We start from the raw sequence: 144,179 nt of genomic DNA, 5'->3' as shown, positions 1-144,179 counted from the left end.
GGAACAGAAATAGGTGAAAAGCAATGTTGTCCAATGTTATTTGATAATGTTTTACACCAGGCCCATTGGTATGGATCAAATTCAGTGTAACATACCAGCAAGGGAAAACATTAAATTTAGGGAAGCTTTTAATGTTGTATTTTATTGTATTTTAAGAATTTTTGGGAACTATTGTATTTTAAGCTATTGTATGTTAAGATATTGTTGGAAGCCGCCCAGAGTTTTAATGCCCATGTTTTAATGTACCTTTAATATGTTTTAATGTAAAAGGTTCAAGAAAGATCCTTCTTCTGGGGCCTTCCTGGTGTCAGCCTGTGTGTAGTTCAGATTCAGGAGTTTGGTTGCATTTCCTGCCCTTTGGGGGCAGAGTGCTCTGTATCAGAGCTGGCCACGCCTCCTTGCAGGCATGCCTTAAAGACCATGGTGCTCCAACCATTTGGGCCATCTGACCAAGGAAGGCAACTGTCCAACTGCAGCACCCCCAATTGCTTTGTCAGCAATGGTAGGCTCTGGTCTTCTGCTCCTCTGGTCCTGGAAACCCAGCCAGATGGGCGGGGTACAAAGAATAAATCATACAGTGTTTTTAAACAAATTTTAAAAAAACTAGTTTAATCCACGGTAACATTAACCCTGGATACAGCAATGGGATCCTTACATATCCTTAAGTATTTATTTAAAATATTTTAACTTTTGCTCTCCTTTCCTCTCCTTCTGAAAAGATCAAGGCAGTTTAAAAAATAAGAAAATCAAGCCATAATTTAGCAATTTAAAATATTTGTTGGAAAGCAGCAGCAGGAAAAGAAACTTACCTCCTACCTCTCCCAGCGGAGAAGCTGCTATGACAGCAAGGACCCCTTGTCAACAAAATGACACAAGAAAGATCCTTCTTCTGGGGCCTTCCTGGTGTCAGCCTGTGTGTAGTTCAGATTCGGAAGTCTGATTGAATTTCCTGCCCTTTGGGGGCAGAGTGCTCTGGGTCAGCTGGCCACACCTCCTTGCAGGCATGCCTTAAAGACCATGGCGCTCCAACCATTTGGGGCATCTGACCAAGGAAGGCAACTGTCCAACTGCAGCAGCCCCGATTCCTTTGTCAGCAATGGTAGGCTCTGGTCTTCTGCTCCTCTGGTCCTGGAAACTCAGCCAGATGGGCGGGGTACAAAGAATAAATCATACAGTGTTTTTAAACAAATAAAAAAACCCCTAGTTTAATCCATGGTAACATTAACCCTGGATACAGCAATGGCTTCCTTACATATCCTTATGTATTTATTTAAAATATTTTAACTTTTGCTCTCCTTTCCTTTCCTTCTGAAAAGATCAAGGCAGTTTAAAAAATAAGAAAATCAAGCCATAATTTAGCAATTTAAAATATCTGTTGGAAAAGCAGCAGCAAGAAAACAACATACCTCAAAAAGCTACGAGAAAGATCCTTCTTCTGGGGCCTTCCTGGTGTCAGCCTGTGTGTAGTTCAGATTCAGGAGTTTGGTTGCATTTCCTGCCCTTTGGGGGCAGAGTGCTCTGGGTCAGAGCTGGCCACACCTCCTTGCAGGCATGCCTGAAAGACCATGGTGCTCCAACCATTTGGGCCATCTGACCAAGGAAGGCAACTGTCCAACTGCAGCACCCCCAATTCCTTTGTCAGCAATGGTAGCCTCTGGTCTTCTGCTCCTCTGGTCCTGGAAACCCAGCCAGATGGGCGGGGTACAAAGAATAAATCATACAGTGTTTTTAAACAAATTTTAAAAAACCTAGTTTAATCCACGGTAACATTAACCCTGGATACAGCAATGGGATCCTTACATATCCTTAAGTATTTATTTAAAATATTTTAACTTTTACTTTTCCTTTTCCTTTAGTTCTTTGCTTCCATTTTAATGAGGGAACAGAAATAGGTGAAAAGCAATGTTGTCCAATGTTATTTGATAATGTTTTACACCAGGCCCATTGGTATGGATCAAATTCAGTGTAACATACCAGCAAGGGAAAACATTAAATTTAGGGAAGCTTTTAATGTTGTATTTTATTGTATTTTAAGAATTTTTGGGAACTATTGTATTTTAAGCTATTGTATGTTAAGATATTGTTGGAAGCCGCCCAGAGTTTTAATGCCCATGTTTTAATGTACCTTTAATATGTTTTAATGTAAAAGGTTCAAGAAAGATCCTTCTTCTGGGGCCTTCCTGGTGTCAGCCTGTGTGTAGTTCAGATTCAGGAGTTTGGTTGCATTTCCTGCCCTTTGGGGGCAGAGTGCTCTGTATCAGAGCTGGCCACGCCTCCTTGCAGGCATGCCTTAAAGACCATGGTGCTCCAACCATTTGGGCCATCTGACCAAGGAAGGCAACTGTCCAACTGCAGCACCCCCAATTGCTTTGTCAGCAATGGTAGGCTCTGGTCTTCTGCTCCTCTGGTCCTGGAAACCCAGCCAGATGGGCGGGGTACAAAGAATAAATCATACAGTGTTTTTAAACAAATTTTAAAAAAACTAGTTTAATCCACGGTAACATTAACCCTGGATACAGCAATGGGATCCTTACATATCCTTAAGTATTTATTTAAAATATTTTAACTTTTGCTCTCCTTTCCTCTCCTTCTGAAAAGATCAAGGCAGTTTAAAAAATAAGAAAATCAAGCCATAATTTAGCAATTTAAAATATTTGTTGGAAAGCAGCAGCAGGAAAAGAAACTTACCTCCTACCTCTCCCAGCGGAGAAGCTGCTATGACAGCAAGGACCCCTTGTCAACAAAATGACACAAGAAAGATCCTTCTTCTGGGGCCTTCCTGGTGTCAGCCTGTGTGTAGTTCAGATTCGGAAGTCTGATTGAATTTCCTGCCCTTTGGGGGCAGAGTGCTCTGGGTCAGCTGGCCACACCTCCTTGCAGGCATGCCTTAAAGACCATGGCGCTCCAACCATTTGGGGCATCTGACCAAGGAAGGCAACTGTCCAACTGCAGCAGCCCCGATTCCTTTGTCAGCAATGGTAGGCTCTGGTCTTCTGCTCCTCTGGTCCTGGAAACTCAGCCAGATGGGCGGGGTACAAAGAATAAATCATACAGTGTTTTTAAACAAATAAAAAAACCCCTAGTTTAATCCATGGTAACATTAACCCTGGATACAGCAATGGGTTCCTTACATATCCTTATGTATTTATTTAAAATATTTTTACTTTTACTTTTCCTTTACCTTTAGTTCTTTGCTTCCATTTTAATGAGGGAACTGAAATAGGTGAAAAGCAATGTTGTCCAATGTTATTTGATAATGTTTTACACCAGGCCCATTGGTATGGATCAAATTCAGTGTAACATACCAGCAAGGGAAAACATTAAATTTAGGGAAGCTTTTAATGTTGTATTTTATTGTATTTTAAGATTTTTTGGGAACTATTGTATTTTAAGCTATTGTATGTTAAGATATTGTTGGAAGCCGCCCAGAGTTTTAATGCCCATGTTTTAATGTACCTTTAATATGTTTTAATGTAAAAGGTTCAAGAAAGATCCTTCTTCTGGGGCCTTCCTGGTGTCAGCCTGTGTGTAGTTCAGATTCGGAAGTCTGATTGCATTTCCTGCCCTTTGGGGGCAGAGTGCTCTGGGTCAGCTGGCCACACCTCCTTGCAGGCATGCCTTAAAGACCATGGCGCTCCAACCATTTGGGCCATCTGACCAAGGAAGGCAACTGTCCAACTGCAGCACCCCCAATTCATTTGTCAGCAATGGTAGGCTCTGGTCTTCTGCTCCTCTGGTCCTGGAAACCCAGCCTGATGGGCGGGGTACAAAGAATATATCATACAATGTTTTTAAACAAATAAAAAATACCCTAGTTTAATCCACGGTAACATTAACCCTGGATACAGCAATGGGTTCCTTACATATCCTTATGTATTTATTTAAAATATTTTTTCTTTGCCTTTACCTTTACCTTTAGTTCTTTGCTTCCATTTTAATGAGGAACTATTTTTTTGGAACTATTGTATTTTAAGCTATTGTATTTTAAGATATTGTTGGAAGCCACCCAAAGTTTTAATGCCCATGTTTTAATGCCCGTTTAATATGTTTTAATGTAAAAGGTTCAAGAAAGATCCTTCTTGTGAGGGCCTTCCTGGTGTCAGCCTGTGTGTAGTTCAGATTCAGGAGTTTGATTGCATTTCCTGCCCTTTGGGGGCAGAGTGCTCTGGGTCAGAGCTGGCCACACCTCCTTGCAGGCATGCCTTAAGCCAGGGGTTGGCAAGGCTTACCTCGCCTGGGCCGGTTCAGTCCTGTGGAGGTCCTTCCATGAGCCAGATTACGCACGCGCTCATGCATGTGCAGCCACAATTTCCGGTGTCAGCGTCTGCGCAGACGCGATTTTCGGCACCGTGGAAGCGAGTCCCCACACCGTGCTGCGCTGGTTTAGTGCAGCAAGTGGGGACTCGTAAAGCTGGCAGCTCAGTTCAGGGGCAGCTCGTTGGCCCGTTAAACGACCCCCATGGGCTGTTTGGAAGCCGCCCAGAGTGGCTGGGAAACCCAGCCATATGGGCGGGGTACAAAGAATAAATCATACAGTGTTTTTAAACAAATAAAAAAACCCCCTAGTTTAATCCACGGTAACATTAACACTGTATACAGCAATGGCTTCCTTGCCTATCTTTGTGTATTTATTTAAAATATTTTAACTTTTGCTCTCCTTTCCTTTCCTTCTGAAAAGATCAAGGCAGTTTAAAAAATAAGAAAATCAAGCCATAATTTAGCAATTTAAAATATCTGTTGGAAAAGCAGCAGCAAGAAAACAACTTACCTCAAAAAGCTACGAGAAAGACCCTTCTTCTGGGGCCTTCCTGGTGTCAGCCTGTGTGTAGTTCAGATTCAGGAGTTTGGTTGCATTTCCTGCCCTTTGGGGGCAGAGTGCTCTGGGTCAGAGCTGGCCACACCTCCTTGCAGGCATGCCTGAAAGACCATGGTGCTCCAACCATTTGGGCCATCTGACCAAGGAAGGCAACTGTCCAACTGCAGCACCCCCAATTCCTTTGTCAGCAATGGTAGCCTCTGGTCTTCTGCTCCTCTGGTCCTGGAAACCCAGCCAGATGGGCGGGGTACAAAGAATAAATCATACAGTGTTTTTAAACAAATTTTAAAAAACCTAGTTTAATCCACGGTAACATTAACCCTGGATACAGCAATGGGATCCTTACATATCCTTAAGTATTTATTTAAAATATTTTAACTTTTACTTTTCCTTTTCCTTTAGTTCTTTGCTTCCATTTTAATGAGGGAACAGAAATAGGTGAAAAGCAATGTTGTCCAATGTTATTTGATAATGTTTTACACCAGGCCCATTGGTATGGATCAAATTCAGTGTAACATACCAGCAAGGGAAAACATTAAATTTAGGGAAGCTTTTAATGTTGTATTTTATTGTATTTTATTGTGTTTTAAGATTTTTTTTGGAACTATTGTATTTTGAGCTATTGTATTTTAAGATTTTTTTGGAACTATTGTATTTTAATCTATTGTATGTTAAGATATTGTTGGAAGCCGCCCAGAGTTTTAATGCCCATGTTTTAATGTACCTTTAATATGTTTTAATGTAAAAGGTTCAAGAAAGATCCTTCTTCTGGGGCCTTCCTGGTGTCAGCCTGTGTGTAGTTCAGATTCAGGAGTTTGGTTGCATTTCCTGCCCTTTGGGGGCAGAGTGCTCTGTATCAGAGCTGGCCACGCCTCCTTGCAGGCATGCCTTAAAGACCATGGTGCTCCAACCATTTGGGCCATCTGACCAAGGAAGGCAACTGTCCAACTGCAGCACCCCCAATTGCTTTGTCAGCAATGGTAGGCTCTGGTCTTCTGCTCCTCTGGTCCTGGAAACCCAGCCAGATGGGCGGGGTACAAAGAATAAATCATACAGTGTTTTTAAACAAATTTTAAAAAAACTAGTTTAATCCACGGTAACATTAACCCTGGATACAGCAATGGGATCCTTACATATCCTTAAGTATTTATTTAAAATATTTTAACTTTTGCTCTCCTTTCCTCTCCTTCTGAAAAGATCAAGGCAGTTTAAAAAATAAGAAAATCAAGCCATAATTTAGCAATTTAAAATATTTGTTGGAAAGCAGCAGCAGGAAAAGAAACTTACCTCCTACCTCTCCCAGCGGAGAAGCTGCTATGACAGCAAGGACCCCTTGTCAACAAAATGACACAAGAAAGATCCTTCTTCTGGGGCCTTCCTGGTGTCAGCCTGTGTGTAGTTCAGATTCGGAAGTCTGATTGAATTTCCTGCCCTTTGGGGGCAGAGTGCTCTGGGTCAGCTGGACACACCTCCTTGCAGGCATGCCTTAAAGACCATGGCGCTCCAACCATTTGGGGCATCTGACCAAGGAAGGCAACTGTCCAACTGCAGCAGCCCCGATTCCTTTGTCAGCAATGGTAGGCTCTGGTCTTCTGCTCCTCTGGTCCTGGAAACTCAGCCAGATGGGCGGGGTACAAAGAATAAATCATACAGTGTTTTTAAACAAATAAAAAAACCCCTAGTTTAATCCATGGTAACATTAACCCTGGATACAGCAATGGGTTCCTTACATATCCTTATGTATTTATTTAAAATATTTTTACTTTTACTTTTCCTTTACCTTTAGTTCTTTGCTTCCATTTTAATGAGGGAACTGAAATAGGTGAAAAGCAATGTTGTCCAATGTTATTTGATAATGTTTTACACCAGGCCCATTGGTATGGATCAAATTCAGTGTAACATACCAGCAAGGGAAAACATTAAATTTAGGGAAGCTTTTAATGTTGTATTTTATTGTATTTTAAGATTTTTTGGGAACTATTGTATTTTAAGCTATTGTATGTTAAGATATTGTTGGAAGCCGCCCAGAGTTTTAATGCCCATGTTTTAATGTACCTTTAATATGTTTTAATGTAAAAGGTTCAAGAAAGATCCTTCTTCTGGGGCCTTCCTGGTGTCAGCCTGTGTGTAGTTCAGATTCGGAAGTCTGATTGCATTTCCTGCCCTTTGGGGGCAGAGTGCTCTGGGTCAGCTGGCCACACCTCCTTGCAGGCATGCCTTAAAGACCATGGCGCTCCAACCATTTGGGCCATCTGACCAAGGAAGGCAACTGTCCAACTGCAGCACCCCCAATTCATTTGTCAGCAATGGTAGGCTCTGGTCTTCTGCTCCTCTGGTCCTGGAAACCCAGCCTGATGGGCGGGGTACAAAGAATATATCATACAATGTTTTTAAACAAATAAAAAATACCCTAGTTTAATCCACGGTAACATTAACCCTGGATACAGCAATGGGTTCCTTACATATCCTTATGTATTTATTTAAAATATTTTTTCTTTGCCTTTACCTTTACCTTTAGTTCTTTGCTTCCATTTTAATGAGGAACTATTTTTTTGGAACTATTGTATTTTAAGCTATTGTATTTTAAGATATTGTTGGAAGCCACCCAAAGTTTTAATGCCCATGTTTTAATGCCCGTTTAATATGTTTTAATGTAAAAGGTTCAAGAAAGATCCTTCTTGTGAGGGCCTTCCTGGTGTCAGCCTGTGTGTAGTTCAGATTCAGGAGTTTGATTGCATTTCCTGCCCTTTGGGGGCAGAGTGCTCTGGGTCAGAGCTGGCCACACCTCCTTGCAGGCATGCCTTAAGCCAGGGGTTGGCAAGGCTTACCTCGCCTGGGCCGGTTCAGTCCTGTGGAGGTCCTTCCATGAGCCAGATTACGCACGCGCTCATGCATGTGCAGCCACAATTTCCGGTGTCAGCGTCTGCGCAGACGCGATTTTCGGCACCGTGGAAGCGAGTCCCCACACCGTGCTGCGCTGGTTTAGTGCAGCAAGTGGGGACTCGTAAAGCTGGCAGCTCAGTTCAGGGGCAGCTCGTTGGCCCGTTAAACGACCCCCATGGGCTGTTTGGAAGCCGCCCAGAGTGGCTGGGAAACCCAGCCATATGGGCGGGGTACAAAGAATAAATCATACAGTGTTTTTAAACAAATAAAAAAACCCCCTAGTTTAATCCACGGTAACATTAACACTGTATACAGCAATGGCTTCCTTGCCTATCTTTGTGTATTTATTTAAAATATTTTAACTTTTGCTCTCCTTTCCTTTCCTTCTGAAAAGATCAAGGCAGTTTAAAAAATAAGAAAATCAAGCCATAATTTAGCAATTTAAAATATCTGTTGGAAAAGCAGCAGCAAGAAAACAACTTACCTCAAAAAGCTACGAGAAAGACCCTTCTTCTGGGGCCTTCCTGGTGTCAGCCTGTGTGTAGTTCAGATTCAGGAGTTTGGTTGCATTTCCTGCCCTTTGGGGGCAGAGTGCTCTGGGTCAGAGCTGGCCACACCTCCTTGCAGGCATGCCTGAAAGACCATGGTGCTCCAACCATTTGGGCCATCTGACCAAGGAAGGCAACTGTCCAACTGCAGCACCCCCAATTCCTTTGTCAGCAATGGTAGCCTCTGGTCTTCTGCTCCTCTGGTCCTGGAAACCCAGCCAGATGGGCGGGGTACAAAGAATAAATCATACAGTGTTTTTAAACAAATTTTAAAAAACCTAGTTTAATCCACGGTAACATTAACCCTGGATACAGCAATGGGATCCTTACATATCCTTAAGTATTTATTTAAAATATTTTAACTTTTACTTTTCCTTTTCCTTTAGTTCTTTGCTTCCATTTTAATGAGGGAACAGAAATAGGTGAAAAGCAATGTTGTCCAATGTTATTTGATAATGTTTTACACCAGGCCCATTGGTATGGATCAAATTCAGTGTAACATACCAGCAAGGGAAAACATTAAATTTAGGGAAGCTTTTAATGTTGTATTTTATTGTATTTTATTGTGTTTTAAGATTTTTTTTGGAACTATTGTATTTTGAGCTATTGTATTTTAAGATTTTTTTGGAACTATTGTATTTTAATCTATTGTATGTTAAGATATTGTTGGAAGCCGCCCAGAGTTTTAATGCCCATGTTTTAATGTACCTTTAATATGTTTTAATGTAAAAGGTTCAAGAAAGATCCTTCTTCTGGGGCCTTCCTGGTGTCAGCCTGTGTGTAGTTCAGATTCAGGAGTTTGGTTGCATTTCCTGCCCTTTGGGGGCAGAGTGCTCTGTATCAGAGCTGGCCACGCCTCCTTGCAGGCATGCCTTAAAGACCATGGTGCTCCAACCATTTGGGCCATCTGACCAAGGAAGGCAACTGTCCAACTGCAGCACCCCCAATTGCTTTGTCAGCAATGGTAGGCTCTGGTCTTCTGCTCCTCTGGTCCTGGAAACCCAGCCAGATGGGCGGGGTACAAAGAATAAATCATACAGTGTTTTTAAACAAATAAAAAAACCCCTAGTTTAATCCATGGTAACATTAACCCTGGATACAGCAATGGGTTCCTTACATATCCTTATGTATTTATTTAAAATATTTTTACTTTTACTTTTCCTTTACCTTTAGTTCTTTGCTTCCATTTTAATGAGGGAACTGAAATAGGTGAAAAGCAATGTTGTCCAATGTTATTTGATAATGTTTTACACCAGGCCCATTGGTATGGATCAAATTCAGTGTAACATACCAGCAAGGGAAAACATTAAATTTAGGGAAGCTTTTAATGTTGTATTTTATTGTATTTTAAGATTTTTTGGGAACTATTGTATTTTAAGCTATTGTATGTTAAGATATTGTTGGAAGCCGCCCAGAGTTTTAATGCCCATGTTTTAATGTACCTTTAATATGTTTTAATGTAAAAGGTTCAAGAAAGATCCTTCTTCTGGGGCCTTCCTGGTGTCAGCCTGTGTGTAGTTCAGATTCGGAAGTCTGATTGCATTTCCTGCCCTTTGGGGGCAGAGTGCTCTGGGTCAGCTGGCCACACCTCCTTGCAGGCATGCCTTAAAGACCATGGCGCTCCAACCATTTGGGCCATCTGACCAAGGAAGGCAACTGTCCAACTGCAGCACCCCCAATTCATTTGTCAGCAATGGTAGGCTCTGGTCTTCTGCTCCTCTGGTCCTGGAAACCCAGCCTGATGGGCGGGGTACAAAGAATATATCATACAATGTTTTTAAACAAATAAAAAATACCCTAGTTTAATCCACGGTAACATTAACCCTGGATACAGCAATGGGTTCCTTACATATCCTTATGTATTTATTTAAAATATTTTTTCTTTGCCTTTACCTTTACCTTTAGTTCTTTGCTTCCATTTTAATGAGGAACTATTTTTTTGGAACTATTGTATTTTAAGCTATTGTATTTTAAGATATTGTTGGAAGCCACCCAAAGTTTTAATGCCCATGTTTTAATGCCCGTTTAATATGTTTTAATGTAAAAGGTTCAAGAAAGATCCTTCTTGTGAGGGCCTTCCTGGTGTCAGCCTGTGTGTAGTTCAGATTCAGGAGTTTGATTGCATTTCCTGCCATTTGGGGGCAGAGTGCTCTGGGTCAGAGCTGGCCACACCTCCTTGCAGGCATGCCTTAAGCCAGGGGTTGGCAAGGCTTACCTCGCCTGGGCCGGTTCAGTCCTGTGGAGGTCCTTCCATGAGCCAGATTACGCACGCGCTCATGCATGTGCAGCCACAATTTCCGGTGTCAGCGTCTGCGCAGACGCGATTTTCGGCACCGTGGAAGCGAGTCCCCACACCGTGCTGCGCTGGTTTAGTGCAGCAAGTGGGGACTCGTAAAGCTGGCAGCTCAGTTCAGGGGCAGCTCGTTGGCCCGTTAAACGACCCCCATGGGCTGTTTGGAAGCCGCCCAGAGTGGCTGGGAAACCCAGCCAGATGGGCGGGGTACAAAGAATAAATCATACAGTGTTTTTAAACAAATAAAAAAACCCCCTAGTTTAATCCACGGTAACATTAACACTGTATACAGCAATGGCTTCCTTGCCTATCTTTGTGTATTTATTTAAAATATTTTAACTTTTGCTCTCCTTTCCTTTCCTTCTGAAAAGATCAAGGCAGTTTAAAAAATAAGAAAATCAAGCCATAATTTAGCAATTTAAAATATCTGTTGGAAAAGCAGCAGCAAGAAAACAACTTACCTCAAAAAGCTACGAGAAAGACCCTTCTTCTGGGGCCTTCCTGGTGTCAGCCTGTGTGTAGTTCAGATTCAGGAGTTTGGTTGCATTTCCTGCCCTTTGGGGGCAGAGTGCTCTGGGTCAGAGCTGGCCACACCTCCTTGCAGGCATGCCTGAAAGACCATGGTGCTCCAACCATTTGGGCCATCTGACCAAGGAAGGCAACTGTCCAACTGCAGCACCCCCAATTCCTTTGTCAGCAATGGTAGCCTCTGGTCTTCTGCTCCTCTGGTCCTGGAAACCCAGCCAGATGGGCGGGGTACAAAGAATAAATCATACAGTGTTTTTAAACAAATTTTAAAAAACCTAGTTTAATCCACGGTAACATTAACCCTGGATACAGCAATGGGATCCTTACATATCCTTAAGTATTTATTTAAAATATTTTAACTTTTACTTTTCCTTTTCCTTTAGTTCTTTGCTTCCATTTTAATGAGGGAACAGAAATAGGTGAAAAGCAATGTTGTCCAATGTTATTTGATAATGTTTTACACCAGGCCCATTGGTATGGATCAAATTCAGTGTAACATACCAGCAAGGGAAAACATTAAATTTAGGGAAGCTTTTAATGTTGTATTTTATTGTATTTTATTGTGTTTTAAGATTTTTTTTGGAACTATTGTATTTTGAGCTATTGTATTTTAAGATTTTTTTGGAACTATTGTATTTTAATCTATTGTATGTTAAGATATTGTTGGAAGCCGCCCAGAGTTTTAATGCCCATGTTTTAATGTACCTTTAATATGTTTTAATGTAAAAGGTTCAAGAAAGATCCTTCTTCTGGGGCCTTCCTGGTGTCAGCCTGTGTGTAGTTCAGATTCAGGAGTTTGGTTGCATTTCCTGCCCTTTGGGGGCAGAGTGCTCTGTATCAGAGCTGGCCACGCCTCCTTGCAGGCATGCCTTAAAGACCATGGTGCTCCAACCATTTGGGCCATCTGACCAAGGAAGGCAACTGTCCAACTGCAGCACCCCCAATTGCTTTGTCAGCAATGGTAGGCTCTGGTCTTCTGCTCCTCTGGTCCTGGAAACCCAGCCTTTTGCTCTCCTGTCCTTTCCTTCCGAAAATCTCAAGGCAGTTAACAAAAAATAAGAAAATCAAGCCATAAGTTAGCAATTTAAAATATTTTTTGGAAAGCAGCAGGAAAAGAAACTTACCTCCTACCTCTCCCAGCAGAGAAGCTACTATGACAGCAAGGACCCCTTGTCAACAAAATGACACAAGAAAGATCCTTCTTCTGGGGCCTTCCTGGTGTCAACCTGTGTGTAGTTCAGATTCGGAAGTCTGATTGCATTTCCTGCCATTTGGGGGCAGAGTGCTCTGGGTCAGAGCTGGCCACACCTCCTTGCAGGCATGCCTTAAAGACCATGGCGCTCCAACCATTTGGGCCATCTGACCAAGTGGGCAACTGTCCAACTGCAGCAGCCCCGATTCCTTTGTCACCAATGGTAGGCTTACTGGAAGGAAATGGATTGAGTATGAAGAGGCTTTTTCACTTGTTGCTGCTTTTGAAATGCCTTCCATTTTAATGAGGGAACAGAAATAGGTGAAAAGCAATGTTGTCCAATGTGATTTGATAATGTTTCACACCAGGCCCATTGGTATGGATCGAATTCAATGCAACATACCAGCAAGGGAAAACATTAAATTTAGGGAAGCTTTTAATGTTTGATGAACTTTTGTATTTTAAGATTTTGTTGGATGCCACCAAGAGTTTTAATGTCCATGTTTTATTGTACTTTTAATACAATAATATGGAAGGAAATGGGTGGAGTATGAAGAGCCTTTTTCACTTGTTGCTGCTTTTGAGCAGGGCATGTGGAACCATACCTTCTCTTTGCAAAGATCACATCTACAATGTGGATTTCAAGCAGTTTAACCAGAGCAACTTAAGGATGGGCTTCTCTAATCATATCACATGCCGACCCATCTGGCACTCATTCGCCTTTACTGCACACTCTTTATGGTTGTTTGCTCCTTCAATGCCTTATCTGCAAAGTTGTGACTATTGCTATGGTGAAGACAAAACCTCCAAATGGGCTCAATCTGTTTGGAGGAAAATTCCTTCCTGGCTGTGAAAATGGCAACCATTTTTGGACCACAACAAAGCCAATGAATGCAGTGCCCTAGAAGGAAAATGTTAGCATACATAAACACACAGCATCATTAAATGGGTGGAGAGGAATAAGAAGGGTTATTCTGCAATCAGCAGTGAAGCCTGAGGTCAGATGCAGACAACCTTTATCTGGTGGAAAGGCCTGTCAACTTGGCCTGTTCGGATTGGCCACGATTCAAGTAAAAAGATATTGGGAAACCTGCCACTCCCCTGTGGCTGGTCTAGGACAGGGGTCAGCAAACTTACTGCGCCTTACTTACTTGTGCATGTGCAAATAACCCTTGCGCATGTGTACATCTATTTCCGGTGCTCCTCCGACCCAGAAGTGGGCAGCCACACAGCGCAGCACCAGTAAGAGTGGGCGGCAGCAGTGGGCAGCGAGGGCTGGATAAATGAGTCCCTCGGGCCTTATCCGGCCCACGGGCCTTAGTTTGGGGGCCCCTAGTCTAGGAGTTCCCTAACTGCTGACTGCCTAACCCAGGTGTTGCTCCTAGGGGGTAGGCATTTGAAGTAAAGGGTCACAACAGTTGCCCACCAGGTGACCGGGTAAGCAGCCATTTGGCCTCTGCAGAGTGGATGGTGCTGGGGGAGGGGAGAGATTAAAAATCTATGACAAACAAAACTCTTTTTAATATGAGAAAATTTGACAAGCTGAATGCTGAGGTAGAACTGTGTTACCTTTGGAAGGAAATGCTGCAATCGTGCATCACCAATCAAGCTACAGGTTCATTGAGCAAAAAAATCAGCCCCTAGATAAAAACTGATAGAGAGCATGGACCTTATTTTTCCCCCTGTTTGAAGCACAGCTTTGAAACTACAGCAGAGAAGATTTTCATAAACCATATTAATAATCTATCATTTGCAAGCATCCAAATGAATTCAGATATTTGAATCCACTCCATCAGAATGATAAACATATCAGGGCAGGAGAAGTCATTTGTTTCGTGCTCAGATGAGCTGGTGGTGATTGGAAAGGTGACAATTTGGATCACTGAAGATGACAGTGTTGCTCAAACCATTTTCTCTCCCCACTGCCCCCACCCCTGAGGAAATGGCTCAATTATTTGGATGTGGCATTAAAGAGCAAATATTTGAAGGCAGACAGAATTAAATACATTGGAAGCACACTTCTAAGCTAAAACTTGAATGTGCAAAATTTATAGATGGGTGGATCAGTCTGTTTTTGATCTATGCCAGTTTTGCACGTGCTCATTCATAAGTCAACTCTGTCTTGTTTCTGTTAGGGATGTACACTTGATTCAGACAAATCTTGAACTAAAGTGGGGTGCTTCGGATAGGTTCAGAGCTCGTATAAACCAAAGTTGGATTTTTCAAAAGCACCCCAAACTGAAGCAGGGACATCCAAAGTGAGAAATATTGGGGGGGAAAAACACCAATGTAGGCAGTCAGTGCTTTTCTTCTAGCAAAAAAGGTGCCAGTACACACCAGGAAGTTTTACAGTGAGTGCCACATTTTAAACCAGTGCTTTCCTTCTAGAAAAAAAGGTGCGGGTACTGCATGCCCTTGAGGTACCCACAGAAAAAATGCTTTAAGGGTCAATACCACCACCTTGAATTGTGCTCAGAAATGTACTGGAAGCCAATGTAGATCCTTTAAGACCAGTGTTATATGGTCTCGGCGACCACTCCCAGTCACCAGTCTAGCTGCCACATTCTGGATTAGTTGTAGTTTCTGAGTCACCTTCAAAGGTAGCCCCACATGGAGTGGTGCATTGCAGTAGTCCAAGTGGGAGATAACCAGAGCATGTACCACTCTGGCGAGACAGTGCACAAGTAAGTAGGGTTTTAGCTGGATGGCGTACCAGATGGAAGTTGGTAAACAGCTGCCCTGGACACAGAAGTGACCTGCACCTCCATGGACAACTTTGAGTCCAAAATGACCCCCAAATTACTGTGCACCAGGTCCTTTATGGGCACAGTCACCCCATTCATGACCAGGGAATCCCCCACACCTGCCCATCCCCCAGAAACAGTACTTTTGTCTTGTTGTGATTCAGTCTCAATCCGTTAGCCATCATCCAGTCATACAATTAATGTATCACATTGTTCTCGTCTCTTTCTAGTTCTACTTGTGGTTGTTTGTAAAATGCTGGATGTTCAAGATGTTCTGCCTCTGCTGTAAGTCCACGTACCCACTCCTGTGAATTCAGCTTTGCATTTAATTTCTGTGACTTTTGGTGCCAACTGAGCAGAGCGCAAGCTGAACTGTGCACCCCCTCCGATTCACCATATCTCCCTAGCTTTTGCACCTATCATCCTGAAATTTAACAGTTGACCTTCCTAAGGGCACCTCTACAACATATGCCATTTTCATACTAAAACAGAACAGGGAAGATTAAGTGAATCATTTGCAATCACTCAAAAACTGTAGTTTGTCCTTGCATTAAACCACTGTAGCCATCCTTCTGAAATTTGGCAGGATTGATAATCTCAGATGGGGCTATCATGCCTACGAGTTTCAGCCATTTCTGCCAAAAAAATAAACAAAAATATAGACTGTTGCTTTGTATTATGACAACAACAACAAATTTAAAACCTGTTTGTACTTTTGCAGGTTTTATCCTCTGAGGAGGGGCTACTATGTCATAAAATTTCATCTACTTATGTCAAAAGGAGGGGGGGAAATGCTTTAGCCTTCTTAAAAATAGAAAGCCCACAAGAAGTGGAGGAAGCATAAAGTTTCATCTTTATGAATCAGGATTAAGTTCCAAATTTATTTGGGCACCCTCCAAAATGCTTCAGACCCAGGTGGGCAGTTTTCCAAAGGGCCAAATCTGGGTCCAAAAATACCTTTGAGTCAGAACACACAATAGCAATATGAATTTATTTTCCTGCTTTTAAAAATTACGTTAAAACAGAAATGTACCGTAAATATTTTAGTTTAAAACACATTTTATGTTTTATATATACTTTGTTATCAATTTTGAGCCAAGATTAGTAGGAGAAATTTCAGAGAAGTGTGAAAACTGAAGGATTTATTTGTTACAATGTGTTTATCAGTCCAGTAAGTGCAGTTCAGTTTGCTTCACTTAAAAAGGTAGATTGTGCAAAAGTCTAGATCTGTTTGGACCTGTGTGGAGAAGAGACATCCCCCTCAACATGTAACAATGTATTGATTTTTGGAGAAAGGAAATTGTATACAAATGTTGCTTTCTTACAACGGAAGGAGTGTTCCAGGATGTGGAATACACAGGCATATATTATATTCTAAAATATCAATATAAAACATTTTCCATGTGCCATGGCTCTCAGGTCCGAGTTTTATCTGTCCTCAGTGGGTTTATATATCAATGGTTTTATTACCGGGGGAGTGGGGGAGGGATCCATTGTGCGTGATTTCTTCCCAGCAAAATTGCACATTCACAAGAAGAGGCTCTCATACTTTAGCCTCTGTAGGGGGACTTGAAATGGAAAAACTGGCGAATATATGACAAGCAAATCTCTTTTTAATCTCAGAAAATTTGACAAGCTGAATGCAGAGGTAACTGTGTTACTGATGGAAGGAAATGCAACGTTCATGTGTCACCTATCTAGCCGGCAGGTTCACTGCATAAAATACTGGCCCCTAGGTAGAAACTGAAAGAGAGCATGGCCCTTATTTATTTCCTTTTTGATGTACAGCTCTGAGACTAAGCCAGGCAAGATGCTCATAAGGCATATTAATAATCTATCATTTGCTGACATTTGAATGAACTCGGATATTTAATTCAATACGAGTGCAGCCAGAAAAGGATGCTTACTGAATCTATACGGATTGTACTCTAAAGGCAGAGAAGCTGATGAGAAGAGATTCCAGGTTGAGGCACTCTGGCATAGTCACCAACAAGAGTTGATCTGTAAGTAACGCTCACCAGAGGGATTGGCATTCCCATGTTGTGTTTCCCACACCCTGGTTGGATCATTTAGGAATCTGAGGTCTGGAGGCAAAAATGCGGTCCTTCAAGCCTATCTGTCTGTCCCCCAGAACACTCCTATGTCCCTCGTATATGCTCCATATATCCCTTTAGTATTTTTGCCTGCCTGGAATATATCATTGGACTCTTGACAACATCTCTTGCTGGTCTTGATTGGGGGGGGATGTGGAAGAGTGTGTGAGTGCGTATGTAAAAACTAGTCTACTGTACAAAAGTAAAATCCACATGCATTTATTTATTTTAGTCATAAAAAAAACTTATATTACGCTTGATTATTATTTTTTAAAAAAACCCTCAAAGAGTTTTACAAAGAGATTAAAACAATAAAATTAAAATAATCCAACGCCCCCCAACAACTCTGTAAATTATTCAAAACATGAAATAAATAGTAAACTAAATACAGATAAAAAAATGCACCAGCATTCTATGCATATTAGGGAGGCTTGCCTGAACAAGAATGTTTAGAGCAGTTGCTGAAAAGTGTACAATGAAGGTGCCTGCCTGATGTCGTCAATAAGCAGGGAGTTCCAAAGTATAGGTGCTGCCACAATAGACCATCTATTTGATCATGATTAAAGGAGGAGGAGGAGTTTCGATTTGATATCCCGCTTTATCACTACCTGAAGGAGTCTTAAACCGGCTAACATTCTCCTTTCCCTGCCTCCCCCACAACAAACACTCTGTGAGGTGAGTGAGGCTGAGAGACTTCAGAGAAGTGTGACTGGCCCAAGGTCACCCAGCAGCTGCATGTGGAGGAGCGGGGAAGCGAACCCAGTTCACCAGATTACGAGTCTGTGAGGTGAGTGGGGCTGAGAGGCTTCAAAGAAGTGTGACGAGCCCAAGGTCACCCAGCAGCTGCATGCGGAGGAGCGGAGACGCAAACCTGATTGAGTCTACTGCTCTTAACCACTACACTACACTGGCTTGTTCGTTCGTTCTTTCTATCTTTCTGCTCACAAAGAATCAAGAGTTATGCTATCAGTAGACCCAATTGAGTCTACTGCTCTTAACCACTACACCACACTGGCTTGTTCGTTCATTCTTTCTATCTTTCTGCTCACAAAGAATCAAGAGTTATGCTATGATTGTGTGGCATGAGATCAGAATTTGGTAATGATTCCTATGTTTAATAGGGGAGAGGAAATCCCATTTGTTCTGTGACTTTTCATGGCATCTTTCTGCTTTGACTAAGGTTCGTATATCTTGTCTGTACTGTAATTCAAAATGTCTGCTGGGGAATTATAAGGTGAACTGGGTTACCTAGTAGACTGAGACCTTTCTTATTGACCTGTCGGTTTGTATCCATCAGCCTGAATGGTTATGTACATTGGGCAAATGGCGAAAGGCACAATCCATTAAGTGGTGAAACACGCCTCCCCCCTTCATTTCACTGGGTTTTGTGCAGGAGTCTCACACAAGACTCATTTCAAATAATAAGAGGTTGTACAGCTGCAGTGCTTAGTGAACTGTGCCCTTGGTGATAAAGCAGATTGCTTGTTTCCCCCAAGGTCTGATTTTATAAGAGGGAAGCCCATTGAATGTAAACCAACCCCTTGGAAATAATGGAAGTTAACGGCTAAGTTTAGTTTGCTGCTAAGTAGCTGGTGGTTAGTAACTGAGGAGTTGATGAAAGTAAGGTGAAGTTCAGCCCTGTGCATGTATACTCAGAAGCATGTTATTCTGTGTTTGCTCAGCTAAGTTGCAAGCATATAAGATTTCAGAACTTTATAAAATGTGGTGCTAACAGTGGTAATAGATTGTATATTAGACAACCTTAATGAGGGTGGGGCAGGATTTGGAGATTGTTCAGAAAGAAGGGGTGAATTTGCCTGGTGGCGTGTGACCCACAAAGCAGCAAAATGGGGCAGATTTCCAATCATACCTTGGTTCCCATGGGGCCTCATGGGGGGGGGAGAAGCTTTTATAAGGCTCCCCCCTCAAGAGTTCAGGGCCTTATAAAGAGCAGATTGTGCCACATTTGGCACTGGGGTGGGGGGGCGAGCACAGAGGTGTGTGGAGGGGGACTCCCTGGCCCTCACTGCACTTACAGTGGGCTTCCTCCCAACCCACCTGTGGTCCTGGCATCCTATTATCTGAATGGGGTGTTTGCTCCTGACCTCCTAGGGAGATGCTGGCCTGGGACCTTGTATTTCCCCGTTTCCTCTCCCTTGAGTTTGCGATCTGGTGATGGCGCTGGGGTGAGACAGCCTGGCCAATGTGTGTGGCCTGTAGGCCTGTTTCCAGGACTCTGGATCATAGCCTGCCTTGACCAATTGAATGCAGGCTTAGGTGCAGGCCATCCCCCAGATGCCCTCCTGTGGGTATCACTTGGGTCCACTTCCAGGGGTTAAACTGAGGCTTGCCTAGTCCTCCGCACCCAGTTTGCTGCCAGATCTTGATTTGTACAGCTCATCATCTTGTGTGTACACTTGTTAAAGATACCTGTGAATAACCAGGTGAGTGTCCAAATCAGCTCTTTGTATACACAGGAACACAGATGGATATGATGTGGTAACACTGCTAGTGATTATAAGTATGGATAGGATTCAAAATGGATATATGTATATTGGATTCTAAGAGATGGCCTCTCTTGCTCTCTAGGTCTCAGTAGCTTTCCTACCCAAATAACCCCACCTCCCAAATGAGACATTGTTCCCTACAGACAGGGAGTCCCTTTCTTGCTTTGCCCAATCTCTCTCTTTACTGGTGATGATATAGCTTCCATTTATCTCAGCAACCAGACTGTGTCATAGCAAATGTAAAGGCAGTATTATATCCAGCAGGTGACATTCTGATATTGTCTGCTTCTGAAGAACCCTGAACGATTTGAATGTTATCATGATATACAGAACCCCAAGGAGGAACATTGTCTGCTGTGGTATAATGCATTTAAAATAGATGTTTTATAGAGCGAGCTGAATTATTCATTTCAAATAAATTATTGGGCAGATTTAGACCTTCCCATTCTGTTTGTGAATTGCTCATGAATTAGTCTCAAACCTCCTGGTGTATCTGCAGTGCTGATTGGTACTTAAGAAAATTAGATTTCACTTCTGGGTCTGTTAGGAGAATGGTTGATGCTTTGTTACCTGTGGGCATTTTAAGCACACTGACATGGAATGATTTCATTTCTTACTCCCCCCCCCTTCACATTGGATGAGTGAAACACTAGAGTAAGAATGATGACAACAAAAAGAAGCATAACATGCTCTGGGTAAGACACCCCTTCCCTCTTCAAATGATCATGGAACTGCCTGGAGTTCATTATGAGCTTATCAGGGATTCCCCAAAAAAGATTACTACTGGCAGACAAGACCAGTGGCGTAGCGTGGGGGGTGCCAGGGGTGCCGGCCGCACCGGGCGCAACATCTGGGGGGGGCGCGAGTCCAGAGGGAAGGGACAAGTTCCTTCCTCCGCCGGGCTCCCCGCCGCCACCGCCACCGCCAGCCTTGCGCCCCTAGCGCGCGCGCGCCCCCCGCCGCCGCTGCAGCTGCGCTCCACTCACTGCTCGCAGGAGGAGCAGCCGCTGCAGCAGCGCCGACGCTGCCACCGACGCCTGGCCAGGCACGGGCAGCCTCCGCACCCCGACGCCGACGCCATCCCCTCGGCCCAGCCACAGGCGGCAGCTGCTTCTGCCGACTGGGAGGGAGGAGAGCTCCAAGGGGCCTCGCTGTGCCTAAATCCTCCGAGAGGAAGCCGGCGGGCGGGCGGGCGAGGGTCTCCCGGCAGAAGGGGGCGCCGCTGTCTCCGGCTCTCAGCGCTGGCTCTCCGGCTCTCTCTTGACTCATGGCTTCCCGGGGCTGAGAGAAGCAGGCTCAGCCTGGAATAATATTGAGTTGGATAATGGCTGGTGGGAAAGGGGTTAGGCAGGGACCCTCTCCTCTACGCTCTGCTGCCCCCCCCCCCGCCCTTCAGACTGCTCAGGCCAGGTAGAAACCTCCTTCTACTAAGTAAGACGTAGGAAATGCCACTAAAACAATTTTGCTTTATCCCAAAGCTGTGGAAACTTTAAAGATATTGTACACTTTATCCAAAAACGGTGTTTTTCTTGACTGAAAGTTACTCTGGCTGCTACTTCGTTCTGCAGCTCTAGCAGCACTTCTTGCAAAGAAACAGCAACGTCTTTTTCTTGTTTATTTCTCTAGGTCACTTCTGTTTTCTTCACTTATCACTTCTCTCTCTGCCCCCCCCCCCAGTCTCGTGCCGTACCCGCCCCATTTACACGATTTTCATCTGTGGCCCCCTTGGAATATCCTGGGGGGAGGGCCCAGGGAGCCATATGGCCCCCAGTTGAGAAACACTGCGCTAAAAGATGGCCAGAATGCAGAAGCCTAATACAAAAAAGCCATAAAAATCCAAATCTGTCAGGAGCACCCATCCCTCTGCCCTTCAGCCTCACTGGAGGCACCTGGCGCACAGAGGGAATAGACACCCCCCTGCGCAAAGCCCGGGTCTGGGGTCTCTCCTCGGTAGCCGGCGGGCATCGTGGGGAGCGCGGAAAGACCCGGTGCAGGATGTGAACGGCCATGTTTATGCTGTGAAGCGCCCTGAGATATATGGATGAAGGGCGGTATACAAATTTAATTCACCGCCACCATCATCTTCGAGGGTGGGGGCTGGGAAAAGAGAGGGGGGTTCTCCCTTTCTAGACCTCTTTAAAATATGCTCACGATGGCTCCTGGCCACAAAGGCTAAGCGTGGCACTCAGTGGCGTAGCGTGGGGGTGCAGGGGGGGCGGCCGCACCTAGCGCAACATCTGGGGGGCGCGCTCCACGGGTTAGGGGGCGCAAAATCCACGGGTTAGGGGGCGCAAATTACTTGCCTTGCCCCGGGTGCTGACAACCCACGCTACGCCACTGGACAAGACTCCCTGAAAGACAACTTGTTTACCATTGAGGGCCACTCTGATCTGCTTGCACAAAGCACACAGAGAAGTTAGATTATATCCAGTCTTTCTTGAACATTTCTTCTGACTTGTTTGTGGAGAAAGCTATGCAACAGTGAACTGTCATCTTGAGTTCATCTTGATTTGTATACATCTTCTTGTTAGTCATTTGTTCATCTGACATGGATCTGATTATTATTTTTTCTTTTTGAAGCGGATTGGTTGGAACCCTTTAATCCACTTCAACTACACAAACCTGAAGTCCCAGTCTGCACTTGAATCCCTCCTGCAAAATCAGAAGGCCCAATGAGACTGTTCCCACACAATGTGCAATTTCAGGGATATTTGCCCCTAGAAATCAGAGACTACTGTACATTGCTGCACAAAGAGCTACAATTTTATCCCTCTACCAAGTGAACTCTCTAAATTGTGGCTCACAGGGGGATACTGATCTCCTTACAACTCACAGCGCCCTTAACAAACTACAACCCCCAGAATTCTTTGGGGAAGCTGTACCTTTTTAAAGTGGTATCATAGTGCTTTAAACAAAGGGTGTGCGTGTGGCCTTAGTGTAAGCATTTTTGTGCATGTTCGTTGGCTGGAGAAGTGTATTCCAAAATTTGGAGAAGTGTGAGTTTTTGGGAGTGGGGAGGAATGGGCTCTGTTTCAGTTTGCATGTTGTTTTGGAAACTGCAAATGACACAAGTTCACACTGAAATGTTAATCGGATCAAATTTGTCCCCCCATCCACGGACATAAGAGTTTTTCCAGACACTCAGAAATGTTCAGTGCCTTCAAGTTCCCTTTGTTTTCAGTGTGAATTGAGATCATACAACCTCTTCCAGTCTTTGCCTTCTAAATCTGCAAATTGCCAGCTTTAATATCACTTTTGACCTTTTTAATATTCTGTGTTTAGACAGTTCCCTCCCCCCTTGCTGCAGTGTTTTACAAACGAGGAAGCTACAGCAGAATCCAAGATGCCTACTCTGTGTGTGTCTGTGTCAGGGGGTGGGAGAAAGTGAAATCTGAAAGGGGATTTTAATATAGTTTAGCTTTTTTTGGGGGTGTAATTGTTGCAGTAGTACAAGTGTAATCTCTGCTAATTATACCATCTTCACATTGTTAGTGAATCTGTTTCCTACCCAGATTCTGTTGCTGCTGACTTCAAAGCAAGTGTGCAAAGCACACTTCAAAGCAACTGAGCAAAGCTGCCTTATCCTGAGTCAGATCATTAATCCATTTAGATTAGTATTGTCTATTCTGACTGGCAGAAGCTCTCCAACATTTCAGGCAGGAAATCTTTGTGATGATGCTAGGGATTGAACCTGGGACCTTCTGTGCAAGACAGATGCTCGGCCAGTGGCGTAGCGTGGGGGGTGCAGGGGGGCCGGCCGCACCGGCCGCAACATCTGGGGGTTAGGGTTAGGGGGCGCAAATCCACGGGTTAGGGGGCGCAAATTACTTGCCTTGCCCCGGGTGCTGACAACCCACGCTACGCCACTGACTGAGGCACAGTCCTCCCTGCCCACCTCACCATGTTGATATTTATTTCTTTTTTAAATTTTATTTTATTCATGCATTTTACATATCTTAGTAAATCAGTTATACAATTGTCACCATTTATCTTGCAGCCTTTGACTTCAACACACATCCCTCTGCGGGGTCTTATTTAGTCCTTGTTAAGATGCATCTCCTTAATTACCACACCTCATAGCTTATTTTCATTGCTGCTCATATATCTAACCCCACTTGGAAATTTATCTGATTGTTATATTTCTTTAAATATTTGCCAAAGTATTCCCACTCTGTCCGACTCATCCTGATTTCTTATCTTTGCAGTTAACATTGCTAACTCCGTGTATTCTATTAGCTTATTTTGCCAGTCTATTTTTGCGGGACTATTTTTGTCCTTCCACCTTCCACCTTAGGAAAGGACTAAGTGCTTTCTTGGGTAATTCCTCCTCTACTATACTCAATAAGAACATTCCTGGTTTCTTGGGAAATGAGACTCTTAACATCTTTTTTTAGTTCTGAGTATATCATCTCCCAATACTCTTTGGCTTCTTTACAGCCCCACCATGTGTACAAATGTCACTTCAATCTCTTCACTTTTTAAACAAAATTGGTTCCTTTTTTTTTTTTACATTTTTTACAAGTTTACTAGGGGTGAGGTACCATCTATATATCATCTTTTGTAGGTTCACGTTTAGGGTATAGCATGTAGAGAAGTTTATTGTTGTTTTCCACAATTTTCCCCAAGAGGCCATATCTATGTTGTGTTCTAGGTCAATTGCCCATTGAATTATAGAGGCATTTGTCATTTCGTCCTTAGTCTCCCACTCTAATAAGATTTTATAAATTTTTGAAACCAGTTTTTCTTCGTTGCTCAATAAGACTTTTTCAAGTTCTGAGCTTTCCTCACTTTCTTTGTCTTTCCTAAATGTCTAATTTAATTGGAAATACTGGAACCAGTTTTTGATCCAGTTTTGTATGTCTTCTCTCTCTTTAAGTTTGGTTTTCCTTCTTTGAATTCTATAATATATTTATAGGTGCCCCAATCTCATTTCATGTTGGTCTTCTTTTACTGATAGCACTTCTATAGGTGATAACCATTGCAGCATTTTCCTTTCTAAAGGGTACTTATACCTTATGCAAACTGTATACAAACTCCTCCTTATTATTTGATTTAGGAACCCTCTATGTACTTTAACTTTGTCATACCATAAGTAGGCATGCTAACCGTATCCCTCCAAATCCAATAGGTTAGTATTTTTTAGTTCAATCCAGTCTCCAAGCCAGCCTAGACAAACCGTCTTGTTGTATAGTTTTAAGTCCATAAGGGTAAATTCTCCCCTTTCTCTAGCATCTGTTAAATTTTTGAATTTTATACTTGGTTTTTTCCCTTGCCATATGAATTTCGTTATATCTAATTTCCATTTTTGAAAGCAGGTATAATTACTAATTGTTTGAAATAAAAACAGCATTTTGGGGAGGACGTTCATCTTTATTGCTGATATTCTCCCAAAAGTTATAGTTTAATTCTTCCCCATCTATCCAGATCATTTTTAATTCCATCCCAAATTTTAATATAGTTATCTTTTAAAAAATTCAAATTCATAGTTGAGATCCAAATTCCCAGGTATTTTTCTTCACTGTTTTTATCTCTGATAAGTTTCTATTGTTTCTTTAGTTTTGTGGTCTAAGTTTTTTGCTAGTATCTTTGTTTTATTTTTGTTTATATAAAAACCTGCCAAATTTCTGAGGTTGGTTATAGTTTCCAATGCCTTGGTTACACTCCTCAGAAGATTTTCCAAAGTTAAGACCATGTCATCTGCGAAGACTCTTAATTTATAATTTTGCTGTCCTATTCAGATTCCACTAATTCCACTGTTTTCGTGTATTCTTCTTGCCAGGACTTCTATTGTTAGGATAAAAAGTAAGAGGGATAAAGGATACCCTTTCCTTGCATCTTTAGTTGTATTACATCTTTCTGTCAGAGTTCCATTGATTAGTATTTTCACCTATTGCCCCATATATATGGCTTCCAGCCCTTTAATAAATGCTGCCCCAAAGTCCATCGTTTCCATAACTCTCTTCATGAACACCCAAGAAATGTTATCAAATGCCTTTTCGGCAACAAGGAATATTTAGATAGCTTCTTTTTCATTCTTCTTTTCTAAGATTTCAATAAAGTTCAATACATTTCTGGTATTGTTTCTTAATTGTCTTGTTGGTAGGAAGCTTTCTGGTCCTCATGTATATAGGTTTTTAGAATTGTTCTTAATCTTCTTGCCATCATTGCCACATAGATTTTGTAATCGTTATTTAATAACGAGATTGGTCTTTAACTTTTGGGGTCCAGTGGGTCCTGATCTTGTTTGGGAACCAAAGTAATAAATGCTTTCTTCCAGGTAATTGGTAATAGCTTTCCATGCAGTAGTCCATTCATTAGATCTTTCATTGGAGCAGTGAGTTCCTCCTGAAATACTTTGTAATAAGAGGCTGGAAGGCCATCTGGACCTGGTGATTTTCCCATTTTTGCTTGAGTAATTGCCAGATTGACCTCCATTGTTGAAATTGGGGCATTTAAGAGTGATACTTGATCTTTCACAAATTGTGGTAGATTTATTTATTTATTTATTTATTTATTTATTTATGTCTTGTTACTGTACATGTAACAGCCAGTTACTATCAATATACCATGCTTTAGTGTGACCAAGAAGCAGATGGGACTAGGACCCTGCAAGGGGCTGGGGTAGCTGGGAACACTTGCCCCAGGTCTTGGAGGGCTAAGGCAGTGGGTGGAGCACCAGGGACCTGGCAGGCTTATGCTGTCATGCCAAGAATGTACAATGCCTCCCAGCCATTCAGGGTCTTAGTGAGTGAAACGGCCATGGGCAAAATACCCTTGCTTGTCTGTATGCTCCGCAAGGCTTTGATAGTTAAATCTGGAGCTGTGTTACTGCATACTAGTGTGTAGCATCAGATCAGATTAGGTAGCAGTGCCGTGCTGGTGTTTCTCATGAACAAGACTCAAACAAGCTCTGCATGGGCCTGGATGGGCTTCTGCTGACAAAGCAGGGGTAGAAAACTATGATCATCTACTAGCTGTGGACTTCATCTACTTTCATCCCTGACCATTACCCATGCTGGCTTGAGCTGATGGAGGCCACATCTGTAGAGCCACAGCTCATTCCTGTGGAAAGAGGTGTATCAGAGCTGGGCTGCAAGCATCTGTCAAGATGGAAATAGAAGGCAAAAGTCAAGCTTGGGGTGAAGCCAGAAGATCAAGCCAGCCCAAGCAATGAAGAAGCCTTTCTATACCTCCTGCTTAGTAAGGGCCAGACAGTCTGAGTGGGAAAAGCTAGAAATTTTTAATGCTTAGGAAGTTGCTGTAAGCTGCAGTCCTCCTGGTGGTTCGAAGCACAGGGTCAACCCCTGAATACTCATTCTAGGACACAGAGCATTGAGACATACTGTACACCCTCCAGATGCCCTTTCAATTTGCTAACCTTTCCATAGGTATTCCACCCATCATAATGAGTTAAATTTTGTATTAATAGAACATATTCTCTTCAGTTACTTATACAAACTGTATGCATCCTATATTCAACAGATGCCTTTCAAATTTGCATTGATAATGCTCACTTCATCTTCTGCAGGGGATAAATATGTCTTTCCTGTTTCCAGTGGGTCAGAACCCTACTGTTGCTGTATTATGGGATGAACATATTCATTTGCCACATCTGACGTCAGTTGGTAGCTGTTCACATATCTCTAACCATGGTATTTATCTGGATTAAGACCTACTTCCATTTAAAAGTCACAGATTTCTGTATAATTCAATAATGACACATTTCCCCCAAGCCCAATGGAAAATCTATGTGACAAAAACTTTTTAAGATTATAATGCTGCCAGATTAATCTATTCATTCAATAATTCCTCTCTGCTATATTGCTAGAAGAGTTACTTGAGGATTTATGGCTTTGGAAGAAGGGTTTAATATTTATCTGAGGGGCTGAATTGGATGGGGTGGTGGAAACAAGGAATAAAGCTGAATTAACTTGTAGACAGGTGCCTTGATCACACTAAGGAGATCTGTAAAAGTTACCAGGATTATGAATGTGTATTACTTTTTGGATAAGGAATCGGAAGCATAAATCTGATATGCATCAAATGTGCAACAGCATGTGTATTCTGGCTGCAATCCTGTGCACACTTTCTTAGAAGTAACACCACTGAAATCAATAGGACTTTGGTAAACATGCACTAGATTAGGCTGCCAAGTGTGGATGCTCACTATCTAGCTAGAATGTTTAGTTGCTGCCTTTCATTTTTTAAAGGTATTATTATTTTTGCAAATATAACAGAAAAAAGAAAGAAAGCTGATAATAATAAAAATATTCAATCAATCCCAACTTTAACTTATAAATGAATTAGGCATTCCATATGTCCAAATAGATATGCAAATGAGATTGATGATTATAAGATATACATTTAAACATAGAAAAGGCAGTGAGATCTTCAGACTACTAAGTAGTAGATGCTGGCTCTATCCTTTCACCCTTTCAGTGCAAGTCTCTTTCCAAGTAATGGACTCACAGGATCCACTTTTGTTGTCCATCTGTTAGTCCCCACACCACTGAAATATAACTTTAAAATATGTGAATATCACAGTTATCAAGGATTTTTCCAAAACAGAAAGAAGACACCATGAGCATGCCCATATCATGTGCCTTTCGGTTCTAAAAGTCACACACACACAGACACAACAACTAACAAAAATCATAGCTAAAAAAACAAAAACAAAGGACAGAAATCAGAGAAAGTAGCACAAATTATTGTAGAGAGAATTCATTTGGGCTTCTTTTTCTTCTTCTAGTACTTAAGATAGCTTAGTCGGTAGACCCACAATCTCAGGGTTGTAGGTTTGAGCCCCACTTTGGGCAAAAGATTCCTCCATTGCAAAGAGTTGGACTAGATGACCTTCATGGTCACTTCCAACTCTATGATTCTCCTCCTTCTTCACTTCTTTTCCTCTAATGAACTCAAGGAAGCATAAATGTTTCTCCCGCTCCTAACTGTATCTTCACAACAGCCCTTTGGGAGAGATTAAGCTAAAAGACAGTGACTGGCCCAAAGTCACAAAGTGAAGTTCATGGTTGAGTGAAGCTTTGAACCCTGTTTCACCAGGTCCTCACCCAACACTGTAACCACTACAACCACATCGGCTTTCATGAGCATGATGGAATTAGATAGCTTTCACCAGAGAATCCTTATAAGGCAAGATGTCCCATAATTCTTCTCCCACTCTCATAATGCTAGAACTTGGGCCATCCAATGAAGCTAAATGATGGAAGACTCAGGACAGACAAAATAAAGTCTTTCTTCAAACAGCACATGGTCAAGCTGTGGAGTTCACTTTCACAAGGTAGTGATGGTCACTAACTTGAATGGCTGTAAAAGAATTTTAGAAAAGTTCATGGAGCATAAGGCAAGCAATAGCTGCTAGCCATGATGTCTATGTCCTGTCTCCACTGTCAGAGGCAATATGCCTCTTAATGCCAGTTGTTGTGAATCACAAGTGGGAAGAGTGCTGTAGCACTCAGAACATTTTTGAGGGCTTCCCACAGGCATCTGGTTAGCCACTGTGAGAAGAGGATGCTGGACTAGAGGGGCTGTTGACTGATAGTGCAAGGCTCCTCTTTTGTTCTCCCTTTTGGTGGCCTTAAGTCTACTAGACCGTTGGAGAAATAAGGAAACTATTATGACATTTGCTCTTTGGCCATGTGCTCTGCAATGCTGGGTAGTGTTCATATGACATTCTGCCTCTCTTTCTCTTTTCTCTCTGCCCCCTCTCTCTCCTTGACATATCGTATCCCTTACATCAATCATATATATTGGTGTCAGATCCCTTTGGTTTTTCTTGGATAGCTTCAGGCTGATTTGGTATTCATTTTTCGTAGGATTCCTTTTGATTCTCTCTCCCTCCTCCTCCCCACCACCCTTCTCTCTGACTTTAATTAAGCTCTTGAGCTTTGTGGATTTGGACAATCTTTATTAAAAATAATAAATGGGCACTTTTTTTGGAGGCCCTCCAATTCCACTTGAGGTCTCCCATAGGTTCAGAAAGGAAGCAATTGCATCTGATCAGAATAAAAATGAGTTCTAGAAGGTGCATTTGAGATCAGATATTTCAACCTGCCCTTAACATGCAAAAAGATAATTGAAAAGTATTTGTTTTTTTAAAAAATTGTCAAAATTATTTGGACAATTAGTTATACAACTTGTATTCACAGTTAACAGTGATTTCCAGAACACTATGAGTGTCGTGTAGTACCTAGAGTTTTAACACACACACACACACACACACACACACACACACACAGGAAGAGAAGAGAAGATGGACATTTTTGTTTAGCCAGTTCTCATGCATATTTCTGCAGAAGCAAGCCCGAATTTGAAGGAGCTTAGTCCCAAGAACATATGCACAGGATTACATTTGCCTTTGTTCCAGTTGCTCAAAGTTTGTGTCCTACCCGGAGGACTGAAACCAGGTCAGGGTTGTGCCAAGAATTATGTCCCCCTTAAGATGCTGATCTACAGAGGTGACCATCCTAAGATTGCAACTGGGCTTGCTTCTTCTGCCAATGGCGCTGAGGGCATCCAGTGCAGCTGGCTTAAATGCATCGCTGTCCAACCAGGCATGAAAGTGAACAGTGGCCAGCCAACTAGCAAGGCACAGACCAGCCATAAAGGCCTCTGAATGGCCCATTTAAACTTCAGGTCTTGGCAGGCAGTCATACCCAGACCGGCCAGCCAAGTAAATTACCAGCTAGCCAGCTAGCAACATAAGCTCTGACCGCCCAGGGAGGATGGCTAGAAGCAAGAGGGGTTGCAACCATCACCCATCTGGGAAAGGGTGACTGGCCATTGGTGCACTCCAGCTCCAGTCAGCCCCATTCAACATGGCCAATGGTCAGGGCCGAAGGGAATAGGATTCCAACATCATCTGGAGTGCCACAGGGACAGGGCCTCCATCCCTGGTTTTCATTTTGAATTGAAACAAAGCCAGATGATGTAATCCTGTGCACATTTACTTCTGATTGCCTTTAGAATTAGCGAGATTTTTTTGAAGGCACCAGACTGCATTGAGCCAAAGACTTCACTGAAAATCTGGGTTTTGAGCAAGGATTGGAAAAGAGACGAAGAAAGAGCATGTGGTAGATCCCCACCCCCTCCATAACCTTGAGAACAATTCTGAATGTGTGTGTGTTTGCATGTATAGTGGTACCTTGGTTTAAGAACAGCCCTGTTTATGAATGGTTTGGTTTACGAACTCTGCAAAACCGGAAGTAGTGTCCCGGTTTGCGAACTTTACTTCGGTCTAAGAACGGACCCCGAATGGTGGAAAGGCAGCGGTGGTGGGAGGCCTCATTGGGGAAAGCACGCATCGGTTTAAGAACGGTTTCGGTTTAAGAACGGACTTCCAGACTGGATTAAGTTAATAAACTGAGGTACCACTGTATGCATTATTCTTTTAGGATAAAAATAGGCAATGAACCAAAAAATTTTTTTACAGCTTGTAAGCTTTGACATTAGTATCTGGATCATATTTTGCTTGTCCATGAAAAGTGGCTGGGGATTTTGAAGTGTTGCACCCAGGTCAATGCTCTCCTGAAAATACTGAAATCTTGACCCTTTGTTCTTATTAAATGGCTTTTAAAATAGCATTTGTGGAGTGTAGAGAGCACTCCAAGAATCTTGAGTCATTAATGCATAGTGCAATGCAGCCATGAGTGTTCCCTGAGAACTGATTCATTGCTGCCGAACAAAGGCCTACATCAGAAGGGTCTTTCCACTTTGTGACACCAATCTCCCTTCAGAAGAAAAAAGACCTACAGTGATACCTTGGGTTACAGACGCTTCAGGTTACAGACTCCACTAACCCAGAAATAGGACTTTAGGTTAAGAACTTTGCTTCAGGATGAGAACAGAAATCATGTGGTGGCGGTGTGGTGGCAGTAGGAGGCCCCATTAGTTAAAGTGGTACCTCAGGTTAAGAACGGACCTCCAGAACAAATTAAGTTCTTAACCTGAGGTACCACTGTACATGTCTATATGCAGTGATGCACAAGTGTTTATTTTGGCACATGAACCCTATATGTCACCCCCGTAAATTGGTTAATTAGCAAAATAATCTATAGTCTTATGCTTGAACATGGAATTCTGATTATGAGTAGGTGGCAAAGCGTGGAATGCTCACCACTCTGCCCCAACACCCCTATTTGCATTGCCCCTATTTTCCACTGCTGACCTTTCTACATATAATGAGAAGGTCTGAAGGGGAATTGTAAGCACGTTCTGTAGAATGTACTCAAAATCCTTCCCTGATCCCTGGAGTGCTTGTAAGTGCATTGAGGTCATATCTACACCATACATTTAAAGCACCATTATACCATTTTAACAGCCATGGGGAATCCTACAAACTGTCCAGGGTTTTCCCTTGACGTGTTATAATGGTATGGCGTGAACACATTATGTGGGTGTGGCCTTAGTTGAACATGTTCACAAACCTGCTCTAGACATTCCCACTCCACATGTGAAGGGTGAGAACATTAGGAGCAGGGCTTTCAAGCACAACTTGCCACTCTCGGCATACAATGTCCACCATTCCTGGCCACCTTTGCTGGGACTGATAGGAGCAGCAACATCTGGAAAGCCAAAGGTTCCCCATACTTGGTCTAAAGTGTCAATGGCTCTCCAGGGTTTCAGACAGGGAACTGCTCCTAACCCTATGTCGAGATGCCAGGGTTTGAACATGCTACCTTGTGTATGTAAAGCAAGTGCTCTACCACTAAACTATACTTCTTACACAATTTGGGATCCATATGACCTGACACATGAATCATTCCATGCACGTTGTGTCATAAAATGAATGTTTTTTTTATATTAAAAAAATGGTTAGGCGAACGTAATTGTTGATACCCCCATCTTCCCCCGCCTCTCGCCTCAGCATCTGGCATATCTCGTTTAGATGCGTAATAAATGCCAGAGAGTCAAGATTTATCTTGGATTTCCTTGGGAGTTTTGTTGCCACAGACATAATTTATGGAGAAACGGTGCTTTTTCCCTAGGCTTTATTCTGCTGTCACTCACACCACATGCATCTTAGCCCATGGTGCAATTGGAAAGAGAAAGCTCCATTGCTCAGGTTTCTTTCTTCCTGCTGTCCCTTCACTATCCGTGTGATACCAGATCAATATCTTCTTTCTGCTCAAAACTGCTTTGTAAACTGGGGCAAGGTCCCAACCACAGAGAGTCCTTTCAATAAAGGCCAAGACAAGAGTGACATACTCGAAATTTGGCTCAGTTATGAAATCCAGTCCCTTTAATTTAGTGTCAAAAGCTGCAGGTAGCCATGACAATCTATTACACAAAACCCAAATATTTATCTTGTTCTTTACTTGCTGTATTTATATGTTATCCAGTAAAATAATGGCAGTTAAAATACCCATAATATCACAAAATCTCTATTTGCAACACAGAAGTAGGAGAGGTATTGATAATTCAAACATATACAGATCATTATTAGTGAATAAAAAGCAGTAAAATCAAATACGTACTTGTTAAAATTGCAAGCTTTTTTGAGAGACTGGGGGATATATATATTTTTTAAGTCATCAACTGGCACTAAAAAGACCACAATGATGACACCAGGCAAGCCTTTCTGAAGAGGTATTCCAAAGCTGGGGTGCCAATGCTTCTACTCAGAAGAACCTTTCACCAAGGTGAAAGCAATAGTAGCCTATGGTCTGGTCTGAGGCACAGGACACAGCTTGCTGAAAATAAGCAGGCCTGGATCTGGTCAGTACCAGGATGTGGGCATAATACATTCTGGATGTGGGCATAATGCAGAATTCTCCATTTTTATTTACATATTTTGTACTGCATGTATCCTTCCGTTTCTCCATATCTTTTTTCCCCATTCCTTGCATTGTGGATGCACAGAAGAGATGAAATTCCACAATTACGGTTTTCTTCCTCTTTTTATCATCATAATGGAAGAACCAAACTAGATGTGATGGCAATTTCCTAGAATGTCCTAAGATTTGTATTTTTAACGGTATGCAAGTAGAAAATAAGGGGAAACCCTGTTCAGACCATGAAGAATGGAAAGGAGGACTATTTCTCTCCCTATCACATTCTTGAGGAAGATCTCTCCTGAGCTGCTATTTGCCTTTCAAATTACAGCTTTGGAGAAGGGATTTTTGTAAGGATTTTGTTAGGATTCCCTACTTGTAACTCATGGTATCAAAACTGAACAGACTTACCAACACCTGCAGATTTTCATTTAAAACATGCATATAAAAACTGCTGGTATCATATTGTTGTTCTACAAATCTATGGTGTGCTGTGTATAGTATATACCCTACACAAATCTATTAGGAATACTGTGTACGGTTCTAGTTGTCTCGCCTCAAAAAGGATATTGTGGAGCTGGAAAAGGTTCAGGAAAGGGCAATCAAAATGATCAACAGGATGAAACAACCCTCCTACAAGGAAAGGTTGCAGCATTTATGACTATTTAGTTTAGAAAAAAGTAATAGACCATGAGATAGAAATTTAAATTGTGCATGGAATGGAGAAAGTGGCTAGAGAATGCAATGTTGTCAGTTCTCCTTGATCTGTCAAAGACTTTTGACATCATTGACCATGGTGCTCTTCTAGAGCAACTCAAGGAGTTGGCAGTACTTGACTTCTACCCTGCAGTGTCACTACCAGAAAGTAGCACTAGGAGACCGCTGTGGCTTTGGGCTCCCCAAGAGTCCATTCTGTCTCCTATGCTATTTAATTTCTATATGAAACCACTGAGAGATGTCATCCAGGGATCTGCAGTATCATCATAGTGTCATAATTGCATATAATGCCAATCCTGGCCTGGCTGCACTAGCGGCAAATTAGTTTCTGGGCCCAATTCAAAGTGCTGGTTTTGACCTATAAATTTGTAAAAGGCTCAGGACTGAAATAAGGGACGCGGGTGGTGCTGTGGGTAAAACCTCAGTGCCTAGGACTTGCCGATCGTATGGTCGGCGGTTCGAACCCCCGCAGCGGGGTGCGCTCCCGTTGCTCGGTCCCAGCGCCTGCCAACCTAGCAGTTCGAAAGCACCCCCGGGTGCAAGTAGATAAATAGGGACCGCTTACCAGCGGGAAGGTAAACGGCGTTTCCGTGTGCGGCTCTGGCTCGCCAGAGCAGCTTCGTCATGCTGGCCACGTGACCCGGAAGTGTCTGCGGACAGCGCTGGCCCCCGGCCTCTTAAGTGAGATGGGCAACCCTAGAGTCTGTCAAGACTGGCCCATACGGGCAGGGGTACCTTTACCTTTACAGGACTGAAATACCTCAAGGACTGCTTCTCCCTGTATGAAGTGGCCTGGACCCTGCATAATAATTTATGTTAAATTTGTAACTTGTGTAAATTGCCAAAATAATTGCACTAATTGCATTAAACAGCAGACAGTGAGATGAATAACGGTCTTTGTCAGAAGCCTAACAGGAATAGAAACACTGTTGATTGGCCAGGGCAGAGATGAGTTGTAGTAAAGCAGCTGTATGGATTTTAAGGGGTGCCAATTTCAATAAAATTTACAAAATTACTTTGTATGTGAGCTGGGGTGCCAATATTGGGGGCAGGCAAGCTCCACCCCACATAATCTCAATATATGGAACATGCACACCATTTGAATGGCAATGCCCATCAACTTGGGAGTAGAGCAAATATTTTATTGGGGGGCCTGAAGGGACCTTAGCTCCTATTTATGTGAGTCAGATCTGCTTGACACATGTTCTCTCTCCCAACTGTGCCATTTTGGTAAAGAAGGCTAGATAGTGTACTTTCTCTCTGCTTCTTCAAAGGGAGATGAGGTTTTTGTTGTCTGAATCAGAGTCTAAATGCCATAATGCAGTCAGAATTGTGATTAATATGACTTGAGGGGGGAAGCCATTCTGCAAGACCATAATTACAAAATGACAGATATTGTACAAGTGTCCTAAAGATGCATGCATCTAAAGAATATTTATGATAAATAATTACAGGAAAATTCTTTCATTAAAAAATAAACTGGATTAATTAGCAGACAATCATAATTTTTCTCAAATTACTTCTGCACACACTTCATTCATTTTACTTGTAATGGTTTGACATTCAGTTAAAAATTTAAGGGTTGGTCGTCGGGGCTGAGGAAGGGAGAAATCTGACTAAGTTCTCCAGATTCCTGGCCATGGAAAAAGCAGTATCTGGCTATGATGAAGGCCCAGTTCCACTTTGAAATATCCCAGTTTTAATGCTTAGATGAGGAATGGAAGGATCTGCAGGGAGGGGAAGAGAGAATTTGCCAGGAAATGGTTATCTTTGATATGCAGGCTCTTAGAACAATGAAGCCCTGTTTCTTCTTATACTCTCATTCTGAGACAACCTGTTAATATGCAGAAGCTGTCGTCCAGACTGAGAGTTATAGCTCTCTTATATTCACAGCCCATATAAGTGTATCCTCACCAGCCGGTTCTGCCAACTTTCCCCAAGATGCCACGCCTCCTGAATGAGTCCAGGGCTGGTTCTAAGGCCAGTTGAGTGGATATCTGGAAAAGAAATAGGGTGAGAACTGGAAGATCAGTAGAGCCAAACTGGCCAGGAGATGGTGTCAAACATTGGTAAGAAGGTTCTTAATTCCTTGCAACATTTATATGTTACCTTTTGGCCAAAGCACTTGAGTCAGCAATGGCTTAGAATCTGAGAGACTAAGACACTTTTGGGAAGGGAAGAGCCTCATCTTTGCCTCTGATGCAGCCAAGTGATCTGACCACTGATGAAGTTCTGTGAGGGGGGAAAGCTGGAAGGGCAGTTGATCACAGCCAAGCTAATAAAAAAAGCCTTGGCATTTGACCTAGACTCACTGAATTCTAAATATACTTCAGAGGTCCTCTAGCTCTCTATTTGATGCAGGCCCCCATCCAACCACTGCTTAAATTCTGAGGTTCTTTGTTATAAGAGGCTGCATATCTAGAACATAGTAAGAGCCATGGTGGATCATATAATCCAGAATTTTTTTCTCACCTATAAGTAGCCTACACAAAGGACCTGGATGCAACAACATCTTTTCCTCCTGTGGTTTCCAGCAGATGGTATTTGCGGCTAGCACTTGTTGATAGCCTTTCTCCATTAATTTGTCTTATCTTCTGTTAAAGCCATCCATGTTAGTGGCTATCACAACTACTTGGTGGAGCAAACTGCACAGTTTAATTATACACTGTGTGAAGAAGTACTTTCTTTTGTAAATCTCCCATTAGTCAACTGCATTGGATGTCTACAAGATCTAACGTTCATAGAGGGAGATTCCCCCCCTACCCCCAGCTATAGTTCTGCACACCATGCATAATTTTATACACCATTATTAGGTATCCAAAGATAGCTATGGCCTGTCTAATCCTCCTTTCCATTGCAAGCAATTTCATTCTTGTTATCCTGTTCAGGCCTTGTGCAGATACAGTGAGTTTCAGAAACAGGAAGGAAAGGGCACCTTTTCCAATTCACCTGTGGCCTTCTCCTGCTATGCTATAGACTGCTAAAGGGTTTCTAGCTTCAAACACTAGATTTTTATAGCTGTATAGTGAGGGATGGCAGATGGAGTGACAGACTTCTGCTTGTGGGGTTGACTTTGCTTTCTTACTAGAATCTAGAGATCTACCAAACATAGTTAGGTGCAAAAGGCATAGAGAGAGAAAAAATTCTGAGCCCAGGAATTTCTTTTGTGTACCAGAACTGAATGTTGACCTGAGAATGGGAAGATCCAATGAAGCTCATTGACTCAACAAGGTCAGATGTTCTCTCTCAGCCTGAACTACCAGATGGTTTCAAAGAAAGAAAGAAACATTTGGGGGGCAGTGGGGGGCATGCTGTTTTTATTGTAATGATTGGCATGGTTTAAATAGGTTTAACATATGTATATAGTTTAATTCTATGAATGTTTAATTGTTTTTAAATGATTGCTCTTTCTATGCTTTCATCAGTTGTTGGGTTTTTTTTCTGCTTTGAGACCCTTCAGGGGAAAAGGCAGGACACACACACACACACACACACACACACACACACACGAAAAAATAATTCCAGGTCAACCCAAGCATTCTTCATTTTTGCAATAGTATAGGGAAACAGAAGAAGTGGAATAATTTTGTTGCTGCTAGGGTTGGAAGGATCTGCCAATTTCAGTTCTCTTACATTCTCATTTTATCAGTTTTAAGTTCAGTACTCCATATTTTGCAACCATTTGTGATAAAAAAAAAAAACTTTATGGAAATTCAGCAGCATTTTAGTGTGATTTTTTTCCTAATATAATTTTATATGCTGTTTTGACTAATACATAAAACGGTTTTGCAAGCCATTTCCCCTAGTATAGTGCATCTTTGTATGTTATTTTCATTAATATATCCATGGTTATGCATGCCTTCCCTTAATACATGCATTTTTGTAAACATTGGTTGGAGAAATGCATTGCAGAATTCAGATAAGTGTGAATTTCAAAGAATAGCTGTCTTTCTGTTAGCATACCATTTAGGAAAGTGTGAAATTGATAGATCTGGCTTTCAATGCATACTGAATTGAATTTCTCCTCCACCCACAGCTGCTGCTATTGTTACACATCCTTGCCAATCAACTGCAAACTATCCAATAGATCCAGATGTAACTTCTTCTTACCCCTGTTCTAAGAAATAGGAAAGCAGAAAGCTGCCCCTTCCTTTACTCTTAAAATATTTCCATATAGTGCTGAGAAGTGGTTAACCTCATGGCATTTATCTCCCGTCCAGGATACTCACTGGAAGCTGTTAAAGCAAGGATAGGGGAATTCTGTTCAGTCCGACAGCTGCATTCCCCTGTGGCAACATTCTGGGGCTACATGCTGGTAGTGGATGAACCAAGTGGCAAAAGTAAGAAAAGAAATGGAAGCCTTATATGGCTTAGGACCCCAGTACCTCACTTTCTTCTCACAAGATGTCACCTGGATCCTGTAATAATCCTATGGTGGTAGAGAGGCCTCTGACTCGACTGGATAAACTGGCGAATCCATCCGTAATCTTTTATAAACAGGTTGTTCTTCAGATGCTGGGCGTTTCTGACAAAGGTCTTCTTCTGTGAATCTCACCACAACTTCCAGGAGCAGTTTTTCCATGGTCCTAATCTGGGCCTCAGCTCATAGCATCCTCTCACCTCCTTCCCCAAGCTTGCAAGGCTGAGCCTAATGTGACTTGCCTAAGGCTATCATGTTTTCTTATGGCAGAGGAGAAATCTGGACTCCTGACTTCTCTGCTTCACATACAGCTTTCTTAGCCATGGATGCTATTTAAAAATGCTTAATAACTTATCACAAGTAAACTCCTGTCTAAATTAATTCAGATTCCTGTCAATTCCAGAAGGGTTTTGATGCCAGATGTGTTTGATGTGCTTTGTATTCAGCTGCTTAGAAATACTTTTTTTTTTACATGTCTTCAAAATTTAATGTTAAGCAAGAAGAAGAAACAACAAACAAACAAAACAACATCAGCAACCCAGCAACAACCCATCACCCTTGGCGTCTGTTGCAGATGGTCACTAACTTGCCAGTGCACTCAGTGAAGCATGCATTTCCAATCCGCTGAAACTCCACTTCCCTTTGTGCTCAGGAGACTTCTAGTGTAACGAGGAGTGACAGTATGCTTGGGTACGCGAGCAAGCACATGATATGCAGAGCATATGTTGGGTCTCACCTTCATCTCATAGCAAAGAGAATCAAAGTGGGTGGAGGAAAGAAATGATGCCTTAAGGGAAGTTCCTTCTGGTATAAGCACTGTTTGTAATAGCTCTCAGACAGTTCTAAATTGTAATCTAGATTGTGGTACAATCTCTAAAGTTGCAATCTTACACTGACAGCAATCCTCAGAGAAAGAGTATAGTCACCTTGGGACGTTAAAGGGATGGCTGTACAGAAACTCCCTGGGAAGTTATGCTGGCCTTATCAAAAACTCCGAAGTCTCTACTTGAAACTCTTGAGATGTTTCTAAGGCTGGCCCAAGGCCAAATGGCAAATCCCTGTGAGGAAGAAGTTTAGTGTAGGGTTACCAGACATCCCCGGTTCCCGGGCACAACACACCATAAGGGGACTTCCGGAAAGGAAAAAGGGCGGGCGCCATGACCGCAAGCAGCTCCTGAAGCCAGCCAGAGCCAACTGTGCTACTAGGCTGGCTCTGGGCTTCTGACTGCCGCCGCCACAGCCGAAGGGGAACCGGGGGTGTCTGGCGGTACAGATCTCCTGCCCCCTGCCCCCTTTGTTTTGACTGATCAGGGAAGGCTTGGGAGGTGCGGGTGGGTGGCCATTGCCCAGTTTTTAAAAAACTCTGCACATTTATGTTTCACAGGGTGCGAAAGAAGGGCTTTGCACCTTTATACAATATGCATGTGTGCTTGGCCCCAGGGTCTTTTGCCTCACCATCCCCGCTACTGACTCCCTGTTGCTACTCAGCTTAAAAAAAAAAAAAAAAAAGGGTCCCCGGATTCATTGAAAAAAATCAATCTGGTCACCATAGTTTAGTGACCTACTGCTATTTGCTCAGATATGGAATACCAGAATCTTAACCTATTTCACAACTCTGAAGCACAGTCTTCATGTATTTTTTCCTGCCATATATGATAGGGCACAATTAAAGACACTCATGGGCATACCTTTTGTTGAATGGGTATGGATGTTGTAAACTTTACAGCAAAAAGAAAAGAAATAATGTAATGCTGGTCATATGCAGAGCAGTATTGCCAGTATTACAAATAAAGATAAGATGTTTGTATTATTTGTTCCAGCTGTTTAGGGGATAGTTGAATAGGTAGCCCATCTACGAATGAGAGTTAAATTTGATTCAGTTAGCATTTAAAGGTGAACCAACCAAATTCACACTTTTGAAAACAATATGCAAATAGAAACACAGCTGTCCTTCAGAATCTCTACTTACTGGAATGTTGTAATGCAGTTCTCCAGTAAAACAAGTGTGTGATAATGCATCTATTAGGAGAAAATAAAATCAACATATTAATGAAAATAACATACATTGAATGCATTGCCTTGGGAAAAATTGCATGCAAAAATTCATATGATAGTCAAAAGTGCATTCAAAAATGTGTTTGTTATGGTAAATTTGCATTGAAATGCTGATGAATTATTACGCCATTCTCCAAAAGCATAGCAAAGTGACTGAGGGACACTTTCCTGCTTGGCAGGGGGTTGGACTCGATGGCCCTTGTGGTCTCTTCCAACTCTATGATTCTATGAAAAGGAATTGGGGGAAAAGAACACACTGGCCTTTCTGCTCACAAGTCAGAACCATAGGACCATTTGATCTAGCATGCCTCCTAGCTGTAGTTCTGCCTATAAAAAAAAGGAACAGGCTGAATTTCATATGGTTGAGAGCCAGCATGAGAGTGGGGAGGAAGGAGAAAAAATAGCTGGATAACAGGTGGTTGCTTACCTTGTCTTAAAGTATCAAGTTGTGTTATACACACACACAGAGCATATATACGTTTTGTATTACTTGTTTGTACTGTGATATTATTTATTAGTAGTGCTGTAGTGTCGAAGGTCAGGTGTGCTGTTTCATTCTTACCTGGCTCTGGGTGATAATTAATGGCCCTTAAAGGTGAAGGTACCCCTGCCCGTACGGGCCAGTCTTGACTGACTCTGGGGTTGTGTGCTCATCTAGCTCAAGAGGCCGGGAGCCGGCGCTGTCTGAAGACACTTCCGGGTCACGTGGCCAGCGTGACGAAGCTGCGTCTGGCAAGCCAGCACCAGCGCTGCACACAGAAACGGCGTTACCTTCCCGCTATTAAGCGGTCCCTATTTATCTACTTGCACCTAAGGGTGCTTTCGAACTGCTAGGTTGGCAGGAGCCGGGACCGAACAACGGGAGCTCACCCCACCGCGGGGATTCGAACCGCCGACCTTACGATCGGCAAGTCCTAGGCACTGAGGTTTTACCCACAGCGCCACCCGCGTCCAATTAATGGCCCTTAGCTAACTAAGAAAGACTTTAAAAAGGTAAAAGTAAAGGTAACCCTGACCGTTAGGTCCAGTCGCGGACGACTCTGGGGTTGTGTGCTTCTCTCGCTCTATAGGCCGAGGGAGCCGGTGTTTGTCCGCAGACAGCTTCCGGGTCATGTGGCCAGCATGACTAAGCTGCTTCTGGCGAACTAGAGCAGTGCACGCAAACGCCATTTACCTTCCAGCCGGAGAGGTACCTATTTATCTACTTGCACTTTGATGTGCTTTCGAACTGCTAGGTTGGCAGGAACAGGGACTGAGCAACGGAAGCTCACCCCGTTGTGGGGATTCGAACTGCTGACCTTCCGACTGGCAAACCCTAGGCTCAGTGGTTTAGAACACAGCGTCACCTGCGTCCTTAATAAATACTTCACTTTTGATGAGGTTTAAAAAAAGAAATTGCCATAGAACTGAATTGAAGGTTGGGAAAATGAGAAATTGAGAGAACAAATATTGATAGGTATTTCCATCACACCCCTTGACACATGCCCCCTGAGACCAGTATTACAGGCAGTTAACTGATTTCACCTTACCCTAATTCCAGATCCAACCTTGGAAATTTGTGACAGAGAATTCATTTATAATTTGAGAAAGAGTCAGGCAATTGCTTGAGTTGCTGCTACCGAGCTCATCAAAGACTTTGTTTTGCCTGCCAGATGTTTGGTGGTCTGGGAGTTTATAGCATGTCAGTAGCTCAACACATGGCCCAGTTTCATCACCTTGCAGCAGAACAGGCAACATTTCCACTTATGTGGCATCAATCAAAGCGGGATTTCTCTTTTGGCAAAATCCAATGACAAACTAGCTTTGGGCAGAACCCATTCCACCCTCTTGAGAAATGTCAAAATGCCTTTGACTTGCTTTGAAATTCAGATGTTTAGCCTGAGGAAAGTCCCACCAATTCATTCCAAATATTGCTTTTGGGTGAGATTTCAGTGGCAGCTCTAACAAAGATCTCAGGTCTTCTAATGAATGATATTAAGTTGATATTAATGATATTAATAAATAAATAATTAATGATATTAATAAAATGATATTAATGAATGATATTAAGTTGGGAGTTTGGCAAGTTTGCTCAAGTCAGGCCCAAATGCAAACAGTGACGTATTTCAACAGCCCTTGGAAGAACTACATCTTTCATGGTCCTTTGTGATGCAGCATGCTGTCATGGTGATGAGGAAAGGGGCAGAGAGAGAGAGCAAAGGGGGGTACCATTTGCCTTTCTTTTCTTTGTTCTAAGGCTTTGTTAGCATTTGGATCCATGCCCCATATTGCTACTCCATAGAGGATCTGGGAAATAATTCATACTGTAGGTGTTGCACCTGCACATTCCAACAGCAGTCTGCACATGGCACCAACCTCACACTCAAGAGGGGCCAGTACCCCAGTAACAGAGCACCTACACTCTGCTCCAACCAAAGAGTTTTTTTCCAGTGAGTCTGGGTCTTGCTCCAAGGCCAGCTGGAGAAGGCCTTGCAGCAGGGAGCAGTTCCTTCAGCCTTCACTGCAGCAGATCTCCCATTAAGGGTCTCTTGTTAAGTCCTGCTGATTTCATAGCATCATCTCGGCCGTATTGCTCTGAGGAGTAAGTGGTAGGACTGCATAGCTTGAGAAATGACAGAAAGACTGGAAGACAGACTGACTGACTCTCACACCTGCATGCAGCTATTTAAGGAGGGCTCAGATAGCCTGGAACCTTCTGGTCAACAATGATTACTAATAAGAAAGGACTGCTGAGTCACTACAGGATGCTGAGTCACTACAGTGGTACCTCAGGTTAAGTACTTAATTGGTTCCGGAAGTCCGTACTTAACCTGAAGCGTATTTAACCTGAAGCGGACTTTCCCATTGAAAGTAATGAAAAGTGGATTGATCCGTTCCAGACAATGAAAAACGCCGCCTAAAACAGTAATTTAACGTGAATTTTACTAAGGAGACCATTGAACCATAAAATGAAGGCAATAATCAATGTACTGTACTATAAAATAAATAAGACAGTATTTTAGATGGAAAAAAATTAACATTGTTTTTTCTTTTGTGCACTGATGATAGTCAGTTTGGATGGGGGGGGGGCTTTTATCCATTTCTGCAGCCCCACAATCAACCAGTAGCTGAACTGGGTTCCACACAGTCACAAAAACAAGTCACAAAAGCAAAGTCACAAGCCACAGTCACAAAAGCAAAGTCACAAGCCACAGTCACAAAAGCAAAGTCACAAGTCAGTCCCATAAAATGAAGAACAAGTCACAAAAACCAAAAAGGCCACACAAACCAAAATGCAAAAAAATAGCAAAAACAAAACCTCCAAATATAACTTCTGTGTTGCGTGGGTGCTCAGGACCCAACAGCTGGTAGACTCAACAGGAAGCCTCTGATTAGCAGCGAAACACTCAACAGGAACCAGACGATGAAAAGCGACCCCTAAAACAACAATTTTACATGAATTTTACTATCTAACAAAGCCATTGATCCATAAAATGAAATCAATAAAACAGTACAAAATGAAAATGTGATTTTTTTCTTACCCGTGCTGATGATAGTCACTGTTTGGATGGGGGCTCAGGGTTTTCTTCCACAATCACAATTGGTGATTTCTCTCCTGCCATTCCTCCCCTTGCCTTTTTTACACCACTGCCACCTGGTTCAGACTCCCTGGATCTTTTCCTTACCAATTTTTTTTTTGATTGAGACTTGCTTTTGTCATTGTTTTAAGATTTGTCTAAAGTGAGAGATTACGTTATCATTGTAGGTGTTAGCAGCATAACTTAGAGCAGCTTTATCAGGGTGATATTTTTCAGCAATAGCTTGCACTTCAGCCCATTTTGCAAGCAGTTCTTTGATTGTTGCTGTAGGCGCAGTTTCTCCCCCCACCCCCAAATATTTTTATTAGTTTTTTCACAAACATAAATAAAACTTAATCTTTTACAATCATCATTTTATGTCATCTTATTTACACTGTGTAAGTTCACGCCCGGACTTCCTTCCTTCCCTGCTTCAGCTTTCTTAGTTTATATCTTCTCTTGCCTTCTATACACATCACAAGATTTATGTTAACGCTGCTACAGTTTTTAGACTTCTACAGTTAATTCTTATATATGCAACAAATTTACCCCACTCTTCAAACTTTGTCCCTTTTTGGTCTTGAATTTTATGTCATTTTATGTCATTTTAGCTAATTCTGTATATTCAAAGAGTTTGGTCTGCCACTCCAACACCGTTGGGGTCTCCTGTAATTTCCACTTTTGAGCCACAAGGATCCTAGCTGCAGCTGTAGCATATTGAAATAGTTTACGATCCTCCTTTTCCACCTCCTCCCCTATTATCTCTAATAGAAAAGCCTCCGTTTTTTAAAGGAAATGTATACTTTAAAAGTTTCTTCAGTTCATTATATATTAGATCCCAAAACTTTTTCATCTTATCACATGCCCACCACATGTGGTAGCGATCCCCATCCTTTAGTTTACATTTCCAACAGGCTTTGTTACTCAATTTATACATTTTTGCCAATTTAACCGGGGTGATATATCACTGGTACATCATTTTTAGTAAATTTTCTCTTAAGGTGAAGCACGCTGTAAACTTCATACCTTCGTTCCATAATCTTACCCATTTATCGTATTCAATATTGTAACCGAAGTCGACCGCCCACTTTATCATGACTTCTTTTGTTAACTCATCCTTAGTGTCCATTCCAGGCTGTAGGTGCAGTTTCTCTGCTCTCCTCCTCCAAAGATATTTCCTCAGTTGCCACCATTTGCTGCTCCATCAGAATGTTTTGAAGTTCTTCTGTGGTGAGCTCAGTCCTATGCTTCTCCACTAACTCCTCCACATCAGCACAACTCACTTCCAAACCCATGGAATTTCCCAGAGACACAATTTCCTCAACAATAGGAGCATCCTCTTCAACAGCCTCTGTTACTTGTTCTGGGACTGTTTCTGGCCACAATTTCTTCCATGCTGCCTTCAGTGTTCTCTGAGTCACATCCCTCCATGCTTTGTCTATCATATGCAAGCAATGGAGGATATTAAAATGATTCTTCCAGAACTCTCTCAGCGTTATCTCTGTGTCCAAGGTCACCTCAAAGCACTTTTGGAACAGTGCTTTGGTGTAAAGCTTCTTAAAATTAGATATGACCTGCTGGTCCATGGGCTGGATGAGAGAAGTTGTGTTGGGGGGCAAAAACTTTACACTGATGAACGCAAACTCTTCCAACAACTCATCGTTCAAGCCTGGAGGGTGACCTGGAGCATTATCCATAAGAAGCAGGCACTGCATTGGAAGATTTTTGTCCTGGAGGTATTTTTTCACACTTGGCCCAAACACTTCATGAACCCACTCAATGAAAAATTGGCTGGTTACCCAAGCTTTGCTGTTTGCCCTCCACATCACATGCAATTTGCTTTTTATGATATTGTTCTTCTTAAATATCCTGGGGTTCTCAGAATGGTAGACTAGCAAAGGCTTCAACTAAAATCTCCACTTGCATTTGCACAAAATAAAAGGGCTAGCCTGTCTTTCATGGGCTTGTGTCCTGGCAATGCTTTCTCCTCTTTTGTGACATAGGTCCTCTTTGGCATTTTTTCCCCAAAAGAGGCCTGTCTCATCACAGTTGAAAACTTGCTGGGGATCGAAGCCCTGCGACTCAGCATAATCTTTAAACTCCAAAACAAATTGGCCAGCCTCTAATTTGCTGGCACTGGCAGCTTCACCATTTCTCACAACACTGTGGATGTCAGTTCTCTTCTTAAATTTGTCAAACCACCCATGGCTTGCCTTGAAACTCTCAATCTCAGCACTTGGTCCAGGGGCGTTTGCGATGAGGTCAGCATGCAACAGTAAAGCTTTTTCACAAATTATGCTTTCAGAAATGCTGTCACCAGACTCCTGTTTTCCAGTTATCCATATTAAAAGCATTTTTTCCATTTCTTCCATTGTCTGTGTTCGCTGCTTGAGTGTTTTAACACCCTTTGAAACGCTGGCCCCCTTAATAGCATCCTTATTTCTTAAGATGGTACCAATTGTAGATTTGGGCATCCCAAACTGTGTTGCCAGATCACTTATACGTGTTGCCAGATCACTTTCATGTTTAGAAATAATTTCCTTCTTTACCTCAACACTTATCACAGTTTTCTTGCCTTTGCTGCTTTGCTTCATGTCAGCAGTCCCAGAAAGCTGAACTGAGTTCCACAGATCCCCAAAACAATGGCAGAAGGCAGAGACCCCCAGAAGTCCCCCAAACGAAGGCACAAAACAGAGACAAAGCACAGGGCACAGGCACAGGATAAACAAATCCCAAAATCCCTTGCAGAATCCCAAAATTTTCCACTCCCCCCCCCACAGGGTAGGTGGGCTTTCCTGGCTAGGGGCAACCCATCTTGCTACAGCTGGGAGTGGGGCAAGGGCTGATAAAGGGCTTAAAGAATCCTAACATTTTCCACTCCCCCCCCACAGGGTAGGTGGGCTTACCTGGCTAGGTGCCACCCATCTTGCTACAGCTAGGGGTGGGGCAAAGGGCTTTCCGGCAGAGGCTCCTGTTGTTTCTTAACGGCTTCATTGCTCTATGTCTTCGCTAGGTAAGTGATCCTTACCTAACTTTGGGGCTGGGATCCTGTGGATGTCTTGGGGTTGTTGCGGAGGCCTTCTGTGGCTGGAGCAAAAGTCACAGAGCCTTTGCAGGCTTGCGAATGTTGGGGCCTAGCCCCCCCCCGGCCTCTGCAGGCCCTGTGGATGTTGGGCTTTGTCTGCCGGCATCCACTGAGGCCTATGGAGGCCTCCTCGGAAGTCGGGCTTTGTCTGCTGGCATCAGGGGAGGCCTTGGCCTCCTCGGATTTTGGGCTTTGTCTGCCAGGATCCACGGAGGCCTATGGAGGCCTCCTCGGAAGTCGGGCTTTGTCTGCTGGCATCAGGGGAGGCCTTGGCCTCCTCGGATTTTGGGCTTTGTCTGCCAGGATCCACGGAGGCCTATGGAGGCCTCCTCGGAAGTCGGGCTTTGTCTGCTGGCATATGGGGAGGCCTCGGCCTCCTCGGATTTCGGGCCTTGTCTACTGGCACCGGCAGAGGCCTCAGGGAGCTCTCACAACTTACTTCCGGGTTAAAAACGTTCGTAACCCGAAAAAACGTAAGTTGAAGTGTTCGTAACCCGAGGTACCACTGTACAATACATTTTGCATCTAGGATACACTCTAGGCCATTTTTAGGCCGTGGCAGATCTCACTCCCATCTCTCAGTTACAGATAGGTAGCCGTGTTGGTCTGCCATAGTCAAAATTAAAAAAATCCTTCCAGTAGCACCTTAAAGACCAACTAAGTTAACTAAGTTGGTCTTTAAGGTGCTACTGGAAGGAATTTTTCCCATCTCTCAGTTAAGAAACTCAGTAGATGGTGATTAAATCTGAGAAATACAAGACTTTGGGGGACATTTTCTTGATTTTCATTCTCTCAGTTATGAAATCCATAAATAGAAAGATATATTATTCACAATAAAGTTTTTTTTTAAACGTTACAGAAACAACCTGAAAACATTTCCACATCTCTATCCAGATGGTCTCAATGACACTATTTCAAGAACCATGCAATGAATTTGGTGCTGCCTTCCCAAATAATTCAAAATGAAGCCCTAAAACAAGAGTTTCAAGATAATATATGCTGCTTGTGATTCTTGTGAGCCGTGGTGCTCATCTACCCTATGTTCCCTGTGTTTGCCCATTCTCTTTGTGCTGCTTTTGATTTGTTGAGATTCTCTTCTGGTGGCACATATCACAAGCAGAGAAGTTCAGAGGTCACCTATGAAGCTCCACAGCTTAAGGGGAAGCTTCCATTAGATTCAGTGTTCTTTATCTGAGGCAGGCCCCAAACACAAGTCATCTTAGAAAAAAGACTAAGCATGCTAATACCCTGGAAAAATGCTTTTGTCAATAATGGCAAGTCCTTGATCAGTGCTTTTTACCCCTCCAATAAACTTGTTTTTCAGCCTATATGTACAAATACAGAAGAAGTTTTATTTTATATGTGACAATAGCAAGGAAGCAAACAAGTCTGAAATTAAAAGCAGAGACAACAAAAACAAGGCTATTTTTTATATATGGTTACAAGCAGTTACCTTGGAAAGGCTAAATTACTTTATCTCTGAATCTTTAATTACTAATGAGAGCTGGTGGCTACTTGTTACTGAACAGGCTGCCCTTCTTGAGTGTAGGATGAATAGAAACAGATGAATGTTGATTTCAGGTTTTTTCCAGTTTGTCATTTTTCCAGTCTTATGTTTAGTTCTACACATTTCAAAATCAATTTGCAGTTTTTTTAAATCCTCAAGAACATTCATCAGCATTTCAGTGCACATTTCTTCATACATACAAAAATTTACTATGCGATTTTACCTAAGATACACGGTTTTGCAAACAAATTATCTTCTACATACAGCATGTTATTTTCACTAATATATTCATTTTTATCCACATCTTGGTCTGATTTACTGTATGCATTTTTGCACACACTACATGGCTGGAGAACTGCTTTTCAAATTTGGGAAAAGTATGAATTTTGAAGGATGGCTTTTGTTTGGTTTATGTATTGTTCCAGAAAGTGTGAAACTCACTTGTAAATGCAAACTGAATTGAATTTCTGCCTCATCCTCAGGAGAGTTTGGCAATCTGAGTGCCAACAGAAAAGGAGATATAAGTAATGAAGGTCCCAAAACTTTTATTTTTTAAAAATCTGAGACTTAGTCTTAGGGTTTTATAATACTTATATGAAATACAGTGAGAGCCTGGGCCTGGATGGGTGGGATGTAAGCCTGGAAATCAATGTAGCTTGACTATGATATAAGTCAAGCTATTTCCTGATTTTTAAAGAAATCACTCAGCTTCAACCAAGACTATTCAATTTGAGCCAAGATGAGATCCTCCCATCACAGGAAACAAACAAAAAAAATTTTTTTTTCAAGCTGACAAAGAAGCAGCTTTAATGGGAGGCGAGGCAAGGTCTAAAGCTGCTCTTTAGGAGGGCAAGGTTGTTGCTCTCGGGGTGATGGTGTTGCTTTAAAGACAAGTACAGAATGCCTAGCCCAGTTGAATTCAATATAATTTACTCTTGGGTAAAGGGTAAAGGGACCCCTGACCATTAGGTCCAGTTGTGACCGACTGTGGGCTTGCGCGCTCATCTCGCTTTATTGGCCGAGGGAGCCGGCGTACAGCTTCCGGGTCATGTGGCCAGCATGACTAAGCCGCTTCTGGCGAACCAGAGCAGCCCACAGAAACGCCATTTACCTTCCCAGAGCAGTACCTATTTATCTACTTGCACTTTGATGTGCTTTCAAACTGCTAGGTTGGCAGGAGCAGGGACTGAGCAATGGGAACTCAACCCATTGCAGGGATTTGAACCGCCGACCTTCTGATCGGCAAGTCCTAGGCTCTGTGGTTTAACCCACAGCATCACCCGTGTCCCTTACTCTTGGATAGATGTGTATATATGTGCTTCCATGTGGCAGTTCATGGACTCAGTGCTGTTGCTGCCTGTAGTTTTGCACAGGGTCCACAAAACAACAGCCTCAACAAAATGCCATTCTATATCTTTTCCCATTTCACCCAGGATTGACCGCTTTCACAAAAAAACCCAACACATAAAAGAACACCACTGCCAAAAGCTAGTGTAAATCACAAACAGCCTAGGCATAGCTGTCAACTGTCCCTTATTTGGCGGGAAAGTCCCTTATCCCAGTGCTGTGTCCCGCTGCTGTCCCTTATTGATGATGTTCCTTAAATTTCCCGGGTTTCAAAGGAAGCAGCTTCTCTCCCTCCCTCCCTGCCAGCCAGGGAGGAGGGAGGCTCCAACTGTGTTGCTTGGCTGCGTTGCTCACCCAATAAGGAGTCTAAGAATGACTGGGGGGTGGAGCTTGCATGCCTTGTGCCAATCAAATCAGCTGCATTGACTGGGGACTCGCCTTTGCTCAGTGCTTCCCAGCGGAGAGGTGACGGTGTTTTTCCTTGCTGCATCCCCTTTGCTGGGTTGCTGCTCTGTGAGAACCACTGCTTGAGGCTTTGTTTGGCTGCTGGCTGGGTTTTCTGCCTTTGGCTCGGAGGGGCTCAGAAGTTGAACATACCTGTGTTCGGAAAATCCCTTATTTTGGCTGCTGATCCCTTATTTTCGAGGCTGCTGGTCCCTTATTTTCAAATCTGAAGGTTGATAGCTACGAGCCTAGGAAGAATGCCAAATGCCAAAAAGTGAAGGCTGAAGGCATTAAGACCCTAGGCCTGAGATCCCCCACATCTGACCTAAGGCTTCTTAGCTTACATGTTATAGGATAATGTTGTAAGCCTTTGGGACTTTCCACTGGCCTTTAGCCAATCAGCATTGTGGCAAGGTTGGGGGTATTTATTTGGCAGTGCGACAATTCTATCCTAATGTTAAGGTGGCTAGATTTTTGTGGGAAGGGTTTTCCTTTGGTTTCTGCATACCTGTTGCATTTTCTCCTTCTTCACAGAATCTTCCTGTTAAAAAATCCATTAGGGAAAGACCTGAGGTAGCTAGGAAGAAGACTGCGAGGGAAATAGCTTTGGGGTGCATGGCGGGGCCATTTGACGTCCCGCCTATTAAAAATTTGCATTTGTCACCAATAGGGGTAGTTCCTAGGAAGGCCCCGGGGGAGTTTCGTTTAATTCATAATCTATCTTACCCCGGGGTAGTTTGGTCAATGATGCTATTCCTGGAGAGCTTTGCTCCGTCAAATATGCGTCTTTTGACCAAGCGGTCAAAAGTCGGTCTTTAGATTACTTCCCATTAATCCTATGGATTTTCGGTGGTTGGGCTTTCAATTTGGGGAAAAATTTTATGTTGATAAGGCTATGCCTATGGGGTGTTCAGTTGCTTGTGCCACTTTTGAGGTTTTTAGTTCCTTTATCGATTGGGCCTTGCGTTTTAGGACAGGCCTGACAGGGGCACCCATTATTTGGATGATTTTTTTATTGGCCGGACCTGCAAATGACCTTTCCTGTTTTAACCTTTTGGAAGCCTTGGTGGCCCTTACAGAGGAGTTGGGGGTTCCGCTCGCAGCCAAAAAAACTGAGGGCCCGGATACAAAGTTAACATATTTGGGTATAGAACTAGATACAGTGGCTCTAACATCTAGGTTGCCCCCCCCCCCAAATTGTATGCTTTTAAATTAGTCAGTTAATTCCTTTCAAAAAAGTAACTTTGAGGCAAATTCAGTCCTTGCTGGGATACTTAAACTTTGCTTGCTGGGTGGTCTCTCCAGGACGTCCTTTCTGTGGCTAACTGGCTGGGCTTTCCTCAGGTTTAAAATTTCCTCATCCTCGTGTGCATCTTTCTAAAGGGGTGAAGTTGGATCTGGAAATTTGGTGGTTGTTTTTGGACAAATTTAATGGTGTTTCTCTTTGGCAGAACACACTAAATCTGCATGCAGACTTTCAGGTGCATTCCGATGTGGCTGGATCCCTGGGCTTTGGGCTGTATTTCAGAGGTCATTGGTGTGCACAGCCATGGCCGAAGGAGTGGCTTGGCAGGTCCATCACGAGGGACCTCACCTTTCTTGAGTTTTTCCCAATCGTAGTGGCTGTGCATATTTTGACGGAGGAGTTTAGAGACCGCCGTGTTTGTTTTTGGACAGATAGCCAGGCTGTCGTGAACATCCTGGCCTGCCAGTCTTCTCGTTCCTCCAGGGTCTCTGGACTCCTTCGATCCTTTGTCCTTCAATGTTTGAAGTTTAACATTACCTTTTCAGCAAAGTTCATTCCTGGTATTACTAATGACATTGCTGATGCATTGTCTCGTTTTCAGGTAGACCGTTTCAGGGAGTTGGCTCCAGAGGCACAGCTGTTGCCAGAATTTTTTCCGGATCACCTCTGGAATCTTGGAAAAGTTTAGTGGTTAAGGGAGTATTCTCTTCTGTTTCTTCTTCCCCTTTTAGATCCTATAGAAAGGCTTGGACAGATTTTACAACCTTTCGCTTTAAGTCATTGGCTATAGGCTCTGAACGCTCCTCCTCCATTGACCACGTCTTACAGTATTTAGCAAATCTATATCAGCTGGGATGTACGCCAAAGACGATTAAAATTCATGCAGCTGCTATTTCATTTTTTAGTAAAGTCTTTGCTTTAGATCCCTGTGCAGACTTTCTTGTGCGTAAAGCTTTGGAAGGTTGGCACAGAATGCAACCTATTAGGAAGTGCGGCAGAAGGCTACTTATGATATCCTGTGCAGGATTCATGCCAAATTGAGGTTGAGATGTTGGTCAAAGTATGAGGCTCGCTTGTTTTTCAGCTGCATACTCCATAGCATTCTTCGGTGCTTTGAGGGTGGGCAAAGTTGTTTGTGAAGTGGCCGTGGGAGGACATACTAGGGGTCTGCTACTGAGTGACATATCGGTGTTGGACACCGACCTGCAGTTTAATATTTCTAGGTCAAAAACAAAGTTAGGGCAGGGTGCCTTGTTAAGGCTGCCAGTGACTCTTCAGGCTGCTCCCTGCCCAGTGAGGGATGTTAGGAGGTTTTTGAAATTGAGATCCCCTGGTGTTGGTCCGCTCCTCATTCATCAGGATGGTTCCGCATTAACTAGGCAGCAATTTACATGTGTTTTGTGGAAGGCCATTGCGGCCTGTGGGTTACCTGCAACAGAGTTTGCTGCCCATTCATTTAGAATAGGGGCAGCCACAACAGCTGTTCATTGGGGACTGTCTGTGCATAGAATAAAGAATTTGGGGAGGTGGAAATCAGAAACTTATAGAGGACACTTCAGGGAACGTTGTTAGTTTTTTGTGTTTGACCCCCTTTTTGTTTACTTTCTTTATTCTTAGGTTCCTTGGGTTTAAAGGTTTGGATTATTGGTCACAGCATCGTCCACTGGGCCAGTTTGCAGGCCATTGAATCAGGACTGCGTCGCCAGCTGGGTTTGCTGGAGAATGTCAGCCTTACCTAGGTCTCTAGACACGGGATGCGATGGGACGCATTACCGTATTTTTCCCCTCCTAAAAAGTAAGGGGAAATGAGGAGCGAATGCAGTCAGGAGGCTCTGCTTAGCGCTCCCTTTAAAGAGCTGCACACAGGCTCTGTGTGCTCTTTAAAGGGAGTGTGGCTCTTGGGGGAGCCTTCATCCTGCTGCCCGGGAGAAGCTGTGCGCAGCTATCCCATAAACCAGGACAGCAAGAGGGATCGCTGCGCAGTGATCCCTCTTGCTGTCCTGGCTTAGACATGCAAAGCCTCTTGTGGGCAGGGGGAGCCTTCATCCAAACTAGGTGCGTCTTATGGTCTGGTGTGTCTTATAGAGCAAAAAATACGGTAACTTCCTTTGGTCAAGGCTATGGCGGTGGCTTGGGGACTGCCTTCTGCTCTGGTGATCCAGTTGGGGGAGAATGACCTGCCTTATTTAAAAGCGTGGTCCTGAAGCACCGCATAATCAAAGACATGGACGAGCTGTTGGCTAATTTTCCTCAATTGACTGTTATTTGGTCGCAGCTACTCATGCGACATTGTTGGCGAGATCGTTGCTCCCCGGTTGCCACAAATAGGACCGGGAAGTTGGTGGGTCATGCGGTGGCCAAAAAAGTGTTGGCGCTGGGTGGTGGGGTGATACGCCACCCAGGCATTTCTTATCACAGGGATACTTCATTTTGGGCAGATGGCGTGCATCTCTATGAAGAAGGGAATGATATTTGGCTGGCAGAGATTGCAGATGGCTTGAAAGGATGGCTGCAGGTGTGATGGTATTGGTGGCGAGTGCGGTGCTCATGTGGCGGTTAGGCATTGGTTTAGGGGTATGTGGGGAGGGGAGGTGCGGCCATCACCTGCCCCTCCAATTAATAGAGTATTCAGTTAAAGGAATTCGGGGGTCTGGATCTGAAGCCCAGAGAGGGGCTAGGGCCATGCCAGGACCCCCGGGAAGACCAGGGGTGAGCACCAGTCAATATACACTGATGGAGCTCCCCCTGCTGGTTGTTTATCCTTCCAGGCTTCCTGCAGGGTGGGGCAGGAGCCAGTTATAGTTTTGATACCAATGCCTAAGTCAATAGCAGTCACATTTGTGTATTTAATAAAGTTGTGGCCAAAATTTGCCCATTAACAATTAAACCAAATTCTGTCTCCACTGTGTCTTTATTTCCATGGGGGATGGGTTTTGGGGCTCGGAGCGCAAGTAGGCCAACCTCTCTTTTTACTAAATTAAGAAATTAGAAGGGTACAGAACAGCACGCGAGTTAATTTCCCCAAAAAAGAATGAAAAGCTGATCTAAAGATAGCTTATAAAAAACAACTAGATTATTGCCACTTGTAAGAAAGCAGTCCTTTCAAAGGTCTTTCAACTGCTCATGGTGAGGAGCATGAAACAAAAACAACAATGATAACAATTAGTAGGTTGCTCAGCAAAGATGTTTTCTGGAGCATGTCCTGTTAGAACAGCCATCCAGGGCTTAAATGGCATACGGAATTGGAGATGACATTATTGCAGCAGAAAGGTGAATGTTACAACGTCAACACTCTTATCTGAAGGGGCCTCCCTGTGGAACTGGGGCTTTCTGGATCATCTGCTAGGAGGAAGCATTAGAAGAACTGTGCAGCTGTGTCACTCCTTCTCTGGAGGGGAAGAGAGACATTCTCCTGGGAGGGTCACAGCTGGCTTAGCCCCTTTAATAAAATGCTCACCCAAATGACTCTGTTTCCAGCTGCCATAACAATGAATTTTGGAAACTACTATCAGATTTGATTCTTGCCATGTTATGGGTGAATTACAGGAGGCAGCTAGGTTTGGGGAGCAAGACAAAGGCATGGCAAGCACCAATAGTTAAGGATAATTCATTTCTTCTTTTTTAAAAAGCAAGGCTGACCTGGAATCTCTTATTGGAGTCAAGGGTACTCCCATGGCCAGCTGTGTTAGGAACTGCTTTTTAGTTCCTCACTGCGGGCACAACTCAGTGGTGGTGTGCAAGTTAAAACTGGGAAGCCAGTTTATAAAGTCCCCTAGAACCAATTCTAATAAACCTATTCCTAAACTCCATGTAGACATTCACAATCCCTGAATAATGAGCATGTACTATGGTGAAGGAGGTGGTACTCAATTTCCTCCTCTCTCTCCCATCCTCCATGTATTCATCCAAGCTATACAAGCTGTGTGTATGTAGGAACCTTTAAAAAGAAAAAAGCAGGGTCCATAATATCATATAGGACTACATATGCATAGTTTTAAACCTTCAGATTACCGTATTTTTCGCCCCATAAGACGCACTTTTTCCCCTCCAAAAATGAAGGGGAAATCGGGGTGCGTCTTATGGGGCGAATGCCTGCAAGCCTCGCGCCCCCGGCAGGAGGTCCCACCGGGTGCGCGAGGCTTGGGGCGGCAGCCTGTCGCCCGAAGCACGGGGAGCCCTCTGGAGGGCTCCCCCTGCTTCGTGCGAGTGTCTGCAAGCCTCGCGCACCCGGCAGGAGGTCCCACCGGGTGCGCGAGGCTTGGGGCGGCAGCGGACTGCTTGCCGGCATGCAGAAGCTTGGGGCGCGCTGACCTCAGCACGCCCCAAGCTTCTAGGTGCGCGCAAGCAGTCCGCTGCCGCCCCAAGCCTTGCGCACCCGGCGGGACCTCTTGCCGGGTGCGGGAGGCTTGGGGCGGCAGCGGACTGTTTGCCGGCATGCAGAAGCTTGGGGCGCGCTGAGCTCAGCACGCCCCAAGCTTCTAGGTGCGCGCAAGCAGTCCGCTGCCGCCCCAAGCCTTGCGCACCCGGCGGGACCTCCTGCCGGGTGCGGGAGGCTTGGGGCGGCAGCGGACTGCTTGCCGGCATGCAGAAGCTTGGGGCGCGCTGACCTCAGCACGCCCCAAGCTTCTAGGTGCGCGCAAGCAGTCCGCTGCCGCCCCAAGCCTCCCGCACCCGGCAGGAGGTCCCGCCGGGTGCGCAAGGCTTGGGGTGGCAGCGGACTGCTTGCCGGCATGCAGAAGCTTGGGGCGCGCTGACCTCAGCACGCCCCAAGCTTCTGGATTAGCGCAGGGGTCCGCTAGCCCTGGGAGAGGCGCCCGGCTCTCCCACGCTAGCGGAGACCTTGCCGGCACGCAGAAGCTTGGGGCGCGCTGAGCTCCGCACGCCCCAAGCTCCTGGTGTAGCGCAGCGCACCTGGGGGGGAAATAATTTTTTTTCCCTTTATTTCCCCCCCTAAAATCTAGGTGCGTCTTATGGGCCGGTGCGTCTTATGGGGCGAAAAATACGGTAATGAATGAAGACTAAGGAATTATCCACACTTACCTTTCCCCAGCTTTTTTGCAGCGTGGTCCACGCTTTTAAGCTCCGTATCCAAGTACCCTTCTTTTTGCTCCAGAGCTTTCCCTGCAACCCCCCCCCTTCTTTAAAACCTGAAAAGAGTGTGGCTAAGCCCTAAGAGAGGGGATGAAAGCAGAACCAGCTCTTCCATTGGACAACCTTTCAGACATGCTACACATTTGCACCTCCATTACCACTGCAAGGCTTCACTCCTCGGAATGTTCATTCCTCAAGACATGACACTGGGGGACAGGGCAGACCCAGAGCGCACCTATGTTCCTGCAAATGTATTTTAACCTTCTAAAAAAATTGCTGCTGATGTGGGGCTCTCTACCGCCATTTAGTCCTAGTCCCCGCAATGTCTCAGTCTGAGGAAGACTCTATGAATCAGAGGCGCCATCATCTTAATAATAATAATAATAATAATAATAATAATAATAATAATAATAATAATACATTTTTATTTATACCCCGCCTTCCCCAGCCAGAGCTGGGCTCAGAGCAGCTAAGACCAGTAAAATTAAAATAAAAACATAATAGGGGGGAAAAAGAAACCAATTTAAAATACAGGTTAAAATACAATTTAAAATGCAGCCTCATTTTAATAGTAGCCCATAGATCAAAACCATAAGGGGAGGGAAACATAAGGGTCAGTCTGAATCCGAGCCAAAGGCTAGGCGGAACAGCTCCATCTTGCAGGCCGTGCAGAAAGATGTCAAATCCCGCAGGGCCCTAGTCTCTTGTGACAGAGCGTTCCGCCAAGTTGGGGCCAGTACTGAAATTAGGCCCTGGCCCTAATTGAGACCAGTCTAGCCACCTTGAGACTTGGGACCTCCAAAGTGTTGTCATTTGTGGACCTTAAGGTCCTCCTCTGAAGCACATTGAGGAGGCCTGATGTATGGTCGTTCCTCAGAATGAGGCACTATAGAGGCAAGAGTCTGCAAGTTTGCAGCTGCTGCAGCCTTTGCAAAAGCCCAAAGGATGGAAAAAGGTGGCAGTAGTGAGCAGCATTCACTGTTGCCTGAGAGCAGCTGAGTTTCTTTCTTTGGTACATGGCAGAAGGCTCAGTCCCAATTTCTCAACCCCTACAATTCACTGGATATCAAAGAGGGATATAGCATTTCATGTTGACGTTGATGTTAAAGGCCAGACTCGAATTAATTGTGGGGGGAATTGTGGAGGGGGGGGGGACTTTAATGAAATTCATGAGCCCCACCTTCCAAGTCTCCCCTGTTTAAGCCAACTCATAGGAACCAGTAGCTCAGGCAGGTTTCACAAAATGTTAGAGGGGCAAACTACTTCTGGTCCCCCAACATATTTTGTGTAGTGAGTAATTGTGGAGGGAAGGGGTTTATGTATCTGAATGCTAACCCACTCAAAACAGGCTTATTTTGCCGGGGGGGGGGAGCGGATGTCTCTGTGGAGCATTCAGACGTGAAAAGTGTCACTAGAAGTCTGAATGCAGTTTGGGATGGAGGGGGAGGGGAGGGGAGGAAGGAAGCTTTATCACTTAATTTTGCTGATTAATTAAAATTGCACAGGGAAATTTCTATGGAACCAAATGGTGCCAGCTGCAAAGAGCTGTAGCTTAGTGGCTGTGTGCATATTTTACATGCCAAAGCTCCCTGACTCATTCCTTGGCATTGCCTGTAAGGACTGGGTATGTCCCTCATGTGAAAACTGGGAGAGACCCACTGCCAATTCTTATAGACGATGCTGAACTACCTGGGCCAATGGTCTGACTCGACATGAAGCATGAAGAATAACAAGATCCAAAAGTGGCACCATGCTATATTCAAAATGTATGTACTGTTGCATGACGTCACCCCAGTCTCTGAGCAGTGTGAGATTCCAGGGGTTCCAGGAGCTTATCCAGGGTTTGTGTTTGCTTTGGAATGAGGGAGAGTGGAGACTGTGGTGTCTTTATGATATACTGTATGGTTTACACATAGATATAACCTGAGCCTAAGCTGGAAGGGTTCACAGAATTAACACCCCAAGGGGGCCTTGCTTCCCCATAGTTGGTGCCTTGCATTCAAACAGAAATCAAACATTGCTCTGACTCTCTCTGACTTCCCAGTGTGTAGCTCACACCTTTCAACGATCACATTTTGTTCTTCTAACTACCAGTTAGTTGAGGGATAGCACAAATCCACTTCCTTTCTTCCCTTAATGGCCCATTACCTAGGCTTATATTTATATTTTAACACTTGCTGGATTCAGGGGTTAGAAGGGTCTGGGCATACTGCCTACTACCCACCACAGAGAAAAACCTCATAAAATATGTTGTAAAATATATACACCATGTATATGTTTGGTTTCCAGGGACCCTCGATGTTATTTGTTCTTTATCCTCAAAAGGCATGTTCCTGTGCTCCTAAAGAACCAAATGGGTTGTATTCACCAATCTGCTGCTCTCCAGATGTTGTTGGAAACCAACTCTCATCAGTCAGCATGGTCCAGGGTTATGAATGACTGAAACTAGTTCAGCAACTTCTAAGATCATTCTGGCCTTTCCCCAGCTATTGTAACCCTGTGCTAAAGGCCCCCAACTATCCCTGTGACATCACACCCAGTTACCCTGGTAACCTTCCAAATCCCCGTCTATCCACACTCGGGGCAAGTGGGAAGGGCATTTCTCTTGCATTGCCAATGACCCTCAGTGGCCCTGTCATGTTTTTAATGGCCCAAGCTCCGCCAGTTCGATTTGCATAGGTATCCCAGGAATTTCTCTGCAGCTTGTATTTTCCCCTCATATCCCAAATAATCAAAATCCATTTATTAAGTTCTAGGGTTTGGGAGGGTGGTCCCCCCAAAAAAAACCCTATAACAATATTATAATACCGTATTTTTCGCCCTATAGGACGATATTTTCCCCCTCCAAAAACGAAGGGGAAATGTGTGTGCGTCCTATGGGGCGAATGCAGGCTTTTGCTGAAGCCTGGAGAGCGAGAGGCGTTGGTGCACACCGACCCCTCTCACTCTCCAGGCTTCAGGAAGCTATCCACAAGCCTTGCGAGCCCGGGGGAGTTCCTGCGGGCGCGCGAGGCTTGGGGCGGCAGCCTGCATCCCGAAGCACGGGGTGCCCTCCGAAGGACGCCCCGTGCTTCGGGAAGGTGTCCGCAAGCCTCTTGCGCCTGGTGGGAGGTCCCGCTGGGCTCGCGAGGCTTGCAGGCAGCAGCCTGTTCTGGGGGCTGGGATCGGGGGAAGCTTGGGCTTCCCCTGCGCCAGCCCCATGCCTGGAGGGGAAATAATTCTTTTTTTGTTTATTCCCCCCCCCAAAAAACCTAGGTGCGTCCTATGGGGCGGTGCGTCCTATGGGGCGAAAAATACGGTAATCTGTGGAACATGAGAGCTCCATCTTGGCTAGTGCAGATCTGGGCACTGGAAGGCAATGATAAAAATATTCAGATAAACTTCCAGTCCACCCCCCTACCTCATACCAATCTTCACTTTGTTCTTTATGAGTTCCAGTCTGTACATTGCATCTCTGTGAAGTGTCTGTGGGGGTTTTAACATCACTTTAACTTAGTTCACTGTGAGTCAAAGTTCTGTTTCTCTGAGGGAACCTGAGGGCCTGGAAGCAGCATTAAATTTTCTAAATAAGAGGCATTAGATTTGTGTAGTAAAAAGGCCCCTGGGATCAAATATGCTCTGTTCCCCCATCAGTAGTCTCTCATTTCAGAATGGACCTCTGGACCTCTGAGTCAGACGAAAGATCTTTACAATCATTAAATCAGATTGACAGGCACTGCCTTGAGACAATGGAAGGGCTTTCTTTCCTATAGTGCACCTTTGCCTTTTGATCCCAGAAGAGCTGTTATTCTCTTACAAGTATATCATTACCCAAAACTTGATGTATTATTTGCATAGCAGGCGAATCCAGCTAATTAAGAAAAAGAGCAGAAGGCAAACTGGGTGGCGAAGGACCTTTAAAACTCCTCGAGCTGCATTGTGGTGAAAGGGTTGTGTCTCCTTGCCAAGCAGTCTAGTCAGGGCCAGATTGACAAAGGGGGAACTAACATTTCAGGATCCATTCTTGAACTCTGCAGCTAACAGTGACCAACTAAAAGTTTCTGTGAAACCCAGATATAACCCCAGCCTGACAAGGAAGCTTCCTTTGCAGACCCTCTCTAGTGTGAAGATCACCAGAGGGGACCCTCTTGGTAGTTTCATCACCCTCAGAAGTTATGGAGTGGCTGTGGTTCCTAAACAGTGAAATTCCCTCCTCATCTAGGTCATTTAGCACCCTCATTATCTTGTTTTCATCCTATCCTAAAGATGCCCCTCTTTACCCTAGTCTTTGACACCTGAATATATCCATGTCTATATCTTTGTGTGGGCTGGGCTATCCTTTGAAAACTGTTAACTAAGCAAAGACATTAAAAAGACTATTTGAAGAATAGTTGCCAACATCACCTAGAACTGTTTTGGAGATATATGTGAAATGACATCCTTTAGCCCAGATACCCCTTCTCTAGGCATGACCTCTTCCACAACAGACGTAAGCATATTGGTAGGGAAATGCTGAGCCCTGCTAATTTATCTATTCTGGGGATAAACAGGAAATGCTGCAGTCCAGATCTGTCAATCTGTCAACTTTCTATAAGCAGCAAATCCACATTAAAATGCTTTTTAATATAGGTGAATAAGATTCATACTGACGGTTATGGATGCTTCTGGGTTTCTTTGGATTACTGCCTGCATCTAGAATGGGTGTGTTTGCAGGCTATTAAAGAGGGAGTTGTTGTTGTTGTTGTTTTGCCTTTCTATGTGCACACCTCTTCTCCTACCATCAAAAACATAGTTGTTACTCTCTAAGCACATGTTCGCCTCCCAAACAAAGCTGGTGATCATCATCCAAAACGTAACTAAAGACCAGAAGATGTGCTAACAGCCATTAACGTATGGCTCCAGGGCAAAGGGGATTAGACAAATCTATTTTAAGATTTTTAGGCTGGCCTTGAGCAAACCAGTCAGGTCAGCACACAACCAGCATAAATGAAATATTGATTTAAAATGGATAAATTCACACACTGACAAACAACAGATGGGAACAAGATTTCCCAACTAGGTACCCTCTAGTTGTTTTGTACCAGCATCAAAGCTGGGCAGGGCAGGGCATCCGCTGAGGTTCCACACCACTTCACGGGACTCACTGGCACGAGTACCCAGGACCTGCTCCTCCTCTTCATTGTTGCAACTTGCTTGTTCACCGCCTCTTCCTCTGACCCAGACAATAGTGGTAGTGAGAAGGAGGAACAGCAAATGCCACTGCCTGCTTGCTCAATGTTGTTGGCATCCATCTGTCTTGAGAGATAATGGAATGTGCCTCCAGGGGTGAAGTCAAACTGCTTCTTTAGCAACACCGAAGTGACCTTTCCAGGGTGCAAACCTTGGCAGTGTGTATGGAGATCCTGGGTTGCCCAGACAAGACATTCCTCTCAGCCTCACTGATGTGGTCCAAAGGAAAACACTTGGCACCAACTTAGCTGCAGGAGAGGCTGGAAGGAGGTGTACAAGGGACTATCCAACTATATTAGGGACTCCACTCTGGATTTGTGTACGGTTCACTCCTTAGCCTTTTCTTCTCCCGATGAGGATAGCAGAGGTTTAGGATCAAAGTTTTCCTTCTCCTAAATGTGCTACATTCCCAGGTTGATAAGCCCCATCTGCCCTCACTTCCCACTATGAGAAGTGCAGAAACTGCCTTTTTGACCATTAGACCCACTATTGGTCTCATCCACTGAATCTGCCAAAGTCTATCTTTGCATGGAGCGGAAGTCCCTAAATCACCTCATTGGCCACCCTCACCTGGATTAGCTGGACAATCAAAGCCACTTCCTGGGGTGGGGCTGCTGTTGCATGTAGACTGCTTTTAGGAGCCACAGATGAGAGCTGGGTATAGGATGGGGACCAAAAGTGGACAAACTGTTCCAGAAGGAGCATGACATGTCCCCCACCAAAGGTACTACCCCTTCCCTAACATCCCATACACTTCCTTGCTCAATGACTCTCTGCCTAACAAGGAAGCTGGTGTTAGCAATATTGAGGAAGAGCAACTTATGGGGAGTGAAGATGTAGTGGAGGCATGGTCCATGGAAGGTGCCCTGCCCAAGGGCCCTCCAAAACTTGGAGTCAACACATTTCCCCCAGAAATGCAATAGGAGGAATAATTTGGGTTGTAAGTTAAGGGTTAATTTTGTAGTCAGTAAGCCAGCTATTCAAGGGGGTGGCAGAGGTGCTACTTTGCACAATAAACCTATGGGTTTGACACATGTGCTTATTTCTGCATATTCTGATTTTCTTATTCGCAGGGTTTAATTATAACATGGAAGTGTAAACATTTAGATAACATATTTCTAGAGATGGCTTTCTATTACAATATCTCAATTATATTATTCTATGTGCTATCAGGGAATCCATGGCTGATAGCTTATTTGTCTTAGAAATAATATCAAAGAGTACAACACACAAGAGAAAACTCAAAATTGTTCCTGTAATGTCTTACTCTGGAGCATGTTCAGGTCCTTAAAAGTAAATAAAGATGGTTCGAGTTATGAAAACTCCATATTCTAGTCATGCATATCCACCCTTGGTTGGATCAAACAATTTAGGAAGGTGATGGAGTGATTGCACGCCAACCTTCAAGCATTCAAATTTACAGTGTGCATGTAGAAATAGGTATGCACACTCTAATCCAGAGTAGCCAATATGGTACCCTCCAGACGTTTTGAATGGCCAGTGGTGAGGAATATGGGAGCATCAACCAGCAACACCTGAAGGACCATAGGTTCCCAGTCCTTGTATAACAGGGGTAGGCAACCTAAGGCCCAGGGACTGGATGTGGCCCAATCGCCTTCTCAATCCCGCCCACGGAAGGTGCAGGAATCAGCATGTTTTTACATGAATAGAATGTGTCCTTTTATTTAAAATGCATCTTTGGGTTATTTGCCGGGCACAGGAATTCGTTCATTTTATTTTTCCAAAATATAGGCCAGCCCACCACATGATCTGAGGGATGGTGGACTGGCCCATGGCTGAAAAAAGTTGCTGAACCCTGTTGTATAACTATGGAACCTATCACCTTCTGCATGCAGAATGTGTGCTCTAGTACTGAGCTACAGCAAGACTTGCACCAGCCCCAATGTTTCTAATGCTAAACGTTTACCCCAGGTATGGGCAACTTCCAGATTTTGCTGGACACCAACTCCCATAATCTATTACTATTGTCAACACTGGCTAAGGCTGATGGGAATTGGGTGGGGAACCCCTAGCTGTCCAACTGTTGCTCCAACTCCCATCATCTCTTGCCAGCATGGCCAGTCATCTGGGAGGATGAGATCTGGAGTCTAGCAACTTCCTTGGGTACCATGTTGGCTATTCCTGTGTTTTAGGATGCTCACTCTTTTTGAGTTTGCTATTACTCTGCTGTGCAGAAACTTCCACAATCCAAATCAAATTCTCTCTCAACTTTCTCTTAATGGAATTTAAAACCAATGAAATGTTCAGTAGAAAACAAGAGTCTCTAGAAACCCATGTTGTCACAATTAATTTTTGTAATAAAATGTTTATATAAATGCATTGATCGACTTTTGGTTTTGGTCAACTTAAGATGCATTGTCCCTTCAGGTAAGGATTGGTCTTGGCCTCAATCAATATCAACCTCGCAGTTCAATGCATGGTGATGCTGGCTTTCACAAAAGTCAATATTTGCTTAATGTGTTGTATTCTTGTTCCAGATACAGAGTTTTCTATATATTTTCTTCCCACAGCTGTCATTGAGCATATAGCTCAGTGGTTACCACATTCATCAGACTGTGTTTCTTCATTCCTTCTCTTCAGTATTGGTTTCAAACTCAATAAAACTATGATACTCTTCCACACTGACTGCTCAATCCTTTTCACTTTAATCAAGGTACTAGTCTCATTGATTATAGTGGAACTTCTTGCCTGAGTAAATCAAGCATTATCTTGTCCTTTACAAGTTGCCTCTCCAGTCCTGTTTGGAAGACACTGAATTTAAAAACTAAATATGTTCTGCTTAGGCTTATGTTGGCAGTGAACAAATGCAAATCTGCTTCTTGGTTGTATGTTGGACACTAAGCCATAGCATTCCTATACTATTATCACCAAAATGTTGTGCATGTAACATACTGAATGAGCACAGATGGGCAAGCATGCCATGCACTCTTCATTCTTCTCATTTGAACTTCCCCATCACATGAACATTCATGTCAAAGTGGTTGCAGGGTTATGTATCACTGGAGTTTTTTGTTGCAAGGTGCTGTTAGTTTTACTCCTGACAATGTTTTATTACGCGTTTTGTATGTTTGTGTTGTGAACTGTCTTGTGATCTTCGGATTGAGGGATGGTATGCAAATTTAATAAATAATAAACAGTGTAATGTCATTAAATCACTTTTATCATTTTTATAAGTGAAGAAGAGTAAATTCACATCATTGTGCTAATGGGTGGGAGAAAGTTTATCATCAACCCACTTCCCTAGATTTTCTAGTAAGGTCCGGAAGTACATCAAAATTCTCCTTTCCACTTGGTAGGGAAATGTTGATTGACTACAAGTATAGCCCACCTTTCTTCCATGATAAAGCTGAAAGTGGTGTACATAAGGTCTCCCTTTCCAGGCATTAATCAGACCGAGGCCTGCTTACCTTCAGTGAGACTGTCATACCATCTACCCAGGCCCAAGCGAGTTCTCTTACTGTGTATAATTACATACATACAGGGCTTTTCTTTTCAGCCAGAACTCTCCAGAATTCATTTCCGGCACTTCTCAAGTGGGCACCATTGCCAGCCATTGCCATTATAAGAGAACAAGGGAGGCATTTGCAGTGAGTTCCAGCACCTCTTTTTCCCAGAAAAACAGCACTGCAAACCATCCTACACTCTTCTTGGTGGCTTCTATCTTCCTAAAGAGACTAGACTGGCTCCCACCTTTTCCTTCCACTGGCAGGTGAAGACTCTTTTATTTAGGCTTTTGGAACTTGACTGCTTTTAAGGAAATGGCTTTTAAATAGCCATTTTTTACCACCTGCATTTTAATATATTAATATATGTCTGGTGCTGGGTTTTGGCATTGGCCCACCATCTTCTTGCTCGTTAGGCTCTGGGTCATGCAGTAACAAAGGATCCTGTGAAAAGTTACCATATGATGGTTTCATGATGTCAATTAGTGGGTGTTAATTCCCACTGGTCACAGTCTGAGGTTGCAGCCAGGATAAGGCCCTACTCTTTGTCTCTGAAGAAGATCTCATTGGGTTAGGAGGCTGAGCCAATCACAGTTGTTGGAAATAGAACTTCAGGGAACATTCAATCAGTAACATAAGGGATTAATTCTGCAGTTATTGTGGGTTACAGAAGATACTGATTGGATGGAGCTTCTAGTCAGTTGGGACTGAGAAAGACTGGTGAGATTTGCCAGCTGTAGAGATAAGTGGTTTTGAAAGAGTTTCCCCCCTATGGAGGCCTGTAAATAACTCAAAATCCCTCTGTTTATTTCTCCTCGTATCATACACTGTTTTTGTTTAGTTCACCTCAGTAAAGTTTTATCAGTTTCTTTTCTCTCTGGACTCCATCTGCTAAATTCAACTCCCTCAGCAGTGTCCAAATATACAAGGCGAAATGTCAGGGCAAACCCTATTAGGGTTTGCTATACCCAAGAAAGTGCATCACCTGAAAAGAAGACATACAGCAATTTGGATTTGCATACAATATGCGTATGCTAACTTATATGTACAGATGCAAATTTAGAAATATCTACTTTTTTAAAAAAAGAAGAAAAAGAAATACAACACATCTCACTATGGTGAGGAAGACTGTGACCTGGTGACTTGTGGTCCTGCTACAACTGCCCCTCAGTGCTGACTGTTAACAGACAACTACAAGGCCCCTGTTGTTCTCCCATCTTATGGTCTTGATCTTTAAACTGGACTTTAACTGGATGATGCTTCAAACAAAGGACCACTATCTGAAAAATAGGATACCTTGCCAATTTATTCTCTGTGCTGATTTTGGGGGATGTATACACCACACCACTCTAAGGAACTTGGCCATCCCATTTGCCAGAACTGGAAGTTCCTGTGCAGGTTTGGTAGATAAAGTTCTTTGCAAAGTAACATTCATAGCACTTACAACTGCAAAAAGTGGGGGGGCTTATTCAGCCAACTTTTTAGAATTCCAGCTGCATTCTGTATCCACATGAAACATTTATTGAAATGGGATATCATTGGGTAAAGCACTGAAAAGTACATTTGTCATTTCCCTCCTATCAGCAAGAACCGTATATCAAAATAGATGCGGCTGTTTTCCACATTATTTTCATAAATAAATATACAGGTTATTGATAATACGTATATACATCTTTGAGCTTTGTCACATCAAATGCAATGAATACATTGTCCAATATATTTACTCCTGGGGAGGAGAAAAATATATATTATAATCAATTAATCAATTGTTGAATGAGTTGTGGTGGATTTTGCTGAAATGCTGTCAGGATGATGACATCTATCAGCAAATCTCTTTTTTATGGATGAGATGAATATGTTACATTAAAAACCATCTAGTTTCAGCTCTTGTTCCCATCTTTTATTTTATTTTTTGTAGTCATATGCTGTACTTGTTTTCTTAGCAGTATTGGCAAAGAAAATATTACTACTTAGGACCTGAGCTTGCTTGCAATGAAATCAATATCCACAAGGTCAATCATTAGCTTCAGTGGCTTTCATATTTTCAACTTTTTAGGGGCCCCGCTTCCATATTAACTTGTCTGCTCAGGATTCTTTGTGCCTCTCTCATGTAACTCCTGTTTCTTTCAAATGATTCAGGGATGTGTTCTAGAATGCCAATTTAATTCATGTGCGGCACTCACTAGATTCCACAGTGCTAGCCAAAAACCACCCAAATGCAATATATGTATCCTTGAACTAGGTCAAAAACCAACATGTTATGATGAGGGGGACAGGGAATGAGAATAGCCATTTGGGAAATGGTGGTAGTTCGGTGGTAGAGTATTTGCCTTGCAGGCAAGATTCCAGGTTCAATCTCCAGCTATGGCTAGGAATGTCCCCTGCCTGAAACCCTGGAAAACCACTGCTAGTCAGTGCAAGCAATCCTGAAGAAGATAGACCAATCGTCTGTCTCAGTACAAGCTAACTTCCTAATGTTCCTAAAACATAAATACAAGTGTTCTAACACATTGAACATTAATTGCATTACTTCCTTTGGTGGGCAATAGTGTAGAATACCACCTGCCTGCTTTCCCCCCTTCTATCTCCATGAGAATGACATCCTTAAAAAAATAAAAATAAAATGTGAGAGACGTACTTTGTAAATTAAAAGCTGAACATTTGTTCTTCAGAGGACCTGAAACATCACGGGAGGGTACCCCAATCCTGTGTACATAGAAACCTGCAATGTTCCTGGTCATATTTCTCCATCCAGCCTAGTACTGATTAGCAGCAGTTTTCCAGGGTCTCATAATAAGCCCATCTTGTGCTGCCTGCACTTTAATCTCAGGATGCCAGGGACTGAAGCTGGGACCTTCTCCATGCAAAATGTTTCTCAGCCATTGAGGTACAGTATCCCTCCATGTCCTTGCCCCTGCCCCAAGTTGTAATGTACCAAACACCATTTTATGTAATGCTGCAGAAGAAGGTTGTTTGGGGGGAAATGACTTCTGGGAAAGCTCGCCATTCAGTATTGATGCTTCTCATTGAGGAAATATGAAAAAAACTTCTAAGGAAACCTACCACTTGAAACTCAGGACATAGACAGCCAAGGGTTGGGAGTAGGAGGTGCTGCTTTACACTGGTTCAGCTCCTGTCTGTTTGGTCAGTATTCAGTGCATACAGATGAGATATGGCGAACAATTATTTATTGATTAAAACAACTGGCTAGCCAGTATTAACAGATCTTGCCAAGGCTACAGTGAAACTCACCTACCAGACACTAGCCATGTTGCCCATATTCTCTGGCTAGAGATCCTTTGCGTTAAAGCAATAGTCACATCTACAGCAGCTGATCTCAGAGAATAGCATCAGGGGATTATGTGTCTAAAACCTGGCATATTAGCTGCAGCATGCCACTATTTTGTCTCCAATGCTATATAACACCTGGGATCTGGTGGCGCTGGGGTCTAAACCACCAAGCCTCTTGGGCTTGCCGATTGGAAGATTCGTTCAAATTCCTGTGATGGAGTGAGCTCCCATTGCTCTGTCCCAGCTCCTGGGACAACCTAGCAGTTCGAAAGCACAGCAGTGCAAGTAGATTAATAGGTACTGCTGTGACAGGAAGGTAAACAGCATTTCCTTGTGCTCTGGCTTTCGAAACAGTGTCCCATTGTGCCAGAAGCGGTTTAGTCATGCTGGCCACATGACCCGGAAAACTGTCTGTGGACAAACGCTGGCTCTCTCAGCCTGAGGCAAGATGAGCGCTGCACCCCATAGTTGCCTCTGACTGGACGTAACCATTTGGGGGTCCTTTACCCTTTACCCTTACCTTATAACATCTATATAAAGCCACTGGGAGCAATCTTCAGGAGCTTTGGACCACTGGATTAGCAGTACAGTGGTACCTCAGGATGCAAACGGGATCTGTTCCAGAGCCCTGTTCGCATCCTGAATGGAACATAAGATGTGATGGTGCATCTGTGTGTGCACGGGTCACGTTTTGCCAGTTCTGCGCATGCGTGTGACGTCATTTTCAGCATCTGCGCATGCGCGAGCGGCAAAACCCAGAAATAACGCGCTCCATTACTTCCAGATTGCCGCAGAGCGCAACCCGAACGCGCTCAACCTGAAGCACATTCAACCCAAGGTATGACTGTATTCTGATGTTGCCTAACTCTCTTTCACTATTAGTCAGGAGAGGCCATGCATAAGCTGAATCAGTGCCTGGATGCAGTGGTGGCGTGGATGAGGGTCAATAGAAGCTGGATCCTGCTAAGACAGAGACACTGCAGATGAGTGGTTTCCTGGTTTGACCTTTGGAAAATCTGCCCGTCCTAGACAGGGTTGCACTCCCTATGAAGGAACAGGTACTCCATTTATGGGTGCTATCTTTGTCCATGGAGGCCTAGGTGGTTTCTATAGCGAACCACAGCTAACACCAGCTTCAGCTGGTGCAGCAACTACATCTTATCCTGGACATAAATAACTTGGCCACTGTGATACATGCACTGGTAACCTCACTTTATTTTGCTTTTGGCTTTTATGTGTTTGTTAACTGCCTTGGTATTCTCAAAATGAAAGGTGATACATATAAATCCTGTTCATAATAACTAAACATAATCCACGTGTGATATAACTGGGTGGAAGGATTACCAATCAGATTTTAATGGTTATAAAGAATCTGGAATATATATAAAAAAATAAAGAAGTGGGAGACCCCCCCCCCCCAAAGTTATCCCATATCTATTATATGGAAACTAACTCTGCTTTGTATCACCTTTATGAAATGCTTCTATATATGAATTTTCATGAGGACCTTTTAAAAAACAAGTAAATCACAAGCTGATGTGAAAATGTGGAGAACTGTATTTAAGACTGCAAAAAAGTGAACCCAATGGGATCCAAAATTGACATTTGCCCATCTCTAGAACAAATATTTCTGCAGACCAGAACACTTGAGAGAGTTTAATACTAGCCAATGAAAGTGACACCGTTTGCTTGAACATGGAATGAATTATTTGGGGTGGGGGGTGGGGGAGATAGCCAAACACAAGCTTTCAAAAAATACCTATGCATGAATGCTAGATACAGAAAGGACTGGTCACGGGAAGATCAGAAATCATGCGACAGGAAGCCGAGGAAACAAAAAGATAACATTAAAAAGTTGCATGATTTCTTTACTGAACAAACTGAAATCAATTAACCAAAGTTAAGAAAGAGATTATTATATCTGTTGTAAGTCTAGGGCAATTTATATTGGCTATCTCTAAAAACAATTTGGAACAGACTCCAGCACAAGCAAAATCAACTCTAAATGAAACTTAAAAGTGGTTTTATTGAAATAGATTCCAAGAGCTAGCACCTGAATTATCTGCTTAGCCTAGCATAACATTTTGGTTGCAAGATGTCTGATGGCATTGCTGTTTGTGTTGGGGTTATTATCATCTTTGGGTTGTTGTGGCTTTTTTAGATGACCTAAGTTTACAAAAATTGTGTCTGGGAGCAAGCAGAGTTATGGCCTATATATCTGAGTGTTGAACCAATCATTTAGTTGACCTCCTTGATCTGCTCTCTACCCAGGTGTAAAATTAAGGGGAGCCATATAATCCCAGACAATAAGAATTCACTATCAAAAACAAAAGCCCAATACATTTCTTCCATCATCCCAAGAATGCGCATGGGGGGGGGGGGAACACCTGAGCTATAAAATAAGGGAGAAATATGTGTTTTTTAAAACATGGATATGAGAAAGTTTTGAAACAAAGCTCAACCCCTTTCTCCTGCTAGCACTTCATATATACCATTTAATATTATCAATACTTCATATGTATATATGTGTATATGCAATTTCCCCCAATATACACATTTTTGAAGAATATTTTTGTATGCTGCTTTCACAAATAAATGTATATTTTGCACATCCCCGCCCGCAGTAAATGCATTTTTGTATCCATTGCTTGGCTGGAGGATTTGAAGAAGTGTAGATTCTGAAGGATGACTTTCTCAGTTCATGCATATCTTTGGAAAGTGCAAATTAAGTAGATTCGCCTTTAAAAGCAAAGGGAACCATATTCATCCCCTATTCCTAGCTTGTGCACACATTACATTGAACATAGGCACTTGCCATTCCTACACATGCACAAGAGCTTGTGTGAAACAATTGTTTGTGTGTTTGAAAGTGTACACTTGGTGACTTATACAAGTCAGCTACTGTGTACATAGAACATGCATTGAATGTGAATACTCCTATATTTTTAAACAAAAGCCACAGGTGTCCCCCAGAAAGCCAGGTAATTGGCTGCAGAAATGTAGCTATATGCTGAATGGGTAAACTCACCCTGATACTACATGGAACCAACACCATAGCTGAATCTAATTTCTTACCGTTCCTTCCTATCCTTTGTATAAATTTGCTTTCCTTTTTGTTTGGCACTGTTTGTCCTTTAGTATTCAGTTTGATCTATGAAAACAGCAAGCATATTTTAAAACCTGTTTTCATTTTTACATCCTTATTCACTTTGACCCAAAGTAACTTCCATTCCAAAGCTCTGTCTTTCTAATTTGTTGTTTGCTTTCCATTTCCCTCCCGATACTACATAGTGCACTTCAAGATATTTTCTTCCTATTGGTTTGATTACGGCAGAGAAATTGCAAAGTGTCTCCATTATGCGTTGATGGACTGCATTGTTCCTTTATTGCATCTGAGAGAGTAATTTTAAAATAGGATTTATTTTTTAAAAAAATTATTTTTTATTTATTTTATTTTTATTTATTTATTATTTTCTCCCTATCCCACCCCACCCTCTGCCACTCAAAAGTCTGATGATCACACCATATAGGCAGACAGTAGAGGTTTATTGTCAGCAAGAGTTTAAAGGCTCATTGGGGGAGGGGGGAGAATCCAATTAGTCCTGCTATACCTATTGGTTCCAGGAAGTGAGGAACATAAGGTTTCAGAGTCACAAGCAAGGGAAACCTAATTGCTACTTATCTTTCCATCACTTGCTCATTGCTGTTTCATAATTGTGTTCTGTTGTGCAGAGAGAAAGTGGTTATATTGGTATGATACATCTTTCTCTTTTAAATCTTTCAAAGCCTTCATGTCACTGAGCTGGATCACAGTTAACTCACAAAGCGAACTTTGCAAATGCATACAGAAAGGTATTTCTTTCTTTTGAACTTTGCAAATGCTACATATGCTGCTCTCCGACCCCTTTCCTGTTATACAAATGCTAGTGCACAGACTGTCAATATGTAGATGACAAATGTCATAACAAGTCATATTTTTATATATTTTTCATTTTATTTACTACTTTTATACACTACCTTTTTCCTCTAAGGTGCTCACCATTACAAACTATTCTCTCCTCCTCCTTTTATGCCCGCAGAAACCCTGTGAGGCAGGTTATGCTGAGAGTGACTTGACTGGCTCAAGGTTACCCAGTGAGATTCATGAGTGGGTGGGGATTGGAATACTTAACTGAGCAGTTGCTATTTTGTGGTTCTGAGGAATGTTCTTATTTATTTATAAAAGTGTGGGACTGTTCAGGGTGGCAGGAGAGGATATATTGTTTATTAATATCCTTCCTAACTTGCACTAGCAAGTTCCTTTACTTAGCAGAGTGCATTCCCCTTTACAGAGCAGAAAGCTTGTTGCAGACTCGTTAGAACCTCTTACTGTTATGCAGTTCAATCTCCCTCAGATTGAATTGTATGTTCCTGGTAAGATCCCCTTTTAAATCCCTCCTAAAAGAATAAAGAAACCACAGTCTTATTCAGAAGCAAGGGAGGATGGTCCAGGCCAGGAGGAACAGGAAGTTTCAACTGGCTGGACTAAACATTCCCTTGCATGCCCACTCTAGCAAAAAAGAAATGTTGTATTTGACTGCTCCCAGTGGATTACATCCCACAAAAAGCACTTAACATTGCATAGGTGTTGAACAAAGATTAAGGCCCCATCTGCACTATACACTTAAAACAGCATCGTATTAGCCATGGCTTTCCCCAAAGATTCCAGGGGGTTGTGGTTTGTTAAGGGTTCTGGGAACTGTCAGGAGACCCCTATTCCCCTCACAGCGCAATCAGTCTCTCTTCACAGGGAACTCTGGGAATGAAATAGGTACCGCTTTGGGGGGAAGGTAAATGGCGTTTCCTTGCACTGCTCTGGTTCACCAGAAGCGGCTTAGTCATGCTGGCCACATGACCCGGAAGCTATACGCTGGCTCCCTCGGCCAATAAAGCGAGATGAGTGCTGCAACCCCAAAGTCGGTCACGACTGGACCTAACGGTCAGGACTGGACCTAACGGTCAGGACTGGACCTTTATCTTTAAGAGTCCTTAGGTGGCACTGTGGTCTAAACCACAGAGCCTAGGGCTTGCTGTTCAGAAGGTTGGCGGTTTGAATCCCCGTGACGGGGTGAGCTCCCATTGTTCGGTCCCAGCTCCTGCCGACCTAGCAGTTCGAAAGCACATCAAAGTGCAAGTAGATAGATAGGTACCACTCCGGCGGGAAGGTAAACGCCATTTCCGTGCACTGCTCTGGTTCGTCAGAAACAGCTTAGTCATGCTAGCCACATGACATGAAAACTGTCTGCAGACAAACGCCAGCTCCCATGGCCAGTAAAGCTAGATTAGTGCTGCAACCTCAGAGTTGTCTGTAACTGGACTTAACGGTCAGGTGTCCCTTTACCTTTAAGAATCCTTAGAGAATACTTAACAAACTATAGCTCTCAGGATTCTTTGTGGGAATCCATGACGGTTTAAAGTGGTATTACAGTGGTACCTCGGGTTAAGTATTTGATTCGTTCCGGAGGTCCGTTCTTAACCTGAAACTGTTCTTAACCTGAAGCACCACTATAGTTAATGGGGCCTCCCGCTGCTGCTGCACCGCCAGAGCACAATTTCTGTTCTCATCCTGTAGCAAAGGTCTTAACCCGAGGTAATATTTCTGGGTTAGCAGAGTCTGTAACCTGAAGCGTATGTAACCCGAGGTACCACTGTATAGCACTTTAAATGTATGGTGCAGAGGGGGAGTGGTGGTGGTCTTTGTTTCTCTTTCCCCCCAATCATGTTCACTTTTCTGCATTTCCACATGTCTCCCTGCTATGTGATAACCTTCACCGCCTTAATGGATGGCTGAGGAGATCTTGACCCAGCAGTTTAGCAACCTGCTGGCCAAAGTGCTTGCCCCTCCCTAGCCATGAAACTTACCTGGCGAGGGGTGGGGAGAAACTTTGTCCAGTGGATTGGGAAGATCTTTCACCCAGCCTGCAGCGGGGAGAGGAGTGCCTCCCCCAGCTCCATTCAGGCACGGTTGGTTTGCTGATGGGCATCCAGTTCCCCCAATCCAACCTGCAGTGAAGTTTGAAAGCTCTTTGTAAACATCTCCTTGGGAGGGTGTTTACAAAGCACAGTTTAAAAGCCCCATGTCTCACTTTGAAGTCCCAGCAATTGGGGCTACAAAGGGAAGCATCACCTGATGTTACTGTGATGTCAGGTGAGGGACAGATGGGCACTATGGGGGTGACTGGTGCTGTGGGAGGTTGCTGGTCATGAATGGTGCTGCCAGTTTTTTGTTCGAGATGTAAAGGGTGGAGAGTTAGCAGAGGGGGTTGGCGAACGGAGAGAGCAGGGACAGAGCCCTGTGTCACCTAATATAATGCATTTTTGTATGTTCTTTTCATTAATACATACATTTATATGCACACTTTACCCTAGTATATCTTTTACTTGGCTGGAGAACTGCATTGCAAAATTTGTAGCTATGTAAATTTCATTGGCTGACTATGCTTTGGCTCATTTACTGTTTTGGAAAATGTTAATTAGCTAGGGTCGCCTTTAAATGTGAACTGAATTTTGTCACCACCCCATCAGCATTCTTCCTAGAGCTCCTTTATAAAACAGCTGAATGTGGCAATCTCATGTGTACTTTCAAGCAGTGAGTGAATTGTTTGCCCCCCTCCCCAATTAAAAGTTTGATTAACTGTTCAGAGGAGGTTGACAACATCGTATCAAGAAGCTGAGAGTTCTCAATCATTTTTCTATCACTGGGTCATGGGAAAACCTTTTTTTTTTGCCAGTTAGTGGCAATATTTCACTTAGGTTCTATAAAACCAGACAGAATAAAGTTGGGCTGAATTTAAGCCTCTCGTGTTGTCTGGTCAGATTGACTTCCCAGGGTAACATGCATCACAAATGTAATCTGTGAAATCTGTAAGCGATAGATGCAATCTGTGAGGGACACCAGCTGAAGGGCAGCTGTTTCATATCCTGTAAAGTATATTTTCTCTGTCTCACTCTCTGTCTCCAAAACACTTTAACAGCCACCCAGAATTTTAATGCTGATCGCAAGTATCCAGTTTGTCACTTTTCTCCTGCACACAGGACATGGTACAAGTTAATAATACCCTCGGCAAAGACTCATAGCTGCAATACAGAGAGGTGTGCATGTACCCACATTTTAGGGGGTTAATTTCTCTCTTTTCAGCAGAACATGTGCAGCAACCATTCCCAGAGGTCCCCCCCCTTATTGCGCTAAGTACCCCCTCATATATATTTGTTAACTCAGTGCCTTCTGTAAAGTTTATGTCCTCTATGGGTTGCCATCTGTCCTCTTTTTCCAGGACGCATACTCTTTTTCATGGGTATGTAAAATGAGAGTTGTCATAGCAATCCATAGCTAAAAGTAGAAGTCGGCAAATGTGTCCTCTTTTTTGCTCTTTGAAATATGGCAACCCTTGAAAGGGAAAATATAACATTTACTCACTCAGAATACTTTTTGAAGAGTAACAGATAATAGCAGCGTTGTTCAGGCAGGCTTAAAATGGTAATCCAGTTACAAAGACATACTTTGGTCTAGTATGGAGTCTAAAATGGAGTCAGAGCTGTGGCTTAGACTTAGCATATGTTGTACATGAGGTGAAAGAGCAAAGAGGAAGTGCCCAGACAGGTGAGGAGATTTTATATGGCTACACCCTCGCCCATCAGGGCACAGTGGGAGTGTCTCTCAGAGTTCTCTCTAGCACTCTTACAGGGAAGCTATGTGAGATTCTGCTCCTATCATGTGCCTACCTAGAAATAATAATAATAATAATAATAATAATAATAATAATAATAATAATAATAATAATAATAATAATAGTTTATCCACCGCCCATCTGGTTTGGTTGCCCCAGCCACTCCAGGGAGCTTCCAACACACATAAAAACACAATAAAACATCACACATTAATAGTAACAATCTGATCCAGTATAAAAAGGTCACAATAACTTTAAAATAAACTTATATCAAATAAAGCAATATTCAATAATCTATTAAAATCTATTGGTAAATAGTAAAGTTAAACAAGAGCAAATAATAATTAAACAGATTACACTTATCGATTACAATAAAGAATGACTAATCTACAGTGGTACCTCGCAAGACGAATTCCTCGCAAGACGAAAAACGCGCAAGACGAAAGACGAATTTCCCTATGGGCTTGCTTCGCAAGACGAAATGTCTTGCGAGTTTGTTTCCTTTTTCTTAAAGCCGCTAAGCCGTTAATAGCCGCTAATAGCCGCTAAGCCGCTAATAGCCGTGCTTCGCAAGATGAAAAAACCGCAAGACGAAGAGACTCGCGGAACGGATTAATTTCGTCTTGCGAGTCACCACTGTATAATCAAGAAAAATAACAGCAAATCACAATACATAAAATTCCACAAAACATACAAAACCATGTAAAAGGATCAAATTGAGAAACAAGGACACACAACTTATAAAATATCCTTGCATTGTTGGTTTGACTGCATTGTAAATACCCCTCTTGTGGAGGGAAGGTACATTAAGAAGGGCCTCAGATGATCACAGGCTCCAGGTTGGTTCATATGGGGCAGAGGCAGTCCTTGAGGTACTATAGTCAAGACTAGAGGGAAGTTGCTGCCTCAGGAAGCAGGTTTGTGGATACATTAAGTAGCAGAAGTTCACTTCCTACCCCAGCCATCCTTCCTAAGTCATTCACCTGTGTTGGAAGTCAGAGCTATGTAGGCTGTTCTGCTTACCAAACACCACCTAAGCTAGGCAGTTGTTTGGGCATTGTCTCATAACCAGAGTTAAAGTAAGATTCAACTGCCAGTTCAATAAGCTTCAGCATTATGGAATGGTGGAGGGAAAATGCCATCTTGCCTTTTGCCTCAAGCTCCAAAATTTCTTGGCTCAGCCCTAGTTCTTGGAGCACTCAGTCAAAGGTTCTATTTCTTAAATGGTCCAGGCTCTTCCCAATCTCCCAGCACCCAAATGCCCCAGCTGGAGAAAGGAAGGGTTAACACCCCTCCCCCCCCCGTGATATAGTTCCATTGAAAGTTGCACCCACCTCTTGTGCTACTAAAAGCATCTCTTGATATACTTGCTGTAGCGATGTGGTCTAAACCACTGAGCCTTTTGGGCTTGCTGATTGGAAGGTTAGCAGTTTGAATCTGTACGACGGGGTGAGCTCCCGTTCCTCTGTCCCTACTTCTGCCAACCCAGCAGTTCGAAAGCACACCAGTGCAAGTAGATAAATAGATACTGCTGTGGCAAGAAGGTAAACAATGTTTTGGTGCACTCTGGCTTCTGTCATGGTGTCCTGTTGTGCCAAAAGTCGTATAGTCATGCTGGCCACATGACCTGGAAAGCTGTCTGTGGACAAACACCATCTCTCTCAGCCTGAAAAATGAGATGAGTGCCACACCCCAGAGTTGCCTTTAACTGGACTTAACCGTCCAGGGGTCCTTCACCTTTACCTAATCACACTATGAAAGTAACATCTATTTTAGCACTGAGGACACAGAGGTTTCTAAACTCCTCAGTTGGAAATATTTTGTTGATAAACAGATACGCATTTCTAAAATCCCCTTTAGTGCAGAGATCAGAATGAAATTACAGTGGTATCTCGGGTTAAGAACTTAATTTGTTCTGGAGGTCCGTTCTTAACCTGAAACTGTTCTTAACCTGAAGTACCACTTTAGCTAATGGGGCCTCCTGCTACCGCTGCGCCACCGCTGCACGATTTCTGTTCTCATCCTGAAGCAAAGGAGTCTGTAACCTGAAGCATATGTAAGCCAAGGTACCACTGTATATTCAGGACAAAATCTCTCCAATTAGCACCATGTGCCTGAATATGTGATGTGCTGATTCTGATATAAGGAGCCAGAGAACTCAGATCAGGAGTCCTGTAAGGCAGGGGCAATTTTCCCATTCCCTGTGCTAGTGGGAGCCTCCGACCAGAAGTGGGAAGAGTCCCCCTCCCATACTTATCTTTTTTCTCTATATACCTATTGCTTTAGGATAAATAAGTAAATAAATATCTGTGTCGAGTCGGAATGAAAAAGAATAACTGGGAAATAATGTCTCCATTCTGAGCTCTCCCAAACAATGTATTTAGGTTGTGAAGCAGTATTTAATGTCTCTTCTAGGCCAAAATTAATTACAGAAAATGAAATAATAATTCAAGTTCCAGAATTGGCTTTTTAGTATAACCAGTTTTTTGTGGAGTTGTGTTTTATTTTATTTTTTTTGCTTGTTTCTCTCCCTCCCCTGTTCTTCTCAAAAGGAGTGTTTAAATACTCATTACAAGCATTGTGGGTCAAATGCATCCATGATTAATTTTGTCCATTTTGCTCCTTCCCTCTTTCTTTTTGTACTAAGTAGTGCTGTAATTGGCTCAATAATTTTTTTAATGCCTGGCATCTCTGTGTAATTTCTTCCCTTCTTTTGCAAAGAAATGCCTTTCCCCACCCACATCCGACCTCAAATACAAACCAACTCACTCCTGGGCCTTCTAAGGGGTTAAGAGTGCGATCAGGGAGCATAAGGAAGACGAGCTGTCTTCATACAACAGGCAGTGCTCTTATTTCAGATATTATTTTGGCCCTTATTTTGTGTTGGAGAAAAAAATCTGCTGTAAACATTCCCTTGTATCTGTATTTTCACACCACTTTCTTCCTCTCATTGCTGCTTCTACAGCTAACATCACAGACAGTGAATGCTATAAACATCACAGCTCCTTTTCAGATTTTTTTCTTCTTTTGACAGCCAGATAGAAGCGTTCAGGTAAACTTGCCATTTCTTCTATTTCTTCTGTGTCATTACTGCTCATACTAGACTCACTACTGCTTTATTGAGCAACAATTGTGTGTTAGCAACCAGGTGTTACTCTATGCAGTCTCCACTCATAAGTAGTTCGGGAGACTGTGTCAAAAGATATTGTAGCCATATATCCTTGCAGAACAACCATTTGTTCTGGTGTGATGTCATATATCCTGGATTCTCACTGATGGATCTCACGAGGCTTTAAATATGAGCTCTGTTTATCACCTATCTATCTGTCTCTGATGTCTAGGCTGTGAGTGCCATTCCTTATGTAGCCAGAATGGCATCACCCATAAACATGAGGGAGGTATCAGCCATCTTAGGGCAACCTCAAGATTTTCAAAAGTACAAAAATCTTTAGCGGGGTGGGGGAATATCAAGAACAGCCCAATGAAGACAGAGTGTCCTACATGCCATGGAATTCTGACTTGCTGTTGAGAGATAATCCATTTAGCATTCAGTGAAGTTCACAAACATAAGGGCACCAGCCCTCTCCAATTCCCCCCTCTCCAACTAGAGTTCCTTTTTACCTGTTGTTGCCAACAGTCATTCAGAGATCTATCATCCAAGTTGTCCAGTTCTTTGATTGGTTTTCCTGGTATTTTGGTTGACTGCAGAGGCGTAGCATGGGGAGGCAGTAGGGGACATCACCCCAGGCAGAAATTCTGAAGGGCACAACTGGGCTGCAGTGGTCCCAAACGTGCCATGAGGTTGGGAGGGAGGTGGCTCCCTTTTCTGGCAGCAACATGCAGCACATGCATCTGTTGGGGGCCCTTCCCTGCCTATACATCCCCCTCTCTCTGCCTGCCCCCTTTGGCGTCTCAGGATAGCGAGCCACATGCTTCTTGCACCATGCTTGGCCCTGCCACCATACACATTGGCCTACTGCCGCACTGGTTGGCCCCTTGGCTGCTCCTGCCCTGGGGCTGCTCCTGATTCACCTGGGAGCAGGGAGCTACGCACGCAGCAGGGTGTCTGCCGCCAGAGTGCCTGGTGTGGACAAAGAGGCACAGAGAAGAATGGCACATTCTTTGATCTATAGGGTGCTTTACATGGTCCTCAGAACATTTCCAAAGTAAATATATACATGGTGTTATCTAAATCTGGGATCGGGCACCTTGTGGCCCTCCAGATGTTGTGTGACTGCAAGTACTATAAGTCCCAGCAAGCATGGCCAATGGTCAAGGATAATGGGTGGGTGTCTGTCAGGCATGCTGTGGTTCAGGTGTGGGAGATGGTTGGTAAGGATGGGAGTTATAGTTCAGCAGCATCTAGAGCACCAAAGGTTTCCCAAACCGGCTGTAGTTTCATCCCATTTGCAGATCCTGCATTTAGCAGGGGGTTGGACTACATGACCTCCATGATCCCTTCCAGTTCTATGATCAAATATTTCATCCATTTGACCTACTTCCTACACCTGTGTGTATCCTTCAATCCCCTCAAGGTCCATCCCATATCTAGAAAGCAAGGGGCTTATGGTTTTAATGCTACCTGAGTCCATCCTTGGGGAATACATGAGCCTTACTCCACCGACAGAGATCTGAAGGGAAGTTTGTTCTCCGTATTCCCACTTTAGAAAAAGGAGTCATCAGTGGGGGATAAAAATCTGACAGTGCAGTCATCTTATCCTCAAAAGACTGGACAATGGCACAAGCCATTTCGCATCTATTAGCAGAGAAAAGAGGAGAAAACGAGATCTAACTTGGCTGCCAAAAGCATTTGCCCTCCTCCTTCCTGTGTACATATCACAAAGACAATTCATCATTTTTCTGCACAGTTTTACAATAAAAAAATATTCCGCTTTTGCCAGCAACTTCCCTCTATCCCCCACCCCCACCCCGATGCCCTCCCAGTTCTGTTGGCTGACAACATCTGTAGCAGCAGAGCCAGCATTTGTAAGACTGATATATTCAGTTTTTGAAAGCTGGACCAAAACATGTCCAAAAATATTGAATAGAACGGGTGTTGCACTCATTAATAAGCAACAGATCTTTTAACATTCATGGATAATTCTGTGTTAGGCTTACAAATACATTCAATGCAGATGCCAAACAACATTCTCTTGTAATTAGTGTTACCTGCAGTTGGATTTGAAATATGGAATTGTTATGCTAAGTGGGTACAGTGTTGTGCAGCAACTGCAGTACATAGGCAATAAACAGGGTGGTGTTAGGGGAGATAGGCTCTTGGAGTGAGAGATTTACACTTTATGCTTATGGATTTATCAGTCGGCATGCTTAGCTGAAATTTGTTCAAGGAAATTTGGTGCCAAGACTGGACAATGACATATGCTGTATGAGTTTCTTGCATTAATTTTTGTTCTTCGCTGCTGCTGTTAAAGTGGGTCCTTTCTTATCCTGCAGAAACTTGTTTACTGTGCTTATTCTCCTCTGACAAAGGAAGATGGTAGCAAAATTGATGGGAGTACTTCATTTACTAGAGAGCAACACCACCGAGACTGAACTTATCAAGGTGTCTGTCTAATCACCGTCAGTGTTGGGGCTGAAAGACTCAGATTCCCTATCTACAGCTGAGGCCAGTAGATTGCTGAGACGGCACAGGAACTGTCCAGCCAAGCATCCATAGAGATGCATCACCAGTGATATCCATTCAGTGTGAAAGGCACTCCTATTCCATCCTAGCTTAGATCTAGAGATTCATGATTTCTCCTCCAGGGCAGAATTCAGGCTATGAGTCAAGTGCTGCATCTTTTGGTTTGGGCTTCACTTCAGGCTTTCTGTTACCACTGCTGCTTTAGAAAACCAGGTTTGACTGTGGAGAGTCTGGAGCAAGAGGGTTCAGGACTCTGGAGGGCAGAGCATTCAAATGGGCTAAATCCTAAGGGCAATACCTTAAGAGACTCCACAACAAGCTACTGGGATCTGTGATAGGATTCTCCTCCATGGCTGCAGGGTACATACTGTAATGCAAGAGGGGCCCTGTACGATTGAGTCTCCTCTTCTGATGATGTTATTTTTTAGATAATAATAATAATAATAATAATAATAATAATAATAATAATAATAATAATAATTTATTATTTGTACCCTGCCCATCTGGCTGGGTTTTCCCAGCCACTCTGGGCGGCTTCCAACAAAGGTTAAAAATACATTAAAATGTCACACAATAAAAACTTCCCTAAACAGGGCTGCCTTCAGATGTCTTCTAAATGTCAGGTAGTTGTTTATCTCTTTGACATCTGATAGGAGGGCGTTCCACAGGGCGGGCACCACTACCGAGAAGGCCCTGTGCCTGGTTCCCTGTAGCTTTGCTTCTTGCAGCGAGGGAACCACCAGAAGGCCCTTGGCGCTGGACCTCAGTGTCCGGGCAGAACGATGGGGGTGGAGATGCTCCTTCAGGTATACTGGGCCAAGGCCGTTTAGGGCTTTAAAGGTCAGCACCAAAACTTTGAACTGTGCCTGGAAATGTACTGGGACCCAATGTAGGTCTTTCAGAACCGGTGTTATATGGTTTTGGCGGCCACTCCCAGTAACCAGTCTAGCTGCCGCATTCTGGATTAGTTGCAGTTTCCGGGTCACCTTCAAAGGTAGCCCCACGTAGAGCACATTGCAGTAGTCCAAGTGGGAGATAACCAGAGCATGCACCACTCTGGCGAGACAGTCCGTGGGCAGGTAGGGTCTCAGTCTGCATACCAGGTGGAGCTGGTAGACAGCTGCCCTGGATATTGAATTGACCTGTGCCTCCATGGACAGCTGTGAGTCCAAAATGACTCCCAGGCTGCAAACCTGGTCCTTCAGGGGCACAGGACTAGGGAATCCTGCCCACCCCCTGTCCCCCAGTGTGACACAGTACTGCCTTTTAGTAGCCTTGTGCAGAGATTCGGTGAATTTGTGGGCAGGAATTGGGAGTGGTTCCTCCATCACCACTTTAATTTCCATCTTGCTGAACTGAATAATGTACCATTGGGGACCCTGTCTTTTGCAGATTTTACAGAGAGAACCTATGTGTATATAATGTGCATATTGATCATGTGGAAATCAGGGGAACTGGCCACAATTCTGTCCTCACCCTCCCACAGAAACATTCACTGGATGTCTGCATGACGCTACCAAGTACTATTGGTCTGTTTACTTCATGATTTTGGTTCTGACTAGCAGCAGGTCGCCAGATTCCATTGGTGTCTGGTATCCACTGGGACTGGTAGGGTGGAAGGCAGGAACCCCAAAAAGGAGGTGGAGCTAGGGACAGTGCCAAGCAGAAGCAATTAAGTCTTGTTTTGCTCTCACTCTCCTCCTGTCTATTGAGTTCTCCAGAAGTTCTCAGAAAGAGGAAACTGCCGCAGTTAGTCTTATCTCCTCGACTGGTTGCAAGGTCACCCACTTTGGGAAACACTGGACTATATGGAGATGATGAAATTGATGGCAAAAATAAGAGATGAAAAAATTGAAAGGTTAGTGGAAGAGTGGAGACGCTTTTCGGATTACCTAAGAAAATATTATAGTATAACTAAACCAAATTGCAGGCAGGACTGGAAATGAGAATTAAAAAAAAATGTAATGGAGAATATATGTTACAGAAATAAGTATTCTATCTAAGGCAGTAGATAAAATGATTTGAACAGAAACATCATGGAAGTGAGGATGGGAAGTCAAAATGCTAAGGGACTACAGTATGGAAACTGAATTGAATTTGTTAAATTGTATGAAAATCAATAAAAATCTATGATAGAAAAATCCTACACTGCCAGGACTTTTTCGGCCCTGTCTACAAGGCATCCTTTTAACCAATGATTCCATAGATTAGACAAACCTTATGCACGCAAAGCAGGTTCTCAGTTGCAGAGCTCCGGGCCCTCCCCAGTACTATAGTCTCTCCTTAACGAACCGTGTGAGCACTTCTGCAAAGAAAGCCATGCAAAATTCAGTATGTGGCTCAGAAAATGGCAGGGTTTTCCTCCCCCCTCCCCTTCTGTTTCCCCCAGAATAGAATGAACTGCTTCTGTGGGGAATGACAAACACACTTACAGCATGATTTGGATTGCAATCTACAAGATGAAAGGCCTTGATCTGTAGTAAGTTATGCATAGTGTTTGCTAAGTTATAGCATTTCATAATGGCACCGGTGTGAGTGCAGCCGTGGAAATCCAGTTTTCTCTCTAAATTAAAGAATGCTGCATGCAATACAAGTAACCACAGCAGAATGTAAATTCTCTTTCCCTGCCCCGATACATACCAGGAAAAAGGCCGATGGTTGAGTTATAAGAGACATTTGTGTGTGTGTGTGTTTGAACATATATCCACTAACCTGGGAATAAGCCCCATATAACAACAATGGAACTAGATTCTGAGTAAACATACACTGCTAATCCATTTATTTATTAATTCCTAAGCAAATCTGCCAAGAGGGAACCAGGGTCACAAAATAACAATCTAAGGGTGAAATGTGCAGGGTAGTGTTTTGTTTTGGTCAGAGCATAATCCATTGATAATTATTTAAAAATAATAATTTAACCGTATAAATTAAAATTATGGAACAAAAAAGTTGGAGCGCTCTGTTTCAATATTTTAAATTAATTTTGAAAGAATACACTTTATCTTAAGGCTTTCTACGCCTAATCCCTCTTCAATAAAGTTTGGAGCAGCCCTGAAAAGAGAAAAGTGTTTAATTTAGGCTGAATATGGGGTGGGGATTCAATCAGTATGCTGGCTTCTGAAAAAAAGAGAGAGTTATATCTCTCTCCCTCTCTGGCAAGATTGGCTGTGAAGGCTCATCTTGTAGCATTGGCTTTAAATAGCATCCCCATTTCGTCAAGAGAATTTCTAAGAAAAGCACTGCTGGATCTAACAGCCAAAGGCCAACTAATCAAACATCCTGTATACACAATGGCCGAGCAGATTCATAAGGATGACCATGCCTACAAACTGCACCTAATTCTGGCAGAAAATGAAAAAAATTATACACTTTTCCTCTGTTTTAAAACAACTGTAAAAGTGATCCGCATGTAAACCTTTAGATGTTATCTGCATGCAATTTTGCTGGCTTAATCCACTGTGGAAGGGCTCCTCCTCCTGCAAATTTCATCCACTTGAACCCAAAGGGGGAAAGTGGTTAAAGCTATTTTTAGATTCTGCACTGTAGTGAATAGAAAGCGTTGTTCTATACAGAGCGACTTGGAAATGGGAACCCAGATTGAAGCAGAGAGAACACAGAATGACTCAGTAATAGATCCAAATTCTAGGCAAATCTTGAGGTCCATGCACAAACCTTTCATACAGCCATCATGACCAGTACTTCTTGCTATAAATGTTATGATTGTTATATACAGTAATATTGTTGTGATTTTGAATATGGTTGTAAGCTGCTTTGCACAGAAGTTTTCTCAAAAAGTGGGGCATAATTTCTTAAATATCATGAAAGGGAATTCAAGCAAATGAGTTGTGTAGTTTTTTTGTGTGTGTGCATGTCATGGAAACAAAGGCAAGAAGAACCACAATAACAGTGACAGACTGGAATGGTGTCTAATCTGGATCAAGTAAAAAACAAAAACAAAACTTTAGCACCATCTACATGAGAGATGAGGAATCTTTGGCCCTCCAGGTGCTGGTGGACCCCCATTTCCATCAACCACAGCTAACATGGCCAATAGTCAGGAATAATGGAAGCTGTGGCGACACCTGCAGGATCACATTCTCCATACTTAGCCAACAAAAATGTCTCATGACAATACCATCATCATACAGCTATGTTGGCTAGGGCTTATTATTTTTATTATTATTATTACCCTGCCCATCTGGCTGGGTTTCCCCAGCTACTCTAGGTGGCTTAGAGAATATATAAAACATAATAAAACATCAAACATTAAAACTTTCTGATACAGGGCTGTCTTCAGATGTCTTCTAAAAGTTGTATAGTTCTTTGTCTCCTTGACATCTGAAAGGAGGGTGTTCCACAGGGAGGGCACTTCTGTTGAGAAGGCCTTCTACCTGGTTTCCTGTAACTTCGCTTCTCACAATGAGGGAACCAGCAGAAGAAGGACCTCAGAGGAGGACCTCAGTGTCCAGGCAAGCGATGGGGGTAGGGATGCTCCTTCAGGGCTGAGGCCATTTAGGGCTTTAAAGGTCAGTACTAGCACTTTGAATTGTGTTCAGAAATTCACTAGAAGCCAATGAAGATCCTTTAGGACCGGTGTTATATAATTCCGCCAGTGGCTCCCTGTCACCAGTCTAGCTGCCACATTCTAGATTAGTTGTAGTTTCTGAGTCACCTTCAAAGGTAGCCCCACACAGAGTGTGTTCCAGTAGTCCAAGTGGGAGATAACTAGAGCATGCTCCACTCTGGAGAGACAGTCCATGGGTAGGTAGGGTCTTAGCCTGTGTACCAGATGGAGCTGGTAAACAGCTGCCCTGGACACAGAATTGATCTGCGCCTCCATGGACAGCTGTAAGTCCAAAATGACTCCCAGGCTGCACACCTGGTCCTTCAGGGGCACAGCTATCCCATTCAGGACCAGGGAGTCCCCCACACCCACCCGCCCCCTGTCCCCCACAAAACAGTATTTCTGTCTTGTCAGGATTCTACCTCAATCTGTTAGCCACCATCCATCCTCCAACTGCCTCAGACACTCACACAGGACCTTCATCACCTTCACTAGTTCTAATTTAAAAGAGAGGTAGAGCTGGGTATCATCTGCATATTGATGGACACCCAGCCCAAACCCCCTGAGGATCTCTCCCAGAGGCTTCATTTATATATTAAAAAGCACCGGGGAGAGGATGGAACCCTGAGGCACCCCACAAGTGAGAACCCAGGGGTCTGAACACTCATCCCCCAACACCACTTTTTATGGGAAGTGTAGTCCAAAGCATCTGGTTGGCGAAGGCTGTTCTATCCTGCAAGATGGAGTGGGAAACCTTTTTCAGTCCAACAGCCCCATTACTTCACAGGCAAACTTCTGGATGTCTCATGCCAGCACTGGGTGGAGCCAGAGGCAAAAGTAAGTCAAGCAACAGATGTGACTCTTACCTTTGTACAATAGACTACATTCCAGCCACACAAAAGCCAGAGGCACCTATACATCTGCATAATCTCAATTCAGGCAAGCAAGAGGTATTAGCACACTACAAGACACATTACAACATCCTTCTTGTTCCCTGTAGCTCAAGCAGCTCATCACTCCAAACCACCTTTTGTGCAGCAGAAAACCCAAATTGCTGTTTGTTCTGATTTAGCATTAAAGAGAGGGTTTGGTGCGGAAAGCACGGTGTGTGTGTGTGTGTGTGTCTTCAGACCCAGAGCTTTAAAAGCATAAAGTAAAAAGCATAGAGTAAATGTTAAGTGTGGATGGAACCTTAGATCTGCCAAGGCCCTCGGCACAAGCTGTTAGCTCTGCCAGAATAGGACAACAAAGCACAATGTGGACTTGCACTCCCCCCCCCCATCAGCCCAGTCTTACTAACACTCTCAGTTCTTTCTTCCTTCATTTAAAACATTGCCTGCTAGATGTTTAAATGTTATCATGTTGTTCCTGTAGGCTAAATATATGTAACTCCTTTAATCTCAGTGGTAAATTCCTAGTTAAATGTTTTAAATAGATGCATTTAAATCAACAACTTGACACAAGTAACATTCATTTAGCATGTCAGGTCTCTGCTATTTCTAAAGACTTCTCTTTTTCCTCTTTTGAGTTTCATCATTTTGCCTTGTTTAAATGGCCTCTTTCTTAGAAATTGGATCTATTAATCTATGGTGTAATGTGAGGGTTACAATAATTATAGAGAGTGTCAATAGGCGATCTGTACAGGTGGAAATTCTATGGCCCAATATATTTGGTGAGGAGGTTGGGCAGAATTGTCATAGTGTAGATAAGCTCAGCTGCTCTGCAGTGTGGGCCTAAAGTTTGTATTGAAGATCTCTCAGGTGAGAGGTTATAAGATTCAGCAGAAGGTCCTTCAGTGCTGGTGGAAATGAAGATATGCCACTGCCATAACAGATACACCACCAGAACACTCTAGATCCACTGGCACAGTGCCCTACCAGGGGAGAAATTCCACCAGTGAGGCTATAGCAACATAATGTCAGAAGTAGGATGGAGTCATGGATGGGATGCCGTCTGTGTGGGTCTGTAGCTGCCCTCCTTGCCTGTTTTTTGGCTGCTTATAAAAAGAGTATTTCCCTTCCTAGCTGGATCTTGAGTCCTTTGCTCAGACGGACCATGTATGCTCTCTGCAGGTGTTGTTCCTAGGGAGCTTTGTGGGTGCAATGTTTTTTTGAGCTCCCCTTCCTCCTCCGTGTGTGTACTGGTCTCCTAAAACAGTTTTTGAGAGCAGCACGAGAGAATCCAAACTTGTTTCAAGGGTTGGTCTCTTAGGGGGAATAGTGCCCTGCCTCACTGCTCTCAGCTTGTGTGCCCCCTTTTTAGAGCTCCAGTGGGTGGAACTGTATGCCAGCTCCCTACTCCTTATTCTCAGTGCTGCCTCTGCAGGGTAGAAGGCATGGACAAAATAATTGTTTCTTCCTATCATTGGATCTGGTTCCACCTACTGTTGAGTTCCCTGCCTTCCTCACTAACAGTCCCAGTGAGCACCTCCCACCCCTGTACTATGGTATTGTTGTGAACATTGTGATGCAAGGGTGTGTCTCCATCATGACTTCACTGGCTCCCTCTGTGTATCAGTGGCATGTGGGCATCACTGCTGACCCAGTCCCTAATTGAGGGAGGAGGCATGTCTGTCATTTTAACATCTTTTTTTTTTATCTGATTCTGTGCTTTCTCCCTCCGTTCTGGAGCTGAGCACACATTGGATAGGGCATGATGTGGCTGTGTGTCTATTCCTGCATAACTAGAGTAGTTTATGATTGCTCTGCCCTTCTATTTGCATGAGCCTTTATTTTGGTGTTCGGGGAAGAAATAATATTGTTGCGCGCCACCCAAATTCTCCAAGCTGTGCAAGATTCCAGGGGTTCCAGGTGGTTACCCAGGGTTTGTGCTAATTAATCTAACATTTGCTAGGCCCAGGGATTATAGGTGTCTGGCACCCCATTTAACATCCCAATAAGAACACTTATTGGTCCAGGAATTCACAGTGGTCTGACACCCACAAACTCATAACACTATTTTTCTCCCTTTGTAGGGGAGGAACATGAAAAGAGAGAGAAGTAGAATGTGCAAAACACATGCTTAAAGGCATGTTGTTAAAAGTGGCTCTCCCCAGGGATTAGGCCTTGGGCTGATTAACTGTCTATGTCCTTTTAAATGTGGGTATTTTTTTGGGAGGGGGGATTATTGTTTTGTTTGTATTCTTATTATGTTCTTTATGGTTTTATTCTGTATTTTTATGCTGTAAACTTCCCTCCGATCTTCAGATGAAGGGCGGCATATCAATCAATCAATCAATCAATCAATCAATCAAAGTGATATATAGTAATTGGGGTTCAATAGTTGTCACCCCAGAAGCTTACTTGAAGAGCTGTGTGGCAATGAGGCTATCTGACATTCTGACATCAATGTCCATAGTTAGGGATGGGAGAAGAAATTCTGTTTCCCCTTCCTGAAACAATTGGTGAATGAAAATGCAGATGTCCTTGAAAAGCTGCACTTTTCTGAATTTTGAGATGCTCTTCTCCAGTCAAATAAATGGCATGCAAGAATGCAATGTTAGGTAAGATTGCTTTAAAAAAAATGCGCACTAGCCAAAGTTGCATACAAAGATGTGTATATTAGGAGGAATGTTTACTAAAATACTGGTGAATATTCAAAAGGACTGTTTATTTAAAACACAAATTGATGTGGAAATGTGGCAAACTGAACTGAAGATTGGACAAATAAGAAACTGGAAGTGAGGACCCAAAATTTGTGCATCCTAACATTTTCACCAGGGATGTGTTAATCATTCTGGAGGCCCTTTCCCAGGGCCATCTTGAGCACTGGGGTGCAACAATCCGCCCAGCGCCCCCAATTTTTTGGGGGGAGGGGCAGGTCAAAGTTGTTGAGCGATAACTCCATCCTTACATTTTTGCGATCATGCAAAATGCAAGACACCATTAGGGGGCGCCACCAGATACGTTGATTCAGCAAAAGAGAACAGAAATGAGCCATCGACCGCAATCACCTGAGGATCGCGGTTAAGAGCTTAGGCAGCTTCAGCGGCGGGCGTCCTGGGTAAAGATGGCCCTGCCCTTTCCTTTAAATAAGATATGTCTTCACAATCACCAAACACAAACTAGTTACCCTTTGATACTATGAATGCATTCCTTGGCCAGTGATCTTCCCCAGTCCTTCAGATGTATATTTAATAGTTTTGGCTAAACAAATAAACAATAATATCTGTAGTAGTGTGCATTTGCTGGAAAACCTGGAATTGTAAACTGCAATGACTGCAAGTAAAGAAGCAGAATATGGCAGTTAATGTATCCTAATATATATCAAGCACAAGGTTGTGCTGTTGTGCAGATGTTCCTTCCTGTTGCTGAAGAATGGTGTTAATCCAGCCACAGATTCATTTATGTACATTCTAACTGCTCTGGTGAAGCTGTCAGCTATAGAATATTGACTAACAGTGTGGTTTGGGTAAGGGAAATGAAAAGTCATTTTGGCTGGCAAAATCAAATCTGTGGAGATAGGAAAGGCTGTGCAGTGGAAATGAAGAGAGGACAGTAACAATTGTGCTGAACAGGGAAGATGAAGCCAGTGGGAAGAGATCTGAGGGACTAGAAATAGATCTGAAGGCTAGAAAAGTCAGGATCTGAGGGACAGGTGGGTGGAGCAGGCACTGACGAGCAAAAGAGAGATTAAATTGAAACCTGGAGGAAAGATGCTCACGTAGGGCCTATTACAGGGATGGGGAACCTGTGGTCCTCCAGATGTTGTTGGGCTGTAGCTGCTGTCAGCCCCAGTCAGCAGGCCAATGGTCATGATGGGAGTTGCATCAACATGTGGAAGGTCATAGGTTCCTCATCTCTGGTCTAAAAGAATAATATTTTACACTGGAGAACCAAAGGATCAGGAACATCCAAGAGGTTGTGCTGAATGAATTTCATCTGAGGTTGTGTACCTCTTTTTTCCTACCTTGGTTTACAAATGATGCTTATTCTTTGAATTTTTTTTTTTAAAAAACCACATCTAGGATATAATCACAGACAAATAGTGTCAGGGAGTGTTAGAAGAAGCTGATGGGATTGCATCTGAGTTCTGGGAAAGGTTGAGGACAGGAAGGTTAACATCTTTCATAAATGTTGAATGATATCTCTGATCCAAAGGACATTTGAAGAGTGAAAACAGCAGAGTTTTATATTGGTGGAGGAGAGAATTAGCTTGAGGCACTGGAAGGACAACAGAGAATGGATTTTCAATCTGTCGTAGAAGGAGACTTATTAAAGAGTAATCTGCAGAATACAGAATGAGATTTATTTCTGTTGATATGGAAACCATTTATGGATTATGTTCATGAAGGGGAAAATATTATATATAATATATAGCAGAAATGATATATGGGCATTGACTTGAGTACCCGGGCTTGCTATTGTTCCTTGCAGAAGGAACCATAACCTTCAAGACGTTTCCCCATTTGTTTACTGGAACACTTTAGTAGCCACTCTATATGAGAATTTGGGTTTTGTTGTACAATAGGATCTTTGAAATGGACTTTGGTGGGCTTGCCCTGATTGTGGAAATAGGCTAAAGTGAGCATTAGATGCAAAAGCTATGATTTGTTACTAATGGCTGTTAACTATATTTACAGGGATGGTTATTGGGAATTGGGAATGCATCTTGAGTGCATCCTACCTGTTTGCCCTTGATGTTCCTTATCAGATATGGTTTTCTGACAGTTGAGGAGCTCTGCCTTTTCAAACAAGCTGTGCATCGGAGTTTGGTGGAGGTGAAATTTGTCCAGCGTGGAATGGTTGGGGAGGGCAGAGGTGGGTGAGAGAGTGGGTAAAAGATGGAGGGAGGGAGGGAGAACATACATCAGCATACAGGCAGGAATCAAGTCACAAGTGCATCCCTCTAGCAATACAATAAGGCTCAGTGGATCCATAAGGCAAGACAGGACCAAAACAATGTGGGGCATCTTTGCTAGTCTCAGGTACATCATCCTCCCCATCCAGATTTGGGTCTGAAAGCCCAAGGGAATGTGTGAGTGTGTTTGAGAGTAAGTTGTAAGCAAGCATAACATTGCACAACATCATTGCTGGCTGCAAGCATGTCTGTTGAGGCAGCAGCCTTAGATTCTAATTTGCCAGCTTTGTGGAGCTTGAGCCAACATAAGATAGCCTTAACCAATGTTGAGAATGCTTTGATTGATGGAATTGGTGCTACTACAGGTGGTGGTGCATAATACCCATTCTACATTTGATCATTTAGTGTGGCGGCACCTGCACATTGGAACTCCCTGCCTATTGAGATCAAGCAGCTGGCTTCACTCTGCCCTTGTCAGCTAGAGACATTCTTGTTTAGACAAGCCTATCCAGATGCTTAGGACATTTTGAAATAAATAAATGTGTGCTTTCTTTGACAAGCCTGAAAACAGTTGAGCAATAGTTTTCATAAAAATGTTCCAGTGACTTTTTTTTTTTAATCAGATTGGGTTAAAATTTGGCATCTCCATAAACATCATCAGGTAGAATATGTATACAAAATTCCAGGTTATGAGCTTAACAGGTGACATTTTTTATACACGATCCTTGAGATTTAGTGTGGTGGAACACCCTCTCCTTTTCTGCTACCCTTCTTAACTAAAGACGAAATTCCATGTCCCTTTAATGTTGAACTGTTGGTAGCAAGGAACATAGGGCCAAGTTAAGCTATTAGTCCACCTGCCTCAGCATGGAGTGGCAGTATTTCTCTAGAATTTCAAACAGGGTATCTGTCCAAACCTCACATGGAAATGCCAAGAACTGAAACTGGGACCTTTTGCATGTAAATCAGATGCTCTATGACCCTGACTCTTCGTCACCTATAGCTTTTCCTCAGTATGATAACATATTGTAGTACAATTATATTTCCTCGGTATATTTGACCATGATATCCTGGCTTGTAAATCAGGGAAGGGAATGCTATTGTAGAAACACTAAATAATGAATGCAGCCTATAGAAGGCCAAGTATTCAGGGGGAGATGATTGTTGTTATCAGGTAATGATCCTCGTTGTGAAAACAGGGATCTGGCAAGCATGCATCTCTTTCCCTTTGTGCAATGTTGGAGACAAATCTGTTTTTAGGGGCTGGCCTAGGGTTGGTGAGATCCTGGCATCCATAATTTCAGTTTGCTCAGAAGCATAAGCAATGGTTTGATGAGGTGGGAGGAAAAGGTGACACACACACACACACACACACACACAGAGAGAGAGAGAGAGAGAGAGAGATAACGATAGCAAGATCATGTTAGATGTTGGACAAGGCCTGTTTTAGTACATAAATAAACATCAGTACTTGTCAATAGATTGCTGCTGCGGCAAAGGGTTCAATTCATATACAGTTGACAACACATTTCTCACGGTAAGCCCAGATACGGAGAACCAGAGTTTGTTTTTCCCCTCTGAAAGCTGGCTTAACTTTGCATTTAATGCATATTACATGTAAATATTAGTGGTGCCACCCTGACTGCAGCTAGGTTTGCATTGACATGTGGCAAGAGCTTCTTGGAGATGGTTCTGCATTTGTGGAATGCCCTGTCTGGTGAGGAGTGCTTGTCTCCTTCATTTCTGGCCTTCAGGATAAATTTAAAAGTCTTTCTGTTGGTGTTCATGCACTTAAAAAGAAGAAGAGCTTGCATTTCAAAGGGTGCCTAATGGCCAGAAAGAATCCTACACATCTGTTTTTTTAAGAACCCAACCTCTGACTTTCCCATAACTCTCTTATGTTCCTGCATTCTCACTCTCTCATGCTCTGGTGTGAAAGGCTTCTCTCAGCCTCAAACTTTTCTCCCTAAAAAAAAAAAGGGGGGGGGAGATGTGGTTTCCTTTTAGGAAGTCGGATATAAATTAAAGACATTTAGATGGAAACTTTGGATAAGACACTGCTTCTTCTCTCATGCACTTTAATTAAGATTTTATTCCTCCATCTCTTTTCAAACTAGTATTTTTTTAAAAAAACGTATCACCATATCCTACCCTGAGAATCGTTTATTCATTATCTGAGCCAGAACCCATGGTGTGGAACCAAAAATTTATGAAAATCTATATAGCCCATGTCATCTCTGCATTTTCATTATATCAGTTTTTCAAAAAAATCAAAATAGGATGTAACACACTCAAATCCCATACGGTTCTGCCCTGTTACTTCATTACAATATATGCAGTTAACTTAGGTACTTCTGACATTGGCTGCTATTTGTGCCATCAAATTTATTGCTTGCTCTAGAATGGGCAGCTCAATGGTCTTCTCCAGTGATTTGTAACGTTGCAGCAAAAAAATAAAATAGAAGAATGGGTTTTTGTGTGGAAGTTGATGCCTAGACTCTTAAGTCATATTTCCAAAATCTGAGATGCAAGCAACTTTACTGCTGTATATTCCCATTTCCCACAATGCAAAGATGTTGGAGTCAGTCATCTTCCAGCAGATATATATGTACCCATTTTTGTGAGTGGGTTCAACCCATTTCCTGCTGCCCTCCTACCCATCAGGCCTGGTGTAAAAAACAAAGAAACCCTAGGTCTTATTGCAGGACTTGGGAAACTTTTCCAGTCCAAGGGCCACAATCCCTTCTGGACAATATTCTGAGGGCCACTGGGTGGGGCCAAAGGTAAAAGTGGGCAGTGCAACTAAGATAGCTTTTACCTTTGTAAAGTAGGCTAGTTTCTGCACACACTCACACAGCCCTTCCATGTTTTTTCTGACCCTCGCTGCTTGTTTTTACATCCAAGCAATGCATTCACAGCACAGTCCTATGCCTATTCACTCAGTAGTCAGCCCCATTGTATCCAGTGTTTCTTGCACCCAAGTAAAAGTGCACAGGCCTTTACAGTGGTGCCTCGCAAGACGAAAATAATCTGTTCCGCGAGTCTCTTTGTCTAGCGGTTTTTTCGTCTTGTGAAGCAACCCTATTAGCGGCTTAGCGGATTAGCGCTATTAGCGGTTTAGCGGCTAAAAGGCTATTAGCGGCTTAGCGGCTTAGAAAAAGGGGGGAAAGCTAAAAAAATCGCAAGATTCCCAAGACATTTTCGCCTTGCGAAGCAAGCCCATAGGGAAATTTGTCTTGCGAAGCGCATTGAAAAACGGAAAACCCTTTCGTCTAGCGGGTTTTTCGTCTTGCGAGGCATTCATCTTGCGGGGCACCACTGTATATGTCTTCTTGTTTTGGAGGAAGAAAGAACAACTCCTAAACTACTTTCCCCAGAGTGATCCTCCTCCTTCCCTTTTACTTCCATCTTCTCCTGAATTTGTCTTTACTTTTATTTATTTATTGTAAACACTTTATATATATCCCCCTTCAATCATATATCCAGGGAGATTTACAACAGGATTGAAACAATTAAAAGGTAAATATGAAAAACATGGCAAGCTTGTGATGTAATCCCCCAACCAGGCATCAACATTTAAAAAAAAGAAAGAGAAAATACATGAACAGCATTTGGAAATTTTATTACAGTTTTGTCAGCTGCTTTGTACTCTCTTTGCTTTAGTATCCATAAACTGGCATTACTAATTTAATATTACCACTTGTTGTCTTGCAATCTTCAGGGTTACCGATTAATTTCAGCTCAAATTGTCATTGGGCTGGACTTCCTTTGTTTTTAATTAGTGCTGTGCTGAAATCTGTCCTCTGGTTTCTTGTACATTTTCTTCCCCTGTGAAAGAGGCGTTGATTTTTCTGCCTCATTCTCAGGACACTTTACAATTTCTTCAGAATTTTAGTTGGGTGTGAGGTTTTGAGCTTATATCAAGGGTGGTAAACCTGAGGCCCAGGGGCCAAATGTGGCCCTTGAACTCTCCCCAGGCCACCCCCTTCACTGGCCCCTGAATGTTTTTGCCCGGTTGGAATGTGTCCTTGAACTCTGGTAAGAGTACTGTATGTGAATGTGTGTGGAAACTAGCCTGTTGCACAAAGGTAAAACTGCATCATTGCTCTGTCCACTTTTGCCTCTGGCACCACCTACCACTGACATGCGCCCCCACCCCCAAAGGTCACCCAGATGGGAATGAAGCCTTCAATCTAAAAGAGATGACCCACATCTAGCTTACATTTTCATCATTTCAAGGTGGCCAAGGGAACTGCATTTTTTCTTTCTGCCCAATGGAACATTTCTCCAACAAGCTGTCCACACTTCTTGATTACAAATACAAACAAAATGCATCAGGAGTTACCTCATTACATCTTCCCCGGGCTTTGACTGAAGTGCAGGCACCTGGGAAGGCTGCAGAACACAGACCGCTGGTGAGATAAATTGCAGAATGAAAGAAAGGACTAGGGCCAGGCTACCCATGAGGGAAAGGTGAGGCAACTGCCATGGGTGGCAGAATCCACAGGGACAGCAGATCTGGCCTCCAAAGAATGCGCTGTCTGCCACTGCTGTTGCCACAGTGGCAACAACAACTGCAGCACACTCCTTGGAGGCCAGATCTGCTGCCTCCTTGGCAGCCTCCCCCAATGCTGCCTCTACAACGGCCTTTCAGCAAATAGAAGGCCCTGCTGGTCTCCCAACACCCACTGGCTGTCCTCTGGGTCTCCTGGGCTTTGAACCCACCTGACATGATTCAGAGTGGGCCCCTTTCCAGTTCAACCACTGGGTAAGGTTGCCCCCCCCCCCGTTCCTAATGTGTATCTTCACTCAACCCTTCTTCCCTGGCAGCAGGGGGCACCATTTTGTGGTTTGCCTTAGGTGCCAAAATGTCTTGGGCAAGCCCTAGAAAGGGCATTTACAAATATACCTCAGTCGCATCAAAAGTAATGTGCACATGACCAAAATTCTGAATAAGAATTTCACGAAAAGTTTATCTCTCCTTTGATAATCTTCTGAGACAGTTTGTTTTCTCATTTACGGGTGGAAAAACTTGACAGATTTGCCCATCCTCAGCATCACCTCCGTAGCAGGATTGCTGAGATCAGTCTCATAGTTTATATTTTTAAAGTCCCATAATTTAAGCATTGAGTTCCCCAATAAATGAATAAAAATCATACAGCAGAGCAGAATGAAAAGTCATCATTCAGACACCCCTCTCTTCATTACAAACTGTTCTAATCTCAGCTAGAGATGAATAAATCTGTCAGTTTTGGTTTCTCTCAGTTTCTTATTTTTATGTTCTGAAGTTCAGTTCTCCCCATTTCTGCATCAATTTGTTATTTTCTATTTCAAATGTCTTCATGAAAATCCATGCCAAATATCTCCCCCATCGCTAATATTACCTACAATATGTGGGATGAGGGCAGACATTTCCAAACACTGAGACAAGAGACTAGAGCTGAATGGGTCATTTTGAAGAAAGCCTGTGTGTCAATATAGGTCAATAGGATGCACTTGTCACAGAAGGAATCCGTGCTATTGACATCAGTTGACAAGAAATCCTTCTTCAGCTAAAAACTGCAGTGAGTAATAGCAAATTCTGGCCCCTACCATACAAGTGGGCTCAACAACCCCCCTCCTCAAATTAATTACAACTGCATAAATTACTCTGCTTCTCAGTCAGGTTTTCTGTGCACTTGCTCCCATAGGAGACAGTAATCAACCTGTGTCGCTTTAGAAGAAGATTAACCAAATGCATAGAAGATAAGGCTATCAAAGGCTGCTAGCCATGATGGTTATGCTCTTCCTCCATAGCCAGAGGCAGTAATGTGTCTGAATACTAGTTGCTAGAAACCACAGAAGGGAGAGAGTGCTGTGCTCAGGTCCTGTTTGTGAGTTTCCCAGAAGAGGCATCTTGTTGACCTCCATAGGAACAGGATTCTGGGCAAGATGAGCCATTGGCCTGATCCAGCATGTACACATGATTCTGAGAAGGGCCATACATCAGTAGGAGAGCACATTCTTTCCACTTAGAAGGTCACAGGTTCAATCCCCGGTGTCTCCAGGGGGGTTGCAAATATCCTTTGCCCAAAACTCTGGTTAACTGCCACCAGTCAGTGTTAACAATGCTGAACTAGACAGACCAATGGTTTGACTCAGTATACAGTGGCTTCTTTTGCCTCCAGTGAAGACATGGGTGCATGCTGACAGTGCAGTCTCATGCACTGCAACCAATGGAGGTATGGTACACTGGCACTGTTTAAGGCAGTCATGCCTCTCCTAACGCCTCAATTTCCAGCTCTATAGTGGTTTGCAGTTTCACTTGGCAACCAGAGTCGGTTATTAGGTTGCCCAATAGATCCCTCCCCAACACACATTATTGACAGCCAGGACTGGGCAATTTGTGACCTGCCAGATATTGTTGGACTTTGACTCACATAAGCTGCAGCCAGAGCAGTAAATGGTTGGGGGTCAGGGGCCAACGTGCAGGTAGAGTGTCTGCCTTATATGCAGAATATCCCAGGTTAATTTCCTGGCATCTCCAGCTAGGACTAGGAATGTTCCCTATCTAAAACATTGAACAGCCACTGATAGCACTGTGTGGACAATACTGAGGTAGATGGACCAATGGTCGTCAGCTTCCTGTGCTTCTATGTTGTCCAGCAATTCCTGAAGGGCCACAGGTTCCCCACCCTTCTTGTAAATAAATCACACTATGGCCTTTAGTTAACCCCAATTGCTATGCCCTGTGTGTGTTTATTCCAGACATATGCTTCATTTCATACAGGCACTGGTGTGGTCCTCTGGTGGAATTATGTAGCAGGAAAGGGACTCATGACTGCCTTGGCCTGGCAGTGGCATCTTAAAAAAAAAATCATCTTCCTTCCTTTTGCAGCGACATAAAGGATGACACCAGCTGTGCGGAAATTGAGAGTTGGGTCCCTAGCCTGTCATGTTTTGCAGTTCATCCCAAGTAAGTGCTAATAAAAGCTTTATCTCTTCCCACACCATGACATATTTTGTTTATGTCACTCATTTTACAGAGAAGCTCATCTTCAGAGTTCTAAAAAAATGTTATTTGGTACTGTTTTATATTATACTGTTTTCACTATAAATCCAGGCCATGTAAAGCTAGCGTGCTTCCCATAGCAACCACGGGAATATACACGCAGACTGCCTTTACTTACAAGGAACACCCCCCCCCCTTCCCTGGTCCCTGTCCCTAGTAAATCAATGACCCTGTTTTTGCCTTATTAATATTGTTGCATGCCAGCCCAAGATTCAAGGCATTCCAGGTGCTTACCCAGGGTTTGTATTTCCTTTTGTAATAAGGCACCACAAAGAATGTGGTGTTTTTACGATATATGGTTTATTTACACACACATATATATAACCTGAGCCTATGATCGAGGGGTTCACAGGGTTATCCCCCCCAAAAGGGTCTTGTTCTCCCATAGCTGCAAACAGAAATCAAACATTGCACTCTCTCTCTCTCTCTCTCTCTCTCTCTCTCTCTCTTCTCTCTCAGTTCCCAGTTTGCTACTTTGCTTCTAGCTCACATCATTCCAAACTCTGACCTCAACTCTGCCTTTGTCCTTCTAAATAACTGCAAGCTGCCTTACATAGAGCCCCTTTCCTTTGGTCCCCTTAATGGCCCATCACCCAGGCAATCACCACAAAAGGAAGCTAGCTTGGCTTCTATTTTAACACTTGCCGGATACAGGGGTTAGGAGGGTCTCTGCATATAGTCATAACAATATGTTACTCATTCTGAAGAGTAGTGGATGGCATGGTGGGGCCATGATGTTCTGACCTCCTGCCAGCTGAGTCACTGCAACTCACTGGGAAGTAGAGGGGGAAGTGGTGTGTTTTGTAAAAGCACTGGGAGGAGAACTCAACTTGTGTGTTTGCACCAGGTCAACCTCCCCACCACCAGTCCCTCTCCTTCCTGGTAAACAGCAGTGACTTAGTTGTGAGGTGAGGGTCACTGACTCACTGCCTGAGTTGCTAGGGTTGTCATTCCCCATCAGCTCTCTTCCCAGGGTGGATGAGTTAACATTCAAATTTATTTATTTATTTTAAAAAATTACGTATTCCTTCATATTTTGTGCTGTACGTTTTTACTTAACAGAGAAGCCTTGAGGGATATAAAGATGAGTAATTTTCCCTCGCTATCCAACAAAGAACATGTGAGAGAATTCTAGCATTAGAACTACCGTTCCAAATTGCTAGACCCCTCCCATCCTCAGGTCAAGCAACCTAGCCAATTTAAATGGGTGAGATGAAAGAGAGAAAGACAAAGGCTGGTTTGAAACAAGGGCCTCTTTTATTTCTTTTTAATAACATAGACAGCTTTCTAGAGCTAACATTTTAGGGTATATAAATTCAGGAACAATATACTGTTATGAACAAAGTGCTAAATGGATCCATCATTATTCTGTGCCTCTCTCTTTCATACCAGCAGCGCTTAAAGGTGTTTCCATGCCTGGCAAACCAGCATCATTCAGAATGAGTCTTTTGTAAACTTGTTTCTGGGACAAAGTGGAGGATGAGCTCCAGATAAGATGAGGGGACAGAAGCAAGGAAGGAAGAGGAGGAGGAGGAGGGAGGAGATAGTTCATGTAGGTAAAAAAAGGGGGGCGGATTGATGGATTCCAGGTGTCTACTGTCATCTATCCCAGCTGCCAAATATTACTATGGAGCAGTAGTTGTATCTTACACAACTCTCAAGTGATTTGTACATCCAGGAGAACTGATCCAGCAGTGACATACTGTGCATGCAAGCAACAGGAATACAGTAATAAAATCATTAAAAAGGCCTGCTGGATTACAGCAAAAGTCTTAGCCCAGGGGTCATCAGTCCTTGAGTGCCCCCTTCTACCTCCTTGATAATGAGGTGGTGTGGGAAGCTACCTTTTTCTTCCTTTGAAAGAACTTAAGAGATGAAAGAGGAACAAGGAAAACTGACTTCCTCTTTCAACTCTTTGTTCTTTTGAAGGCTGAGATTAATTCTACTAAATCTGACTTTTATCCAGAACCCTTGGAAAAATGAAATATGTGTGCACATGGTTTCTCTCTCTCTTGTATCTGTGTCCAGAAACAAGTCGGATGCAAAAGACAAGCTTATACAGTATAAGTGTTTTGTAGCTATATATTGAACCTGTCTAAGGGCCAAACTAGATGTGACATTATTCTGGCCTTTACTAAATAAATAAATAGTTGGTAGTCTTTGAGTCCAAATGGAGGGATAATTGTCACCACCATCATGGGCTTAATCTGAATCAGTGTGGCCTAGGCACTAGCTATTCTCATAGTAAATACCTACCATGATAAAGAGAAAAGGTTGAAAGATAGTGTCGTGGACCCCTCCATCAAGATGTTGCATGACTTGGCATATCCTGACCAAAGGAATGGAGGAGGAATGAGCAGGAGCAGGAACAGAAGTGAGGCTTGAATATGAGTACCGAAAGGTGGAGGAGAGAGGTTGTTTACTGATGTCTCTAGATGCCAGAGAGGAGGAATTAGACTTACCAGCTCTCGAGTCCCAACAGGGAGGTGAGAAGGACTTCAACCAGCCAAAGGGAGTTGCTGAACAGTAGGAGAAGGTGGCGGAGCTGGAAGCAGAGGAGCAGGACGCAGTTTTGTCACTCAGAACCAAACACTGCCTTTGTAGGTGGGATCAGATGTACCCACTAAGATGGAGCCTGCTTGGGCATGCACAGCAGGCTCACCCCATCACATCTTCATTCATCCTCTCCCCTAGCATGGAAGACGAAGAACAGACTCCATTTGAGGATCTCTCCCTCATTACAGTCGATCAGGTATATGAAGATGAGTAGCAAAGTCAGTCCTCAGGGAATGTGCAGGCGACCTTGGAACGGACAGCTCACGGAAGAACCCCGACCAAACCTAAGAGGAGGCGTGTAGTGGTGATAGGGGATTCCCTACTGAGGGGAACAGAAGCAGTGATCTGTGGGCCTGACAAGATGTCTCGGGAGGTATGCTGTCTCCCCAGGGCTAAGATCCAAGATGTAACTGAACGACTGCAAGGAATCATAAAACCCACTGACAAATACCCCTTCCTCTTGGTTCATGTGGGAACCAATGACACTGCAAGCAATAGCCTCCAGAAGATCAAAAGAGACTACGAGGCTCTGGGCAGGAAATTGAAGCAATTAAATGCACAAATTGTCATCTCATCTGTCCTCCCAGTTGAACGACGTGGTCCAGGGGGAGAGGGGAAAATAGTGGAAGTGAACAGCTGGCTTCGCAAATGGTGTAAACAGGAACGGTTTGGATTCTTAGATCACGGACTGCAGTTTCTTGAAGATGGACTTCTGGCAAGCGATGGGCTGCACCTCACAACGGTTGGGAGGAATGTTTTTGCCAAAAATCTCAGACACCTCATCAGGAGGGCTTTAAACTGACTAATGTGGGGGAGGGAGACAGTGCTCCTGAAGGTAGGAGTCTATCAATTGATGAAGATGATCATCCAAATGTCATAGACCAAATGGAGCAAACAGCACGCAGACCTAGTGGTGGGAGGAAAAAATCCTTAAATAAGAGACACGGGGGAATGATTAGTGGACTTCAATGTCTGTACACTAATGCGCAAAGCATGGGAAATAAACAAGATGAGCTTGAACTCTTAGTACAGCAAACTAAATATGACATAATAGGCATCACTGAAACCTGGTGGGATAAGTCCCACGATTGGAATGTAATAATGGAGGGATACAATCTATTTCAGAGAAACAGACCAGACAAGAAAGGAGGAGGAGTGGCGTTATATGTCAGGGATGTGTATACCTGTGAAGAAATCCAAGATTTAGAACCTCAAAGCCAAAGTGAGAGCATTTGGGTCAAAATTAAGGGAGAGAAGAATAACAGAGACCTCAATGTGGGAGTTTACTATAGATCCCCAAGCCAAACAGAGGACTTAGATGATGCCTTCCTGGAACAGATGGCCAAGCATGCAAAAGGAAGGGAGACAGTAGTAATGGGGGACTTCAATTACCCGGATATTTGTTGGATGTCAAACTCAGCCAAGAGCATAAGGTCAAACAGATTCCTCACTGGCCTTGCAGACAACTTCATTGTCCAGAAAGTGGGAGAAGCAACAAGAGGAACAGCCATTTTAGATCTGGTCCTAACCAATGTTGATGACCTGGTTAGTGGGGTAGAAGTGGAAGGATCATTAGGCGCGAGTGATCATGGTCTTCTGAAGTTTACTATACAGCGGAAAGGAGCAGCCAAGCATACTAGGACTCAATTTCTTGACTTTAAGAAAGCCGACCTCATAAAACTTAGGGAAGTGCTGGGTGAGATCCCATGGACAGTAATACTAAAAGGAAAGGGAGTTCATGATGGCTGGGAGTTTGTTAAGAGGGAGACAGTAAAAGCACAACTTCAGGCGATACCAATGAGACGGAAACATGGAAGGTGCCTAAAGAAGCCAGGGTGGCTATCTAAAGAACTTTTAACTGAGTTAAGATTAAAAAAGGATGTGTACAAAAAATGGAAAAGGGGGAAAACCACCAAAGAGGAATTCAAACAAATAGCCAGCACATGTAGACACAAAGTCAGAAAAGCTAAAGCACAGAATGAACTCAGCCTTGCTAGAGAGGTTAAAAGCAACAAAAAAGGCTTTTATGGGTATGTCCGTAGCAAAAGGAAGAACAAAGAAACAGTGGGGTCACTCAGAGGAGAAGATGGTGAAATGCAAACAGGGGAAACAGAAAGGGCTGAACTCCTCAATTCCTTCTTTGCTTCAGTCTTCTCCGATAAAGAAAACAATGCCCGACCTGAAGAATTTGGAGCAAATGATTCAGCAGAGGAAACACAGCCCAGAATAACTAAGGAGATAGTACAAGAATACTTGGCTAGTTTAGATGTATTCAAGTCTCCAGGGCCAGATGAACTGCATCCAAAAGTATTAAAAGAACTGGCAGATGTGATCTCAGAACCACTGGCAGTCATCTTTGAGAATTCCTGGAGAACAGGCGAAGTCCCGGCAGACTGGAGGAGGGCAAATGTTGTCCCTATTTTCAAAAAGGGGAAAAGAGAGGACCCAAATAATTATCGCCCAGTCAGTCTGACATCAATACCAGGGAAGATTCTGGAGCAGATCATTAAGCAAACAGTCTGTGAGCACCTAGAAAGGAATGCTGTGATCACCAATAGTCAGCATGGATTTCTGAAAAATAAGTCATGTCAGACTAACCTGATCTCGTTTTTTGACAGAATTACAAGCCTGGTAGATGAAGGGAACGCAGTGGATGTAGCCTACCTTGATTTCAGCAAGGCATTCAACAAGGTGCCCCATGATATTCTTGTAAAGAAGCTGGTAAAATGCGGTCTTGACTATGCTACCACTCAGTGGATTTGTAGCTGGCTGACTGACCGAACCCAAAGGGTGCTCATCAATGGTTCCTCTTCATCCTGGAGAAGAGTGACTAGTGGGGTGCCACAGGGTTCCGTCTTGGGCCCGGTCTTATTCAACATCTTTATCAACGACTTGGATGATGGACTCAAGGGCATCCTGATCAAATTTGCAGATGACACCAAACTGGGAGGGGTGGCTAACACCCCAGAGGACAGGATCACACTTCAAAACGACCTTGACAGATTAGAGAACTGGGCGAAAACAAACAAGATGAATTTTAAGAGGGAGAAATGTAAAGTATTGCACTTGGGCAAAAAAAATGAGAGGCACAAATACAAGATGGGTGACACCTGGCTTGAGAGCACTACATGTGAAAAGGATCTAGGAGTCTTGGTTGACCACAAACTTGACATGAGCCAACAGTGTGACGCGGCAGCTAAAAAAGCCAATGCAATTCTGGGCTGCATCAATAGGAGTATAGCATCTAGATCAAGGGAAGTAATAGTGCCACTGTATTCTGCTCTGGTCAGACCTCACCTGGAGTACTGTGTCCAGTTCTGGGCACCACAGTTCAAGAAGGATACTGACAAACTGGAACGTGTCCAGAGGAGGGCAACCAAAATGGTCAAAGGCCTGGAAACGATGCCTTATGAGGAACGGCTAAGGGAGCTGGGCATGTTTAGCCTGGAGAAGAGGAGGTTAAGGGGTGATATGATAGCCATGTTCAAATATATAAAAGGATGTCATATAGAGGAGGGAGAAAGGTTGTTTTCTGCTGCTCCAGAGAAGCGGACACGGAGCAATGGATCCAAACTACAAGAAAGAAGATTCCACCTAAACATTAGGAAGAACTTCCTGACAGTAAGAGCTGTTTGACAGTGGAATTTGCTGCCAAGGAGTGTGGTGGAGTCTCCTCCTTTGGAGGTCTTTAAGCAGAGGCTTGACAACCATATGTCAGGAGTGCTCTGATGGTGTTTCCTGCTTGGCAGGGGGTTGGACTCGATGGCCCTTGTGGTCTCTTCCAATTCTATGATTCTATGATTTATTCATCATTTTATTTATATGTTGCCTTTCCATAGTTATAACCACTCTCAAGGCGGCTTATAGCATCCCTCCCCAATAATTACAAACATAAGAAAAGTAGTCATAAAAATAAACCACTTCAGAAAGTACAAAATGAAATTCCACATAAATCATAAGCTCTAACAATAAATATACAAAAAAAACTATCAATAACAACAGCTCCCACCACCCAAAAAAAAAAAACCCCAACCACACCCCATGCAAGATTCTGTTCAGCAGCCTCAGCTTTTGTATCTGGAGAGTCAGGGTCTGGCCCTCCCATGCTAGGTGGGAAAAGCCTGCAAGGCAGGGAACAAGTGTGCCAGAACTCATAACCAAGCTTGGTGAGAAGGGCGTGTAAACTGTCAGGCCATCTTTGTCGCTTCCGTTTGGTTAGGAACCTCTTGCCACGGTCATCTCCCTTGGAATCTTGACTTCTGGGCGTTGTAGTTGCTGCTGAGCCAGTCCTTCTATAAGCCAGAATAAATACCTCTTCATTACGGTACTTTGAAGTAAAAGTCACTGTGATGTTTTGGGACAGGACCCTGACAGAGAGAAAGATGCTTAAATGCTAAATGGTACATCCAGAAAACAAGTCATGAGAGACTGTGTGTGCGCACGCACGCTCTTGTACATGTGCAAAGAGGAGAAATGGGCAGAGCCAAAGAAAACAAAGTGATGCAGGGCTGGGGAGGAAACTTTCTGCAAGTGTTGAGTTCAAACCTATGTTAATGGAGGGGTGGTGGCTGTGCGGAGGAAGCAGCACCAAAAGAGAGAGCAGAGAAAAAGAGATGGGAGGCACATGGCACAGAAAGAAAGAGAGAGAGAGAGAGAGAGAGAAAGAAAGAAAGAAAGAAAAAAAGAAAGAAAGAAAGAAAGAAAGAAAGAAAGAAAGAAAGAAAGAAAGAGTGCTATGCAATCCTGAAACCCTATAAACCCACTTCTGTCTCTGACAATGCTTACTAGCAGTGGCTGCCATCCCCTTACATATTACCCTTAAGGGAATGTGGGCCTATTATTATTATTATTATTATTATTATTATTATTATTATTATTATTATTATTCCCACTTCCACTGTTTTGAACTCAATGGGATTTATTTCTTAGCAGACATGTACTGTAAACCTCACTGTAGATTTTCCAGCTACTTTATAACAATAAAACAGTCCTAGTTAAGCATTGGAGGGTCTCAGATTGTTTTGCTGCAACACAATAGATTCAGAGTTGTGAAAATCACTATTTTTCCACTGGCTTTTTTATGGGGTGGGGTAGACTGCATTAAAAAGAGCTGCCAATATTGATACTGATGGCATTCATTAAATATTGTTTCCATTCTCCCAAGAGACTTAGTGGGTCAATTTGTTTCCTTACCTTGCCTTCATGTTGTCAATCTTGCCTTTGCGTGCTCCTCAGCAGGAAAACTGTATATACAGTATATGTGTTTGTTTTCTTACCAGAGATCTGATTATCTTTTAATTTCCCTGCATCACTCCCTTTTGGGGACCAATTTAGTTTTAAATTACTTCCCATTTCCATCGTTTTATAAATGGCTCATTTCTACAAGAACACATGATTTGGATCATCACTGTGCTGAATGCTTTGCAAAGCAACTCTTTTTTGGTAGTTTACTTCTTCAGTCCATATTTTATCTGCAGTGTCTCCTCTCACCCAGTTCACATCTTTAGATTCTGTGTGGCTTTGCTTTATAGCTGTGCTGGCATATGCAACCCAAAGTTGTCAATAGTCTTTGTTTTGTTTTTTTAAGGAGCAGGGGTTGGTGACCCATAAAGATTTTTGTGATCTTTGGACATTTAGAGACTTTTTTTTCATATTTTGGTGGACTGGTGGGTATGAGGTATCATAAGACTGTGGTCAGTCTTTCTTTTGTCTGGCTTCCCCCCTGGGGAGGATGACTGTTTAATTCATTGTTTTTTGCTGTCAATCCTAAACCTGAGTGGTGGTAGGAAGTTCCAGGTGTGGTCCAATGGCCTAATCTCATACCCTGCTGGGTTCATGCTGATGGGCAGAAGTTACAGTGCAGCAACACCAGGCATTCCTCTGCTCTTCTTTTAAAAACAAGAATTACTGATTTCTCTCTCATTTGAAACAGTGGAAGAGAAATAAACTATGCCAGCACCAGGACTCAATAAGGCCAAACTTAGATTCACAAAATGTTTAGGGGTATGCATACCCCCAGGAAAAAAGCACTGAATAAAAGTGTACAAATGAATTAATAAGTACCGTAATTTTCGCTCCATAACACGCACTTTTTTGCTCCTAGAAAGGAAGGGAAAATGCCTGTGCGTGTTACGGAGCGAATGCACTCGACCGGAGCCATGGCTGCCGTCAATCAAGCAAAGCAGGAGCCGCTTGCAGGGCTTTGCACGGCTCTAGCTTTGCTTGCTTTACAGCCAGGAGGAGGGGGAGGAGCTGAGGAGGAGGGAGGGAAGGAGAGCCATGGCAGCAAAGCGGGCAGCAGCCGCTTACACGCAAGGAGGGACAGACGGGAGCCATAGCGAGCCGGAAAAAGCGCCGCGTAGCCAGCAACAGCTGTTGCAGCCTCAGCTAGCAAAGGTCCGTGCGCTCTCTAAACGGAGCAATGAGGCTGCAGAGGGACGGCAGGGAACAGGAGGGCTCTGAGCCACGAGCGCAGTGAAAATCAGTAAAAAAGTTTTTTAAAAGGCTGCTGGGGACAGGAGGGCACGGGATGAGGGAGAGGGGGAAATTACAATTCTCCCAGCGTCTCAGCTGATCCGCTGAGCAGGACTTGGGTTGCAGGCGATTTGCCATTAGCTGCGTAAAGCAGCAAAGAGGGAGAGAAGGAGGAAAGCGGGAGAGGAAAGGAGCTGTTTACACTGCTGTAAGTGGCTGCTGTCCGGTTGGCTCCTTTAAAGCAACAGTGCTCTTTCCCTCCCCCCTCCCCGCTCAGCTCTCCGAAAAGCTCCTTCTCCACCCACCCCACGCGAGCTCCTTTTCCCCTTAGACCCCTCTCCTTCATCATTAGCAGCATCCTTCTCCACCCACCCCACGCGTGTTCCTTGTCCCCTTAGACCCCTCTCCTGCATTATTAGCCACATCCTTCTCCACCCACCCCACGCGTGTTCCTTGTCCCCTTAGACCCCTCTCCTGCATTATTAGCCACATCCTTCTCCACCCACCCCACGCGTGTTCCTTGTCCCCTTAGACCCCTCTCCTGCATTATTAGCCACATCCTTCTCCACCCACCCCACGCGTGTTCCTTGTCCCCTTAGACCCCTCTCCTGCATTATTAGCCACATCCTTCTCCACCCACCCCACGCGTGTTCCTTGTCCCTTTAGACCCCTCTCCTGCATTATTAGCCACATCCTTCTCCACACACCCCACGCATGTTCCTTCTCCCTTTAATACTTTTCCTTCCCTCCCCACTTAAAATGTGGTTACAAAGCACGGATCCACATGGATCCTCAGGATTTTTGCACTGGGTCACCCCAAGTTCACCATCAGATCATATAGCATATGCATGGCTACAGCCTGCACCAAAACACACACACACACTGTTTCATGGGGCTGCAATGGCGCAAAAACGTGGTTACAAAGCATGGATCCACATGGATCCTCAGGATTTTTGCATTGGGCTACCCCAAACTCACCGTCAGATCACGTCTGTGGCCACAGCATGAACCACAAAAATCATACATCCACTGTTTCGTTTAGAATATTTTTTTCTTGTTTTCCTCCTCTAAAAACTACGTGCGTTTTATGGTCAGGTGCGTGTTATAGAGTGAAAAATACGGTAGTTGAGTTCAAAACTGAGGCTAATCTTCATGGAAGAGGTGGGGTTTGGAGGAGTGGTCTGAAAGGAGCTTGCATTGCAGGAAGATTGCATTGAATATATTGCAAACTTCAGCATTGTAGAGCTACTGAATGAGTCTATTACAACGACATAAAATATTTAAGTCTAATGTTGTAATTTTGGTTGCTATTACTTGGTTCCATATGCTGGAACATACATTGTTATTTTATTTTCCAGTTTTAGTGTTTCCCTTTTCAAATTCTTTCTCTTTCTTAATAGACTGGAAATGAAACTGATTAGTTGCCTCAGTGAATCTATTATTTCCTTTGGCATGCTTCTTTTAAATGTTAGCTCATCATATTTGTGTGTGTGTGTGTGTGTTCTCTCTCTCTCTCTCTCTCTCTCTCTCTCTCTCTCTCACACACACACACACACACACACACACACACACACACTTTACATAATGTGCTTCCAGCAGTAAAGGCCACATCCTGTAAAAATAAAAAGGTGCAGAGAAATATAGCACGCCTGGGCAACAGAATAGGGGACTATACAACAAAGTTCTTTTGCAGGTTTTATTTAGGAAAAAAACAAACAGGAAAGAAACCTAGGAAAAACAGAGCAATTGAAATTTTCCAGTCACTTAAATTCTGTAATGGATCCTTATCTAGTATATATTACATATGCCATTGCCTGCTAATTCACTCATCATTTCTACAAGGGGATATATATATAAATAAAATGATATTGTTATTTAGTTATATTATTTAATTAGAGGCAGCATTACTCCAACTGGCAGGAGCAGTTTATTACTAGCATGACATAACCAAATACAAAATAATAAATTTCTGGAGGGGAAAATATATATGCACCAGGGAAATCTAATGGGATGAAGAAGGGAGGGGCTGACTTATGGAGGATTCTTCAAAAGTGCCTATCTCGCCCTTTTGAGCTGTGAAAACTCTGGAGGCAGATGAATTATAAAATCACAGCAGAAAGTTCCCAGGGAGACCACAGCAGGGGGTGTATTCTTCTCTGGGGAGAACTTTGATTCTGAATGTTAATATATTTAAACTAGTTGTGAACTAAATTGTTTCAGATAATGCCACTGGTAATGACACATTTTCCATATTAACATGTGTGCCTTTTGTTTATAGATTTAACAACAGGCAGACATACCAGGCCCTAGGTGCTCTTCCAATACAGTTTAAGGTTGTAACAAAACATCCAGTGTTAACAGCATGCTTATCTGCGTAAGAAATGAACAGATGCTAATAAATAAAATTTACTCCAGCCACGTTAACAGATTCTTGATTTGCCACTTAAGGTAAGCTCTGCATTTTGAACTGCATATGATTACGCCTCAGGTGTTACAATAGGTTATAGCCAACTACAGTGGTGTCCCGCAAGACGAACGCCTCGCAAGACGGAAAACCCGCTAGACGAAAGGGTTTTCCGTTTTGGAGGCGCTTCGCAAAATGAATTTCCCTATGGGCTTCCTTCGCAAGACGAAAGCCCATAGGGAAATCTCTGGGACAGCGGGGAAGAGCAGCGCTTCTTCCCCACTGTCCTTGGACCTCCTCCGAAGGCTGGCGGTGGGGCGGAAAGCCCTTCTCCCCGCGCCAGCCTTCGGAAGGCTCCTCCGAAGGCTGGCGGTGGGGCGGAAAGCCCTTCTCCCCGCGCCAGCCTTCGGAAGGCTCCTCCGAAGGCTGGCGGTGGGGCGGAAAGCCCTTCTCCCCGCGCCAGCCTTCGGAAGGCTCCTCCGAAGGCTGGCGGTGGGGCGGAAAGCCCTTCTCCCCGCGCCAGCCTTCGGAAGGCTGCTCCGAAGGCTGGCGGTGGGGCGGAAAGCCCTTCTCCCCGCGCCAGCCTTCGGAAGGCTGCTCCGAAAGCTGGCGGTGGGGCGGAAAGCCCTTCTCCCCACACCAGCCTTCGGATGGCTGTCCTGAAGACTTGCAGTGGGAGGAGGGTTTTCCTTCCCACCGCCAACATTCAGAATGCTGTTCTGAATGTTGGCGGTGGGGAGGAAAAACCCTCCTCCCACCGCAAGCCCTGGGAACAGAGGAGAAGCGCTGCGCCCCTTCCCCTCTGTTCCCGTACCTGTCCTGAAGGCTTGCGGTGGGGAGAAAAGCCCTTCTCCGCACCGCCAGCCTGGCAAGCGGTTTCCATAGGAACGCATTAATTGATTTTCAATGCATTCCTATGGGAAACCGTGCTTCGCAAGACGAAAAACTCGCAAGAAGGAAAAACTTAATTTCGTCTTGCGAGGCACCACTGTATGTTCTGCTCAGAGTAGACCCATTGAAATTAATGGACCATAGTTGGGTCTCATCTCTACCATGCATTTAAAGCAGTTTTAAAGGTAAAGGGACCCTTGACCATTAGGTCCAGTCATGACCGACTCTGGGGTTGCGCGCTCATTTGGCTCTATAGGCTGAGGGAGCCTGTGTTTGTCCGCAGACAGCTTCCGGGTCATGTGGCCAGCATGACTAAGCCACTTCTGGCGAACCAGAGCAGAGCACGGAAACGCCGTTTACCTTCCCGCCGGAGCGGTACCTATTTATCTACTTGCACTTTGACGTGCTTTCGAACTGCTAGGTTGGCAGGAGCAGGGACTGAGCAACAGGAGCTCACCCCGTAACGGGGATTCAAACCACAGCGCCACCCGCGTCCCTAAAGCAGTTTTAGTAGCACTTAAAAAATAATCATCATCATCATGCTTTCCTCCAAAGAATCCTGGGAACTCCAGTTTGTTAAGAGGATTTTTGAGATACCTAATCTGCTCACAGAGGTACAATTCCCACAGTGGTTTAACAACCAATCCCTCTTTCCAGGGAACTCTGAGAACTGTAGCTCTAGGTGGGTGGGTGTGGGTGTGCAAAGGGTCTCATAACAACCCTCAGCACCCTTAACAAGCTACATTTCCCAGGATTCTTGTGAGGAAGCCATGACTTTTTAAAGTGATTTGACCATAAATGTATGGTACAGATGGGCATGTAGTGATGTCCTTTAAAATTTCAGTGTGTCTGCTATGAGTTGAACAAACACTGGATTCAACCCTGTATCTCTGGCCAATTTTTGCGTCTGTAGCAGGCCTCTTAAAATATGTTTGGTGATACCCTGCTAAGTCATACTTAGTGTAGACCAATTACAATAAATATGCTTAAGTTGACTGCATCTCCTGCCTTCAGTGGATCTGCGCTGATTATGATTAACATTGGATGTCACCCAATGGTTTGTTATGGATGTTGAATATATGCAAGGCGAGGCCTTGAAATGTTGCTGCAAATATTTTCCTTTTCCAGCCCCTACCCCGAAACCTGAAAAGATGTATCTTGTCTGAATTGCGCACACTCGAAAGCTTGGTGTGTGTGTGGTGGACCTGCAGCGATGACTGATGTCCATTGGGAATGGTAGGGCAGTACACAGGATGTCCAAACAGCAGGGAGAGCCAGAGGCAATGACAGGTTCAGGTAAAGCCAATGACAGGTGAGCCAACGACTTCCCATTTTGTCCCCATCCTCTTTCTGCTTGCTGAGTTCTACAGCAGCTGAGACTACAGAAGCGGAAGCTGCCAAACGCAGTGCCACACCCTCAACTTGTTATAAGAGAGATGTCATGAAGGGTCCGGCTGAGGCCAAATTGAGGGTTGGCTGGACAGTGCCTCATTTGCTGCAATGAACCAACCTCCGCTGATGTGGTGTGGGGAGAGTTTGACTTAGCTCAGAAAGTGGATCTGGTTTGCCTTCCCCTCTGCCAGACCTAAGGGCTGCTGAATTTAAATGGGCAGACTGGGTCAACCTTCCAAGAGCTCTCCATCATCTCTGTCCAACTTTCCATCCCTCATGAGATCCCTACTTATTATTTAGGCTGCTCTAACTTTATTGCACCATCCAAAGTGTCATAAGTCAGTGGCAGATCACCTGCTTTCTATGCAGGGGGTACTAGGCTTAACCTCTGGCAGCTCCAGCGATGGCTGGGAGAGACATAAGAAGAGACATATGAACAGGAACCTGTCTTACATGGAGTAAGGTAATTGGTGGATCTTGCTCAGTATTGTCTATATTGATTAGTAGCAGCTCTTTAGAGTTTCAAACAGGAGATAAAAGGGAGTGAACTTGGGATCTTCTGCCTGCAAAGCAAATGCTCTGTCACTGAGCTACAGCTTGTCCCCTGTTAGAAACCCTGGAGAGCCTTTGCCACTCATTGTGGATAATTCTAAGCTAGATGGCCCAATGGGCTGGTTTGATGTAAAGCAGCTACCTATGCTCTTATAATCCTGAAGAGCCAACAACCTCCTAATGTTTCTGGATGCTGCTTACAGTATCACTTTCTACCTGAACTGTAGTTTTGCAGGGTTGTGGGGTTTCTGTGTGTGGTTCATTTTAGCAATTACTGTGATTAAGAAAGGAGTTGGCTAGAGTTGGTGTTCAGGTACTCTGGGAAATTTCTCTCTCTCTCTCTGATCTGTCCAATTCTCTGCTACGTGCTGTGTTGCTATTATGAACTCAAGGCCAAAGCACAGTTATCCACAGCACCATAAAAGCGCTATCCCCATCCCCATCATTCCCTCTCTTCCCACACCCTGCACCCTTCATTCCCTGAGCCAGTCTATCTAGTTTTCACTTCTCATCATTGCTATTTTTCTAGGAAAAAATGGTCCTGGAACTCACAATGAACACCTCCCTTGTTCTCTTATAATGGCAATGGCACCCATCTGAGAGGTGCAGGAACTGAGTTCTGGCAAGTTCTGGCCGGAAAAAAGCCCTGCTTCTCATCGCAGTGTGCACCTAATGGACCCTAGAAAGGTTCAGGCATAACTAGGAATGGGTGACTGTCAGTTTCAGTTTTTCACATACCACTCCCAGTCTTAAATTCAGCTTTCCACATTTCCACATTAGTTGGTGGTTGTTTTTAAAAAGAGCCTCATGAAAATTCATCACTGGTTTTCTCCTAATATATATTTTGTATACCATCACATTTTTTGCAAAGCACTTTCCACAATACAACACATTTCTGTATGTTATTTTCACTAATATATGCATATTATGCACACTTTGAATTTTTATATGGAACTAAAACTGAACTAAATTTCTTCCACTTTCTTATCAAATTGTCATCTGACATAAGAACCTCTTATTGCTCACACAAGTAATGTTAAAGTGACCACCAATGGTTCCAATGGTTCAGGCACCATGAGCAAAATTACCTTTAAACTTTTAAAATGAAGGCTTTTTAAAAACCATTTGCTCAGAGTCATCTTTTTTAATGATAGTATAAATAACATGTTCCCTTTAGATGTCCTCTCCACTCCATAACTTCCATCAAGCTTGTCTATTGGCTGTGCTGTCTGGGGATGATGGAGTTGAAATCTAAAACATCTGGAAAGCTAAGGAAGACTGTATAAAGATGTGTGGTTTCTTCTTTGCCACCTCTGACTTGGTTGTTTTCATCTGTCTGTAATTTTAATTTGCAGGAAAAAATACAGGATGATGGGGGGGGGGACCAAAACTTTTGCAGAAAAGAAAAGAAACCTAGCAAAAATGAGACATGAAGGCAACACGGGGGGGAAATGGATTTAAAATGGCACAGTACATGCTGATTTGTACTTGTGTACCGCCATGTGGACAGCAGGCCTTGATGTATGCTAATGTAATCAACAGCAAGGAAATGCTCACTTCTGCATCAACGGGCCATGTGGCAGAATTCATAAATCTGAAACAGTGCAAAATGATGCTTGCTTAGGTGCCTATTTACTGGACTTGATGATGCTTAATATTCAAGGAAAGTCCAGATTTCGCTCTGAAAACACACTGTGTGGAACCTCATGTTTCAAGGGAAGTTACTCACTTTTACATTCAGTCTTTAGAAAGTTTCACTTTCTTCAAAGGGGGCACCAAGACCTGTGAATACTCCTGTGGAACTAGAAAGGCTGTAACTCAGTAGTAGAGCATGTGTGTCACATGCAGAAGGCACCATGTCATATTTTAGGCATCTGTAGTTAGGGCTTGGAAAGACCCCATCTGAAATCCTGGAGAGCCTGCAGCCAGAAATGAAATTACCAAACTTGATGCCGCCGTGGTCTGGTTCCATATAAAGCAGATTCCTATGTTGGAGTCCTCATTTTACCTTCAGGCATTCTACTCATGAGTAAAAGTGGCACAAAAGTGAGAAAGTGCACTAAGCTGTGCTCCCTTCTATCCCCTTCTGTGGGTTTAAGATGTAAGTGGGAAGACTCCCTTGCTCACAAAAGCTCCCTGCAAATACAAAATTGTGACCTGATGTTGGATATCATGGAGGGAAGGTGTTGATGATGTATTGTCTGCCTGAATGAAGCTAAGGGAATGATGAGTTTCTGAGAAATTTAAGGGCATATGGAGAACTCCAATCAGGTTACCATTCTTTGTTGCCAGAGGTCCAAACTACACTTGATGTGAATCACATCACTGACAACTGAGTGAAGAATTTTCCTGTGGAAAGAAGCCAGCACAGGAACCCGAGCTGGATTAGGGACTGGTATGGTGTTTGAGGGGTTTTAGCCCTTTGCTGGCCACTGGGATCTAAATTGAATTTTCCCTTGTCCACCCCTGCAATTTGCTTGAAACAGAAAGCTCCCATTAAATCGAGTGGGACCTTTTCTTCATGCCAAATGCCTACTCCAGGCCAGGACTTCAGCTGGGGGAGAAAAGGAGAAAATGCCCTTGGGGAACTGAATTTATTTTCAGGACCCCCATAATCAGATTAATTTGCACTCTTTGATTCTGAATTCACAAGTACTGGTGCCAATTTGAGGCTTTGTTGCATCCAGAGTTGAGCATAGGAAGCTGCCTTACTAAGGTAAACTGTTGATCCATCTAGATGACTCCAGAGTTTCAGACTGCGGACATTCCCAGCCCTGCCTGGAGATGCTGGGAATTGAACCTGAGACCTTCTGCATGCAAAGCAGATGCTCTACCACTGATCTGCCGCCCTTCCTTCTACTGTAAAGACTGGTCTCTGACTGTAATCCATTTATATTTTAACATATTTTATATCTGTCTTTTTTATATTTGTTGTTATTGTTAGAGAAACCCATTCTTTTCTAAGGCTGCAGTCACACAGCTGTTTATTCAATTCCCCCAATATTTCCATAACCTTTCATTTTCTGCATTGTATTTGAGTTTTCACATCATGGGGAAAAGTCGCTTCCGGGAAACAATGGAAGATTCACCACAGAGAAAGAAAATACTGTACTTACCTGATGCAGTTTGCTCCCAGAAGAGCAATGGCCACCAACATGTGTGGTTTAGAAAGAGGATTAAATAAATTCATGGAAGGTTATCAATGGCTCTATTCTACATTCATGGTTGGACACAGTATACCTTTAGGTGCCCAAAAGAGGCATCTGATTGGTCTCTGTTATGACAGGATGCTGGAGTAGATGGGCCTTTAGCCTTATGTCCTTATGCATGTAAATAGGACAAGTTGGATAAAGGGCATTAAGGGCTAACTAACCTGAACTATGCTATCTGTTTCTTTGTTCCCAAAATGAAGACATGAAAGCTGAAGAACTTCCAATGTTTTGAATCTTGCTTAAACTGTTTTCTGTGTCAAATGAAGTCTCATTCTCTAGGGACTGTCCTCAAGGGAAAATCTATTTCTTTTTTTTTTGTAAATACTTAAGGATATAGGGGCATGTTGATAGGTTGAATAATTATGTATATATGGATTCCCATAGTGAAGAGTCCCAAAGCATTTAATTTTGTTTACACTAAGTTCTTGCTGAAGGACTCTAGGGGAAAACTCTCAGAAAATGAAATTTCAGTGCGGGTTTCTGCAATTCAGATTTTAGAACAAGCATAAAAAGAAGTGGTTTGTGTTCGTAGGTTTTTTGGTTATTCCCTTCTCTTTCCTTCTCAATGATTTTTATTTTATTTTAATAGGACTCATCAATAAGGAGCTTATCAGATGAATGGTCTTAATGGTCTCATCAGATCAATGGTCATGTGCTCTCATTGCCTGACATTATTTGGGGACTTGGTATTGTATATTGTATGTAGGGCTGTATATTGCTGCAGTGCTATTTTTCTAGAAAAAGAGGTGCTGAAAATCACAATGAACACCTTCTTCATTAATGGAGTACACCTGAGAGGTGCTCGACCTGAGTTCCTGTGAGTTCCTCCTGTAAAAAAGCCCTGATTGTATGTGGTGGCTGGTTGGACAGTGATAACCAGAGCAACCATTGCAGCAGCAGCAGCAAGTAGGCAGGTAAGCAGGCATTGAGATGACACTTGGCAGTTCTGCATGTGGAAAGAGGCTAATGGCAGTGCCGAGTGAGTCAAAGGGGCTCTTATCCATCCCTCTCAAGGTCCAATAGCAGTGCATCCTATTCACCACTTGAGGCAAAATGGGAAGTGCAACCCTGCCCTTCTGTTGCCACCACCACCACACCTGCTCCTGCCACCTGCAACACTAGTTCTGTGACTGCCACCACCTGCACTGCCTGCCCTGCAGTGGCAATATCCGCAAGATCTCCCTTTGCTGTTGTTGTTTAGTTGTTTAGTCGTGTCCGACTCTTCATGACCCCATGGACCAGAGCACGCCAGGCACTCCTGTCTTCCACTGCCTCCTGCAGTTTGGTCAAACTCATGCTGATAACTTCGAGAACACTGTCCAACCATCTCGTCCTCTGTTGTCCCCTTCTCTTTGTGCCCTCCATCTTTCCCAACATCAGGGTATTTTCCAGGGAGTCTTCTCTTCTCATGAGGTGGCCAAAGTATTGGAGCCTCAGCTTCAGGATCTGTCGTTCCAGTGAGCACTCAGGGCTGATTTCCTTCAGAATGGAGAGGTTTGATCTTCTTGCAGTCCATGGGACTCTCAAGAGTCTCCTCCAGCACCATAATCCAAAAGTATCAATTCTTCGGCGATCAGCCTTCTTTATGGTCCAGCTCTCACTTCCATAGATCTCCCATTATTTAGAATTAAATCATGGCCGAAGTCACTGAGATCTTGCCTGAAATTGGTGCTGCTTTTCCACCGCTGGTGGAGGTGGAGGGGGCAGGCGGGGGGAGGTGGTGTCCACAGAAGTGTCACCTCAAGGGCTTTCACACTTGAGGTGGTGGCCTTCAGTGGCTACGGTGGGCCTGCTAAGATCCATGACCTAAGGGGTCCATATTACTTAATATGTGAGCTGGCCTTGCACAAAACCTTCTCCAGGCAAAATACAAGGTTCTGCTATGGCCACGTTTAGGACACCCATTGCTCAATCAGCTCATAGTTCTTTTTAATTTTTGAAAGTTAAGGGGGCGATTCACTTAAATTTGTGAGTCAGACTTTACATATATCATGGTTTGCTGAACTGGTAATGAATGGATCTATGAGTAATTGATGTTTGAGTTAACAATTATGCCACGCAGCATGCCTTGAATATTTCATAACCATTCATTGGAAGATGATTCTAGGCTTTTGATATCTCTCTCTTTCTTTTCTTTTTAACTGTGGCCACCCTATGTGCTGAGACTCCTATGGGCATACTCAAGATCATGCAATGTAGTTGATCTAATGCAGATGTTAGAAGCTACTTTTCCTGCAATAGTAGTTCGAGGCCAAGTTCATACAAACAGTGGATTTCTAGGGCTGAAGAATTTTAAATGATGTTGGACAGGATGGTTTGGGGAAGAGAAGGAACACATGTTTGAGTGTTCACATATATATATGGGGAGTTATAAATTGAGTGTTCAATGTGCTTAACAGCCAGGCATTGTGCACATCCACCAAGCCTCATGGAGAATGCGTATATATTCTGTCAATGAGGAGGAAACTGTGCATATGTCTCCATCAATATACATAATCTCCAACAGGCCTTGGTTAATGTAGATAGCTCCAGAGCATTGTATACATTCTTCAGCCATTCTGCATAATCTCAATAAGAGTTTGGGGAATGTGCAACATGAAATTATTTTTGTGTAGTGTTTTATTGATTTGCAAATCTGCACTTGCTCATCAGTACCACTAAGAAAGAAAGAAAGAAAGAAAGAAAGAAAGAAAGAAAGAAAGAAAGAAAGAAAGAAAATATTGATATCACATTGTGTATACAGTGGTACCTCTGGTTACATCCGCTTCAGGTTACATCCACTTCAGGTTACAGACTCTGCTAACCCAGAAATAGTGCTTCAGGTTAAGAACTTTGCTTCCGGATGAGAACAGAAATCGTGCTCCGGCGGCATGGCAGCAGCAGCAGCAGCAGGAGGCCCCATTAGCTAAAGTGGTGCTTCAGGTTAAGAACAGTTTCAGGTTAAGTACAGACCTCCGGAACGAATTAAGTACTTAACCCGAGGTACCACTGTAGTTAACTTAAGCTTGGTTTCTTGTGACCTGAGTGATTATGGACAAATTGGGTATTATCACAGCAAAAAATATGCATTTAAATATACGCTTTGAAATACAGCTTCAAGAGAACTTATATATATATATATGGAACAGAATGGGATTATGGATAAAAACATGTGAAAGTGACACAGTCTAGAAACAGGCAGATCCATGCATCCACCCCAGTTCATAAGAACTGTGTATGCACAAAGTTTGGAAATGAAAAAATAGAACAATAAAGAATTACTAAAATATCAATTCCACTTCAGAATGTGGAATGCCAAAATCAAGGTCAAAATTCTGATGTGGAGAATTGTGGAAGCACCCTTAACCATACGACTGACCATTGCTAAGACTTTCTTGGCTGATGTAAATTTTTTCCTTCACTTGTGTCCTTTGCGAGGAGATAGCCAAGTTTTTAGTACAGTGGCTTGACTGGCTGTTGCCTTGGTAACACAGCACCAGCAAAATATGTCCCCTGTCCACAGAGAGAAAATGTGGAACAGATATAGATATAGATATAGATATAGATACAGATATGGAAACAAATTAGTCCTTAAAGGTATCCTCAACTTGAAACCCATCAGGCTGCCTTTTAATAGCTGGGCTTGAGGAACAATAGAATGTGAGACATGTTTTACATATGCTGCTTTATAAGGATATTCTTGAAGGTTTGATACAGAAACTTTGGTTCAATAGTAAACATTATTTGCCATCTGCTCTTGTTTCTCATCTTAGAACAAAACACTTCTCCATTGGCTGTTGCTGTTTCTGGATGCTATTGACCTACTCCATCCTTCCATTTCCTTATACATTTTCATTTTTGCTAGCTAGAAGGCCAGATTTTAATGTCTCTTCTAGTCTGTGGCTATTTTACCAAAGGGATTCAACTGTGTAATTAAAGTAGATTTGTCATTCTTGTGCAGCTACAAGGGGAGGCAATCAGGAATGGGACCACAACGACACATGAGCAGTGAGGCTTAACTCTTCCCCATCAGTGCCAAAGTCCCAATGTCCATTTATGAACTTAGCTTAGGAATTTTTAAGAACATAATAAGAGCCCCCTGGGTTATGCCACTGGCCCATCTAGTCCAGCACTTTCCCCCCACAGTGATTAACCAGATGCCCATGGGAAACCTGCAGACAGAATCTGGGAGCAGCATTACTCTCCCTATTTATGTTCCTAGCAAATGGTATTCAGAGGCATTCTGGCTCTGCCTGGCAGAACATAGCTATCATGGCTAGCAGCCACTTTTAGCCTCATCCTCCATGAAGGATTCCAAGTTGGCAGCCATCACTACCTCATAGGGGACCAAATTCCATATTTTATGTGTTGTGTGAAGAAGTACTTTCTTTTGCCTTTCTTGAATCTGCCAAAATTTAAAGGTCCGTATAGTAAAAGCTATGGTTTTCCCAGTAGTGATGTATGGAAGTGAGAGCTGGACCATAAAGAAGGCTGATCGCCGAAGAATTGATGCTTTTGAATTATGGTGCTGGAGGAGACTCTTGAGAGTCCCATGGACTGCAAGAAGGTCAAACCTCTCCATTCTGAAGGAAATCAGCCCTGAGTGCTCACTGGAAGGACAGATCCTGAAGCTGAGGCTCCAACACTTTGGCCACCTCATGAGAAGAGAAGACTCCCTGGAAAAGACCCTGAAGTTGGGAAAGATGGAGGGCACAAGGAGAAGAGGACGACAGAGGACGAGATGGTTGGACAGTGTTCTTGAAGCTACCAGCATGAGTCTGACCAAACTGCGGGAGGCAGTGGAAGACAGGAGTGCCTGGCGTGCTCTGGTCCATGGGGTCATGAAGAGTCAGACACGACTAAACGACTAAACAACAACAACAGATGGCCCTGAGTTCTTGTATTATGAGAGAGGGACAGTTAGCTCAGTTGGTTTGAGTGTAGATAATGCCAAGGATGAATAATTGATCCCTATATGGGTCACCTTCATATTCCTACATTGCAGGAGGTTGGACTAGAAGACCCTCGGGGTCCCTTCCAATGCTACAATTCTATGATTCCAAGGAGTAATTCTTTTCTCTTTTCAGTTTCTTCAGACCATTCTGAATTGTGTATGCCTCTGTCTGTTCTTACGCCTCTTTTCTCTAAACTGAAATGCCAAATATTATTCTAGATAACTTTTGCTCTAGAAAACTTTTATCAGGATCAAGTGGAGGTGGAAGAAAAGGTCAAGCTTGCTTTTAACATGCTATGGTCCAATCCACTTTGCAGCTGCTGTTTTAATTTTAATACACATTGCATACAACCACACATTTAACTCTAGTTTGGCCCTGACACTCCTAGCTAAGATACAGGGGAAGCGCTTGAATGCTTCCCTGATTTTTAATATTTTTTAAAAAAACTGAAAAGCAGCCAGGGAAGGCTGCCAGTTTCTGCACAGGAACAGCTGTGGGAAGGGGTTTCCAAACCGTTTCCGTCTTACTGTTGTCTGCTCAAAAGCAGCCACCTACATAGCTTTGACATTTATGGGGGCAGAGGGAGAGCAGATATGGGTCAGTAGTGCTGCAATCAGGCAACTTTAGACTCTTGCAGCACAATACAAACTCAAGAGCCAGGAGGAAGAGGTAGCTTTGGTGGCTCTTTTTTTTAATGTTCACAACCACCTTTAATTGACAATAAGGACATGAACTGTGGAGGAAGAGTAACAGTGGAACAAAAATATGTTTCTACCGGTCTTTTAACTCCTTCAGTCTTCTGATGGCAGATTTCACCGTCACCGCTGAAGTGGTGTTGTATGTCCAGGCGCCACCAGCTACTGTTTTCATACAAGAGCCACAGTGCCAGATACCCACAGCTTTCCTCTTCATCTTGGTCCTCCCACAGAAGGAGCAAGTATATTTAGCAAGCAGGCTAATTTCAATCTTCTTCATCATTTTTCTCAGGGAAGCTCCATATCAGGTACCATACTTACCCACAATCCCAACCTTCTTGGTTCATTTGGCCATCTTGTTACTGCCGCAGGCTGCAGGGAGAGAGCGCTTCAGTGGCTCTTGAGTTTTCCTGGTAGAGCCAGGGCTCAGATGGGGCTAAAGGGACCCCTGACCATTAGGTCCAGTTGTGGCCGACTCTGGGGTTGCAGTGCTCATTTCACTTTATTGGCTGAGGGAGCCGGCGTACAGCTTCCGGGTCATGTGGCCAGCATGACTAAGCCGCTTCTGGTGAACCAGAGCAGTGCACGGAAACGCCGTTTACCTTCCCGCCGGAGTGGTACCTATTTATCTACTTGCATTTGGAGGTGCTTTCGAACTGCTAGGTTGGCAGGAGCAGGGACCGAGCAGCGGGAGCTCACTCCTTCGCGGGGATTCAAACCGCCAACCTTCTGATCGGCAAGTCCTAGGCTCTGTGGTTTAACCCACAGCACGACCAGCGTCCCTTCAGATGGGGCTATGCCAGCATAAATCTCTCTGCTTAGCAAGAGCTGGAGAAATCCAGGGGTGACTCCCTCACTTCTTCTCAGATGTGTGACATACATTACATAACACATGTTGGCATACCTAAGTTCAAAAAATGAGCATGTTGGGGGCAGGAGTGGAGTAAGCACAGACCTAAAACACCTATTCTAAACCCTGTTCAGCTCAGTCATGTCTCAGGCCCACACTGCATGCTTAGCTAGCAGTAGCCCCTTCCAGAGGCTCCTGAACAGAGTTTGGAATAGGGATAACTTACACCACGCTAAGTTACATCAGCTTCTTATAGCTAGGACTGCTGAGTGGGGCCCTAGACGTCTGTCCAAAGTACTGTATCCCATGGGCATCTGGTTGGCAACTGTGAGAGAACAGAGTGCTGGATTAGGTTGGCCCTTGACCAGAACAAGTAGGGCTCTTCTTATGACATTGCTTTTCAGTCCAACCCAAGATCACTAGGGTGTCAGATAATGCTGGGTGTCTGTAAAGGTAAAGGGACCCCTGGCCATTAGGTCCAGTCATGGCAAACTCTGGGGTTGCGGCGCTCATCTCGCTTTATTGGCCGAGGGAGCTGGCGTACATGTGGCCAACATGACTAAGCTGCTTCTGGCAAACCAGAGCAGCGCACAGAAATGCCGTTTACCTTTCCACCAAAGCAGTACCTATTCATCGACTTGCACTTTGACGTGCTTTCAGACTGCTAGGTTGGCAGGAGCAGGAACTGAGCAATGGGAGCTCACCCCGTCGCGGGGATTCAAACCGCCGACCTTCTGATCGGCAAGTCCTAGGCTCTGTGGTTTAACCCACAGTGCCACCCACGTCCATGGATGTCTGTAGCCCAGCTTAATGGGTCAATTGTCTTGATTTGGTATATAGCAGATTAATTCCTGTGTATCATCTGACTTAGTCCTTAATTTGCTACCATTATATTTATTCAAAAATATTTATATACCCTTTTTACATGTTTTTCTTTTTTCAATGCACACACAATAATAATAAACCTAGCATTAACACTGTTAACGTCATTTTACATAATCTTAGGGCACTAATGGCCAATGTAGACTCTCCGCAGATGTGTTTGTGAAATTGGTGGGAGAAATTTGCTATCAACTTCCTTTATGTAGGAAAATAAAGGAGACCAGGTTTCATCAAAGGTGTCTTTCTTTTTAACAGTTTTTGCTATGCTTCTAAGCCCAGTTAGTCGCTCGAAAATAGTCATGCCCCAGATATTGTTGAACCATACCTCAAGGAGTAGCTTAGCCTGGGATTTCCAAAAATACTGTATCACTAAATGTGCAGCCATCAGTTAAAAAAAAAAATCTATTATGCAACATCCAATTATAAAGTAGAAAAAAAGACAATAAATCAGTACGATGCCATAAAACAGTACCACATGTACAATCCAATCTGACAGTTCTGTGTATAGTCAACATTGATCTGAATTGGCATTACTAATGCATGGGTAGTTTAAAGAGAGGATTCAGGGTTAGGCTCCCATTACTACCCATGAAAGCATTGGAAGGGGGAAAGCTCAGTGGCAGAGCACTTGCTTTGCACGCAGGAGGTCCCAGGTTCAACCCCAGACATCTCCAGGTAGGGCTGATAATGTTCCCTGCCTGAAACCCTGGAGAGCTGCTGCCAGACAATGTAGACATTACTGAAGTGGATGGACCAGCTGACTTATAAGGCAGCTTCCTAGGTTTCCACATGCACAGAAAATGCATGTTTCACACACCTGTCTTTCCTCTGCTTTGCCAACTGGGGTTGGGTAAGAGCAATGTTATTTCTCAGGGCTGCCATTTGATTTCTGCTTTACCATATACTCAGTTTGCAGTGCAATCCTCATCATGCCTGCTCAGAAGTCAAGTCCTGTTGCATTCAGTAAAGTTTACTCCCAGGTAAATAGGGTTGGATTTCAGCCACAGCCAGATAATTACAGAGTGCAATTCAGCTACATCAGAAACCAGCAGGAGGCAAATGTAGCGTATTTCATATTTTAGCTGGTATTTCTGAGCCCCATTTATTTCATTTCTCTTTTTTAAAAGAATTGTTTACCGAGCGAAGTCTGTCATTCTCATTTAGTTCCAGTCTAAAGTGGGGGTGGATTCATCAAAACTGGGGGGGGGGGAACATTTTGGTGAATGGAGCCAGGTGTTGCAATGAAATGAGCAGTTCAACGAAAATTGCTGGTTTGAGACTGTGTTATGAATTCTTTTTAAAAAACATATCTTCACAGTGGCTCTATTCAAGCATTTAGAGCCTTAGTTAAACAAACACACAGCGGGTGGGGAGTGGGCACCAGCATGCTAGCTTTGCAACCTCCCACCTCAGCCCTGCCACCCTCCATGAATTCAAGGGGACTTGTTTGCAGTGAGTAGGAAGTCACTACAGATGGACCAACTTGGCAGTTTTGGTATCTCTCTCTGTTTCTTGTTTTTCAAATCTTAAAAGTTCAGTTTTCCACATTTCTGCACCAGGGGCTTTAAAAAAAAAATTCCTCATGAAAACTTGCCAGTGTTCTAGTGTGAATTTCTCCTAGTGCTCTTATTTTTTCATTTTCTACCCGAATCACATATTTGCCTTAATATAACATGCAGTTTTGTAATTTTTTCAGTTTTATGCACACTTACCTATAATATGCATTTTTGTACACATGGCTTTGCTGGAGAACTGCACTTCAAAATTCACTGGACTGCAAATCTCACAGAAGAGCACGCCATTCCTCATCCATTGATCTGCTCACTCCATACATTTGTCTTCATGCATTTGGAAATTTAATGCATTTCTCCTTAGTGCAAAGTGAGAACTTGGGGAGGGTCTCTGGTCCCCCATGGCTCAGACGCATACCACCTTGAGCTGTGCATTCAATTCTGTGATCACAACTCTGTCTCAAAATCGGCAGGCCCCCATCTTGTTTAGATGTTTAATGAAGACCTTTTTTAATTTAGCAGGCATTTTAAGTAAGTTGTACATTTTTTTTGTTACCTGCTTTGTTGTTGTTTAGTCGTTTAGTTGTGTCCGACTCTTCGTGACCCCCTGGACCACAGCACGCCAGGCACTCCTGTCTTCCACTGCCTCCCACAGTTTGGTCAAACTCATGTTCAGGGCCTTCTTTAGCATATGTGCTGCCAGGGTGCAAAAATCCGCCCAGCGCCAAATTTAGTTTAGCCCCCAAAGTTGTTGACCTTTTTTGGGGAAAAAAGTTGCCAGAGTTGTTTACATTTAAGAAGGGGACGGTTGCGGGATGAAGGGGCAACACTGACAACAGCAACAAAACCCAATGCTCAGAGTGCAAGCTGCCAGAGGCTAAGTCTGCAAAGGAACCTGCTGCTCGCTGCGCCGAAACCACAATGTCATACAGTGCTCAGAGCGCAGTGTGCACAGGCCAAAACAAGGTGAATACGCCACCCTATAGCTGGTGGGGGGGGGGAGGCAGCACGGAGCCTGTGCTGCCCGCCATTTTGTCACATCCCCCGGCTGGCATCCCATCCACCAAAAGGTTAACCTAGTTTGCCTAAGCTACTAAAACTAAGGCGCTAGGATGGGAAGATGTGGGGCAGGGTGGGAGAGAGATAACACTCCTGCTATCAGTTACGCCCAAGTTTTCTTTGTTGCAGGATATTTGTTGAAGGATCTGTCTGGTTGGATTTTGCAACATTACAAAGCAAGGCCTCTCTCCACCCCACCCCGCTCGCTCCTCACCATTCAGTTCACCCTCACCCTGATCTTTCTCCTCTTGCTTTTTCTATATGTCCCCTCTCCTTCTCTCACTCTAACCTGCCACCACCCCACTCTTCCGCCTCTCGCCCCCATCAGCCCCCACCCCTGGAACGCAAGACACTTCCTTGCAATCCACTGAATAACTTAGCCAGAGAGAGAGAGAGAGGAGTCAGTTTATTTATTTATATGTATTTCCCATTCCCCCTCCCCCCCCCGGCGCCTGTTTCGTCTGCCTCGTGCTTTCTCTATGTTTTTTAAGTGTGGGGAGGGAGGGAGAGAGGGGACTCCCTGTCCAAAAAGCACAGTTAGGTGGAAAGAGGTGTATGTATACACAAAATTTGGGGTGGGGGGTATCAGTCTTGTTTCGGAAAAGGCTCCCCCCCCCTCATTTTTTGCTCTTTCTGGTGATGGAATAGGGAAGCCGTGGAGGGGCGGGGTGGGCTTGCTGAAGCTGAGCCTTAGCTAGAGGGAGGAGAGAAAGTCAAAAGTCGCACTCGCTGACACCCAGAGAGAATGCAGGAATCCTGTGGCTCGCTCCCTCGCCCACCTCTGCCTTGCCAAGCCCAGCAAAGCAGGGTGGCGAGGCTGGGGGGGTGGAGAAGAGAGGGAGGGGTGGTGGAAAAAGAGGTGGTGGTTGGGAGGAGATAACGGCGGCAGGTCCGGCCCCACTTCCCTGCCTGGGGAGGTGGGGACAGGGACTTAGGTGGCTTCAGTTGCGGGTGCCTGGTGCCCCCCAGAATTCGGCACCTGGGTGCCCCGCACCCCCAGGTAAAGACGGCCCTGCTCATGTTGGTAGCTTTGAGAACGCTGTCTGTCAGGAAACTGTCATCGGTTCAGGAGGGAGAGAGGAAAAGCCGATTATAGAGAACCCCCAGGGATCGTGGGGAAAAGCTCCTCTTCAACGGAGGAGAGTAAACACGCCTCTAGTGGAGAGGAGCTGCAGGAGTCGGAAGTGGCGAGGCGGTCCCAGGACTCTGTACCCGGGAAAAGCGGGGAAGAGAGGGGTCCTCCGCCACCCACGCCCCCCCTGCGCAGAAAGCATTCACGCAGAGAGGGGAGGCGCAGACTTGGCGTCAAGAAGTTGCTTGGCTGGGGAAAGTTTAAGAACCGCCCACTCATGGATTCTGCCAGCGATTGAGCCAGCCACAGGAGAGTGGGGCTCCGGACAGATAAGGTTTAGTTTGGCAGCAAAAGCAAGGCTTCACAGCCAAGCAGGGAAATATTTGCTTGCTTACTCTCAAGCAAGCCCTTGGAAACATTACACTGTCCAACCATTTCGCCCTCTGTCGTCCCCTTCTCCTTTTGCCCTCAATCTTTCCCAACATCAGGGTCTTTTCCAGGGAGTCTTCTCATGAAGTATAAATATAAATATTTGGTATATATACCGAAGTATAAATATTGGAAATAACTAAATAAAATAAACAGTTCTAATAGACATTGGCAGCCAGTGAGGGGAGCTGCAGTAAATGTGGGATCGCAGTTTTGGGTGGTAGCCACATATTTAGTGCAATGCCTATTTTGGCTCTGGTTTTGGCTTGGCCTACCCACAAAGCACGGTGAGATGGTAGACCCATGAAATGGTAGAATGGATTATACCACTTCAGGCTGGTGTCCCAAGTTCCCTGAAAATGGAAAGCTAGCACAATAAAGAGTAGGATAGGCTAGAAGTTATACCCTTGATGGGTTAGTTCATCCTGGTTTTGGCTCCTGGAAAACTTGCTATCTTCATTGCAGGCCTTTTCCACCTGACCTGGGAGGGCAGGGCCCTGACTGACTCCAGCTACAAAATCAGAAGCTGCTGAACAAACTCTTAGGTTAGGATGTTGGGGCGGGGTGTTGTTTGTTGGGGGGGTGTTGCTGTTGGTTTTCTGTATCTTTATTTTAGATTTTGTGATTTATGTGAAAATTATTCAGTTTGGTTCTGTTTTTTATGTTTAGGACTGCTTTTGTTATGTTGCAGTTGCATATTGTTTTCATGTTGTAAGCCACGTTGAGCATGGTTGGAACTGTGGAAAGGGGTCATACAAGTAAAATTATGTATGTATGCATGCATCACTCACGGGGAAGTATTTTCTTTTCCTTTTCTAAAAGCATGTTAAAAACTTCAGCCCCATACACCTGGAGTCCAAAATGGTACAGCCATTTTGCTGCCTTAGTACTCTACCACTTCATACTGCTGCATGTGTAGAGACCAGACCGTTCTTGTAAACAATGGGCTGGTTCGGGGCTTCAGAACCTTTGGCCCATTCAGATGTTGGAGGACTGCAGCTCCCATGAACCCTGGCCAGCATGGCTAATGAATTCTGGATTCTGGGAGTTGTAGTCCGGCAGCATCTGGAGGGCCAAAATATCCCAATCCCTCACTGGTTGAAATAACTAAATTTCCTGAATGGAGGGGAGTGCCCAATGTATTCGCACTGGGAACATGTAAGAACAAAGTGGTAGTCAGCATGCATTCCTTAAGTTTGCAAAGCTGCAAGGCTCTTGTGTTGAATAAGCAAAATGCATTCTTTAAGGTAACATCTAAGAAAAGTGTTGTCTTTTCTAATGGCTGTTATTCCCGTTCTATACCCTTTTGTCTAGCTTCACCATCAGGATTCTTAGGGGGCTTTTTACTTTTTATTTTCTGTATGCTCTCATCCATGAATGCTAAGATTCAGCACAATACCTTTCTCTAGATCCTACACAAAACCCAGGGAAACCTTTACATTTTATCCCTGCTTTATGGAGGTTTTTTGAAAGCCACTGCCACCAAAAGTGTCTTTATTTAATTGAATCTACCCACAAAAACAGAGATTTTCAGACAGAGAAAGAAAAAAACCCAAGCCTTCATTTTCAAAATTAGAAAGTGTCTAAATTGCCGCATTTCACACACACAAAACCCGTTTATTGAGCATCACAGCTGCTCACTGTATGATCCTTTGTATTTGGGTGCTGGTAGATATTTATATCTAATTAGCTATCTTACACGCCATCAGGCAATCTGCATTTAGGGGAAAAGAAAGCTAAACCGTATGGAGTCAAAAGCTGCCAAAACCCTGTAGTAGAGTTGTTCCAGTTCAGGCATGCAGTGCAGAGCAGCCATTATCACACCATAGAAATATTTGTGGACATTCCCATGCTTAAATTGAGAGGCTCAGGACAGAAAGATCTCAATCTGTTGCGTATTGTCCCATACTGGGTTCATTTTGCTTTGCTTCTCTGTAACTGAACCTGAGGAACTGGGACTAAGTTCAAATAAATACATTCAAATTAGTGCTATTTTTCGAGAAAAGGGGGTGCTGGAACTCACCATGAACACCTCCCTTGTTCTCTTATAATGGCAATAGCGCCTGTCTGAGAGGTGCCAGAACTGAGTTCCAGTGAGTTCCAGCTGAATAAAGCGCTGGTTCAAATTAATATGAAGCCATATTTCCCTTTGCTGTTGGCCACTCATCTGTTCACATTAGATAAAGGTAAAGGACCCCTGACAGTTAAGTCCAGTCGCAAACGACTCTGGGGTTGCGGTGCTCATCTCGCTTTATAGGCCGAGGGAGCTGGCGTTTGTCCAAAGACAGTTTTTCCGGGTCATGTGGCCAACATGACTAAGCCACTTCTGGCGAAACCAGAGCAGCGCACGGAAACACCATTTACCTTCCCGCTGGAGCAGTACCTATTTATCTACTTGCACTTTTTGGTGTGGTTTTGAACTGCTAGGTTAGCAGGAGCTGGGACTGAGCAATGGGAGCTCACCCCATTGCGGGGATTTGAACCGCTGATCTTCTGATCATCAAGCCCAAGAGGCTCAGTGGTTTAGACCACAGCGCCACCCGCGTCCCATGTTCACATTAGCTTATGTGAAAACTCTTTCTGTGCTCTGCTTCCTACAGTGGAAAAGTCTGTTAAGCAACCTCAGTTTTTGTAGCTGGAGTCAGTCAGGGCCCTGCAATCCAAAGTCAAGTGGGAAGAGGCCTGCAAGGCATGGAGCAGGTCTTCCAGGACTCACAGCCAATATGATTGCTTGCTTCACATACAATTCTAATAGTTCTGAAACTATGTAGAGAGAAAACAACTTTTTGAAATCAGGAAAAATAAGGAGGAAGTGAATAGGAAGGAAGGAAGGAACTGTGATGGAGTAGCATTTGAAGGAGGTTGGGGCTGCATTAAAAATGAGCGGCCTCTGGTCTGCAGTTTGCCCATATGTGTACTCTGACCTGGTTCAAAGAAACAATGATTGCATGTGGTTGATTCCCCCACCCTACTCCCCAGCAAATATCATTTATGACTCTTTGTTAAGGTCATGCTCTAACCATGTAATTCCATATCTCAGGTTGTGACACCGCATAATTGATTCACCTCTCTGAGCTGGGAGGACTGTTTGTCTGACCCAGATTTTCCATAAGATCAGGCTGAAGCTGTGATCTCCAATGCATCGGCTGACGGAGCTGCTGTTGTATGCAATGGGACTATTGTCACCGGCCTAAGAAAGGTCACTTGTGTTATCATCCTCGCTGCCCTGATGTGCTGCTCACCTGCCCTTGTTTGCAGCAAATGCACCAGCTTTATCCCTCTGAATCCGCGAGGATTGTCCCCGCCTGCCCTTGAAGGCAAATATTCATCACATAAAATTCCTCTGCTCTCAGCTCACTGATGTGCTCTCATGAATATCTGGGAAGGGATGATAAATGCAGCCCCAGTAGTGTTTAACATGGCAGCTGACCACTTTTCCCATATCTGTTTGTAAGATCAATCCAACTTGCCTTTCCCAAGAGCAAGGACCTGTTAGAAAAAGGAAAGCAACTGTCACTGCAATTTTTCTTTGGCTGTCGCCTTGCCCCTTTCAATGTTTTCCCTCAGTCATTTGCAATGTCACTAAAATTAGTGTTGTGCTAGAACCTGTCCTCTAATTTCCTGATTTTTTTTTCTCCTCTCCTGCAAAGGAGGCTTCTGTTTTTCTGCTTCAACCACACGGTGCTTCAAAATCTCTTCAAAATTTTTGGTGCATACAGATTATATCTGACCCTATAATTGCAATGTGGCTCTCTGATGGGCAAATCTGTCAATTTCAGTTTCTCTCAGATTGTATCCCCCCCCCATCTTAACTTCAGAATGTATGCAAAGGAGGACAACTAAGATGGTCAAGGGTCTGGAAAACAAGCCTTATGAGGAACAGTTGCAGGAGTTGGGTGTGTTTATCCTGGATAACAGGTGGCTGAGAGGAGATGATAGCCATCTTCAAATATCTTAAGGGAGGAAGATATCACCTGGAGGATGGAACAAACTTGTTTCTCCTGCTCCGGAAGGCAGGACCAAAGCCACTGGCTTCAAGTTATAGCAGAGTAAGAGCTGTTCAACAGTGGAACAGACTCCCTTGAAAGGTGGTAGACTCTTCTTCCTTGGAAGTTCTTAAGCAGTGGTTGGATGGCCACCTGCCATGACTGCTTTAATTGAGATTCCTGCTTTTCAGGGGGTTGGACTAGATGACCCTCAGTGTCCATTTCAACTACAATTCTGTGAGTCCATGATTCTCTGCATTTTCACATCAGTTTGAGATTTTATTTTTATGAAAATGAGTTTCCTCGTGAAAACTCACCAGCATTTTACTATGATCCTCTACACATGTTTGTATGTAATTTTGCCTAATACCCATTTTTTATTTTTTATTTGCAATTTTGATGAATAGATGCATTTTTTTTATGCCAACAACAACAACTTTACTCTAGATTATGCAATTTTGGACACATTGCTTGGCTGGAGTGCAGCATTGTAAAATTCGGATGTCGATTTTTTAAGGATGTCCTTTTACATTTTACATTTTAAAAAAGAGGAGGATAACACTACCACATTTTGAAGAAGAAGTAAATCTCACCATCATCAACAATTAACAATTCTGAGGCAGATGGTAGACAGCCTCTCTGTCCTTTTAGGAAAACCTAGCTGAGGATGTCATTGGGCTCTCAGGAACTGTGTGAGCACCTGAGAAGACTGAATAATCAAGAGTGCAGAAAAGGACAGCCACAATCACCTTTTGGTCACCTTGAAAGTCAGGTAAACACAACAAAATCCCCGCACTCCGAAGGGATGCATAAGTGAAACAAAAACCCTGCCCCCCAAACTATGATAATTTCCTCAAATACTTCCCTCTAATAATTTTCAAATGCAAATTCTTTTCTTATTAGATGACAGGGAATGTTTTTTAAAAATGTGGGCGCCATGCTAATTAAAATCCTCAACATTGTTGAATGCTTGCAGTAATCTTGCCCAAACAGAAAAGCAATATCATCTTGTTTGGAGCATTAAGTAGCACCAGGGTCTGTCACACACTGACCCCCATTGTTAGCAAGTGTGAAGAGTGGGATGGGAAAACTGCCGAACAGTGCAAACTCTGTATCGACACAGAGGTCACAAACAGCATGCAGCTATATGCTGTTACAAAAATGGATAAAGCTCACCAAAAAAATTCTATGCCCATTACTGATGCGAAAAAAGAGCAGTGCCATGAAGAAATATAATTGCTATGTAAAAAATAAATAAATGAAAGTAGTTATCAGCCTTCCTGCAAAATATTTCAATAGCCATCTACATGGTTCATTGACAATCTGAATGCGGGTTAGGGCAGCAGTCCAAATGTTAAAGGAACATGCTCCAGAAAGGCACAGGGAACATGCCACAATATAAAACCATCCATACCCACACTCTGAATACCCTGAATGCAATCTTTATTCTAGCAAAAGGGATTTGAAATAATTGGGAGGGGGGATGTAAAGGGCAACAGCAAAGGTCAGAGAATAAGCTTACTTCCATCAGAGAAGAGGCTTAGAAGATTTGGCTTTGTCACCCTGAGGAAGATGATATTTATTCAAGATTGATTATGACTTTTACAAGACCAGCTCCAGTTTATGGGGTTGTCAGAAAAAAGAAAGAAAACAAGATCTCTGCTGGAACTAAGGCCTATCTAGTCCAGCATCTAGTGGCCAGCCAGATGCCTCTGGGAAACCCTCAACAGGACCTGAGTGAAGCAACACTCCCACTTTCCCAGCAGCAGAGATTCAGAACCATAGTACCTCTGACAGTGGACACAGAGCATAGCCTTTGTGGCTGGTAGCCACGGATAGCCTTATCCTCCATAAATTTGGCCAATCCACTCCATCCAAATATAGCCCCGTGAGCCCACAATGGTTCCTCAAGATTCAATTTTATCCCCTATGCAGTCTACTTGAAACTGCTAAGTGGGGTCCAGTGGGGTAGCGTGGGTTGTCAGCACCCGGGGCAAGGCAAGTAATTTGCGCCCCCTAACCCGTGGATTTGCGCCCCCTAACCCTAACCCCCAGATGTTGCGCCCGGTGCGGCCGGGCCCCCCTGCACCCCCCACGCTACGCCACTGGTGGAGTCATCTGGAATTTTGGAGTACATTGTATGCATCATACGTCGGGATGCCTCTGAAGATCCCGGGATGCCTTGGAAACTTCAGCTGGTGCAGAATTTGACGGCCTGGTTGCTCACCAGGGCAAGCAATTACAACAATCCTGGCCCAATTGCACTGCCAATTTGTTTCCAAATCCCACCTCCCCCAGGATCAGTTTTATATTGATCAGGAAGGGATTTCAGCAGATATGTACAGATAAATGCAAAAGGCATTCTGTACTTTCGTAAATGTTCCTTAAGTACCACAACACAGTTTTATAATACAGTGGTACCTCATGTTAAGTACTTAATTCGTTCTGGAGGTACGTTCTTAACCCGAAACTGTTCTTAACCTGAGGTACCACTTTAGCTAATGGGGCCTCTCACTGCCGCTGCGCGATTTCTGTTCTCATCCTGAAGCAAAGTTCTTAACCCGAGGTAATATTTCTGGGTTAGCGGAGTCTGTAACCTGAAGCGTATGTAACCCAAGGTACAACTGTACATATTTTGTTCCATGCAGAATGATTATATATATATTTGTGCATGTTGCTTAGGAACCTGTCTGGTCTTGCTGGCCTCTTGCGACTCAATAAGATGAATTCATATTTAGAAAACACTACGTGTAAATTTACACAGTGCCTTTTTTAAGGAAGTACTCAAGGGCACACAGTACCGGCACTGAATCCACATTATCAGTTTTTACATTTTACATCAGTTTTGGATCTACATTTGATTAATGGTGCCATCAGGTCAGGCTTTTCGGGTAGAAGTCCAAGAGCACCACTCAGCAGAATAAGCAAGAGGGCCACCAAATCTAGCACTGATGGCTTACCACTAGGGGTGGGTAGAGGTGCCAGTTCTGGTTTCTCTCCATTTCATATTTTTCCACTCTTAACCGAACTCAGGATAACTCAGTTGGTAGAGCATAAGACTCTTAATATCAGGGTCATAGGTTTGAGTCCCACATTGGGCAGAGGATTCCTGCATTGCAAGGAGTTGGACCAGATGACCTTCATGGTCCCTTCCAACTCTAGGATTCTGTTTTCCACATTTCTACATCCGTTTGCATTTTTTTAAAAAAAGTCCTTATGAAAATGTATCAGCATTTTGGTACGATTTCCCCTAATATACTCATATTCACAAATTGGCTTTCCTTAATAGAGTGTATTCTTTGTACTCCATTTTCAACAATGTATGCATTTTTGTATATATGCTTTTGATTGGCTGGAGATCTACATTGAAAAATTCAGAAAACTGTGAATTCCCAAAGGACGGCTTTGTTTCAGTTTCTGCATTGTTTCAGAAAGAATGAATTAGGTATGCTCACCTTTAAATGCGAGCTGAATCAAATTTCTTCACTATCTCTACTTACAACATTTCAAGTAAAATGACACACACAGCTGTCTAAGAGGGGGCTCCTCCATACAACCATTAAGTCCATAGTTCAGAATGGGAATACATTTCCCTGTCATGAGAAGTCCGTCTTCCCTGAAAATCTAGTCATGTTTTTGTTCATTGCTGTCTTCCTTCCATCAGCCCTTTCCCATGTGCAATGTGATGAAATTTAGGGAGGGACTACAGTTCAGAAGTAAAACAATTATGAATTATTAGTAATAATGCATGCATATTTTTTTAATTAATCAATAGCTGCCCTACCTGTTGAGATATTTTCTCCCAATGGTGGTTTCCACTGTATTTAAAATTGGTTTGCAAATGTTACAGCAGATACAACAAATGGGGTGGGGTGGGGAGGGGAGATTGGGGGGAATAGTTCCATAATTTCATCTAATAAAGAAAGTTAATCAAATTAAAATTCAAGGACCCACAGCACAACATCTCCAATATATACAACTCACTAAAAGCCAGTGAATATAAGTAGGTCTACAAAGCCCTATTAAGCACTGCAGAGACATAAAGGTCCACAACTGCAGGGGGCACTGCTGCAAAGACTCTTATTATCAGTGGCCATCAACTGGTGAGCATCTGAGGAAGCCTTCTAATGTTGGTCTCAGGGTATGGTCAGGTTGATATGGGTGCAGGCAGTTCTTCAAGTAACCAGGGCCCAAACCATGTAGGGAAATAGGCCTGGGAACTCACTTTCTGCCAGTGAAACAGGTACAATCTAGGAATAGGTGGAATAACTGCAGTCACCTGACCGCACACAGTAGCTGGATAGCCACATTTTGAGCCAGATATTCCTAGGTTCAACCCCCAGTATCTCTGGTTATGAAGAAAGACCTTTGCTTGACTCTCACGAAGAGCTACTGCTAGACATTGTAGAAGAAAGATGGCCAACATTTTATGCTCCGTGTATACTTTTGTATACTGGAAAAAACTGTTGTGTGCACCACAGTACACTGAGCATAGCCTGCATGCTATTTTACTGGCTGTAAGAGAATGCTTATTTCAGTGGGGACAGACTTACAGGCAAGTCCTTTTTGGGTTCAGGTGCAGGAGCCAATGCTGGTGACCCTGGTCTAAACAATAATAGGCTAGATGAAAAAATTGCCAGATCTGCTGTAAGGCAGGCTTTTGTGAACTTTTTTTCCTGCAGTTTATCTTTTGTAAGAAAGAATAAGGTTTCTCTATCCCTAGATCAGAGATGGAAAACCTATGGTCCTCCAGTTGTTGTTGGACGTCAACATATAAATGCCCCAGCCAGCATGGGGAATAGCCAGGGATAACGGGTTGTATTTCAGCAGCATCTGAAAAGCTAGATATTCCCTATCCCCCTACCAGTATTTATTATTGGTCTCTTTGGGGTGCAATATTAAACTCCAGATTGCTTTTTTCTGGCCCAAAACCGGAAAGCAAAAAACAACAAGCTATGCATATTTGTAGGGCATGCACTTTTAAATCAAAATCCACAGTTGTCTCTTCCAGAACCCAGGTGACAAAGAACAAGGAGATAACTGCACACATCTTGATTGTGTATAAACTCACCCTAATGCTGCTTCCCAGGAGATGCTCCCTTATCAGCAGGCTCCTCGATTGCCACATTCTCCGCTCTTCAGGATTGTTCTGTTCTCAAGATTTTATCCGAAGCACAAAGAGAAAGCTGGCAACAATCAACATAAAACCAATTTCTTGGAAGAACAGAATCATGTTTGCAGTCATGTTTTTTCTCTCTCCCCCCTCTCAATTCAGCAAGCGAATTTTAAAATATTCCTTAAACATGCTATTGATGTTTGTTATTTATATCCTCTCTCTCTCTCTCTCTCTCTCTCTCTCTCTCTCTCTCTCCCTCCCCCCCTTTTGTATTTTCAAAAGGCTGGGAAGGAAGTAAATGTTTCTTTCCTCGAGGTGTAACAGCAAGAGGTGGGTGTTAATTTAGATAGAGTTCACAAGCGAGTGATATAATGCTGCGAGCGTTCCAGTAAATAGAAAACTGCTGTACATCTTGGGTAATGCAGTGGCGGCATTAAATAGATTGAACAGTTTTGCTGAAAAGAGATCCAAACCACTTTGAAGAGGTTTGTTGCTCAATTGGCAATCATTGTATAGGCAGTTTCCACTGATTTAGCATCTGGTAGTCAGTCAGAATTCATAATTCTGAATAACTGTGAAATGCCGCTCAGACACTAGCTTGTTCCAGTTGATTGTATTTTATTTATTTTTTTGTTACTTGGGAAAAGAAGAAGAGAGGATCAAAAATGTTGAAAGAAATCAGAAAATCTCATTAGGGGAAAAATGCATTGCATTTGTGTTGCTCCTCTAAACTACAGCCTTGAAATGCTCATTGGTGCTTGTTCATTGCAGGAGAGGAGCTATTCATGAGGCTCGTACTTTGGCTGGCTTAGCCCAAATTAGATAAAAAATGAATACAGCCTCAATTCCTTGGATGTGCAGAGCTGCAAGAGATACTAAACAAAGGGACTTGAACTTACGTAATTGTAGCTTTATCAAGTGCAAATCCAGGAGATCAGCACTGTATGCAAAGAGCCTCTGGTTCAATCTCCAGCATCTCCAAATAGGGCTGGGGGGGGGGAATTTTGTCTGAAACCTTGGAGAGTGTCTGCCAGTCAGACATGAAGGAGCTATACTCAATACAAGGCAGCTTTTTATGTACAGACATACATAGCGTGCCCCCCAGACTCATTATTTTGAGGGTGGATGCATGCACGTACCTGGAATTTAGGTTTGTGCAATTAAAAATGAATTAAAGTGTTGTATTGCCCTAATGCAACAAGTCCACTTTTTACAAACAAACAACAATGACTTTTTGCAGTTAGGAAAACAATGGGGAAATAAACGTAAAAGTATGGAATGAGCAAATGATTAATGGGAATATATAGAAATACCCCACAAGCAAATTAGAAGGAATGCTCAATAAAGACCAGACATAGTCTAATCTCTACATGAACCTTGTGCAAGCAAATCAGGACGAATGATGAACACAGTTGATCTGGAGGAGCCCACATGCGTACAAAGCCAACCCCAGGCACTTCGCTGCCTGAGGCAGAGCAGCAAATGGCAGCCCTTCTCCTACCAAATCAAGGTACAAAATATCCAAGGCTAATCAGGGTATTTTGCCACCCCTCAGAGAAAATCCCCCAAAAGCTCCTCCTCCCTGATAACAAATAATTAACATTCAACTGGAGGCAGCTCGCTTAGTTTGCCTAATGGCAAAATAACCCCTGTATATGCATACTTTTCACTTTACAGGGGAAGAGTCAATGGATTTCTCAGACGTCTGAATGGCACATAAGAGCAGACGAGAATGTGGAAGCCTGAGATTAGGGACAGGTGAATGTTTTGGTTTCTCATTTTTCTGATCTTCTGCACTTCCCCATCAATTTGTAGATTTCTTTTTAAAAGTCTTCATCATGAAGATTCACCTGCATATTTGTGCAAATTTCTCCTACTAGACATATTTTTATATGCAACCTTTTTTTGGCAAAAAACAGTGCCCTGTAATTTATTGCATATTTTATTATATGTTCAGTAATATATGCAGTTATATGCACGTTTTAGTCTGGCATATACATCTTTATACACAGTACTGGAGCACAGCATTGCAAAATCCACAGCAGTGCGAATTGTGAAGGAAGGTTGTGCTTTGGCTAATATATTGCTTTAAAAAGGGCAAATTAGGCAAATTCACCTTAGATATAGCATTTTGTCTGTACCGTGTCACATCTATCTTTCTATCTATCAAAGACTGCCTTTAAATTGCTTCCAGCTCTTGATCAGGTTGAAATGCAGGGGTGGAGGGGTGGGCAAGTTCATAATGAGGGGAGCACATCTGAGGTGTATATACATGCAGACACATACACAGGCCTCATTTCTTCTTCTTTCTTTTTTGTTAAAAGTAGAAACAAAGACCAAAAGGCTGTAGCTACATTTCATTTTAATGGTGAGATTAAAAAAATTATACCCATAAAGAGATTATGTTTAATCTGTTGTTCGAAAAGTTCAGAGAACAGATTTGTTTGCTGCCTTATGTTCACTCATCATATATCAGGATTGCTGAATGTAGACTCTTCAAAAGGGCTCTGATGTGCGTTTTTTCCCTCAAGGAGGTGGCTTGAGCAGTATTTGCAGTTGATGAAGTATTTTACAAGTTCCCTTTCACTTCTGTGAATCCAAAGCATTTTGTACATTTACTAGATTCTTAACTTCAAAACCTCAGAACCTAAGGAACAACGATTATGTGTGTGTGTTTTTTTTTAAAAAAACAACCTCAAAGGGCTTTCTCCTTACTCTCCCTGACCCACAGTGGGAGGAAATCGCCAGTGACTATTTCAAAAGATGTCACAAACTTTTGTACACCCGTCTACAGATGAATGGGTTATGGTTCCAGGGGATGTGATTTGCAAAGACAGATATTTAGAGCACATATTTAGAGCACATATTATGGGAAAGTGCCATGAGTGTCGCAAAATGGCTAGCACAAAATGCCTTCCGCATCTAAAACCAGCAGGAAAAGAGGCACAATAAAAAAAACTATGCAGATGTTTTCCCATCACCCACTCCTCAATCAAGGGGTAAATGACACCTGCATCAGCCGCTCAGAGATAAGCTATTTGCACCTCCTCTCTGTTCAAAATGGAAGGGCGGGTGGGTGTCCAATGAAATGTGAGCATGTTCAGGATAGGAGAGACTGAACTAGTGCAAACAGGAACTGAGCAGGAGGAGCTATCAATCTCTTGCATGTTGTAGATTTTAAGGGGATATTTTACTGTGACCACATACCGATACCACAGGAGGTACTGGCAGGAGGTACTCAGTTGCCACATTGGCATAGCTGTCAATGTTTCCCTTTTTAAAAGGGAAATTCCCTTATTCTGAATAGGATTCCTCGCAAGAAAAGGGGAAAGTTGACAGCTATGCACATTGGTGACCTCCAATCTAGCAAAAAACCAAACAAACCGAAACATGTAAGACACAGCATTTTAATTGTCCTAACCCACCCTGGGATCTTGGGATGAATGGCAGATAATAAAATGTGATAATAATGATAATGACCATAACTAGAAGAAAGAGAAGAAGCTGTTCTTTGGTTTCCCTGAAATATTTTTACTGCAAAGTGTGCTATTCATATGTAGTTGAAAGGATCACTCTATCCTAACTTTCATCAACTTTAGCTAGACTTATTCATCTGGGATAGATACTGATTTCCATCTCCAACGCCTCGAAAAATCCCATCAATGGTGTCTCCGAAAAATTTTTACACATCACTTTGGAAGACAGGGGAACTAATGTCAGTGTATCGGAAGAAGCAAAGATCACCAGTGTCAGAGCAATGATTGTTCAACATCATCTTTTTTAGACTGGTCATGTGGTTTGGATGCCTGATTATTGTCTTCCAAAGCAACTACTCTATTCCCAACTTAATAATGGAAAATAAAATACTGGTGGACAACAAAAGAGGTTTAAAGATGCTCTCAAGGCAAATCTTTAAAAATGCAGTATAAGCATGGATAATTGGGAAACAGTGGCCTGCTAGCACTCCAACTGGATAATAGCCTCTACCTCAAACTCAGGACAAAAGGGAGAAACGAGCTAAGAGGAAGGCACATTTGGTAAATCCTCACCGTGATTAACTCCCACCTGGAATCCTATGTCCCCACTGTGGAAGGACGCATGAATCCAGAATTGGCCTCCACAGTCACTTATTGACATGCCGTTAAGACCGTGTTTTTGGAAGACAATCTTACTCAGCTGCCAAAGATCGCCAAAGACAGAAGACTGATTTCCCATCAGAACCAGGTGGATTTCTCCCAAGCTTATAGGCTTACATTGCTAATGCATTACCGTATCTTGTTTCCAGATGGAGCATTTCCGTGAGCTGGCACCAGAGGCAGCCCAGACCCTGGACACCTTTCCAGATGATCTGTGGGAGATTGGAAGCGAGAAGTAAACCAGGGAGTATTGTCAGCATTAGCACCCTCCACTAGACATTCCTATTCCAGGGCCTGGGATGCCTTCCGGCTTTTTCGTGGCTCCATAGCATGGCACGCTTCCAAGGAGGAAGTGCTTCAATTCCTGGTTCTCCTAAAGCGCAAGGGCCTTGCCATTAAAACTATAATAGCAGGGCAGCTATCTCATTCTTTTGTAAATTCCTTCATTGGCAGGACCCCTGCGACAGCCTCCATGTCAAGAAGCTGCTGGCTGGGTGGCGTCGCATCATTCCCCCACATCAGGATGGCAGGAAGCCCATACTATCGACACACTCAAACTAATTTGGAAAAAATTACTAGAGATCTGCTGGTCAAATTTTGAAACACATCTCTTTTGTGCAGCATTCTCCCTAGCCTTCTTTGATGCCATGCGCATTGGGGAGTGTTTGGCGGCTGGGGCCCTCATTCAGGGTTTGAGGATACGGACATTAAGTTCTCTGGGGATACTGTGAATGTCAGGATTCGGTCCTCAAAAACTGATCAATTGCGAAAAGGGGTCATGCTGGCACTGGCCCCGACAGAACAGGAGGGCCCCTGCCCATACCTGGACACACGCCCCTTCTTCAGGGTCCGGCCCAAGTGCAAAGGCCCTTTCTTCATACACGCGAACACGCAGCCTTTGACGCGATCCCAATTCATGGCAGTCTTGCACAAAGTCATAGCGGCCTATGGAGTTGATTCCCAAGAATATTCCGGGCGCTCCTTCCATACTGGGGATGCTACTTCAGCAGCACTTCAGGGTTGGGACCCCACCCACATCAAGACATTGGGGCTCTGGCGCTCAGCAGCTTACAAAAACTGCGTTCATCCCAGTTCCTCCTCCTTAATGCTTGCAATTTAATTTTCTTACAGGTTTGCCCACCACGAAGATTTGGGTTATGGGGCACAGCATTGGGTGGCAGAGCCTGCCTGGTCGCACAATGGGGGTTGTAACCTTAACATTCACCCCAAGGTATGCATTTATTGGATGAGCCACCGGGGCATGCATTGGGCAGGCTTGATGCCCATGCTGAGTAAAGCTGCAGTGGTACATGGCCCTCCAAGAGTCCTCATTTTGCACCTGGGCAAAAATGATCTAGTTGAACAAAAAGGCATTGCCCTGACCTTTGCTGCAAGGGCAGATATAGAAAGCTTGCATGCCTTGTAGCCAGCAATGGCTATTGGCTGGTCCAGTCTCCTTCCCCGTCTGTGCTGGAGAGGGGTTTCCAATCCCTCTCGCATCAGTTATGCAGCGAAAAAAATCAATAGGGCCATGCGCAATACCATGCAGCAGATCGGCGGATTCTCTATCCCACATCCCACCATCAGGGCAGATACGGCCGGCATATTCAGGGTGGATAGAGTGCATCTGACACCATTTGGTAATGACCTCTGGCTGCATGACTTGCGACAAATCCTCAGGGACTGGGTAGACAGCAGGGTTTGATGGCAGAGCATGGGTGATTGTTCCTTGATTGTGGGACTCTTGGCAGCGAGGCCCTTAGGGACCTTGGGTGGCAGTTTTAGGCCTTGGCAAGGTATCCTTTAGTCTAACATCAAGTCGGGAAGGATGCATTCATGCTCCCTCCCCATGCGGCGGCGCTTGCAGGGCCCATTAAAGGGCAAAACCGGGAGCCCCTGGCCCTAGAGTGGTGGCATGTAGGTCAAACTCCCGGGACAAGGTCGATGGAAGGGCATGCTGTGTAAGTTTGTTCTTTACAGTCCCCTCTCACTGGATCTCATCAGCCTGCATATCCTTAGCCAGACGGGCTGAGAGGGTTACCTGCCAAGGCCTATGCCAAGTTTCCCACTTCTGAGGCTTATTAAGTTGTGGCCAATTTGAACCCATGCTCTGGTCTCTTATCTCATTCTTTGGGGAAAAGTGTAGGCACCACAGACAGTGTTTAGCGCTTGTGCCCACAATTACTACCTTTCCCCTGGTTTGAAGTTGGCTCTCCCACTGGGTTCTTTTATAGACATTGTTCAAGTAAAGAGAACTACCAGTTTCATTTTGCCGCTTCAACTGCTTTTTGTTTCTCTTGTTAATAGGTACGGTGATGCTTATTACAGTTCCTCAGATGTTTTAATAGCCTGTAAAAATACCTTTCCTTTGAGGGGTGGGAAATCATCCTACAGGACAATTAACAAGTGTTTACCTGCATCAGGATACACAGTGTTGC

At 43.6% G+C, this 144,179-nt stretch overlaps 1 protein-coding gene, 3 long non-coding RNA genes and 1 pseudogene across 6 annotated transcripts; 2 read left to right on the top strand and 3 right to left on the bottom strand.

Moving 5' to 3' along the window:
- Positions 1 to 33,715: 33,715 nt before the first annotated feature.
- LOC308578898 lies at positions 33,716 to 47,420 on the bottom strand. The gene is made up of 4 exons (XR_014004191.1): positions 47,172 to 47,420; positions 47,050 to 47,141; positions 40,501 to 40,550; positions 33,716 to 36,108 (listed from the first exon to the last, which is right to left on the bottom strand). It is a non-coding gene; the product is annotated as an uncharacterized lncRNA (long non-coding RNA).
- LOC308578894 lies at positions 46,980 to 102,233 on the top strand. Of its 2 annotated transcripts, none has more exons than XR_014004185.1 (3): positions 46,980 to 47,156; positions 99,417 to 99,494; positions 100,983 to 102,233. It is a non-coding gene; the product is annotated as an uncharacterized lncRNA (long non-coding RNA). The 2 variants fall into 2 exon arrangements; XR_014004186.1 differs by lacking the exon at positions 46,980 to 47,156 and adding an exon at positions 47,578 to 47,701.
- LOC308578905 lies at positions 76,086 to 84,502 on the bottom strand. The gene is made up of 3 exons (XR_014004201.1): positions 84,394 to 84,502; positions 81,115 to 81,288; positions 76,086 to 76,252 (listed from the first exon to the last, which is right to left on the bottom strand). It is a non-coding gene; the product is annotated as an uncharacterized lncRNA (long non-coding RNA).
- A 1,251-nt stretch (positions 102,234 to 103,484) lies between the features above and the next one.
- On the top strand, positions 103,485 to 110,041 carry LOC308578702 (uncharacterized protein; the record flags this gene model as incomplete). Its single annotated transcript, XM_081179169.1, has 3 exons — positions 103,485 to 104,294; positions 104,730 to 105,203; positions 110,021 to 110,041. 3 exons carry the CDS (start codon positions 103,485 to 103,487, stop codon positions 110,039 to 110,041), a joined length of 1,305 nt encoding a protein of 434 aa, XP_081035295.1.
- Positions 110,042 to 122,690: 12,649 nt separating this feature from the next.
- LOC308578701 (large ribosomal subunit protein eL43 pseudogene) lies at positions 122,691 to 125,360 on the bottom strand (annotated as a pseudogene). The gene is made up of 2 exons: positions 125,331 to 125,360; positions 122,691 to 123,037 (listed from the first exon to the last, which is right to left on the bottom strand). The product of its transcript is annotated as a large ribosomal subunit protein eL43 pseudogene (transcript).
- Between the last annotated feature and the right edge of the window lie 18,819 nt (positions 125,361 to 144,179).

The sequence above is a fragment of the Podarcis bocagei genome (genome assembly GCF_964188305.1).
Source record: "Podarcis bocagei genome assembly, chromosome: Z".
Lineage (NCBI taxonomy): Eukaryota > Metazoa > Chordata > Lepidosauria > Squamata > Lacertidae > Podarcis > Podarcis bocagei.
The sequence above is the reverse complement of the archived record's forward strand: the minus strand, read 5'-3'. Positions and strand labels throughout refer to the sequence as shown.